Source organism: Excalfactoria chinensis, chromosome 5, assembly GCF_039878825.1.
Source record: "Excalfactoria chinensis isolate bCotChi1 chromosome 5, bCotChi1.hap2, whole genome shotgun sequence".
Taxonomy (NCBI): Eukaryota; Metazoa; Chordata; class Aves; order Galliformes; family Phasianidae; genus Excalfactoria; species Excalfactoria chinensis.
In genome coordinates, this window is record NC_092829.1 from 6,120,922 (window position 1) to 6,265,100 (window position 144,179).

Genomic DNA, 144,179 nt, shown 5'->3' on the forward strand with positions numbered 1-144,179 from the left:
AGTCCTTTAAAGATTGCTTTCTAACTTGCATTTACTGAAGATAAATCCTACCCTGAGGGCCAACTTATTGCTGGCTCTCATTTTGCTGCGCTTCTTTGAAAATACTTGCCTTGCAACAAGGAAGCAAAGAGACAGAAGGGGGGTAAGTGATCTGAATATGGTCTTACAAGTACATAAGAGATTTCTGATAATGAGCTCTGCTAACAAAGGCACACGAGATCCAACTGCTGAAAAAGTAATTTGGAAAAAAAAAAAAAAAAAAAGTCAAAATGGAAAGAAATTTAAAGAATTAGGCTGCTGGAATAACTCACCTAGGAAAAAGAACATTTCAGAATCAGTTTAATAAATACTGACCTAGCTTCATTGCTAAAGCTGCTCATCAGCACTACCCCTCACCTGGCTCCACCTTCAGTTCCCTCCAGAGGATGTTTCCTTTGTTAATCATTGTAATTATCCATCTTAAACCTTTCTCCTCGCTTCCATAATGCAATGCGGAGCGGCGCAAGGTCTCAAACAGCAGAACGATGCTACGAACTTTAACTCTTGTTCCTTCACCAGCTGCAAAGTTCAGGGGTTGGGTGGTTTACAAAGGACACAGCGCGGATCTAATGTCTGTCCTCTGTCTCCACTGCTCCTCACAGTCATGTCAGGCAGCAGAAGGATGCTCATCATCATGAGAGGGCCTTTAAAACAAATACGTGATGAAAACTAGGAGTCTGCACTGGTAATTCTGACAGATATATAAGTTACCTCCTCTTTGGGTGTTCTTTTCCTTAGAGACTACCACAGAATCACAGAATCCTTACGGTCAGCTCACGAGAACGGACAGCTGGTAGCTGGAATCTCTCTGTTGAAAAGGTAGATGGAAGTTTAGATGGGAGGAGGTAGGAAAAAAAAGCCAAGCACCTGGTAAACACTTCATTGCTTCTTTATTTAGATGCACCCACAGTACAGAGCCTCTTGAGCATGTGCATAAGAGGAAGATTACACATTTATAGCTGGGAGCACCATTGAGTTCGAGTTTGTTTGATACCATTTTTAAGAAAGTAACCTATTACCAAAGAATGACACTTGAATCCAAGAGCTTAAGACCTGCTTGTACTTTATCCAGAGGTGGAAGGCATTGTTATTATTACTTTGATGTAAGTAGAAGATGTGTTCACAGTCTGGTTGGACCAGTCTTTATATTTTCATATGCACCTTCTAATAGAATATAAAAAATGCTTCATTCCCCCCCCCCTTCCCACCCCCACCTACAAATAGTTAAATGCATCTAACTTTAAAAACAAGAATGGACCAGAGCATTCCTATGGGGAAAAATGAACTTTTGCTGCCCTCTCCTGCTTAAACAATGAAATGCTAAAATATTAAGATCTATGAATCTAATGCTAACTTTTAAACAAAAAAGCGTGACAGCTCATTCGCTATACTACAGTCAAAAATAGGCCAACGAGAAGAAATGCACTGGTACTATTTATATTTGAAAATCCCTCATTTTATATGAGGTTATGAATACACCGTATTTACAGCAAGTGATCCAAACAACAAAACCCAAGTATTCAGAGGTCATGATAAGAAGTGTTTGCTTCTGTGGATGGGAAGCGACACTGGGATTAAAGTTTCCAATGAAAAATTAGTTCCATCCCATTTCAAGAGATCACAGACTTGGAATGAAAAGCTGGGCAATGAGGAATGTGCTGCACCTACTGACTAGGAAAACTAATTTATGTCACACGATACAGCTGGTAAGGGGAGCAGATGAGCCAAAACAAAGTCACACATAAATCAGAACATTCTTCAGTCTTGCACTTTATCAGCTTTATCATCTTTTAGGGGAACTGCTTTGTGAGGACAGCCACACGATCAAGAGAAAATGCCATCGTTGCTTTTACAGACAGAACTAAAGCCAACTCATTTTGGTTTTATCTGGGGGGGGGGGAAGAAAAATCTGTTCAGTTCTTTCCCTCTCCTCACAAAACAATACAGCTCCTAATATATTTTCCTTTCCTCAGTGTAGAAGAGCCTGAGGCTGTACTTACACATGTATAACGTACACACAGCTGCTGCTTTTCTTGCTCAAGCAAATCTTGGCTCCAACAGCCTTGCTTTTTTTCCATATAAAGGAGGAGATAAAAAAATAAATTAAACCCTTTTATTTATGCTAAGAAAACCAAGATTAAATGTACTAATGAAAGATCCAATGGCATTAGAATACTTTTATTTAAAGCATTCCAACCTTTGGAAGAGAGACAAAAAACACTCAAAAGCAATGAAAGGAAAACAATAAGGGAGACTTGCAAGATGAAAAAAGCAATATGTGCTCAATTTAAAGTATATGAGAGGAACTTTACTTTTACAGTCGTTATATCCCCATGACCTGATTCAATGCCCTTGTATTGAAAATGCAGTTCTTTCCTTTTAGCAGACAGCATTCAACCCTTTCTCCTGAAACCAATATGGCACAGGACACGAGCCATCACCCAACCACTGCTCTAGGAGCAGATAATAACAACATTTACACAAATAAAGGTAGTTTCTGGAACTCAACAAGCAAATGAAAGCACAATTAAATAGATGCACTGATCACACTTGGGCCCATTCGCTGCCTTCTTCTTTGCCTAAAACTCCCATTGATCCTCAAGGGAGCTCTGTATAGTGGTAGAGTATCGCATTTGGGTTGCGGCAAACAGCGGACCCTGGGGGTAAAGTCAGGTCATTGTGGCAAGAGCTTCTTCACATACACCACAAAGTGCAACCTAGGGTCTCATCAGCCTTTTAGAGTCTCGTGACTAATAGCACATTGTCCCATTCCATTCAGAGAAACATTCCTTCTTGGAAGTGATAAAACATCTGCAAACTTTTGACACTCTCCGCAATCCCCACATCAGAGGTAATAAAATATTGCAACCCATCAGGTTCTCATCAGTTGTGTGTGACCAATACCAGAACGTCATGTCAAAACCATAAAGTTATGAACAAACAACACTCACCTAAAACTCTAAGTACAGGACAAGGTGCTTTTTCTAATTTCACATCGTTCTGCTTTACTCCACCAGGTGGAAAACTTCTTTAATTTCCATCACATCTCAATTTTTCACAACCAAACAGTCCGTAAGCACGATTCAATCCATCCTCTTGTAAATGGTGGTAATTCCACACAGAAATCACACTAGCAAATATTTCTTTTGTAACAGAAATAAAAGACTGTCAAAATCAATGGGCTGAGGGACGTGATTTGTTATAAATTTATTTAATCTTCAGCATCTCAGCTTGCACCTTTTGCTTCAGCACTTCAAAATAAAAAGTTTCAACTATGACAATAACTGTCTAATTTACACTGTGTCCCAGCCAGTGTTCTTAGAAGCTCGTTAATCCCATTAAACCATGTTGTGTTGGGTGTTGCATATGATTAGATCCACCTATTGTTATTAGTTGTTTTTTTTTCCTGTCCCAGAATTAACAGTGCCAAGTTTTTACAAAACTGTTGAGTTTACAACATTTGTGTGTGCAGACCCAGGAGTACAAACTGTGACCTGATAATCCCGAAACAGTCAGTAGTCAAGGAGGGAATTCCTTTTTCTTTCCTCCTCTTTTCCATGCCTGGAAACAAGAAAACTTCAAATCCTACGGTATACTTAAATGGTAGGAAGAAAAATATACAAGCATGTATTTATACTGTATTTCTATCAATGGCGACAGGTCATAAATTCATGTTTGCAACTATCACAAAGACTCATGAACACCAATTGAGTTTCATACTGTAAATACTGCTGGATTGATGGTTTAGGATTATCAATTCACTGTTGTCATATGACCATAACAGTTCAAAAGCATCCTGGAGTAAATCCCAAAACACATACCTTTCGGTATATAATAATGCAACTGCATTAGCTAAATATTTACTGTACATAAGTTTTTATCAGCGTTTTACCTACCAAAGATGTAAATTCCACTTTCAAATACAAAGCAGATAGCCAATAATGTATACTTATAATACAGCCCTCTTCTTTATTATTTATTTTTTCTTGTTATTTTTCTTTTTCTTTTGTTTTAAACAATTTGGTCACAATGCACCTTTGATATAAAAGCTTTATTATTAATACTCAGAACATTAGGATTTCCAGAATTATTATTATTTCTTTTTTTCAGTAGCATTTGTAGAACCACTTTTGGTAACAAATACAGTAGTTAGGAATGAGCATCCAGATGAGAATGCAGAAGTAATATTATCCAGAATCCTTTCCAGCTAAGACCATAGGGCTGGTACTGTGATGAGTAATAGTACTAGAACCACAAAAACACTATAGTATGTTTCTTAGAGGCTACATCCTCTTTTGCTGGAACACTTTATAAATACATATTAAAAAGTAAGGCAACAACTCCAAACAGTCCAAACTCCTATCTCAACTCATTTCCCAATTAGATCCATGACCACTGGAGATCAATTTCATGCTTGCACTGTTTAGCGTTTGTCTTTATTCTTTCAAAATGGTCCAATAAAAACATACTGTAGTAATTTAGGAATTAGTATTTCTAAAACAGGTATGTGTGTCCAATGCCATAACATTAATACTGGTTAGGTACTGAAATCTAGGGTGTTACCACCGTCCGTTTTTTCAAGGATTGCGGACACTAATTTGGATTTGCAATAAATAGGTGCATGAATCCAAAGCTCCCTTTCCTACTATGTTTATCACCTACTTGTTGTTTTTTATTTAGCTCCTAATGTTCAAATTAAAGAAGCACCAGAGACAGACTGGTACTAAAAAATGCTCACACCAGTAAACAAAACTTTTATTCAGGACCTATGTGGGTTTTTTTTTTACATGGTCCTGATCTGAATGGACATTCAATTGATGAAGATGTGCAAAAGGAAAGGAAAAAAAAAAAAAAAAAAAAAAAAAAGTCAAATTACAGTAAAGTTATCCAGAGAAGGAGGATGTTACACAAACTCATAAGGAAATGACAGTCTTTTTTCTCTTTTACTATAAATACACTTAACAGTTTAGCAGAAAGACAAGCTAAATTTTAAGATTGTTCACATTTGAAAGTTGTATTATACTCTCTGCTAACGATAAATAAGGAACAGGTCCTGACAATGAAATCTGACATTGCAATTTTCATCAACAGATCTTTGAAGACTGGGTTTAAAGAAGGGTTAAAACAATGATTATGTTTGCAAAGTTCTGAGAAGTCCATCTGCTGTCCAAACTTTGGATTAAAGTCCTTATTTTTTCCTTTACTTAGAGACAGGTATATACAGTGCTGTTGTAATAATGAAACAAATGTGAAATCTACTGTAAAGTTGCACAATACAGAAAACTGTTGCTCCATCTTCTACTACATAAATGTGTGACTCCACAGGTTAATAATGCTGTTTTGTTTTTTTGTTAAGTTGGAATTATTCCATCACGTCTAAGACCTCTCTTTAATTCCAAATCCTCCAGTTTTTTCCACAGTTCTTCACGCTCTTTTTCTTTCTTCTTCTCACTGACAGATGAAACAAAACGAAGAGTTAGAAGACAAAAATAACTATTTATGTAAAAAAAAATGACATTAGCAGTACTAATTTTACTCAACATATTTGCAATTCCTATGTATACTTATTATTATTATTATCTTTTTTTTGCTTTTCATTCTCTACATAAATACTATTAATAAAAGCGTTAGGATAAAACAAACTACATGCTATTCTGTAATAGAGGATTAAAAAAAACAACGTGGGCTTCTATTATGGACCAAATATCATTATTAGTGCTCATCTGCATTTTGTTATTTTCGAGTTTCTTTATTTAGGGTTTTCATATACCTCAGCAAAGGGAAAATTCATACACAAGATGTATCTTTCAGTCAGTGCTTTACTTGTTTTTCCCTAGCAAGTTCTATGCAGTATCTTCTTGAACAGACTTGAATGGCTATTTCGATAAAATTAAACAGCTAAGCTAACATTTGTATTACCTGCATTATTTGCTTTCTAAGTTTCATGTTTCTCCTGAAGCTTACTTTGAATAAATTTCCCTATATTTCAAGATGCAAAATGCATCCCATCTCTATTACATCACCCTGCACGTTCAGATTAAGTAAAAAGCTAACAACAATAGATACAGATTCTCTACCTGTCTTAAAAAATATTTAAGTGGATTAGAAATACAATTCCTACATATGTTAACTCAGCTGCAATGTTAACATCTGGCTGTAGTATTTTCAGCATACACAAAAAGAAAAGCAACTTTTATCTAAGTCCCTGAAGATCAGTTAAAATAAAATAGAGCCCACTGTCACAATAATAAAGGAAATAGCCTTTTATTTTCAGGCTATTTACCAGATATTTTTTGTCCTATCGTTATAAAACAAATGCCCACTTAGTAAAAGGCTCTCAACTTACCTATCTGACTTAGCATAAGCATTAATACCAAACATATCTCTCTTCAAGATTTTAGTATTAAAGACCTGTTTTTAAAAAGCTGTTTTATTAATACAATTACGTTTTTCTGTAAACACTTTTTTTTTTTTTCTTTAAACGTCTTTAATTAATTATCCCTGTTTATAAATGCAGTTGTTTACATGCTTGAAAATGATGATTAGTTATCCAGACTTGGAACATACTACACCGGTGTCCCATTCTGTTAAGAGCTGAGTTCCTCACCTTAAGATGCAAAGTGCAAATGACACTGATTTAAGTCACTGAGGAGACCTGAAAACACCTGGATTAGATGATCAGTCCTGTGGTTCTCAGCCTCTTTAGCTAGAAAGCCACATGGCATTGTCTCAGCTGTTCTAGCAGAGTGAACCTTACTCATCATCAACTACCTAGAATTCATATGTGCCTTAGCTCATAGATCTGAGTCTTTAAATTTAAAATGCTTTATTAGTTAAGTTAGCTGTGGATTTTTCATGTATAAAACTTCTTATTTTATAGCAACGAAGCATAACAAACAACAGCATGAATCCAGACATGCAATTCAAAAGCTATGGCCTCCAAGAGACTTTAGAGACTACAAACATAGCAAGTTTTTAATGACTTCCAGAACCCTTCACTTGGCTTGTGGGAACTCCAATTCACACAAAAGTTTAGAGTTCCTGAATTTTTCTTCTTCTTCTTTATTATTTTTTTTAAACCTGCTACTTAGGATAGGCTAAATCTCTTAAGAAATTGCACAATAAATGGAAAATGAAGGAGCATAGGAAAATAGACAAATTGCATATTACTGGGTTGGAACAAATGAGTGGTGTACTTAACAGATTGCACATGCTTAAAGATTCAGATCAAGCAAGGCTTCTGGTTGAGAATCAGAAAAGTTTAAGACATCTAGTCTATAAGCATTGATTTGGAAAATCAAAACATGAGCATTTTCCACATGTCTCTTTCCAAACCTCAGTGTTTGTTTTAAAATCTTTAAGCAAAGTGGTATCTTTAAACACTTGTTTTCTTTTATCATTGAAAAGCTTCACAGAAACAAAGAATGGCTGAAGTCAGATGGGGCCTCTGGAGGTCATTGATTTATCCCCTCAATTAGGGCCACCCACAGCAAGTTGCCCAGGACCACGTCCAGGCAGCTTCTCAATATCTCCAAGCATAGAGACTCAACTACCACCTTGGGCAATGTGTTCCACTGCCCACAGAGTTAAGAAGTGCTTCCTGAAGTTTAGATGGAAATAGCTTGATACATCTTATTCTTTTGGAGTATAGAGTCAAAAGGAGTTTTCTGAGACTTCCCAATCTATGTAACAAGTACCATGTTTTACAAGGGGTAAAGATCAACTTATACATTGCATTCTCACAACTTGCAAGCAGTAAGCTAAAGAGAACATAGGGAAAAATACAGGCATTGTGTAGATAATGTATGAGATTTTGCAATTGCAGCTGAGTGCAAAGGAAAATCTAAACAGCAGTCCTTATGCACAGCTGACAAAAAAAGCTTTAAAAAGTTACCGCTGACGATCTGACTTGTAAGTGGCTGTCAGCTCATCAAACATGGTGCTGTTCATTTCCATAAATGCCTTCAACACATTGTAGACTAAAGCCACAATAGCCCTGTGAAACATTAAAAAAGAAGAAAGGAGTTTATTAGTTTCAGGTGAAATCAAACAAGAAAACTATCTTGTTACCAACACTTTTGTGACCAGTTCTGCTCTTGCATGTATGCTGATTTTTATTTCAATGAAACTACTTGATTAGCACCTTTAAAGGCATGAATCAGTTCTTGATAACTCTAATAGTTACTTACATGAAGCAAAGTAAACCTCTAGGGTAAAAGGTAACAACAGAAAGCTGTTAGAAATAACGACAGACTCCTCCCTCATGATGTTGAACAATTCTGAATGCAACTCCAGGGATTAAAATCATCAGTGCTTGCAGAAGTACCAGAATTGAAACAAGAAAGGGTATGACTCATATTTCCTTACAGTTCTTCCATCAAGCTGAATAATCCGTGCCTCTATGCAAAATACAAGGCTTTGTTTCAAAAGTGCTGTCCTTGTAGCATTACATTTCATATTCACTTTGGTACATTAAAAAAATATATTTATGAAGAAAAAACCCACCACCACAAGTGCTATGGATGAGATGTTGGCATATCTATGCAAAGCAGCATGTAGTGTATGAATAAACCTCTGCTGCTTTTGCTTATTGCTGTAACACAGAAGTCAATACACCACTGCTCATTTGGATTCCAGTTGCTTAACTGAATAAAACAGGACCTGTTCATACAGAAAGAAATGACATACAACGCTAGTAATTTCAAAAAGGCTTCACAGACATCCTGTCACACAAAGATAACCTAAGATAAAACAGTATTTCCAAAATAATAGGGGTTTGCTATTAGTCTGATTTATCTACAATTCAAAATTCCTCTCTGGTAGAGTTCAACATAAAAAAAGCCCAACATAGCAACAGAGGAGAAGGGAAAGAAACAAACCCTGAAAACATTTGAACATTTGAAACCTTGAAAATTTGAACAGATTATTAATCAGGAGATCCTGATTCTTGATCCAGTGATACAGGTGTCACATTCAGACACATGGCTGCTTATGAAACAGCTTTTCAGACAGCATGAACACCACATTCTTCTGCCTACATTTACATCTTTTCAGTAAGCCATCATTTTTGCTTTCCTCATTTACTAATGTTCTAAAACACATAAAGATTCCTAAAATATCTTCTATATTCAACAAGTTTCTTAATCTGGTTTGCCTGCTAATGGTACGACATTCCTGTAGGTATGAACACTCACAGAACTGAAAGATTGGCATGTTCTCATTACTTGAAGCATGTAGTACAAAACAATGGACAGAGTGCTGGAAGGTTTGAGACCTTCAGTGCAGTAGCATGCCACTTAAAATGTCTTTTTGTAACCAGCCTTTAACATGGAAAGCTTCCAGTAGCATTAGATTTGTGATGAAAGCACAGAAATTCAAAGGTTTGGAAGATGTAGGAAGATGTAGAACAAAGAGAGATGTTTTAAAAGATGAAATAGTTTACAAATGCTTTACAGTAAGATCTTAGCAAAGTAACTGGGATCTGAGCATGCTACAGCTCATTAAAAATACCTGATTTACTAAACAGTAATCCCTTTGGCTAAAGAAAACATTTCAACCCAAGTATAGAATACGTGACATCTATCTATAACAATGTTTTTCATTACACTACTAGGAAATGTCATTTAAAAACAAGAAAGAAAAATATCAATAGGAAGCTACTAATCTGTGCACAACAAAGAACAGATGTATTTAAGTAAATTTAGAAGGAAGAAACAAGTCTACCTAAGAAATAACTGATGTTTATATGCTCTATAAATATACAGAAAAATGCTGGTACCGGAGGGAACAGTACCATCCATGGTACAGCTACAAAGCTTTATTAATGCCAAGCAATATTATTCCAAACAACACATTTACCAGCTGTTCATGAGAAATGCTTGATGAGCAACACTTTTTCTTTAATAACAACATAACACCCAATTTCTCATTCTTTTAACTTATGAGAAGGTTTATTTTTATCCCCTGAGGTACTGATTTTCTCATACACGTACCAGATAATTAATATCATTTTGAGCCAAGCTCAAGCATGGTCTAATTTATATTGGCATTAAGAGAGCTGCACCTGCTCACGTCAGCTTTGAATCTGGATATCTCCTATTCCGATGTTCTTCAGCACACACTTCCTAAATTGACCAGTAGTTTGACAAGAGGTAACTTTAAATTTAATTGCAAGAACTTACGGATTCCAGTGCTCTTTAGAAATCCTATAAAGGCTGGAAAACATGATGGGAAGTATGACATTTGAATTCTCCTCTATCAAGCTCATGATGTATTCATTATTCCAATAGTACAGTGCTCTTTCAGCCACCTTTGAGTCAAAGGAATAAAATATTAATAGGAATTCATATACCTGTATTTTTTCCTAATACTCTGAAGCAAAAACAAACCACAGAAATTTCATTAAAATGAATTAACTCAGGAATTAAAACTCCATTTTTTAACAGTAATATAATCTGCATTAATGAAATTGAATTTTTATACTGTAATTCAGAACCCACAGTATCTACCCTCTCTTACTCCTGAACAGTATGTTGAGAAGCAATATAGACCAAATGCAGATAACACAATACTGCAGCTTTGGAAGTGAAAGGACTGTGTTAGAACTTTTCCCACCTCCCCTTTCCCTCCACCCTTTGATTTCCCAGATGGAAGGATCACACCAGCACTAGCATACAGAACAAAGAAAACTGGGTGATGTCCAGTAGCTGGGTTGAATATGGAAGATGAGATCTTAAACATGGGCATGGTACTAATTACAATAATCATTATGAGGGGCCCGTGGGACCTATCACTGCTAACCAGAGATCTCCTTAGAGAAGAAAGGTAGGAGAACAAAAATGCTGCACCATGCTAAACTAAAAAGGGAGCAAATGAACCCTGTTGGGCCTACCAATCTGAAGGCCATACAATCAGTATCTATCACCTACAGCTATAAGGGCTCAAAGTCAGTTTAGATGCAGTTTAAAGCTTTATGAAGCTCCAAACTGCAAGGTCTGTGATGTAAGCCTCAAATACACTTCATCGTGGAGCTCAGAACTAAACTTCTACCGCAACATAGATTTCCACAGGAATCCAGAAGACAAGTATTTAAAATCACAGAACATAAGATGGTAAATGCATTTGAGAAATTGAGACTATATATTACTAAACAAACAATCATCGCTACTAACCTGAAAATGAGGGCTAGAGACACACTTGGCAATTTGTTTAAACAAGGGTTCCTGGATTTTGACGAATTGTGATGGTTCAATTACATCCAAGATTTCCTCCAGCTCTCCTAGGAACATGACCTACAGACAAGGAAGGAAGCATAGAATTCAAAATCTCTGAATCATCTTGATCAGTAAAATGCTGCATACCTTCAACTTCTCCTCCTCTGGGGAAAAATGTAAGCTCATCAAGACTCTTGTTCAAAAAAACACAATAACTTTTGAATAAAGATACTGAAGTGTGCAAATGCTGTATTTAAAGTAGTCCCTTAAAACAAACTTCAGAATTGCACCAGGATATGCATGCTGAAAACGCAGCCTCATACAAAGACTTTGACTAGAAAGTCTTCATATCTGCTAAGTAAGGAGAGTCACAACATAATTTTATCTCCTTTTTTAAAGTGGTACTCAAAATAACAGTTTCTCTGTGACACAAAAACTTAGAGAATCTCAGATTTGCATTAAGAATTTTAAACCAATATGCAAATATTCAACAGCATTTTTACAAGCTCGGTAGGTAACACACTAATTTCAAATATAAAAAATTCCAAATCAAACAGAGTTTTTTTACATTAGTCCTCAATGTCTTTGTAAAGACATGTAAAAGCTAGTGCTAATTTTATGAGTAGAAACTACAACTATCAGAAGCTTTTCTCTTCATAGTCAAAACTGTTCAGAAAAGAAAATGACATCAACTACAAAGATTAATATCAAGACTCAGCACAGCATGTACAACCTGTCTGTGAATACCTTAATATTCACTGCATATCATACTGTAAAGCAAACTAACTCTGACATTTTTGGTTAACACCAGTTAATTCATTTACCTCTTTCTGACTGCAAGTTTTCGGCCAGAATTTCATTAAGCCTCTGATGACCTAAATTAGAAGAAAAATAAGTTAGTTAAGTTAAGCTGGGGGAATCAGGAAACAGGATAATCAAGGGGGAAAAAAAATAGGAGAAATATTTACTGGTTCTGTGAGTGAGGGGTCTTTCTCCAGAAACTGTACTATGCAATATGCCAGCTGTGAAGAGGTAAAGATTTAAGAAAACAAAGTTAGAACATCATAATGAAATCACAGACAAACATTTAAAAAAAGAACAAAGAAGGCAAGATGCTACATGGCTTTCTCAATATCAGTCATATATTTAAACTGAGATGCATAGTTTGCACTGTGCAAATGCTTTTCAATTCAAGTTACAACGAAACAATAAAGGAAGAAAACATTCACAAGACAGATTACCGCATACAATTAAAAATCAGAGCAATTTGGAATTTAAAATATAGTGATATAATGTTTATGAGATTTTGTTAGTCTCTGAAATTGCTACTTTTTATGTGTTTTGTATATTGGTAAAATTGTGAAAACACACGAGATGAGCTGGCACAGCTAAACTCTGAGTAACGTATTTAGCAAGTGTGGCTTCGAAAGTGTAAGAAAGATTGCAGAAAATCAGACAGAAAGGGAGCAGGTATCACTTATCATAGGAAAAACGTTATCATGGTATTTGAATGTACGACAGGACACAGGAGAGCAAAAACATGGTATAAAGTCAGTAAAGAAACACACTGAAGATCATGCAAGAGCAAGAGTGTTAGCATTCAGAAAGTTGTCAGGGTGAAGAAGAGCCTAGAGAGCACAAGACTAAGGAAACCTGAACATTCTCTTGGGACAGAGAAAGGGGATTACAGAATGGGAAAGGCAGCCTTATGAGAATGAAGAAAGAACAGAAAGGACAGCCTAAAGAGAGTTTAACTACAAAAGTTTGAAATATGACAGACGTAAGCTACATTTTTAATTATCTAATCAGAATAAAGGATATTTGCCTTAAGAAAAAATAATGCAGTAAATGAATAAGAAAATCTACTGCATTTTCCCACATTACAAACTTTCCCCCACCTTTTATGTATTAGGCAATTACATTTCTAAAGTAACTAAAAATTACAGAAACTACGCAGAAAATATTTTTGTAACTTCTACCTGTGCATGGAAGAGTGATAAACTCCTGACAGTATGCAAAGGAATCAGGACCTTCACCAGAAACTGTTTATGCTCTGCCTTAAGAGGTAAAGCAAAACCATTGATAATACTAGAAATTAGAAGAGAAGCATTTGTTAGTGTTATCATCACAGGAAACATTCTTGAGGTCTGAATAAGAACGTTCTATGTTAAAATCATTTAGGAGTCAGCACCCTTATTGGGCTCAAGTTATTTGTAAACAGATGCTGAAATCTGCCCTACTTTATATTAGCAGTTCAGTACATATCTAGGTAATAATTCAGCTCCAATTTAAGAATCATCATATAAACAACTGCACAAAACTTCTAACAGAGAAGAACTTGTCTATGTAATCTACAAATTCACATGTTCTTTGGTAAACAAATTACTATAATTAGGTTTACTTAAGATATTCACGCTTTAAAAATATATGCAGTGCATAAGGATGAAGTGTAACACACACACACACACAAAATCAGCCCAACTCTTGGCAAAGATAGGAGAGAGATTTGCACATGGGCTTAAAGATGAGCACGTGAACACATCTCTTACAAAATCAGGGTTTATAGCAATACTTTTTCTAAGTCTGACATTACTCTGACCTGTCCGGAAGGGAAGCTTGATATTGGTAAAGATTGTTCATTTACCTTCCTAAAATTTCCAACAGCTCAGCTACGCCATTGAAGTGTTCAGTTTCATAAACAAATCTAAAAAAAGAAAGAGTTAAATATAAGTAATATATCAGCTTACTACAATATTTATATGAGAAAAGTATCTTCTCCCACAGCTTACCGTAGAAAAATATTATTAATCTGTTTTCGGATAAATGCTCTAAGACCCAGAAACTTGCCATAAATTCTGTGCAAGACTGTTTTTAGGTAGTCCCGTTCTCGAGGGTCTTCACTATCAAACAGCTCCAACAACTGCGTTTAAAGAAAAAAAGAAGTTAAGCTGTAGGTAGACATTACATTTGACTAGCATGGCACACAGAATTCCATATGGCAGTTAAATTGCAGTAGGTGCATATAAGGACACAGTATCCACGCTACCCAAGGTACAGAAATACTCACTCTCCACAAAATAAAGATGCTGTCACATCTACAAAATAAAACACTACTTCTTACCACTCTCATTTTCTCACTCTGAATTAACAGAGCCTCGTTTTAATTGCGTAAGTTTGCATCAAGGTCACATACTCTAAATGATTTTTCATTTAGAATATAAGATCCTGAGCCTTCCTAGATTGGCTTTCAGATTGTGGACTCAATAGCACAGTCTGTGGCAGCACTGGATCTGCTGTCCCAGGATATCTACCACTTAATGCAAATATCAAATAATGATGTGGATCTCAGTCAAAAGAGAAGACTACCCAGTGTGTTGTACTCTACAGAATCTGTGCTCCCTAAAGTTTCCTCTAAGAGCCAAGGTATGAAATGAGCAGCAAGAATAGCAGTTTCACTTCTTCAATCCATTCCCCTACCACAAATGTATGAGTTTCGCCTCATCTTTTCAGTTCCATCTTTTTTGACGCAACATCTGCTATTTCAGCAGACATTTCAAATGCATTAGAAAAAAACTTATTTAGAAAAGAAGAACTGCTCAGAACATAATGAGATTTGAGTAGTAAGAAAGAAAAGAATGACTATCAGCAAGATAAGGTAACATTCAAGCAATACGTATCCTGAAAAATAAGTGAAGGCTGCCTGCCAAAGAGGCCTTAAAATGTTTATGATGCTGGCAGAAAAAGATTAAAGGAACAGCAGAGAGCAAAATTATTCTCAATACACAAACAGGTAAATTGTAATTATCTACCATAAGCAGACACGTACTCTATCCAATCTCTGTAAAACAGCTGCACAAATTTGAGAAGGTGAAAAAGAAAAAAAGAAAATCAGAAGAAGATTAATAGACATATATATATTTTTTTTATGCTTTCTGGGATTTTGTTTTCTAATATCCAGGTTTACAATTGTTGTATTTATTCTTCTTCATCACAATGGACATTTTTCACTATTTTAACCTTGCAGTAAGAATCTGTGATGGGAATTTCAGGAGGAAACGATGAGGTTTGTCAGCTGCCCTCTAGAGGTTATCAACACATTGGTTTGTTGTATTAGTTCCACAGTTAAAGAAATAAGCAGTTACTTCATCCTTCCCCAAATAGCACATTTCACCCAAAGACAGCAAACACTTCTGTTTTTAATGTTCTCATTGGATTGTTTTTAGGAGTAAAGTATAAATATTTCCAATTCTTTTATACAGATCCTCTGTGGAAACATTGCTGAAGTCAGACTCGTTCTCTCATTTAAAAAGAAAAGATGCTTATTTTCATTTCTCCAATTCATTATCGGGTTTCAACAATAAAGCCTTATTTTTATGAACAAGCTGTAAGACTTCTATGATTTACGTAACTACTCTGACACCAAACGTACACAGAAAAGGGAAATAAATCCTCCAAAATAGCAACCTACGGTAACACAGATCCGTGTGGAGATATTTCGATAGTGCCTCTTAGCAACCGCTGCGGACTATATACAATGAGGCTTTAGGAATGAACAGTTACACTGTGAGTGTACAGCATTTTATCATAACATACTGCTGAAAGCCAATAAGGCATCTACATTAAAACAAACCAACCCACACCTGTCTCATTCGTCCCATATTAGCACACTTCTTGCTAAGAAACACTTCACTAAAGTCCACTCAACGTTAAAAAAAAAACACAATTATGTTAGAGAGAAAACTGGTGATAAAAAGCTGTCAGAGTTGTACTGCCAGTGTCACAAAACATAAGCATGTCTGGTGTTTCAAAAGGCTCAAGCTGGTTTCCAGTGTTAGAGATCAGTAATAACAGATTGTTAACTCATGTTATAGAAGGAAATGCACAGACAGCTGAGTTCCTGAAGATCAAACAAGAACACCTATGCAAAGAGAGATATTTCTCTTTGCACATGTATATAAAGCTCTGAAGAACTTCTGATAGAAAAAACACAAATGTTTCACTGTGCAGAGCAATATATAAAAAATGCATCACCTAACCATATGGCAACAGCTTCCAATTCTTCAAATTCTTTCAAACTCCAGTTTTATCATACATTTTCAGATAAGTAGGTTTCAAAATATCACACTTCTCCCTTTCTGTACATGAAGACCAATGGGATCTTAAGAATCCTCCTTTTAGACCCATTCTCCACTGCCAAATCTTAGTAGGGCTGAATGCCTTAAAAAGCTTTAAGTGATTAGGATACCTCTGAAACTTAAAATGTAAGGATAAAAATTGTTGTCTATGCTAAATTCTTCATGTATTCTTTATGTGAATAATGTACAAGGACAGCAAATTACTGCTTTTACTGCCTAAGCATCACAAGAAGGGAAAAAAAAACAAACTCCAGAGGTGAAAATAAGGTCATCAGCAATTGTGGGCTTCCCCAGCCATCTCTAGTTGGGCTTTTATTCAAGTCTCAAACCCCAGGAAATTCCCTTTTCCAGTTAAGTATGGAAATCTGCAAATTTCCATGATTTCAAAAGCAAGCTATGGACTGCATTAAACATGAAGTTGATTCTGATTTTGTGGTTCTACAAGAATTCACAGTGGGAACACAAAACATGAACAGGCCTATTGTTGGAAGCAGAAGACAAAAAGCAAAGGGAGCATATATGTGAACTTTCCTGTCTTATCCCAGAAAATATCATCCTTCAGCCATCTCTGTTCTGGGCTCTGTCCTGGCCCAGAAAGAACTTCCTCAGCAGTGAAGACTGGCTACTATATTTTGAAGTGAAGGAGGAAGAAGATGAAATGTGTAAACCATCTGGCTGCCAGCTCACTGCCAGGCTGTGGCCACCTCATCTATTTAGCCACAATAGTGAGCAAATTTCAAACACAGAACTTCCCGTTCTCTGCCAGTGTTGTTTATTACTGATACTTCTTCCTCTTTGCTTTTAATAGAGCTTGAACTTTATATGGCTTTTTGATTTACTTCCTCCCCAAGCTCTCTAAAGTTACTGTTTTTGATACCGCTTTGGGAATAGGCCTGTTAGTGAATATCTACCCTTGTTGCCAGCTCTCCAGCAGAGAAAAATAATTTCCCCCTCCAACAGAAATATTTTATCAATAATATGATACATAAAAATTATAGTTTAAGTAGTGTCTCTAGATGGCAGCATTTTCAGAACCTTTCATTTTCAGAGCCTTTCATTTTTCAGCAGTTACTGTTTCAGCTTGCCCTTATTTTGAGCAAGTCAAATCCAAGTGCTGATCCAAAAGTAATGCCTCCTTTTTTTATTATGCTGGCCCACAATTTCAGAGGCAGATGGTGGTATGGCAGCAGAGGCTGAACCTTCCAACCAACAACCCATCATATTTTGTTGCCACGTGACAGATGTCAGCAGAGGGGCAGTGACAGAATGGAGTTTGACATGAAAGGATACACATGTGCCATTTTTCCAAGCAAAAGTGTGTATCACTGAATTTGTCCATGTGGAAAAATGGAACTCAGTGGCATTCAGCAATGCCTGCTGAAGGTTTATGGAGATCAAACAGTAGATGTGAGTACAATGAGGCAGTAGGTGGTGCATTTCAGCAGTGATGACAACGATGCGAAAGACAAGCCACAATCCAGATAGTCATGCACAGCTGCCACACCACACAATGAAGAGCATCTTCATCAGTTCACCAACACAAATTAGCTGATTACCATCAGGGGGCTGAATATCAGTTACAGTGTGTTGAAAGTGGTGATGGCAATGTTGGAACTTTGCAAAGTTTGCATGAGGTGACTCCCACAAGTCCTCGCAAAGGAACAGAAAGAACACCATGTGCAAGTTTGTCAGGACCTACTGAAACAGTAGGAGCCTGAAGGTGACTGTTTTCAGGAATTGCATCATTACCAGTGATGAGATGTGTTGTCAGCACTACAAGACTGGGTCAAAACAGCAACCTAAGAAGCAGAAAGACGTGTATTTCCCATTGAAGAAGTTGTTCAAGATGCAGCCCTCAGCAAGTAGAGAGGTGAGTGATCTTTCTGGATTTCCTGGAACTCAGACAAACCATGAACTCTCACTGACCAATACATCTTGATGCTGACTATGCTGAAAGTTTGAAGTTCCAGAGTTAGGCTAGAGAAGAAGACAACCCTTCTCTTGCAACACAGTTATGCCAGGCTCCATACTAGTTTGAATACTGCGCTCCACAGTCTCAGTTTTCACTGGACTGTCCTACCACACCCACCATATAGACAAATTTGGCATCTTCTGACTTCCATCTGTTTGCTCTGATGAAAGACTGACTGCATGGGCAACATTTTCCTAGTAATGATGTTGTCATAGCAACTGTGAAACAGTGGGTGACCTCAGCTGGTGCAGTTTTTTGAACACACACCAATGAGGCTTTCATTCACTGTTGGTGAAAATGCATAGCTAATGATGGTGACTGCGTTGAAGAAGTGTTTTGTAGCTGGGAATCTGCTCTCCCAAATATCATTACTGTGCTCCTTTTAGTTGTTTTGTTTCCTTGGAAACAGATCGGAGGCATTACTTTTGGAGCAACCTACATATCTCATGTATTGAAACTGGAGCCAAATTGAGCACTGTATATGTCTCTAGAAACAATGACCAACATACTTCCCATTTCTGTAGTTTGACAACTTTCACTGTAAATGCTTGCCGAGCATTTTCTGTTGCAAATAACGTTATACTCTCAAATCCCAAACAAAACATTTTTCAAAGCAATTTTTTTTTTTTTTTTTTTTTCCCCAAAAGCAAAGTGAAACCTTAAATAAAGCATACTGGCTTACCTGCAATACAAATTTCTGATCTATGTACTTTTTGGCAATGCTGGGCTGAAATTCTTGGCTTTCCAAAAATCGTATGAAAAACTCATATACAAGCTGGAAAGTGAAAAAAGAAGTAGTTTAGTTTATGACTTTACTATTGTTTATTATTTCTAAGTGTTTCATCAGACTCTTTCCATATAAAACAAAATACTTATTTTTCCACAAAGCAAGAGGATAAAAAGATTAAAAATATTTTCCCCCTTTAGCAAATTGCTACCTTAAGTGTTTCAATTAAATGTATGAGCTTTGTAGGTTAGTTTTGCTTATTTAACCCCATTCAGAGATATCTAATCACTAAATGCAGGCACTGCCATCTTGTAATGCTTGTTATCATCTTGTAAAGCTAACAAGGGTAACTGGAAAGCTTATTTAAACTGCCCTCTGAACTGCTTAATTCATATTAAATAGAAAACTTACAGTCTGAAAGAAATAGTGAAACAGGTAGAAATACTCTATTTAAACTAGAAACTGCTCAGGGTAGCTTTCTATAACAATTTGAAACACAGAAAAAATAAAAAGAAAACAGATTTTAATCAGGACTTTCTGACTTACTGAAAAGATCAGCCTCAAGGATGGAGAAAACCTGCTTGCTTCTATTCAAATCTTCTCTGCCTGGACTATTCAGTGGGACAGCCATAGATCTTTCATTTAATATCCCAAAAGGAAGCAGAATAGGCACTCTGACAGATTCATGTAACAGCAACTCTGACCTGTCACTGATCACCTGAGCTACAAGCAAGCACTTCTCTTTACTGCAGCTTTTCAACAAGAGCAGCCATTGGAAAATTTTTCCCTTCTGATATCAGCACATATGAATATTAACACTGAAAGGAGAAAGGAAGCTACAAATTAAATTTTAAAGCGACTTTTAGCTATTCCTTGCAAACACCGTTATGTTGCAGCACTTCTGCTGCTTTATGTCAGCATCCTCTGAGTTCCTCTAATAGGAAACAATCAAAAATCAGAAAGAGGATGAGAAACATGACATGGAAAAAATGTCAGTCTACACCACTAACATCAATTAAGCAGCATATCAACATATCAACTTCTGACCAATACTTTGGTACACTTCTTCCTTCCAATGGTAAGTCATCCACTGGCTAAGAAGTTCTATCCTTTCCTTTTTAAGTAACGACTTTTAAAAGCAGTGCTAGTGTCAATGAACATAAGATAGCAGACATGCCTCTGCTGCTCATACATTCCATGAAGACTTTAGGATTCTTATTTAATGAAATTTATTATAAATAAAGGATGAACCCTACATATCAAGAGAGTCTAAATCTAAGAGAACAAGAAAGTAAAACTGTTCACAGGCAAAGATGTGCATCCAACTGTTAAATAAAATACTTAATTCAAGCCGAGATCAACTGGGCTCCTTTGCTCACAGATCCTAGACTCCACAAACTGTTTCTCTGCCAAATTTCTTCTAAATTTATCTGCAGTGTAAGTCATAGTCCTGACTAACAAAGACAGGATCTGCAGTCATATTTTCTATAAAGGAATTTACTGCAATAGCATCAGTTACTCTGTCTTGCTCCAAGATTATATTATGTTTTTTGTTCAAAATACCTTCCATTGGCACTTGAGATACAGAGGAAGCAATGACAGACAGCATTGAGCACACACACCACTACAAACACCTGAAAGTGAACTTCAGCTCAGGAAAAGGAAGGGATATATGAGTAGAGATACAGATTTCCATTTGTTTTTCTGATCCACAGCCAACTCCTGTGTGCTTTTGTATGAAAGTTAACTCAGTAAAGCAAAACTGCTGGAAGTGTTGATATTACTTGTGCATCAGAGCAATGTGGGGAAAAAATAAATTAATCAACAAAGGAAAATGGGACTACAAGAGACACCATCGATTCGGTGTCTCTTTTGAAAGAAAGTTCTAACACTTCCCAAATTCATGAAGTACTCTACTGTCTTTGTAGATACTGTGATAGAGCCAACAACAACATCTGTGAAACAGAAACTGAATTTTCTTGTAATATCTCATGCACCAGTTCTCATTCACAGGTTAAAAAAAAAGGTTATTGAAAACTAGATAGATTAAGCAATAACAAGCATTTATTTTGAAAAAAAAAAAAGGCCAAAAACCTGTAGATGTGGCCATGATGCCTCCAAGGTGGGCTCATCTTCTTCTGGATCAAATTCATTGCTGTCACTAGGTGGGAGAGTTCTGAAGATATTGCAAGATACCTGAAAAGTGAAAGAAAGAATAATGAGATCTGTTTTTCAATCAGGTACTAGATTACAGACCTCTGCACTTCTACGCCTACTCTACACATCCTCATCATAGAAGCAGTATTTGTACTGCTTACTTGTCTGACAGTGCTCCTTAGCACTGGTATAGGTCAAAGTAACCTATGACTTTACAAACCTACCACCAACTTTGGCACTTTACCTTTTTCAGATCTTTTTGCTTCTTTCTAGGGACATCCCAGAATTACCCAGTGAGCCATCATTGCTGACTTCCCCATGCTCCACATGAGCCCACCATCTTTTACATGTTCTGCTTGCCATCAAAGTCTGCTAGGTCAGAAGTATGACCATCAGTATATATTGACAAGGGTTTACATACGCTTTATTTTCCTTTGCACAGGAAAAGACATTCATGATAGCTGCTAAAGTTCTCATCTGTCAACAGTTGCTTTAGTTAAAAGTGCACTTCACAAAGTATATGCCCAGACACTTTGTATCAGGTGCACAACTTGGTACTAAATGCAGGCAACAAATACAATTTGCTTGCCACTTGCCTGTATTTTATTTCATGGTTGCTTTGCTCTGCTTAATCTTATTTAGAGGTACTTTGCTCAGAGTGCTTGGCCTTGTGAGGCTCATGCTATCAGCCAAGACCAAACTAGAGTATTTTCCTGGGTTAATTACAGTGCTGAATGGAGTGTACTGATTATTATGCAGCACATCTTACAAACTGTAAACATGCTGCAGGGCCTTTTCTCCCTTTGAAGGTGGTGTAGAGCCTTCCTTGCACTCTGCTACTGCGTTTGACCCATCTCTAAGCTGGTTAATCAAACAGCTGGGAAAGACAGCATATTATCTCCTAATCCTGTCTATACATGACCCCTGCATAGTAGTTCAGACAAATTAATCTATTTAAGCAACGAAACTAGTACACTCTTCAACATCCCGATTTATTTTTCCAGCCTTTTAGAGCTATTCATATTTTATAGTTAGTCTGTAAGGCAAGTCTTCGGTATGCTTGCAACTTAACACGAGAAGACACATCAAAACCAGGAGTTTAAATACAATCCAGATACCGATGGAAACAGACTGAGTCAAAGTGAAAGGCAAACAAAAGAGATTTGGGTGCTGTATAAATAAGATGGAACAACAGACAACTGTAGGAAAGCACATACAGTACACACTAACAAGGAATATTCAGTGAATACAAGTGGAAAAGAAAAGCATTGCTAACTGAAGAGCAAATACGGCAAATCTGTGGTCATACGGGTTTTGTAGTTGGACTTTTTTCATTTGCCACAAGAGGGAGCATTTCGCTACAGATACAGCAAAACGCTTTGGCAGAATCCTTCAGAGGACGTCAATCTCTTGACAACTCGCAGGGCTCTCAACAACAAAGCACCTATCAGCCTGTCCTTAGAAGCACTGAACTCTGTCCTATATGAGCACCTGCCAAGTGATACCTAATGTTCAGCAGACGTTCTCCTCCCCACTTCTTTTCCCGAGTCCATCACTTCTCTCTAAAGTTCCCCACAGAAAAGATTTCTCTAAGTCAAGTGCATACTTCAGGAATATACACATGTCACAGTTTGTTCTTCCCCAGGGATTTCTGACCCCGTCCTTCTACCATCCCTGAGATGGAAGAGCAGGCAGAAGAGAAAAGTGATCAGAAATAACAGGTCATAATATTTAACAGCTGTTTACAAGGGTGGATAAGACAAGGGAGAATGGTCTTAAAGTGAGCCAGGGGAGGGTTAGGTTAGATATTAGGAGGAAGATTTTCACTCAGAGGGTGGTGATGCACTGGAACAGGTTGCCCAAGGAGGCTGTGGATGCCCCATCCCTGCAGGCATTCAAGGCCAGGCTGGTTGTGGCTCTGGGTCTCATGGTTGGTGAACCTGCACATCGCAGGGGGTTGAAACTAGTTGAACACTGGTTCTTTTCAACCCAGGCCATTCTATGATTCATCAGAGCACAAGGCAGAACACCCAAAGGAATCCCAGGTAAACCTATTGGTGCCTTCCATCTGAACACCTGGGATTCTGCAAACAAAATGACAACGAATGCCAAAGTATGGCACAAGCAAATCCAGCAAGGAAAAATAGATATTACCAGAATGACAAGCTAATTGAACTCAAATTGCTGTAGGACTTCAATTAAGTTGATCCAAGTTTCACAGTTGCCCTAGCAGCACCACGGAAGAATGAAGGTTTCAGCAATAATTAGTTAAGTGACAGGACCGACTTTTGAATCTTAAGCTTCTAACAAAACCAGAGAACTCTAGAGTGTGTATTTAACAGTAAGAATTAAAAGTCTCATGACAACTCAAAAGCAGGGTTTGTTTTTTTTTGCATAAGAAAATACAGCAAGAAATGCAATGCAAGGTGAGAGTTCTCATATAGTTTGCTTTCTGTAATTTTCTTTATTTTTTCCTTTGTCATTGGGAGTAAAGATAAGTTACATGGAGCCCAAATGCAGCCATTCTCCTGAGGAGTACAGATGGAACAGGTTATCTTCAAATGATTCCCATGGTAATCATAATTTTAAAAGATAATGTGTGCCATTACAGTTATATTAATCACCACAACCCAGCATGAGAGCTCATTTACATGCAGTGTCAATTTACAGCATGCTTATCTAGATCAGTAGCCTCTGGGTGGCTGATGTTCACAAACCTCTAAGGGAGAACCGAAGGCAACAAGTTCTTCCATGCATGAACTGCCCAGCTGTGCGAGAGACCGACAGCCATCACACGACAATGGGGAAATAACACACCAGATCTGGGAAGAATAATTTTTCTCACCAAGGCATAAGGTAGCTATGTAGCATTTGTCCCTGGGCCCAAGCAGAGCGCCAAAATTCCTCTGGCTCAATCGATAAATCACTTCCTTTCTGACCTCTGCTGGCTCATCCAGCCACAGGACATCCCTGCCAGCCTCTGCACAGCCTTTGACAGCTCCTCTCCCACAGCCAACACAAATGACTGCTGATCAATACTGACTGCCATCTTCCACCAATTAGGAATGCCTCCAAGCCCCGACGATATTTTTGTACAGTGAACCTGAACTCTAATATTCTGGAAAGTTCTATCGTGACAAATCTCCTCTATTACATGTTCCGAGTTGCTTGCATGCTATCCTCCAAGAGCATCCCTTCCTGGATACCCACCAACTGAACGCAAAAGTCTAACAGTCCTTCCCCAGGATGTCCAATCTGAATAACCAAGTGCCAGAAACAAATTCAACAAACCACTGAGGTTCACCCATCAGCACCGAATCAAAAATTCCCGGGATCATGTTGGAAATGCCACAGTGAATTACAGGTGCCCAGAAACCTCTAAGCTCAGTGTTGGTGCACAACTCTGACAAAATCTTCTCCAGGTAACTATGGTTAAGTGCAAGTTTATTAAAAACAAAAGGGAAGATAGGCAAGGCTGTCCTGGTACCACCACAAGGAACGAACTGTAAGTTCTGAACTGATCTGAGGGTGGTAACTGGCAATCCAGGACAAGGAAACTATGAACACACAATAAATTTGAAGTAACGGGCTTCAAGAAGTTCTGATTTTATCCCTGTGTTTATGTTTGAAATAACTTTAAGAAAATAAAGCACTAAGCTGCTTAAAAGCCTGAAGTCAGGAGACAATGAGAAGTCCTCTCTCCATCCCTCACTAGAGAAACCATAAAGTACATGGATGTTACAGAAACACATCATAAATCCTATTCCAGCTCAGTGCTCATACGTCATGCTGCTTGAAACAAGGATTTGATCAGTCATATTTTTCCTGAACGTAGCCCTAAATGAAAATAAATGTACATACAAGGAAGTGTAATATATTAGCTATATAAAAATAGGACCACTGAATATATTGCAGTAAGTGGAACTGTCCATATAAACCCCAAGTTTACAAGAAATTGAAACTGGCTATCTGCACATACCATGATTGAACAATGCATGGTAACAACAAAATGTAATCAGGCCATATAGGAAGCTATTTGAACTAGGAGTCAACAAGAGCTCATAATACAGGCACTGACATCCTTCTGAAATATATCTGCATATGTGGGGTTTTTTTTGGTACTGTTCATGGATTTACAGTCATTCAACTGTAATCTTTCTATATATGCCACTTAACTGTTCCCAGAAGTTTGAAGTGCACATTACAGAAAGAAAAATTCAGTTTCATTTTAAAATATTAATGACTCCACCAGCTCTTACAACCCTGACTTTAACCACTGAACTGACTAGGGCAGTGCTGCTCCTGGCTTCAAGGCTGAAGTAGCCTGGTTCCCATTGGATCTTGCTAAACCATCAGATCTTCTCAGTATCTCCTTCTAAATACATTTGCATATGCAGTACCTCATCTATGAGTATATGTTTATATATATATGTATATATATAAAACAGCTCTCAATATCTTTGCTGCTAAATGGACAGACAAATCTACTGAGCCCAGGCAGATTTGTTTTTTTGTTTGTTTGTTTTTAACCCTGTGATTGTTTTTCCTACCTTCCTTTGAGCTCCCCCCTTTATTTTCTTAATGCATTCAAATACATACAGCAAACGTTGTGGATGTGCATAAAAAGCCTGACCATTCCGCTCTTGAATAGTGCATTGTATCAGAAACTTATATTAACATAGTCAAGATACTCACCCATGATGGTCAAGTCCCTCCTGCACCATCACTTGCCAGATTACAGTCATTCCAAGTTGAATACTATATGCCTTCTTTTTGCCCAGCAGTATTACTTTTGGCTGGGCTACACAAAAATTAACTATATCAGATTGTGAACACAGTCATCTGTCCAGGCCATGCGGCAGGAGTATGGGGAACAGTCCTACTCATCTTTTCTTCTAAAAATTCGATCAATAACCTGACGGAATTTAGCTCTAGATCAAGGCTCCTAAACTTGTTAGCTTACCATCATTCACTTTAGTAGTGGCAGCTTCCACACACACAGATATGCAAGGGGTAAAATTGAGATCTCTTAAGCTATGCCTATGTTACCAAGCAGGGAAGCACAATTGGAGTAGTCTGGTAGAACAACATACCTGGCACACAGGTGCTGAGTACACACACTATACATGTTTGGAAGAACTGCTTACTTTCTAGCTCTCTCTTTTACTGATGCCTACTTGCAAGTTGAGATCATTAGGCACGCCTCTAGAATACACATTTGATCCCAAATGAATCAAATTCACACACTCTCAAACTTCTCTACGACAAGCAACAAAGTACAGTGAGAACAAATGAGAGACGTACTTCAAAAGCACGCTCAGACTCCCAGCTGCAAGTGCTAACACAGTCATGGCCCTGGAGAACGCTCAGACACACCATCTCCCTGCTGGGAATCAGAGCTCTGAAATGCCACACTAGATGCAACACACGTGAGGTACCCCACTACTAACAACCTTATTCATCACTATCTCCTTGTAAAAACATTTTGATATGATGCAGTAAAGCAGGTTTCTGTTTACTGCATGGCCATGTCATTCTATACCATTATAACATGATAGCAATAATTCAATTACCTTTGAGAAATCAAAGCAGAAGGAGCCCCTCATCTCTACAGCAGGCATCAGATGAAGCGAAAGCCTATCAACACATGAACTCTAGACAGTATTACAAAACTCTTACTGTCTTGGACTCCTATCTGAAGAGCAGAACAAGATATACAAAATCCAGGAAAACAATCTCCCAGAAGATTCATGCTGAGCCGAACTGCAGACAAAGTGCTAGGAAGATGACAGAGCCGAAATGTGGGAGTGAGAGTGTACATTCCTCTCAAACAAAGCAAACCAAACAAACAAACAAAGCTGCAGTTGACACAAGCGCTTCTCAAAATGGTTTTTGGTGTTGTTTTTTTTTTTTGCTTTAGACTTAGTCACTGTCCTATTATGCAGACAACATCTGACGACTGAGAAGCCTACGTAACCAACAGGGGGAATAATGGATAAAGTTAAATGTAATTACATACTGTCGAGAAAAATTATTAGGGACAACTGCTGCAAAAGGAGCTGCCTCCAACTGATTTTTTTCAAGTGCACAGAACGCTGCAGTCTCTTTACTAAGCATTGGGGCTTTTGGACAAACAAGGTGTATAAAGATATGAATATTAAGAAGCATCTGAGAGAGGAATTTGAAAACAATGCCTAAAAGAAACCGGTTAGATTCATTTCTTGCTCCTACCCAACTGACAAATCTCACGTTAGAGAGCAGAGAACTTAAAAGTATGAAATGATTTTTTTTCCATGTCTGCTCACATCAATAGCATGCTTGTTCCATCACAGCTGCATCCATGTGCCAGTTCTCACTCCAAGTTAATTTTGGGGGAGTGAAAGAACACTGCATCTTTCTTTCAGTGTTTGAGATGCATTCAAACCAACATCTCCTGATTCAAGCTGAACTCAAGATTAACTCCTACTATTTTGCACAGTTCCTGAAGTTACATAAAAATTGTTTTTGCAAAGAGGCATTATCTGTCAATTCCTAGAAGAGTAATTGTGTTTATTTCTCTTAAACTCAAAACCACATTCAGCACTACGATTTTAAATCTGGTATCTAAACCAACAGCAACAAAATGAGGGTTTGCTGGATCAAAAAGGTAAGACTGAATATAAGGGGTTTTGAACAACAACAACAAAAATAGAGAATAGGAAACTAGGGTCATCTCTGCATATAAAAGAAAAAAGACCAAAATAATATTCCATTATTCAAGGTAGATCTCAAAAAAGTTTCATTGTCCACCTCTTATGGGCTGGCAGGCATCCACGGATGTTGTATAAACATCACAGTAAACATCTGGGGTTCAGTTTGCAATTGTTGGAGAAGCAAGTAGGAGAGTTTAAGTCTTGCTCATCAACAAGGAGATTTATCCAGGTTTCTCAATTTAGGAGCTTGTCAAGCTCCCCATTCATTTGATTTTTCAAGAGACACAAATGAGTCTCTTCAATCTATGTCTTAATCTCCAGGAAACACAAAGAACTGTCCTACATAACACCCCGCAGGATACCACGTAGACAATAAACATTTATTTCATTCAACTACCATTGCTTATTCTACCAGCAAAATCAGCTGCGTTCGTGTAAGTCTCCTATTTTGCTCAGACAGGCGCAAATTTTAGATTAAGTGTCCAATTATTGGCTCATAAAGTCATATTACTGGCATTTCCTTCTTAGCAGACTGTGTTTCAACTGGCAAGGACCTTTTATACAAAGACTAGCCTAATTCTGAAGAATGTCATGTGCCCTTCTGCATAAGGCATCAAAACAAGGGGAAGTGCACTGAGCAGCAGCTGAGGGAATAAATCTGTCCTGCTTAAATCATTAATACAAATCCCAACCACCCTTCCCATTAAGTGACACTGATGACAGCGACAAGGCCACTGTAAACTTGCTTTGATGACCATTAGTAAATTCTATTTATTTTTTTTTTTTCAAAATAACAAATTCAGCACTTCGGTATATATTAAGCTAAAGTGAGTGGTTGAAAGAAACAAACACAAAGACTGCCAAATAGCTCAGTGTTTCTCTTGTGATATCGCATATATCTTGATGTGAAATCATGCCATACAAAAATTAGCACTTACATTTTAATGAATGAATTTAGGATGACTAGCTTTAAAACTACCCAAGTACTCTATCCCAAGCGATCATTAGGCAATTTCTTCTATCCTAGTACCTGTAAAGTTGAACTTCTTTTGGGTCACTGAACAGGGAATGCTAATCCACATGTAGTTAATAAAACTTTAAGAAAAGGCTACCATATTGATATCAATTCTTCTGGCACTTCAGTTAATTAAAGAAAGCAGTTTAGTCATTAATCCTTCTTCATAAATATTAGTAACATTTTAAATATCTGCTTCAGGCTTCTGCAGCTTTTTTTCTTCACTTAAACAACAGCACAACTTGCAAACCAGCTTCTTGCTATTTTCCCTAATGTTTAGAATACTTCCCTGCTCCAAACTGCAGTAGCCCAAAGAGTCAAGCAGGAAATACTACTCTCTGCATTCATACATCACTATGTAGGTAGGATCCGTGAGCAAAACACAACAGACTAAAACTTCAAGAGAGAAACAGAACATTTGTGCTCCATTTTTCTGTGTTTTAAGCTGTCAGCCTTTCAGTCAAAACACTCCCATGACAACTAAGGCAGGCAGTCAATTTGGAAAGGACACAAAACTGCTATTCTCTTTGCTCTCGTGACAGGTCAGAGCTTGTCAACTTGACAGGACATTTGTGGACACAGTTGGAGACCTCAATGAAAATTCTCAGGTACAGATAATAGCAGCAGTTGCACAGTGAGCTCATGAAGTCAACTGCGTACAGCTTAGCCTGACTCAATAAAACAGATAAAAACACTTTATACTTGAAACAAGAACATGCATTTATTGCAAAGAGCAAGCTACACCAAACATCACGCCATAGCACAAAGTGACAGGTTACCCCTAATACAGACTAATGCCCTCTGCTCACCAAGAGCCTGAGTGAATGGCATGGAGTTGTCAGAGGAGGTTCAAGTGGAGGTCTGGGAAAGGCTGTGTCCCAGAGGGCAGTGGGCATGGAACAGCCTGCCCAGGGCAGTGAGCACAGCCTGGAGTGCCAGAGCTCAGGGAGCACTGGGACACCGTTCTCAGACAATGGGTTGGGTTTGGGAGGCTCTGTGTTGACTTAAAAGATGGACTCAATTCTTGTTGGTCCCTTTCAGCTCAGCATATCCTATGATTCTAATTTTCTCCAGAAATTATTTAGTAAAATAACAATAATAATAGTAACAACCTTTTTTATTTGTAAGAATCTAGGCTTGAGTCACTGACTAGCCTGTTACGGGACTTGAGAATACTCTCAGTCTTTCCTCTTCCCCTTCCTTAAACTTCCTGGTGCTGAGGTTAAAATGTAGCTTGAGTTCAGCATTAGCCCCCAAATACAAGGCAGAAGAAAGAAAGGTGAGAAAGGGCACAATGAAACAAAAGGAATACAAGAGAAAACAGCTTTCCATCAAAAATGAGATGGGATGAAATTCCTGGGGTTCCATTAGTAAACATCTGTGAAATCTACTGGAAAAACTTTACACTTTATCTTCACTTTCAGTGACTGCTCTGTACCACACTATATTTAAGTGAATTATTTAAAACCGTGCTTTTCAAACTATTTAGGCAATGCATCATTTCTTTCAGATAAAAACAGTTGAGTGAATCTACATAAATGACTGCAGGGATTGTAGAAAATGCAAGCAAAAGGGTTCTGTGTCTCATTACAGCTCATGTACAGATTGCTGTTATGATTTATTACTCAAAACTGAACTTCACAAGCAGGTATGGATCAAATACTTTTAACTTCTTGCTACAGTAAAAAACCGTACGTGAAGTCAATGAGAAAGTGCAACCTCAGTAACAGAAAGGCTAAAATAAATACTAAATTGCCACAGAAAGTGAGACTGCGGGTGTCTTCTGCAAACAGAAAAGATCCCCAATGTTACTGAAGCTATCTGTCCAGCAGTGCCCGGTCTATACAAATCGTATGACAACATCAGTTCATTCCAAAGGGTACAAGGAAGAAAAAAATAACGTTTGCAAACCATTTTGATGCTGCAAATTGAGTGTAAGCAGAAGAACTCGACAAAGAGCAAGTAATTTTGTATTCAGATTTGAATTTGCATTTGACCACATACTGAACACGTAACACAGCAGAGTGACAAGCAGCTCATTGAGAAGACTTCTCCAGTAGAGGAGGGCAAAAGGGAGGGTAAGGGAAAAGAGGGAGAATCTGATCATGTTATAGCAGACATCTGAAAATGCATTCAGACTAAGGAGCTACATGTTTTTCCATACATCTTCATTCTGATTCTGCTTTTTAAAAAATTCACTATTAAGTGCACAATTTTCAGCTACTTTTAAGTATTACAGACAAGCAGTACAGCATATAACTGCGTCGCAGGAAAGCGGTATGGAGCACATATAATGCTTTATAAAATCTATTCATGTTTGAGCATCACCAAATTCACAACTGTCTTCTTATTTAGACAGCAGACTGTAAGAGTTCCATATGGTAGAACAGAATAAATGTTTCAATGCATTGATTGATTTTGCCAATTACAAAGGATATCCTTCACCATATAACACCTGATACTGTTACCACTTTTAGATTGAAAATACCATTATTGGACAGTTTACAGGCATATCTAAGTTACGGCTTTACTGTTGAGTAATGTTGCATACAAACAGCAACCACTATGACAGCATACAATATAACCATAACATTTTCACAGTTTCTCTACAGCAGCTTTACCATACATTGTCTAAAAGCAGGCCAAAGTGTGCACGAGTAACTATCTCAGAGCTTCTGTACAAAATCAAATGCTTGGAAAAAGTTCAAAGGAAAAAAAAAACTTCTAAAATTAATCCATGATTTATACTGGGGAGGCAAAGGGTGCAGGGGGAAAGAGATGGACTCTGATAATACCTCTGCTGGGTCTTTCAATCAGGAAACTTTCATATGTTTCTGACACTATAATAACCATCGTCTTGACTTTAATTAAGCACATACAAAAATTAATAATTTTGCCTTTGGAGAATTATCCCCAAGTGATGGCAAGTAGAAAATAAAAACCAAAGGCCTCATTTAATCCACCTACTCCAGGGTTCAATTTCGCCCACAATATGTAACTGGAATTGCAAGTAGATTTAAAGAGACCATGAGAAAGAAGAAACTCACCATTCTAACTACTTCAGGGTAAGTCTGCTCTGTCAAACAGCCTCTGCTTATTGTAATGTAGTCGACCAGTTCATTAAGAGTGGAGCGCTTGTATTCTTTCATTTTAAGGTCTGAAAGCGTGTCCATGAAGTCAAAAATGACACAGCACTGTTGAAGTTTCTTCAGGAACAGTTCAGGCTGCTCTGAAGATGGAACGTCTATGAAACAAGAAAGAAAATCTTTGTGAGTCTGGCATCTCTTTACACGAAACAGGATTTATTTTTGAACATCAATTCCAAAGAAAAGCAGCATTCAAATACTTTTCATAAGACAGAGCTTAGATAAACAAATGGACCCCTTATAGGAACTGTTACTACTTTGTGTTTGAGATCCTGAGCAATTTGTTGTAGTGGTAAGTTATTCACTGTTAAGAAAATACAGTTAACAAAAGAAGTAAAGGCTTAAGTGGAAAATACAAATGTAAAAGCATTCGAGATTTAATACTATAGGGTACTTCTACTGTTACTGTGTCTGACATATGCCATTGTCAACTTACACATCAAAGAAGAATGAAGGAACTGTTAAGATCGATCAAACTTGATTAATTTCTACTTCCAAAAATACCATGCCACTGACAACTCTATATGAATAGATATGAATTTACAGTAGGACTAAATTTATGCAAACAACATTTCAGAATTATTACTTCCACATCGATATTTTCCATAACAAAATCAACAGCAATTATACTGAAACAGTGAGGATGCGCTGCTGTATTACAAACACATAATATGCATTAATACATAAAATAGTAACAATTACTTGTGCAATAAAGAAAATAGAATGTATGCTTATTATTTCTCCTATGTCAACTTCTTAGTGGCTTGTTAGTTTACCAAATGCATCAAAAGAATGCACAGAGTGCCTGGTTTATCCAGCGTTCGTGTACATAAGGCTAAGAATAGCAGAAAAGCTGCATGAAATACCTATTTTTATTCTGAAAGATGCCTTCAAATGAGAGAAGGCTTTGCTTCCTTTGATCTACCTTTTTTCGTTGTTTAACAAATGGTCTGTTTAGAAATGGCCTTCTGAGCAATAATCCAATGTGCAAATGGAAAACTTTACTAACTTCAACCAGAAAAACTTAAATAGCAGAGAATTGATGTTTATTTCTTAAAACTTGGACATACCAGTATAAAAGTTAACCTGAGAAGGAAATTCTTATCCTTGATACATGACTGAGTACATCTTGCCAAGGAATACTTGGTAAACACTGGATGCTGTTAACAGTTTTACAGCAGTTTTAAGGAGAGTAGCTTTAATGAATTTGTATGAATTTGAACCATATGCGTAACAGTACTAGAATCAACTCAAAAGACCTACTGAGTATTACAAGGCCACAGCACTTGGCACCAACTCCTTGCGCTGCTTAATTACTGAAAAGCATAAAGAGTAAATTTGGATGGTGATACAAATAAATATGCTACACACGTTATGACTTGACATCAAATAGCACAATACATTTACTCAACCTTCTTCAATGAACAGCAGTGTCATTGTGGCAGGATTCAACAACTATCAAACCGTACCCCACAAATCAACTGAAATCTTGGCAAAGTTTACTTGGCAAACGCAGGTTGTATGGACCAATCTCCTACTTCTAAGATCTGGGTAACCTCTGCAACAGCTGCATCCAAAGCAAATTAAGTGGGAAAAAGTGGTATAGTTATAATACTGTGCTTCACAACATCCTTTTAATTGTTCATCCCACAATCCTACGGGTTTTTATTTATCTGTGGAACAGAAGATGGAAGAAACACGGCCCTGCAGAACTTCAACAGGAAGAGCAATGCAGGAAAAGAAAACCAAACACTTCTTGAAGTTCAAAGGTAACAAAACCAGGCCACTCTGAAGTCATTGCACTGGCCAGATGTCACACGCATTCAAATGCCTCACAGCAGACTGCACTGAAATCTAGGTGAAGGAGCCAAAGAAAGTCATCAGCCCTTGGTCACTGCAAAAGAGACCATTTCTGTTAGTGTCCTTCCTAAGGCAGGAACCAGTCTGAAGTCTACAAGGAGACAAAGGGCCTGAGGAATCCAAGCTTTTGTGATCAAATGCGTTACTGCTTTCTCAATTGCTCTCAAGTGACACAAAAGAAGAAAATGGAATTCACTGTTACTAGCAATCAATCATCAATTAACTGATAAGCAATTTATTCCTGGAGACAGACTGTAAACATAAACTAAAAAAAAATAAAGAGAGAAAAAATGCTCTTGAAAAGTAACCAACTGCACTTCTGTTCTAACTTGTACTCTTCTTTACACAAATCCAGTACATATCTTTACAACACATAAATGGTATCAATGAAATCTATGATGTTACATAAACATAATGGGATTTTGTTTGCATTGTCCTACATGCCTTGCCTGCATTCACTTTGGCTGACAAGTTTATCTCAGTCAGTGGTAAGCACAGGCTGAAAACAAACCAGAATCCATCAGAAGTTTCAATCCAGTGTTGTTATAACCAGACTAACCAGACTCCAGTGACTCAGAACGACACTAATTTTAATGTAATGTCAGCATTAATTTCATATATATATCAATATATATATATGAAAGCATTTAAACATCTAATAAAAGCTTACTTATTTTTTCAGCAAAGCATCTGGAGGTGTGGAAAAGAAAGGAAAAATATAATCGAGATCATCTCAAGAAAAGTTATTGCAGAATGCTACACGAATTTCATGCCAACTGTGTCAGCAACCAGGCAAGCTGTATGGGCAAGCTCATCAAAACAAAACAAAGAAAAACCCCAAACTTGTTCTGGTCAGGTCTGCTCTTCTTCATGAAACAAACTGCTATTCACAGTGCGGAGTAAAACTGCAAGAAGTATCAATGCTTCGGTAATAGGTAACACTCAGCGCCTATATTTTTCTACTTGGAACCAGGAAATCTCCAAGCAGAAATCAATAACATCACTATTCTAAGTTCACAAGCCTCCCTCTGCGATCACATCATCAGTTGGTTTGAGTTCTTTTTGTTTTAGAAGGGTTTTTTTTTTGGTGTTTTCCCTAATCTCCTAATGCCTCTCTGACAGATGTGCAGGCCTTACTGAAAGACCGCCACCACCCTCACATCCCCATTACTGGTACTGGGAGACATCCAGCCCCACAGCAGAGCTCAGCTCCTTAATAGAACAACTTCAAGTGCAGCTCATTACAAATGTTCACAACTGGCCAACTCAAAATAGCAAACCTCTTGCAAACCTTTTTCTTAGTTCTCAGCAGACAGACATTGTGATGTTGCAACGCATTTTGCAACAATTTACTCTTGTGTTAGAATGTAACACTAACATACTGAAATACAGTAAACTTCAAGCTTACCATTGTAACCACATAAACCTGAAGGAACAGGAAGTTGATTAAGTTCAGTAATAAATCTGTATAAAGATCTACAATACCTTCAGATATAGAATAAAATCAAAATACCACTGAGAGGTACGTATGATTTACATCCAATGCATAGGAGAATATACATTCATCAAAACAAAACTTAAGTGCAGATCAATTTCCGTATGGATGATCACAAGAACTGGCTTAATTTTCATGCTGAAAAGCTTGTCAAGTTTTCTCTCTAGACATTTAAACATAGTACAGAGCTTGGGAAGTACACTGAACGTTCACAGATTCAAAGAAATTGGCCCAAATGACAGCAACTAATAACAAACCTGAACAAATAAAGAAAGAAAATCAGAGCCTTTAACAAAATCAAGTGTTTTATAAAGTGATCTGAAAAACTGACAAAAAGAACCATACACTTTTCAGATATGGACCGTGTTACTGCAGCATCTCCAATACCAGTTCTAAGTGACAATGTCAATCAGTTTCCCTCTGAATAGCCTTTATCCAAAATAATCCTAACCCAACCAGCCCATCCCTTCTCCTCAATCACCATTGCGGTCTCTGCCTTCTGATTTCTTTACCAAATGAAGAAGGAAAAATCTGGAAGCATCCTTTCACAGCAACCTTCTAACATACACACACATTAAAAAAATATATGTTATCGTTCTATTCATATTTTAATATTATTTAGGAGTAACTGAAAAATCACAGCAAAGTAAAATGCTGCATCTGGCTAGCAAAACTGCATCCAGAGAACTGAGCTGTGGTACTGAACATAGTCATGATGGTGGTAGTAAAAAATGAAGGGGAGAGAGTTAACAAACACCTGGATCATCTCCCTGTTCCACTTCAGGCTGTACTTTTGCAATGAACGGTATAATGCTGTGAATCAAAGAAGTGAAGACAACAAGGTGGGGATTTAATAAGAAAGCACTGCAGCTGCAAGGAAATGTCAGACCAAAGACAGATGAGGGCGTAGAATTAAACAAGATAAATGCTGCAGATTACATGTAAGCACATCCACAAATGCTACCCTGCACCCACGTATGTATTATCAGAACATTTATTCGTTTTAAAAATATACATATGTACACAGAGGGTGTTGTCACTCTGGAGCAGGCTGCCCAAGGAGGTTGTGGATGCCCCATCCCTGCAGGCATTCAAGGCCAGGCTGGATGTGGCTCTGGGCAGCCTGGTCTGGTGGCTGGTGACCCTGCACATAACAGGGGGTTGAAACTGGATGATCACTGTGGTTGCAGAGCTGAATTTTGAAGATCTTTGTGTCCTTGGAAGAGATCACTTCAAGAGCAGGTCTACCAAAAATCAAGCCCAAACCTCTAGCTAACCAGATGTCCTGTCACACATTCACCTGCCATACATTGGCCACATTTCTACATGCCACTTTTCACAGTGGAATTCTGGTCTTACAGGTGCCAAGCAGTACAAATGTTTTCCTTCTTACACACACTTCTTAAGAAAAGTAATCACTCAGCTGATTACGTTCATTTAATGTTCATGACTGGCTGTCAATATTACGAATGCTTTGTGAAGTCAGTAATCATTCACTTCTAATAGGGGCTTTTTTTTCAAAGCTGTTTCCCTGGTCCTCTCTCTATACTTAATAATTACAGAGGCAGGGCAGCTAGCTGGGCACTGTGCTCCCAATACAGAAAGTCTAACCAGTACCAACATTACACACACTGCAATAAATGCAGTGCCACAAGTTCAAGGCAACTTTCATGAGTGAAGACACAGAAGAAAAGCACAACACTAACATACTGTTTCCAGCACATGCAGAACACTGATAGTCACTGATCATCTTACTTGAGGCTTTCAGCATTTACAGAGACAAGCAGCCTGAAAGCAGTGTAAATCTACAGGTAGTATTTGATGCGAGTGCCTTGAATGTGCATGGGACAGCATTACAATATTCAGGAGATAATCCTTATGGATGCACTCTGAGTTATATATGGAACTTCCAGTAAATGTTTTGCCTGCTTCCACAATGAGCATGGTGCATACTGTAATTCAAGCCTCTTCACATCCACCAATGCAGCTCAGCCCACAGCTATAGTGGGACTGGATGAAAAAATGCCTTTAGGATATACTTTGTCAATCTGTGATCAGCACATGTTCCTCCCACCACTCATTATGCCAGTGGTGGCTGTGCTGTGGACATCCTTCAACTTGGAAGCTGACCACCACTATAAGCTCAGTTGTCAATGCTACTGACAAAGCAGAGTCAAATACTACTACATCTGTATTTGTTGCAAGAGGACAGCACTGATGTACACATACACTGATGATGTGTCATTCTAAAGCAAGCAGAGAGCTTCCGAAGTGCTCTAGGTACTACAAGTCTGGGTACTCTTATGCATCACTAAATTAACACGATGAAACCATTATGAAGCAGTGTTACATGAAACATTTCAGATAATAACATGTAATCGAGGAAGTATTTGGTGGACAGTATTCAGAACACATGAACACCTAATGGAAAACGATCTTATCAGGGTATTCAGGTACACCAAAATGCTGTTCTACGTCCCACAGAAACACAGTGACTCACAAGATATTCAGTATGTAATAACTGTTACTAATAATCACCATGCAGCAGGAACCATGCCTCTTCATAATCACGTAGCAATGCCTCCTTCCTTAAGTAAGCTGACAACATGTTTCAACACCTTCTCATTAGTTAGGCAATGAATGGGAAGTTTGGACTAGCGAAGTAATCCAAGACAGTCAGAGTATGCCTACAACTACATTTGAGCCAAAACCAATCCTGGTCAAAGATAGCAGAAGAAGTACAGAAAAGGATTCAAGTGACACAAATTCTAGCGACAAATTAATGATAGAAGAGGAATTCTACTAAAAAAATTTTTCAAAAGACATAGAAGAATGGCAAAGCAACTTGTGAGTATTAAAAGAGGGGGAGAGCAAGAGGCCAAAGGTGGCAGAGCAAGAAGGAAGTACTAAAAGGCCAAGAGAGAAAAGAAATGAGGTAGCATATGAGCTATATCCTTGGAAAAGTCAGAGAGAAGAGGTTGTGTGGGGAACAGGTAATGCAATTAATGGAGCAGAATATTCCAAAAGGAAAGCAGAAGCTCGCAGTGTTAAAGCAAGACACGATGAATGAATTAGTGGTTAGGGGCTGGATGTGATTAAGCAACTGCATATCTCCAGCTTCCTGACACTTGTGTGACATCTTTAATAACCTCATCACACTATTTGCATTAAGTTCGCCTCCACATGAAACAAACACTTATTTTTAAGCCCCAAGCTGATGGCAGTTTTTATGGACTGCTTTCTGTCTCTCCCCATTTTAATGGAATTTCAAACCCAATGATTTTATTTATTTTTAATGGGGGCTAAAAAGGGCTGGCAAAACAAAACAAAAACAAAACAAACCAACACACACATTCTTTCAATTTCCTATTTTGAATACATGGCATAAAATCCCCAAATAAGACAAAAATATTTTGCTGAAACACCAAGAATTACTGAGGCCAATTTTCCTGAGCTGCCTCAAGTTTCCTCTGCACTGGCTCAGAAAGTTCACGCTGTTGTGTTAGGTAGATTATTACCAAACTGCACTTCCAAAGTAGAAGCCAACCTTCATTTAGAAGAGTCAAAGTGACTGGGTCTGCTAAACTACTACCAAAGAGAGCAGCTCTCCATGGCTGTCCTGCCACTTGACAACATCAAAGGGAGTTATTAAAGAAACTGTCAGCACATGGTTGCCAAATATTCTTAAAAACAAAAACCATACACTCTTCAACTTCTGTTTTCTACATTTACCTAAAAATGAATGTATGTCCACAAACAAGATATATTTGTTTTCATTTTAGGCACCAGGGCACCAGTCTGTTGATTCATCCAGGTATGTTCTTCCAGCTGCTACTCAGAGAGCTGCAGTTTAAATTAAACACAGCAGCACAACGCTGTTCAAATACACAGAGTTTAAACTCAGTATGTTTGAACAGCAAAAGCTACAGGTATAGCAAGAACAAAATAAGCTGAACTTAGCAACAAAATGCTTTCTAATTACTCAGCTCATCTATTCTCAATGGTATAACAAATACCTGAGACAGGAGCACAGTGTAAACAAACACAAAACTCATTTTCCAAGTGATTTCTCAAATTACAGAGGTAGAGCAAAGCTACACAACAGTAACTATATGCTCCACTGGGTCACCCTGCTCCTACTGTATTCTTTTCCTTCAAAATCAGTAAAGAGCCCTTCAGGCTGTTTTTAAGTGTTCATTTTTAATTCAACTTGACCTTAGGACCAATGTTAGGGTAAGTGATGGTTAATGCTGCAGCTGCAACTTTCTATACTTCTTTTACTCTTTCATCTTTTATTAACGACAAATATCAGAATATGGTAGGATTAGAATCTTCTAACCAGCAGCTCAAGATCTCTAGGATCCTTGGACAGCAAAAAAAAGTAGGAAAAAAAAAGCCATACAAAACTGTTTATAAGTTCCAGGCTATTTAGGAACACCTGTGCAAAAAAGCCATGATCGCCTGCTGCTGACCTAAGACAGCAGAATCCTTAAGAGGATTATTGTCTTCTTTTGATAAGATTCTTATCAGATCACAATTTTTTCTTCTATGTGACATGAGAAGCTTTTGCTCTATAATGATCACTGAATATAAAATGAGTCACAGCAATCTTAACTTCCACTCTAACTGCGGCCACAAGACAACCTGGGTTTTGCATGGGAAATCATTAAGTACATATTGCAATCACGATAAAGCTACGTAGCTGTACATGCTATTCCATTTCATGCATCTTCTAAGAGTGCAAAAATTATTTCTGGCTTCCTAATTGCTCTGGATTCAAATAAAAATACGCAATACTCGTTTGCTTCAAACCATAAAGTTTCTCTGTAGAATCTAAATGCTTTAAAAACAAACAAAACATTGAACCACGCACAGAGGAAACTCAAAACACAACTTTCACCCAAACAAGCTGCTTTATACCAACCCAATACATTACACCTGAAGTCACGGGAATACATTTCTCCAATAAAAAAATGTGGTTAACTGAGAGCTATCCTCTGCATTCACCCCACTGCACAAGAAGTCAGGCTTGTATTTTAAAACATCCACATTTATTAAGTTAAATAATAGACATGCATATAAAAATATAGTATTATATTACTCTGCTTACACATTTAGAAGTTTAATCGTGCCCCAAAAAATGTAACTTCCATTTTCTTCTCATCTGTTAGCACCAATCTAACCAAGAGCATATTCTACTCCGAACTAATTTAGACTCAGTATTTTTTCCAGCCATCAGACTGCCCATCATGAGTTTGCGCTCTCATTCTCTCCACAGAGGGAGAGATGCACGTAATGGAAGAACGTTGTGGAACTGCACATGTGTCAGATGTTGTGCACGTCTGTGTAAGAAAATGATCAGATTCAATAGGCAGCCTTCGAAGTCATGATGGAAGACGAGGAAACAAGCTAAGAATTCATTCTACAGTATCCAAAAAGACCCTTCTGAAAGCCCAACTTCTTACACAGGTTCCCCCTTTCTTGCTGAAGCTCCAGCACAACGGAAGAGCAAAATCATCACGTTAGGCCTTCATTATTCGTTTTTTTTATCTTTTAAACACAGTTTTGGCCTCTACAGGCATAAGTTTTAGGTCCCCTGAGATCAGAAACAGCGCTACCAACTGTATCCAATACTATGCCAAAAGCACACGAAAGCTGCAGTGGGAGATGCACCTGCAGCAGCGTGTCCCTGCAGGAAGGCCAACCACAGAGCCCGCTGCTCGTCTGCACTTCCTTAGCACAGAGAACACAGCCTCATTACATCCCATCTGAGCTGCAACAAAGCACAGGAAAACCTGAAGGCATGTCCTGATCTCCCTGCCAACCATGAAACCAGAAAGCATTACTCCAAAACACTACCTGAAGGCTTTTCAAGCACAAGCAATCCACACAGTCTACTTGTCAAGAAAGAAAGTTACCACATCATTCCTTTTCAAGATATTTTCCTTGCATAAGGCTTTCCACTGTTTAGACTACACCAGCTACCCTTCAAACACGGACATCTATAAGGCTCAGAATGTGTTATTGAATACCTTATGACAGTATCTCAAATCAGTCTAGATGCTGAGTTAAGGGAACACCCCTCCTCTTATTGCCAAGTCTAGCAGTCTTGATAACAAAAGAAAGAAAGAAATCTGATTTGTTTTATTTTGCTTCTGTAATTCCTGTAGGGCTGTCCCACATACACAAGTGTACAGAAATATATCCCCAGACTCAACCTTCCTACAGCACCCTCTTCAGATTATTCCAGATCTGGAACAATTAAATAATAGAGGGAGAATGGATGACAAGTAAATTGTATTCCCCAGCAACCTACTGAGCCAGACCACAGTGTGCTGGATATTTTACATCATTGGTTACTATCATTACGTATTTCTGTGTGTAATATCAGCCATCTCTTCAAAAAATATAACCATACTGTATGTGAGAGGTTCATTTACAGGTAATTATGGTTCCCATTTTAAGTGTTCTGTTACGCCAAAATGGTGAGTTTTTGCTAAAACTTAGACATTTGAAAAGAACATTAGGACACTTTAGTGTCTTTTAAATGGTAACATTTTTGTTTCTTGAATACCTTATCTACGTATCACAAAGCTCTACAAAGCAAATACCTCACTTCTGAATATTTGTAATTGCCTAAAGAACAGCCCTTATCAGAGCCATGCATTACCATTAGGTTCATGGAAGTTTTCTCCATATCATCTCTACCTCTGACCCCTCCTGAAAATGCTAGATAAACAAATGCTTTTTTCTTTGGGCAGAAGATATTTACTTGCTTGCATGTGTATCAGTCATGGTATTTTTCTTCCCTCAGAAATGTCATCAGCTACAGCACAGACAATTATTTCTGACAATCCTGGGCCTTGGCACCTAAAGTGAATTCCACTAGAAATTGCTCAGTACCTCTGCATTATGCCCATCAGTCTACAACAGTGCATAAACCATAAAAATATCCATAGTGGATCAAATACTGAGTTTTGTATTAAGTTACTAAGATACATAAACATGCTGGAGCAAAGTGAAAACTACGTGGACAAGGCTATGTCATGTAACTAATACAGCGAGGAAAATCACTCCACTGAACATCAAGAGTCACTCTGCAGAACTTTTTCAGTTTAAACTAATATAAACACTAACAAGGCTAAATAATAACTGCTTACACCTTATTAGTATTTAGATTACATTACATTAAATATACTTCACTAAAATCTCTCCTCTGTGGTTACCAGATGCTGCTCTCCATTGTCAGCTGCAACTTTAACTCTTCCCAAACTACTGATTTAGTTAAGGTCCTCCTACACCAAAGATGATATACTGTAAATTAGCTTATTAACAATATTTTACCTCAGACTTACTGTGACTGCAAACTTGATCTCCTTTTGTCTTCAGTTTGGACAGGATGCCAATGTCAGTGTTACATCAGCTCACCAGAACTGCCATTACACCTTTGCTCTAATTGGCAGAAAGTTTGCTTACTAATCAAGTAAAGGAAGAGCAATCTCATCAGTTACATATTCCATTAAAAAATAATGGAGAAAAGCTCAACAGGAAAAGCTTGCATTTTGCCATAGGGAAATCTAAAAGTACCTCTTACCCACTTTCAAATTCATCAGTGCATTATTGATGAATTAGTAACATCTTTGAAATACATTTTTACAGTCTTTGCAAGTAAAAAGCACTGATCCAAAAAGCACGTGTGGTACAGCAGACATGCCTTTTTTCTGAGTACATGAAAACAGATGTAACACGCTCTCCCACCATGCCCATACACTTTTGGAGTAGCAGGTTCATTAATATCCAGAACCCTCAACTTACACACATTCCTTGCCTGTTTTTTATGAAGTACTTTTGAGCTAGATGTTACAAAACAAGACTTTGGATACATCCTTTCTTGCTTTTTTATGTTGTGAAATATCTAATTCACTAACACATTATTAAATGACAAGGAGAGCACACCATTTTCAACAAAAACGAGTGTTTTAAATAATTGCACTGGACTGAAGTTTATCTAATAGGGCAGACAGCACTCTACATTCTCTATGTTTCATTTGGAGTGTATCAGAGTACGTGCAGATGGTCCTTTCCCAACACAGTAGCTAAGTCAGCACAGGTCAGTGAAGAACAACAGAGCTCTAAAGTAACCTAATAGAAGCTTCAGCATCCTACAGGAAGAACACAGAAAGACCACTCAACCTGCTACAGGACAAAGTTATAACTGTGAAAGATGGAAAGCAAAATACAATCTCGTGGTCACCACCCCACTTAATTACTTGGTCTCTTTGTAGCAGCTGATCACCTTCAAGTTAACCTATTGAAGCAGCACTTTCATGTGCATTACCCTTCCTCAGATAGAGCGCTACAGTACCAATTCTTAATAGAAAGCCTAAAAACCTAGAAAGCTTTACACCCAGTGGGCTGGTTTATTCACATTAAGATCAGTGCTAGCACTATCCTTCCTTTCAGAGGGGAGTGAAGAACACAGCTCAGACATCCCTCCCACAGCAGAGGCCTTTCAGTGTGGGGATCCAATCCCATTATACTCCCTGCCTTACCTCTGCCTGCAGATGGAGTTCTTCCACACTCATATCTGTAATACTCCTTCCTGAAGCTCGCCTCTTTGCCTCAATCTCTCAGTCTGCAGCTGAAGATCTCCAAAACAGCCCCCAGCTTCTCCAAATGCCATCTATTTTTACCTAGGTGCTGCCGTCTCTTTCCGGACACTGCTAATCGGCCCCTTAGTCACAACTGGAAAAGTAACCTAGCTGAGTAACTCTTTCTCAGCTGCTGCTCTGAGGAATGCCGATGCCTCATACTTAATGTATTCAAATGAGGAAACCTCCAGTAAATTTGTTCCCATGCAAGAGGAAGCCCAGAGTTTAATACAAATAAACCAGATTTTAGGCTGTAAGGAGCTATAGCAACTTTTCTCACACACTCTTTAAAGTAATGGCATTCTTGCATGAGAATGTTATATATTGAAAGCTCCAACTCCACTAAGAAAGCACCATGCAAAACAGGTGATAGCTGCAGCATTTATCACTGCTTCCTGCTTATTCAGCAGTCTCTTATATATTACCTAGATAAACATGTACACATGCTCAGCTCTCCCCAGAAGAAATGACAGAAAAGTTGGATTTTTAAAGAGTGAAATCAATGATGAAAATACACACCTACAAACAATAAATTCTGAAACAGGTGTTTTTCCATACAGCTGGCTTCCCAGCTACCCAGCACATTTCAGAACACACAGGGAGTCCCATCTGCTTCTCAATTATACTGCTCATGAAAAGTTAACTTAAAACACATTGGAATCTCCTCCCAAGAATTCTGCTTCTGAGCAGTTATCAACCAGGATGGCTCAAAGTGGAAAAAAAAGATCATTAGACAGACTGGTTAGGCAGCTTTTACTAGGCAAACAGTGAGGAAAGTAAACAGCTAAATGCTCTAAATTCATTATACATTACTTTACGGCCATTATGACACTTTATTATTCCACTAGAAAGGAAAATTCAAATGCTGAGTATTTAAAAGTCATTACTTCAGAAATAGGGAACATAAACAAGAAAATTAGCATTTTATTAAGAGAACTTGATTCATTTTTACTAATGAGGACTGCAATAATTTAATACTGCTGCAATGAATCTCTTCTGGAAGCTCTGAGGATATCAGAAACATATAGCACATTTCTGATAACATGAATACAACTATCAGATGTCCTGAACAGCATCTGTAAAAACTAAAAGCAGAGCTTTTCAACAGATTAGTAATCCTGGGCTCACTTAAATATGGGCAGGATTAATACTCTTTCTGAGGACGAAAGAAAGATCCTGTTCCACCCCATAAAGACTGCACGGGCTGCCAAGAGTGCAGGGAAGGGCCTTCAGCTGTGGATCATTAAGAAAAAGCCATTTAAAAATGGGATGTTTTGGAGAACACAGCATCCGGTAAAACAGCAGAGTATTTTTTCCATGTGGACCCAAGAGAACTTGAAATCATTTATCTTGCAAATGAGAAACTGCGTGTTTCTATGATGGTTTGTTTTGCTACTTCTGTGAGAAAGGAACTTCCTTCTACTTGAAATGAAGGTGAAAGGGATGTGCTTTTGAATTTGATGCAGCCAAAACCAACCAACACATGCAGTAAAGTGCAGTCCTTCCCCTGCATTCTGCCACAATTAACCCGGAGGTTCAGGGTACCCAGCTCCTATCAGCCCAAGCACACTCTGCGCTAGAGAAGATACCACTACCTTCACATGGTACGTATCCACCCAGCACACCTCCCTGCTGGCTCGTCCCCTATACCCATGGGGCCTTTTTGTCATTTCAGGGTCACTTCCTGCACTCAGCAGGACCTGCCTACCAGAGATGGATCATCGCTCCGGAGCTGTTTGTCAGATAAGCTACAAAGAAGTCCCCGTTTATTGTCTCTTCCTGCACACCACCCAACCTGGAGAATGGCTGGACACACAGGTTTCCTTGTTCTATAGTAAGATAAAGGTACACCAAGGCAGAAGACGTGAAAAAAAAAGCTGTTTGTGTAATGAAAACAGCAGGTTCTTCTGCTTTGGGCTCCAGCCTTCCCACCATGAGATAATCCTCCCTTGAGGCACCAGCACCACCTTAGGGCACTCACAGTTCAAGTATTTACCCACGGCCCTCCCTTCAGTATCTCAGATCACCTGAAAACAAAAAAATCAAATCAAATGAACCTGAGAATTCTACTAGCTTCTACATGGATGCAAGTACTGGATCAGTACTTTCGACTGAAGTAGTTGTAAGGCAAACAAAATCAGATTATTACAAAATAATGCACTCCACCTGTTCAAGTATAAACATCATTTCTCCACACCCTCACTACCACCACTTAAAAGCACACTACGTCATACTTCTTCAGTTTTTTTCCTTTTTTATTCCTCTCAACATTAAGAAGGAGCTGAAGAAGCTGAGGGGAGGGCAGTTCAGATATCAGAGGGATGGAAGCAGTGTGCCCGCAGCAGCACTTTCCTGCTCTCTCTCGCAGAACAGATGAGCTCAGGCAGAGCTCCTCGCCCTCCGTGCTCAGCTTCCGGCATTAGGCAGCTCTAATACCTCCACTTGTACCAGATATAACCCAGGGCCTTTATACAACAGGTCTTTCCAGTTCATCTTTGCTTCCTGGTTCTGAGTGAGCAACAACTTCTGCCTCTTTACCCCTTTCAGTGATCAGCCCACCGCTTCTTGTGACTACCTGATAAGCTGCCATTAACCCTTTACTTTTGGGTAGGTCTAAGACAACGTCCACAGCTCATGTTATGTTTCCTGACTTCTTCTGGACCTTTAAAACAAATGAATAAATATAGATTTTTTTCCCCCTCAACATATACAGGAAAAATCACTGAAATCTGTAGGAAGAAGGATTTCAGAACTCTGAGGATGATTACAAGCAAGGAAACAAGCAAACAAAACAAAACCAAACACACCAAAACAGATGACTGAAATAAATGTCTGAATTACAATGATTTAAACTCCCAGTGCTCTCTGAATGCCCAAGTGGTAAAACATGCAATCTACAGGAGGTGCCCAAACCTCTTACTGGACTGGAATTTTAAAATGAAGCTTCTCACACTGAGGGTTCTCCTATTATGCATAACCAACAGTGCCAACGTCCTTTCTTACGCCCAACACAAATGCAGAGTTGATTCCCAATGGAAATATGTAAGAATGCAAGACTGGTAAGAAAGCTTCTGGGTTTCTAAATTTCACATAAAAGCTCGGAAAACTGGAATTCTCCCGTGTCTTCACAAGTCAATTTTGCCCTTATTCTGCACATAACTCTCCGCCTCCGGCCGGAGGAGAATCAACCTGAGCCAGGGTGTGTTCACTGCCAACTTCAGAAGTACCCTTAACTTCAGCAAAAATGTTTGGTCACAGTTACAGTACAAATACAGCCCCTCTTAAAATCCTTGAACACAGACATCAGCCCTCACCTTATGTTACCACATAACAGACACTGACATACATCTCCCTTTCCTACTCCAAATTTAGGAGAACCTATGCCATAAACAAATATCAAAAAAGCTAGAGGTAAAAAGAACGTGCCCGTTGATTACACGTGACACCTCACACTGAACAGACACTGCAAACAGTATATCAGGAAATTCATTTTTAAGGATACAAGAAACTGTAGTGACAATTCCCAATGCCTTAGTTTTTCAGTCCTCTTCAACATGAGAACCTTACCTTCATCACATCTGCAGGTGGAACACTGCTTGGTGCCATTAATGTATCACCACGAAGAACAATCCCATCCCTCCCCTTTTAACTCCAGCGCTCACTGAAGGTATGTTTAAAAACCCAGCACTAACCTACAGTCTAATTCGCTAGCCTAACTAGAGAATTATATTCATAACTGGATGGTGATTAACACCAAACAACCCAAGGCTCAAACAAACAGCACAGCAAATCGCTCTTTACAAACAGCCAATCACTGAGGTGGAAGCATGCATGCTTTAAGTCACACTAGAATCAACTTCCTCCCCACCCATTCTATTATTTGTTATTCATGCATTGACATGAGCATGGAAACTACTCCACGAAAAATCACAGCTATCTCAGAAGAGCCTGTACTGCTTGAAGACGAAATGCTCTTTATAAACCAAGCAAAGGAACGGTGGTTTTGAGTAAATACAGCTTATTTCCTATTTGTTTTCCTTAATATCCTCTCATTGCTTTCTGGGTTACAGAGCCCTCAACTACAGCCATCTTCAGCATCAAGCCAAGAATTTCCTTTCTACTAGTAAAGAAACATTCAGACAGACAGCAATGCTTAGGGAATTGGTTGGAATTCAGGGCTCACTGTTGGCATCTAGGAAAATGCTTTTAAACTTGTGGCTGTTAACATTAAATCAAGGAAAACAAACAAACAAACAACAACGACTTTCAAATATTTTGTAACAAAATAATAACAAAATAAAACCACCATCCTTGAGATACAACTTCTGAAAGCAGCAAGAGCGTGTAAAAGATGGACAGCTTTCCAAAGGATGTGCACAGTGAAAACTGCATGGCAGTAAGTCCAAGCAGCACTGCTGACACACGTTGCTGTGCCTGCCAGACCTCTCAGTTTCTGCTTACCCACCCTGGCTCTTGAAAGCAGTTGTGACGCAAGGAGATCCAGGCCATCGTCCTGCCAAAGAGGCTGCTCCCAGCACGTTGCCTGTTTACTGTCCCCAACTTCACCCAAGTTTTAGGAGGTAAACATGAGCTAGTCAGAGTCCTTTCATTATCTGCATAATCCCAGCCTATGTGACTGCTGTACAGTGATGTTAGCGCCCAAGTGAGCTTTCATTCCTGAATTACGTCCACACAGAACACGGCCAGGGGAGTGCCAAATAAGATGATTAAGCAGCAAAATATGACAAGGCATGAATTATATTATTAGTTCTCCTATCTATCATTAGCCACAGAAGTGAGGGTTTTGTGCAGCCAATAGCAGCTACGCATAAATAAAGCTCCTACACTTTGACACGCTTTCAAAATAAGAGCAACTATTTATTTTGAGTAATTCTATTCTTTGGTTGCTCTGACAGTGAACTGTATTTCAACATTTCACAAATTACTTCCTTTTTCCATCTCTACCTGGAAACAACTCAGGAGAAAACCCTCCTGGTATAAAGGCAGCCTTAAATTACAATCCTTTATTTTCAGAGAACAAGAGCATAATCATTTTTCAACAAGGTGCACTAAGCAGCTTTCCTTTCAGCTATTCACTGTTTGTAGTTAAGCACGTTTTGAACCTGCACAGCATTTGGATTCCTCAGCACACAGTTTCATTTCCTCAGATTCACTATAATACTACATCAAGAGGCTGGATTTAAGGAGTTCTTAGAAGAACAGCCAGGAGACTTGTTTTTGTTTGTTGCTTTGTTTTTTAAATCACTTTGCCTGCACCTCTGAGGCTTCACTCTCCTTCCTGCAGGGGCAGCCCAGCCATTCCCTTTTACATTGAATGATCTGCCTGACTAACTTCAAGAAAGTTGTTTGGAAATGGGAAGGCAAATAGCCAAGAAGGGCAAAAATAGTGTAAGGACATGTAAGATAGCACAGTAAGTTACTACATGTTACACTGCAGAGTGAGTGGTAAAACTCTGATACCGAGAGGCACTGAGAGCACAGTCCACAGTCAAATGTCAGGGCTCCCAGTCAGCATTCCCCAGTCTGTAGAGCCAAGGAAGGAGATAACGAGCTGAAAGTGAACATGGTAGATGTGTGTGGTATCAGGGCTCTTCATTAGCAGTTCAGAAAGACAGGAGGGAAGGCATGCAAGGGACTTGTATTCAGGGCAGGCAGAAGGAAGTGAGAAAATAGACCTTCAGCAGGATCACAGCTTCAAATTATTTTCAGTCCACAGCAACACCCCTACTTTAACCCCACAAGGCTTGCTAAAGTTTGCTTAATGAGAATAAATGGACCAGATGAAACAACAAAATTAACTACAGCTTTCAATAAAAACAGTAACACAGCACACTACACTTAGAGAGGAAAACATACTCTGTGTAATGAAATCATAAATTAACAAATTAAAAGCAGAATAATTGATTTTAACGTTTTATTGCTTTAAAAAAAAATAATGGGAGTGAGAAGGAAGGACTTCATGTTCCGAGTGAAGCAGCACAGTGACAACGTCCTATCTGGGATCGCGCCTCAACTTCAGTGAGCTCCATCATTACCTGCACCCAACACTTCTGAGTAACACAGGCTACAGTCTGTGCTTTTTGGAATGAAAAACAGAAGAATTCCATCAGATTTGCTTCTATTAAATTAAGATTGGAGCAAACTTCCAGGTACTTAGCTGTAATAAAAGCAGCTAATCTTAAAGAGTTTGCATAGAGGGATAGTTGTTTTTTCTCAAACCGAACAAAAATAACACTTTCAAGGAAATCGTTTTTATGCTGCATTACTCACAAGATACTAATTTAGAAGTACGCTGAGAAATGATAGGATTCAGCATCCATTAATTTTCAATGCTCAATTTGAGACACCCTGGATTTTCTGAATGGTTACACAACACTGTGCAGCAGTCAGGACTGGCTCCCACCAAGCTCAATTGCATTTTGTGTTATCATGTGCTCGGCACATCATGGCCTGGTGTCTCAGACTGAGCTGCAAAAGGAGCCAGCAGCTGCCACAGCATCACATGAGTGCACAGAGATGAGGGAACAGCAACATACAATTCCTCCAAGGAAATACCCATCCACTCTACCCTGGAAAGCCTTGCTTTGCTTCTCTAATCCCTTACATCCTTACTGACAAATTTTCACTGGCTGGATGTGGCTCTGGGCAGTCTGGCCTGGTAGTTGGTGACCTGCCCACAGCAGGGGGGTTGAAACTGGATGATCTTCGAGGTGCTTTTCAACCCAGGCCATTCTATGATACACAGCTTCTTAAACAAGTTTATGAGAGCTGGAAGGGACTACCAGAACGCATCACCTAACGCAATGAAACAGTCCATCAGACCAACATGGAGGCAACCCATAACTGCACTCAACTACAGCACAGCTTTCAGACAAGCCGTGACTCGTGGTGCAGCAGCACACAGCACAGAATCTAACCCCATTTTACACAAGTTCTGAAAGCACGTATTTGTCCTCATTTTCAACAGTGCATGACTAATTTCTGCCATTAGCCAATGGTAGTAGCTTGACCAATACATTCTCCCCATAACACATTATGACCATAACCCCTCTCATGCTCTTGATGAAAAATTCAGTTTTCTTTTTCCCCAAATGTACCACTCAATACATTCTCCATGTTTCTTCAATCATTTAACATGCCTCTATGGCCCTCCTTCTCCTACAGCACCTCCCAGTAGCCCACCTCCCAGCACAGATCTCACCATGCCACACACACAAGTCACGCTCACACCTCTGTCACACCTACAAGGAAATAAATCATGTTCGTCTATCTCTGCAAGCATGACACATGCACACTCTGATTTAATAACAGATGCTAAATCCTCAATTGTTCGTAATTATGATATCTATCTATCTAGCTGTTACACATAAAATCGTTTCTACCACCTCAGAATGCTGCCAGATTTGGGCTGGTGTTTATGGACAAAGCAGAAGTCTGAGGGGGGATTGGGGGGGGACGGGGGCACAAGAAACACAGGTTCTGTGATAAAGCCTTCGCTATGACTTGGCTGCACACACCAGAGGAGAAAAGTATTTCTTCTTTCAGATAACGCTGCAGAAATCTCCAAGTTTTCAGTGAAATTTGCACACCAGGAAATGATCACTTCAGCAATTGCTGGACCAGGGAGAAGTGCGTTTTCCATTCAGATTCAATGAGATTTTAGTTCATGAGGGTATTGCTATGGCTGAAACGCTCATATAAGATTTTCCCCAGTTTTGCAGCACCTCCTTGAAGCTTCAGGCATGCAAAAATCAGCTGTATTCTAAAGGTACAAAACACCAATCACCTCTTTTGACTTTTTCCCAGGCTAAGCACCAGATGCCTTCCACTGAAAATGCTTATACCCACATGCGTGCAAACCCAGGCTTCTGAAGCACAAATATCTCCATTAATGTTAACTATTTAATGACGCAGCACGGCAATCCTGTCATCAACCCTACTTGTGAAACAGGTCATAAAGGGAACTACACTCAGAAATTAATTAGAAGTTCACACTCTTAGCTTAAATTAACTACTGTGGTCCTGTGCAATGGCTTCCTTAGACCTTCTCTCTACATTTAGGTATGCAGTACAACAGCTTCACACCACTTCTTCATTTCCCCACCCACCAAGAGGCAAAACAAAACCCAAATTGCTGGGGTAGCACATTTCATGCATCCCACACAGCACCTCATAGGTTAGAAATGACACAGCTAAGAGGGCACAGCAGCAAGGTGAGGAACCGGGGCAGCTCCAGAGTCCAACAGAGGCCAGTGCAGCAACAAGGATGGTTCAGACAAGGCTTCTATTGAGCACGTAGCTTATAGGCAGGAGGAACTGTGCAGACCCACCACCCTGCTTCACTGCTCTCAAACAGAGCAGTGCAAAACAAACCCCTGAGTAAATTTTTAGAGTGTTATAGCTTAGGAAAACCTTGAGATCAGCAGACACACTGAGCTTCCTTAGAACTTCGGAAGACAACGCCACACAGCTTTGAGCTCGACTGACATCATCAAAACCAGTCTTTACTCCCTTTGAAAGTGAAAGCCAAGGTGTTATATAAGCCAACACGATTTACCAAAAAATTGCAGGACAGGTGGGAACAGAATGAAGGATTAGGTTGGTTCCCCCCATCACTATTTTGCTGGAGTTGGCAGCTTAACTCTACTTGATTGCAGTTACTATTCAAAACAAAAAGCAAATAAAAACCCAGACAATAAGTGCATTTTAAAAACAAAAACTCCTGTACCTGTCAGATTTTTTTTTTCCCAGGAACTCTTTCAGCCATCAAATGTTTTTTAAGCAAGCCTTAACAGCCGCTTAGTATTTTGAAGTAGTTGCAGTCCAGGTAGCATCTGCCAACCTCTTGGCTACATTTAGAATCCTCCCACAGCTGAAGCATAACAGACTCCTCTATTAAGACTTAAATCAGCAGTCTCTTTGTCTCCATGCAACTGCTCTTTTACTGAAAATGGTATGGCAGTACAGAGAGCACAATACGAATTTAAGCAGCGAAGCTAATGCCCTGCTAGACAATTTCTAGTTGTCTAAAAGGAAAAATGCAAATTTCCACTTATTTCCTCACTGGAAATTCTGTTAGTAGCAATAGTCAGATCTGTAGGCCCTCCTTCCCTGCACCCACGCGATGCAACAGCACTGGCATTACGGGAGCAGCAACAGAGGTTTCGGTGTTGAGATTCACACGCTCCCTCAGCTGGCTGCCAGCCTCCTGGGGAAAGGGTGAGATGGACCCATTTTTAAGGGCAAGCAGCAAACAGGGCCCGTGCTGCTTCACATACGTCTTATTTCCTATAAAGGAAATCTCTACTCATGAAAACAAGCTACAGTGCAGTTTAAATCTCCTCACAGGATTCTCAGAAGTTTTATAGATGTGTAATCCTGACATTCCCCACTAACATTTTCCTTCTGTTCAGTATTATAAGAATGTGGATTTTCAGTGTTACGCACGTTCCCGGCCTCTGCTAAGAACAACAAACACTAGGATTGTTGTGCCAGGTTTCCTTAACATCTCTGATTTCCATCTTCTTCTACAGTCTGAAACCAGAAACACGTTTATCATAACTCCATTTAACAAAGTAAGGCAAAATCCTGGTGGTGCTGGAAGCCAGGCCTGCTAAGCAGCATGCCCCCATTGAGAACTATCTGTGCTGCACAGGTTTGCCATTCACCAGGATCACTGCCTACCCCCTCCCAAACTGAAAGGCCTCGTAACATCAGATTATTTGTCACTAAGCAAAATGAGAAATCCATCATCCCCTGACAAATGGTACCTAATGCCTTAGGATTAGACAAACATAGAAACCTGACCTTTGACAACTGATTTTAGTTAACAGTTCTCGACTGCAGTCAATTACCGAAACACGCAAAAGCAACACTCAGAAAAGCAACTCAACTATATTTGCATTTAAAGCTTCTGGAAACCAGCGTTCACCTGTCATCGTGCTCTGCCTGAGATTTACACACAGAAACAACGGTCTTAAACTTTGAGTTTAAATTAAAATTAAAGGGAACCATCTGAAATTTTGACAGCTAATTGTTCATGCCTGGTCTTCCCTTCCTCTGCTTCTTGAAAAAGGTGCCATTTATCAAGTCCATCAAAATACACACCCCTAACAAAACCAGCAATTTTGTTTAAAGGTCACATTTTGCCTATTAATACATAGAGATTACCAGCAATTTTATAAGAAGTTTTTCGCCTACACACAACTGTATTTATCCCGGGCCACTCAATTCTATGTAGACAATCCTAAAAGCAAACAAACAACATAGCAGTTTTCTATCTTAGTCATGCATAGAAGGTAAACATCCTTAGGTTCAATCAGACTTCACATAATAACCACGGTAAGTCAAACTAAAATAAATCAATTCCTTTCCCTGAAGGCTGTAGGAGATTTTTCAGATTAGCCTGGCGGTAAATTTCATCTTTCATGTTATCATAGCTCCAGATAGGAAATACTATAAAACTTCTTTGTTGTTTATTATGTGCTCACTCCAATAGAAATGAAAATATGAGTACTTAATTTCCTTAACTCCTCATTTCTTTTGTAGGGCATTCATCAAAGTCTGTCAATACCGAGTTCAGAAACTGAACTAATCTTTCCAAACTTAACACCCTTGAATTCTATCTCTCATACTACATTCTTCCTTATCCCAAAGATGTAGAACCGAAAGAGATAAAGTGGATTAAAGACATATTGAGGATTATAGATTATGCAGTTAGAACAAACAGAGGCAAGTATTTCAAATAGCTGACCCTACAGAAAGGAATCACATTCTGTTCTCAAGATGATATATAAAAATAGAAAGCACATTCCACTAGGAAAATATTTACTTAATAATTTATCATTTCTAAACCTTTACTGCACAAATTAAAGTACAAAGACAGCACACTGAAATCAATGTGAGGGTGTATTTCCAATCACTGTAATACAGCTTCAATTTTTATTGTTATTAGATCTACAAACTTTGCATGAGAAACAAAAGTCACACTTCTCTTGATCCCAAAGCCCTATGTTTAAAACTGGTTCCAGCTCTGAGGGGGACAGGAAAGGCAGAGAAATTCAGTACTGCCAAAATGTCCAGAAATAAAAAGGATAGGAATCTTTAATAAGGAATACTTTAATAAGGAAAGAAATGCCAGAGAGATGCAAGAATCAATTTAGTCCAGATATTAATATCTTCCTTAATGATCTATATGATTAAAATAGCATATAGACAACTTCTAAGTATATTAAACACAGAACTTTGAACAGCAGTAAAGTCAGAAATACTACAAAGGAACGTAAGCAAATTTCTTATGTTGCCAAAAAACAAAGTGAAATTCAGTTTGGAAAAACACCAACTAATATATCTAGGAAAAAATAGTCCCAAATACTGACATTCAGTATGCACCTGGGAAATAATAATGCAGAGAAATAGCACTGACCACAAGAGCTCCACAGAGGGAAAGGCACTGCCCCTGTCCCACTGCATACAGGAGTAAGGGGGAAGGCCTCCCTTCCCAAACCAAAGCACACACAGCAGGGCACTCTACCCCACTATCCTTGCTGCAAATCGAGATATGAAATAGGTCCTGTTGCTTGAGACATTTAAAACTATACAAGCAAAAATGTTATTAAGCATTGAATGCTTTGCTCAAAAGAGCCCAATGGTAATGAAAAAATACCCTAGGTTTTGTTATTCTAAATTGCATATCACCACAGAGCTTTTCCATTAACTTTATCTGAAATATCAGGGGTTTAATCCAGAAGTGTAATACATATCCAAAACTAAATAAACATAAGAATATGTTCACTTCCAAGCTATTTGCTTTTTATTGACCATGAAGTTTTGGCACGTTTCACTACAAGGGAACCAACTTTGAAGATGTTGGCTCTCAGATTAATTTTTGCTCTGGTATGATGCCTGTTCATGCCTGGATCAATTGTGCATAACGAGGAGAGACCAACAATGTGCTCATGTCAAATGAGGCCACCTTGGAATTTAGTCTGAAGAGCATGTCAATCTTTCTCTCTACAAAATCCATGATTAACAAAGTTTCTGCAGCAGGAGTGACTGTTCCTTACCAGGCAGGAAAATAAAAGTAACTCAGAAATACAAGACAGACACTTCAAAACCTGTTCCTAGCCACTCACTTCAGTTTCTAGATGCTATGACATTCCTTAATCAGTGCAATAACCTCAAAACTTAACACTTCTCCTTTGCTAATGTAAAATCAAATTCCACTCTCTCAGCACCTGCTCAGAAGTGTACACAGATAGATCTGGGTTTTGTGGCGTCTCTTTCCCTTTGTTGGAAGAAGGGTTGCTCTGGGATGGGGTTGTCCCCATCTGTGTTAAGAAGAAAGATCTGTCACAGAACTGACACCAGAACCAAACCTTAAACTTGGCCCTGTCTGCCCAAGCAGCCAAGTGCTCCATCCACACACTGTTCGTTAAATGCAACCGTGCTCATTAAGGATGTGGTAGCCAAGGGAGAACAGGACACAGACAGATGGACAGACCTGCCCTAGGAAATGTGACACATTTATCTTGTCCTTGGAATTTCCCACCGTAAGGAGACAAAATAACAAGATTTGCTTAAGAGCCCACAGGGCATCACAACCACCTTTTCCTTACAAGACTGCATTGTTTCTCTTTATTATTTGTGGAACTTGTTTCCTCTTCTGAAATTAAAGAAGAGTGAGAAATTTTTATTCTGTGACCTGAAAGTTCAAGGTAATTGAAGGATAAGGTAAAGATAACCTCAAGCATTTTGTTCCTTTCTCCTTCCTTGCCAGGACTCCTTTTGACGTACCATAATGAAGTGCGTAGAATCTTTCCAGAAGCCTTTTCACTGCTCAGTTATGCCTAGCCCGCAGTACAGATCTCACCTGCTTAGTTCTCTAATATTAAGGGACTTCCTGCAGTTCTTTTTACTGGTGGCCAACAAGATTGAATCTGGCAGCTCAGAGGATATTCTCAGGCAGTTTACAGCAATGAAGCATTTTGAGTTTACGGCATCCAAAATATCACCTAGCAGCAACTGTGATACACTACTTCTTCCTCAAAGTGCACTAAAAGCACTCCATCTCAACCTTCCCACACACACCTACAAAGTCTGCAGCCGTGCTTTGCCATCAAGCACACTCAGAGACAAATAGACCACTTTTCTAAGAGTCAGATCCTGTGTCAGAGCTTTAGGCACCATCTTCATTTCTGTTCCTAGAAGGACTAACTACTTCTCTTCACCAGACCCAAAACCAGAAGGCCAAGTAGACCTAGATGCTAGAACAGAATTTGATCTTGAATAAAATACCTGCTAAGGTTTAGGTTTTGTCAAAAGCAGATAGAGATTTCTACTGATTCCCTATGAGAAGCATGTCAAAGTAGCAGCTATTTTTTCTCTCTCAGTCTTGCCTTTGCCACTCTTACTGTGCTTTTTAAAGATGAGAATAAATTTCAACCGCCGTAGTTTCTTAGCACTGGGACATTGGAGATGATGTTTCTTCTATTAATAGGAAGAATAAAATAATAAAATAAAAAAATCGAGGAAATACATGGTGCAGAAGGGACGAGGAGGACTAGTGCCTGAATAACAGGCCTGTGCTGCAGCAAGGCGTGATGGCAGCAGCAGGGGCAGGATGGCACTGGCACGCTTCACAGGGTGGATCTCCAACCTGACAGGCTTCATCTTGCCTTCAGAAGTGCAGACAAACAACCTCTGCAACACACTGAAGGAGCTTAAGATGATGAAAAGGTGTTTTTTTTTTCCTCTTTCTAAACACATCTGATTTTACTATATTGCGGTTTTCAATAACCTCTGCAATCCACTCTACCTGGAATGCCTGTTTTTATGTGCACGGGTGAGTTTTATCACCCTCTTGTGGAAAAATACGTGAATTGTATCTGTCAGAGGTCAGAAGCGGAAAGTGGAGTACAGAAGATGATCACAGAGAACAAAGAAGGGAAAAGAAAGGGAAAATATTTGCTGGGTGGAATAGAGAGGAAATGCAAGCAACAACAATAACCAGTGATACAGTGCCACATCAGCTCCCGTCAGCAAAACCCACCTCCAAAGGGCTCTCTGAAACACCAAAACACAACCAGCTGCCAAATTTCCTCCCCTTGGTAATACTGCCTGTGTTCACCAAGCGGATGATGTTTCCTGTGTTGGTTTCAAGGATTGCCTCAGCTGTAACCATCATCTTCCACACCTTTGTTCCCACCGATGGAAAAGATAGATGCCCCAAACTGAACTCAGAAAACACTTCCTACATACGTTTTCCATTTTAAAAAACATTCTGCATGTAAAATCTGTGCCTTACTGTAATTTGGAAGTGGAGAGGACAGGAGAAACTTACCAACTAATGGAAGTTTAGACATTTGCGTTACCTCCTTCTGGTTAACGTATCAGAAATAAGAATATTTAATTGCCCTAAAATCCTTTCTTCATTTTCTGACTATCCCCATTATCAACTTGAATTGACATCTGGAATTATGAAAGAAACAAATTTATTGCAACTTGCATTTAAAAACTTGAAAAACATAGGCTGGGTTGGTACAAGAGAGAAGCAACAAAAGTAACAGTTGATACTACATGAGGCCAATGATGCTACAGAGACAAAAAAGAAATCCCAAGCCAAAAAAAGACCAGCTCAGATGAGATCGATACCACAGGCATGGTGAAAATAAGGGAATATCTCTCTGCAGCTTCCTGAAAGCCTTCCCACAGAACACCAGATCCTATCCAACACAAAACACAGTTGTTTCTTCTTACTAACGCCTGTCTTTTTCTCCATGCACCTCAACAAGTTCCAAACCCATTCTTAATTATCAATCTCCAATTAATCTTCCAATCTCTGATCCTCTTAATTATAGCAATAAGTGAAAAAGCAGTTTTCCCTCATGTTACCCAATGCACAACATTTATATCCACACACCGTTCACGGGGAACAGCATAAAATGGGTAACTATGCAACATTTATTTCACTGTTTTAATGCTTCACAAAGGTATGGGATTTTTCTGAATAAAATTACAATATGTGTGTGCTTAACCATCACCACCAACAGAGCAGTCAAACCCTAAGAATGAGCACTTCTACTGCCAGCTACACAGTTACCTGCACTTACTCATCATCCCTGAGGTATCACTGATGATTCCTTCTAGCTTCCCGAAAATACCACCAACTAGGGAAGGCGAAGTCTGCGAATGATGCCTTTCAGCAAATGCACCTGCTTCATAAAGCTTCAAATTCTGTGGTTCAAACCCACCAAATAATGTACAGATCCTTATTATGTGAATAACAAACTGCTTGCCTCCTTCTCTCTTTTAACTTGCACAGTAACAATGTATCACATTAAATTGCTAAAACAAGCTCTCTAGGTCAGAGGACACATGAAACCACTGTTACAGATGAGCTGGCAAGATGTCCAATGATGTTCAACACAGCTTACACCAAACTGGCATTCCGTTTTCCCTTGTGGGAAGCTACCCAGAAAAGCCTCATTCTCTTCCTCACTTTCTGACCATTTCAGCTTGTACACTGACCCCTTCTTCACTGTGGCCCTTCTCCTCCATAAACCGCACCATACAGCAGGGAAGGTGTCAGGCACATCACCTTCAGGGAAAACTACTGCAGCTGAGAATCTGACATATGGATCAGAAAAGACAGAACAGAGGCAAACAATAAATGGTTTAAATACAAAGTAACGATTCTATTTTATTCAAATGTACCAATAAAAACATCAAAAGGCGTTGAAGTGTTTTAAAATGAAATTATTATATACTTTGTTCACAAGTGACACTATTTAATATAGCAGTTAATTAGTATGAGACACGCTGTGACTTGAAAAATAAACTTCTATAGGAGGTTGAAAACACATTCTTTGATTAAATACATCTAAGACCATTAAAAAAAAAAAAATCAAAATTATACCCATCACTGCCACTGAAAACCCCTGCAGCAAGCTATTATTATGAATCATTAATACTTCTGATCAAAACCAGTCCCCCGTAGCTCGACTTTAAGGCTTTACTCAAAACAATTCTTCCATCAAGTGCAGCAACTGAGGGGCACTGAGTATTTTACACTCATTCCTTGGACAGCTACTACAGCTTTCCAAAGCATCCTACACAGACTCTCAGACTGTAGCACTGCAGCTGCAGCAGCATTTTATTCTATTTCTTAGCAGAAAACCATGCTCAGAAGTTACCAGCTCTATGTAGAAGTCTACCACCGTACCAGTTCTGGTGATTCAACTGAAAGGGCACAGGATACTGAAGCAGATGACAACAGTTATTAAGATTTAAATAAAGAAACAGAAGGCAAAACATTTTTAAACAATCTGATCCCAAAAACGCTTCCCCAGTGAGACAGTGTAGTGTACGACTGGGAACTTCTCCCATGAGCTTTGCCTCCAGAATATGAAAATCATACAGCTACATCTGCAACAACCAGCAACACAGCCAGTGAGAACTGCAAGACGTACCCTGCCATGGACTCCGTGAGTCCTCCTGTGTGTTACAGCTAAAAGATATTGCACAACTGAGCCAGAGAAACGGCAGTCGCCTGAATGAGCAAACTGTGGGTGAAAGGAAGTTACCCTGAGCCTAAAAATAGTTTATTGTCCTCCCACTCCCCTGAAAGTGCAAATGAAAACGCTTGTTTTTCAGGAAGACGCGCGCTCACAGTGGACGAACACGAAGGCGCTGCCTCCCTGCTATAAAACCTCATTGATGGACAAAAGTAGTAGCCAAGTACTGAATCTTAAAACAGACAAATGAAATAACACTTAGACCTTTTATATTATATTAAATAAATAAGTTGCTTGTATACACGGATGTGCATTATACACATTTGATACACACAAGCACAAGCAATAAATCACACACATGACTCCAGAGCTTTGGAAAATGGGCATCTAAAATATAAAGCTCCATATCATTATCTGTAATAAATAAAGGCAGCACTGCACTTCCAACTAGCATAGAAATAACTGTGTGGCTAAACCAGAATCTGCATTTGTTAAAAAGACTTTAGGAAAAAGAAACATAAAGGAGGTACTCATTACAGAAACAGGAGGTTCCATTACAGACTCATCGTAGAGATTCACCTGGACACAGAACACTTTAATATTATTAGAGAAATAAAGAATACTGAGAAGCACATTACAGAGACATGGCGTATAAACACAGGCTGAAAACAATTGCTTCTGATGATGGTGAAGTCCAGACATTCCTGAAAATCATCATCAAGATTTTAGACTCAATCTTGCGAAGAGTACAGAAATATCTGTCTCCTACACAGCAATTGCAAGTCACTTCGATTTTAAAGGTAATTAAAAAGAAAGAAGTGGGAACAATCATTCCTTAACATTTCCACAAAGCAGAGTGAGAAATTCAGGAAGGAAGAGAACTACTACTGAAGGTCTGGGCAAGGGAAACATGGGCTAAAGAAAGAATCTGCCAATCTAATTAGACCTAGGAACACATAAATAAAGACAGACGAATGGAAACAGATTATTAGAATATAAAGGCTAAGCCATCAGGATTTCTCACCAACCGCACTTTCACTGATATACTGTCAGCGTACAAAGGTTTGTTTTGTTTTACTGAGGCGTTGACTTGCAAGGCAATGTTTCCACAGATACACATTGTCTGCAAATACAGTTCTACAGAACTACATTCTGGACACGAGAAAAAACAGCCTGCAGAGAAACTTCCACAAAGCGGAATGTAATTGCCAAACAGATTTTAGAACAACCAGAAACGTTTAAGATCACTGGAAGAAACTGTCCTACGCTACAACCACCAGATGTTTACAACATTGAAGAGGACATTAAATACATAACCAAAAAAGAACTGCCAAGAGCATAAGAAAAGGTGAAGAGTTTAACCGTGCATGACAGGAACTCCACATATCATAAGGCCGAAAGTAGGGATAAATCCTACTTCCTTTTGGAACTGTGGCCCCTTTCCCAAACCTTACAGGGAGAGCCTGCTATGTCTGCACTTCTTTCAGTCAGAACAAGTGCAAAATTCTGTACAGAAGCTCCAGGACTGATGTTTGATTCACCATTATGTGCGGAGCAGACCATGTGCCAAGGTCCCTTTCAGACAATAAATGAGGATTTATTTCCACTTATGGAAATCAAGCAAAATTTGATTTTGCAAGTCACAACCATTATGATCCTCTATTCTTGTTTGTAAATTAGGATAAAGTATTAACTTTAGATATTTTATTAATAGTTAATTGATATTTGTAAAGCATTCCAGATTTCATAAAGGGAGACTAGTATAGAAATGACAAGCAGCCAACTCTCATGCAAATGAACAGAAAATACAAGCTTTCTTCCTCTTCAACTCAGACAGTAACTACCATTTTCCATATGTGCCATTTCTTTAGACTTAAATATTTTTAATGCATTATAAAGAGGATATATATATATATTTTTTAATCAGATCTATTTGAGAAGGAAGGTACACATCTTGCAGTTCTCACTTAAGCAAAAGTCTTCTGGAGTTGGAAGGATCTCTGACTATTTAGGAACTTCAGCATTGGGCCTACAGATAGGATTGACAAGAAAAGCTTATAATAAAATCACACCTATGGGGAAATAATATAATGATCAAAAGCAAACAGCAAGTGAAAGGTTTTCCCTAACTGACTATGCAGCACTCTTTTGTTGCCACTACAGCAATTCTTTAATGCCATGGAAACTATCCGATAAATGTATAAGAAGCTCAATAAATTTCATAATATTGAGGTAGCGAAGCAATTGGTATTGTTGACAGAGAACTTCTCTTCTGAGCGCCTCCTTTAAGAAAGAAAAATTGCCTAAAATAAAAATTATAGTTTGAGCTGAGGCCTGTTTTCAACAAAAATAAACCTGAAAGTCCCTACACTGCGTTAGAATACTGGAGAATGTGGGAGAATGGCAGGAAACAAGAGGAGCCCCTTGAAATTATAAAAATGGGATCTATTGCTTTAATATTTAAATCTGTCTTTTGTATGGTTTGCTTTATACCTTACTATGCATTTTTAATGAGAATAGGAGGATGAGAAGAATATCGTGAATCACATGCTAGTTTTCTGCCCAATTCTGTTCAACATATATTTGTAAGCCATATGATCTCTGTAGTCACCTGCATGCATTCTTCATGCCCTGGACACTCCTCTAACATGACAGATACTGCCAGAAACAGAAAAGGACTCTCTGCTTTTAGAGTTAATAATGAAATTGGTCTGTTTTTATGTGCTCAGTATTACAATACAGGATTTATTTTTCCTACCAGCGTTATATCCCTACTGATCTTCCTCCAAAGACTTGTAAGTTAAGAGTATCTACTGAAAATGAAAGTAAAAGAAGCTTCCTAAGTACCACCCCTTTCCAATGCACATACAACATACAATACCACCTTCTGATACGGAGGCATTGAGGCATGCCACAGACTTGGTTAGCAAACTCTGCATGGATGTGCCTAAGGCACAGAGGTGAATGTTGTCATTATAAGATAAAGGCTCTTCACCAGGACTGCCACAAACCAGCTACCTCAGGGACCTGCCAACCCTACCGATACCAAGAGCCTCCTTTAAAGATAAGGCAAAATGTAAAGCCTTGTAACACAGGGCAGGACATACCAGCAAAGAACATGCAAGTACTTAAGTGCATGTGAGATCTAAACCTTTTTACAAGTACATATATTGAAAATGCAAGCCAACTGTACCATAGCTTCTGTTTGCAATTCTTGTACCATCCCACTTGAAACAAAGGAGGACAGACTGCTTTTGAAACATGAGATTCAACATTAGTCATATTATAGAACAACTCCAAATTATCACAGAACCATAGAATGGCCTGGGTTGAAAAGAACCACAATGATCATCCAGTTTCAACTCCCTGCTATGTGCAGGGTCACCAACCACCAGACCAGGCTGCCCGGAGCCACATCCAGCCTGGCCTTGAATGCCTGCAAGGATGGGGTATCCACAAGCTCCTTGGGCAACCTGTTCCAATGTGTTACCACCCTCTGAGTGAAAAACTTCCTCTTAATATCTAACCTAACCCTCCTGTTTAGACAAAGCGCAGTAAATAACAACAATTAAATGATCAGAAAATCAGACTGCAGAAGAACAGAGGACACAAAAGTCTTGACTACATGAGGAGCTTTTTTATTTTTTTGGCTTGGGGCATTGGAGAGCTTTAATTCAGCCCAATAGGGCCTCAGAAGGCTCCTGCATCTCATAAATACATTAAATGTTTGTTCACAAAGAGCTAAACAATATACACATATAAGTTAATTAAAAATAAAACACACAGTAACAACCTCATTCCCCTATGCTTTAAGTAGAATAAGCTCCACTGAAAACTCCAGTTCTTCTCACTGCATTTCCTAACTGGCAAGTTATCATTCAGCCTTGTACATAACACTGAAACACATTCTGTCTCCTATTTCTGTTTCCTGAAACATTATTATCAAATAAACTACAGCTCCGACTTATCTGTTCTTGCAATACAGGCATGTATGTCCACAGAAAGGAACAGACTGCATTAAAACACTACCAAAACAAGCCATTTCGCTGTATGTGACTCTGCCCCTGGGGAAAGGAATGAGAGCAGATAAGATGTGACAGATGCGTAGTCACGTCACTTAATACACAACTGGAAGGTGCTCAAATCATTATGGTGACAGGCACAGTACAAAAACTTGCAAAGAAGGGACACAGCATTTATCTAGTTTGCCGCATACTTTATTCTTGTAATGAAAGAAGGTACTGAAGTCCACACAGCTGCTTCCCTGAGAGAAAATATAGGCTGCAACTATCAACATGAGATGTAGTTCGAGAGGAGCAGGAGAGGGGAGTGGGAGAGAAGAGCACGGCATGTTTGGTTTTGTCTGCACAACTCTTCCATCACAAATATAAAATGTTTAAGGTCAAATTCAAGGTCTGTCCTCTAAAAATTTCCTGTCCTGAAATATTTTTAAACAGGTTTAATGAAACTTGAAACTTACCCAAAACAAGAAGTACACTTAGCAACTGGAGATCTCCAAACTGATCTGATCTCATTATTCATATAATAAGAATAAAATAGGAAATCATGTGGTTACTGAATAAAGTAATAGGACTAGTTACTTGTTGGAGGGTAAGTGCAGGCCCAAAAGTTTAAAGATTAGGACTTTCAGACAATTGTCCAGGAAAAGCATGAAAAATGCAGATGAAATATCACTTCTTTCAGGTTAAATAATCCTAACTGTTGCAGTCATCAAAGTAGATCAAGAATAATTCTAAATAGCAGCACAATTTTTAACTGTTGGTGTCCCTTCAGTAGTGACCAATACCACTGCTGTTTCAGATGCATCATCAGGCCCAAATCCTGCAAAATGATCTGTACAGAGCCCTGTGCCTACAGGAATCCGCATTAAGTCAAAGGGGGAAAACCAACTCGCAGGATCAGATTCTTAATTTGAAGCTGGACCACTGTAACTCATTATGACACTAATCATAAATATCTCAGTAACGCTCTCTGTGCCCCATCTGTTTTATCTTATTATAGCTTTATACCTCAATCCACAGGACTAGCTACAGCAGTCAAAATAAACACCTGTGTTTCTGCAGGACCACGTCCTCAGGCAAAGCCAACGTTTTTCTTATGTCTGTGCACACACCTACCATGTTCCCTGAACAGGACTATGCAATATAAGCAAATAATTTGAACATTTACTCAAATACTAAGTGTTTTTTGGTAATGCAGCCACTTAAGCCAAAGGACAAACTCTATTTACTGAAATGTAACAAGTCGTATTTTTAAGGGAAATTACCTGCAAAATGACCTGCAAAAATAGACAAATGGGGTTTTAAATGACTTCAAATGAGCATTTGCTTCTTTATCTTACTTTCGCTAAACAACTGGAAAAGTTCATAGAAGAAAATTCACTACAAACCAGAACCACCAAATCCACTGACACTGGAAGAGACACTGAAAAATGGTGAGTAGTTGAAGCACTCCAGGCCCACCTTGCTCTTCCAGTCTTCTCTATGCTTCCAAATCAGCCCTTGCCAGTTTAATACAGCAGGGTTAGATGGTCCTTTGGACCTTTCTTCTGAGCAAGTATGCTTATTTGTACATTCTCACATGCATTCCACAGAAAGAAGCCTTAACTATTTTAATGACAACTCCAGCAGAATAAATCCTACAATCCAAGTTTAATTTAATTTAAGAGATACATGTAAGCTGTGTGATTATTTTCTTTTTTCTTTTTGCAACTTGTCTGTTTTTTTATGAAGAAGCGAGGTTACAAACCAAACCAAAGTGCAATTACACATTCATTACATATTTCAGTACTGATTACCAGATTTATCAAATGAGTAGAGGAAGAGATCTGGGAAATCTACATGCCCACAAAGCAAAAATGAACAGGCCTAATATTAAACCTATTCATCTTTCTATTTTCCAGAATAATCAGCACAAATTATGCTTAGCTCCATTCGTTGTAACAGAAAAGAAGAACGGCAATGAAAAAGATTCCCAAAACTCAGTAAGAACTCAGTGAAAGGAAACACTTCTAGAAGGTGATTCCTTCTGCCACACCAAACATAATTCTGAGAGAAACTGCTGGCCCCAGGATTTGTACTGAAATTCAGTGCCAAACAGGATTTAGAGCAAGCATTCGAGATATTAGAGAGATACTGTCAGCCTTTTAAGAGCTGTAAGCTGGATCATCATTTCCTTTCCCAAATTAGAAGTTAAATTTTCCTGCAGCAACTCAACTGGAGCAGGGATATGCAGGCTGTCCTCACAGTAATGTCTTGCCCAAGACCTGATCTTTCCTCTCGAGATGCTGCAGTGCATGGGACCTTTCAATTCCAAAACCCAACAGAATCCAGGGGCTGCGTGCAACTTTCCCCATGCTCACAAGGCAGCTTGGCCTCACCATAACTATTGCTCAGTTGGTGTTATCTGCTGAGTATTCACAATCTAAAATCCTCACACACAGCCTGGGTGCCTTGAAAATTCAAGTCATCATACGGGTTAACATTAGCATTTAAAACTTCCAGAAGTATTGCAAACAATTACCACACCCTCAAGTCACAGATAAAATATTCTGTAGAGCTTAAATACATACATTTCTGGCATGAAACATTCCTCATTACTGGCAAAATTTCCATGCAACTTCTGGCAACATAACACTTCGAGTTTAGAAATCAACCAGAGAGTAACACTGTTTTTTGACTTACGGTTTTTAGGTATTTTTAATTAAAAATCATTCTTGAGCTTACCTTTCAGCAGAGGCAGGGGAGTTAACTCGATAGGCTTGCCCTGAGACCTAAACTGGGAGGAGCTTTGTGACCTCTTCTGTCTGGCTTTTCTGACGGACTTCCGAGAAAATCCGTCTACTTTATCCACTGATGGAGGAGTTGTTGGTGCTGAGGACATATCCCTACTGAAAGAAAACAAGCATTACAAATACAATCCGAAACTGATGAAATGGGTAAAGATTAACTGACATTTTCCAACCCCCTTGATCTGTCTTCTCTGTTCTCCTTCCGACAGCTCACCCAGATAGAGCGTTTGGAGAGATAACCCACCAATACACATGCAGGTCTTAGAGAATAAATCATAGGAATAGTGCAATTTCTTCTCTCTCCCTTGTTTTATCTGCCCCACATTTACTGAAAACCCCACAACAGGAAAAATTCTGACCTAATGACGACATCATCACATCAACAGAACTTCATACACCTGTGGACTTGACAAAGGGCTGAAGCCTTGACTACGTGTTATGTGAGACAAAGTAACTTGAACTCATGCTGGAAGGCATGATGCAAGCTAAATGATGGGTACTCAAGAAGGTATGAACATCTTTTTCACTACAGAGTCATCAAAGTGCACGGGACAGAAGAAAAAGATCAGTATATTTACCATACCTGCGTACAAGACCTTATAGCAACGCTAAAAAGTACCACCAAAAGCACTAACATGCTTCACAATTTCACTAGAACTGACAAAATTTCACATACTGCTTCTTTACTCTCCATTTCAGACATTCTGTTTTTGTACGGAGTCTCTGAACACACAGTTATTCCACGTTCTGGCATTTTAGCAGTAAGAGCAGTATGGTAGCCATAACAGTTCTAAGGGCACAAGCCAGACGAGGTTTGCAGAGAGGCAAAGAGCCAAAAAAGGTCTCTGCAAGCAGAAGTTTGTTTGTTTCCCAACTCTATCAGCTGGTCTGAGAAATAAGCATTGCCTCTTCCTATAAAACACGCCCTGGTAATGCTGCTGTAGCTAATTCCATATTACTGAAAAATATCAAAAGGAAGCTTTTAAAGAGTGGATTCCTGCAACCAGCTATTGTATTTAGCAGCCTGTCTCGCCTGTTAAAAAGGCACATTGCATCTTGGTGCATGACATGAGTAATACTTCAGGAAAACAAGGCAGGAGGAATTTCGGCCTACATATTTCAAGCAGCGCTGCATACAGTTAACTTTACCAGCATGTGCACCTCTATTATTCATGTCAGTAAAACCACGATTAGGCAGAGCACTCTGCCAGTTTCAGTAGGGCCACACACTCGTGCAAAGTTAAGTATCGGCATAAGCACTTGCAGGATCAGGGTCTTAGAACATGTCCTTGGAAAGCATTACTCATCCTCAATGTCTGTTGACTTCAATTACCAAAGTGACTCGCAGGCTAAAAGAAGTTGATTCCACACGATCGAGAACACTTTCAAGTGCTTATTTTATTAAAATATTTGGTTACTCATATGCTGCATAAATTATTGAAGCCATTGAAAGAGACATTATTTGGATCAGCCTTTTACAAGAGAAGCTTTGGAAAGTACAATTTAAGGCAACTGTAAACAAGTTCAGGAAGAAAAGAACCGTTCAATGCGAAATTATATATACGCTCACTAAACCTCTCAGAAATGGAAGTACAAACCCCACAGCTTCTCCAAGGCGGCATGTGCAGCACCAGATGCTGAGCTGTGCAGCTGGCATTACCGTCAGAATAAAGCCTTACACCATCTTTTTCATTTTTCCTGAGGTCGTCTCCACCACCAGCTTATACTTTCCAAATATCAGACGCTGTCGGCAACGCGATCCCATCCCTTACACCGGGTTTATTTGCTATCCAGGGGGAAAGAAATCCAGGCATCCAGGCCCCAGACGAGATTAATATATAAAAAAGTCTGAAAAACTGAAATAGAACGGCCTGCGCTCCAGCACCCGCTTCTAAGGTTCCAAAGCTCCGCCAAAAATATCCATAAGCACAAAGTTACCTGTTACATAAACCCAAATTACGGGAAATAGCAGCAGAAATACACAGCTAAAAGCCGGATCCGTTGGCCTTGTTTCATCTCATCGAAAAAGATTCCTCTGCCCGTCACGTGCGCGGCTGAAGTGTAACCATCCCTGCACTCTCTCTCAAGATGAAATCACCAAAATAATAACAATGCTAATAACAACGGGCAGCGAGCAGAGCGGATGGCCCAGCTGCAGGATCACGGTGTCAGCGTGGAGCCTCACAGGCACCTCTCCGCTGTAAATTTAGTAACAGTTTCCCTCACCTGCGTTATAAATTATTAAAGCCCGATTCTAATTCCACAAGGCTGCATCCAGCCTGACAACACCGTGGTAAACACCGATCCCTTTTTTTTTTTTTTCATCCCTTCAAATGAGCCTCCACTCGCCTGAACGCCGCTATAAGGGCGAAACACGATTCCAACCGGGTGGGGGGGAGGAAAGAGGAAAAAAAAATAAAATAAATGAGATTATTTATTGCGTGTAGGAAAGCTGTGGAGCTTAAGAGCTGTTTCTCCCAACGAGGGGTCGTATTCTCGCAGAATGGAGCACGGGGAGGAAGGCGAAGCCACGCACCCCAGATTAGGGGGGATGGGGAGGGCGGCGAGGCGGGGGGACGTGAAAATAGCGACGGAGCGCACCGGGAGGGCCCGGGGCCGCCGCGCCGCCATCCGCCGCCTCCCGCCCGCTGCCATCGGCTGTCATTTCCCGGCGGGAGCCCCGCAGCTGGAACATGTCCTCCCGCAGCACTCTCACCGCCCCCCCCTCCCTCTCCGCCCCGGGCCTCCTCCTCCCCAAGCCGCGATGGAGTTACCTTGACCCTCCTGGTTGAGAAGCCGAAGACGGGGGGGAGGCGGCGACGGCCTGAGCCGGGCTCGGCGGAGCGCGGCCGATGCCTGGAGTGCGGTACGCGCCGGGCTCGGTCCCCGCCGCGGCGGCGCAGCAGCCTGTAGGCCTCGGCGGCGTTGGCGGCCTCCCCGGCGCAGGGCGGCGTTGGCGGCGGCTTCAGGAGCGGGCGGCTGCTCGGGCTGCGCTCAGTCCCATGCACTCGGCGCGGCCCCCTGCCTGCGATGCCTGCTGCCTCACTCACATTCCCGGCGGAGCCCTGCGGAGGGGCCCTGAGGAGGCGGCAGAGGGGAGGGGGGGGGGCAAAAGGGGGGGGAAGCGGGGGGAGCCGAGCCGAGGCGAGGGGGAGCGGCGGGCGCGGTGCGGGCGGCCCGGGCGGCGCCGCGAAGGGAGGGAAGGCCTCTTCCGCTGGCGGCTGCCTCAGGTGAGCGGCAGGGTCCCGGTGGGTGTCAGGGTCGCGCTCCGGCTCGCTCCTATTGTCACTCTCAGCGGGCTCCGGCCATGGCACTCGCTCACACACACGCACTCACACACATACACTCCCTCGCTCACTCACAACCGAGCGTGCTGCCACCGCCCCCCGCCCGCGGCCCGCCCTCCGCTCCCGCCCACCCGAGCGCCGCCGCCGGGACGCGCCGCCTCATTGGCGCCCGCCGCTGCCGCCGGGACAGCCGGGAAAGGAAGAGGAGCGCGGCCGAAGGAGGAGCGGGTGGCGGCGGCGGCTGCAGCAGCTGAGTGCAATGGCGGCTGCTCTTCTTGTCCATCTGCGGGCCGAGCGGGAGCGAGGCACATCGACTGAGGTAAAAGCCCTGAAATCCGCGAGGTAAACCATCCTATTCCTGAGGTAAAAGCTAATATTCCCGAGGTAAAACCACGTAATCCTGAGGGGAAATGTCTCACTGGGCCCTGTATGGGGTTCGGAGCCCCTTCCCGGGGCGGGACGGCCCCACCGCAACGTCCAGGGCCGGGCCCTCAGCGCCCGCCGTGCTCTCTGGCCGCCCCAGACGGGTTCCCGTCCGCAGGGCTCTCCAGCCAGGCCGGCTCCCTTTCTCTCTCTGTCATCTTTCCTAAAGTGTATTTACAGCTATAGCAGCCAGCACGATGGCTGGGGGTGCAGGTAGCATCGAGAGCTGTTTTGTTTAAATTCGTTTGCAGTGCTGAGTTGGTATAGCCAAAGGTCCCTGATGTACGGTTTGAGGCGGTTATGTCTTCTGTTTGTTCAGCTACTGAGTGCCTAAACCTTGAAAATTGACTAATCCTGCAAAGGATTTCCACTCGTTTACTCCCCAGAGATGTGAGCAGCAGTGTTGGTGTAACAGAGGAGTTAGGACTCAGGTGGATGTGATTGACAGTGATTGGAGCTGTTGGGAAAGAACTTTCAGATCCACTGAAGTTCACCCAGGCGAGTTCTGTGCACCAGTCTTTGCTGTGGCTCCAAGGAGAAGCAGGAACTCAATAATTATAAGCTCCCTGCTATGGAGGTATAGCTGTAATAGACACAGTTCTGCTTCGCATCTCTCAGTGTGCCTCTTTAATGTCTCCCCTAATTTTTGCTATCCGCAGACTGAACAGTTTCACTTCTTTTCCTTCCTTCCCCACGAGCCTTCATTTTATTCCTCTGAACATGTATATTTACCCCCATTTTTCTCTCAAAACCCTCCACGTTTTACTGAAACACAGCGCCCAATCCTGGACACAGCACTACAGTCCACCAGCATCTGCTATGTCATACCCATCGCAGATTCTATTCCAGTTTACACACGCCAATACAAAGACTTTTCAGACAGTGATCTATTCACAGTATTGCTGACCTGTTCTACCCCATCATCCATTTCTCCTGACCTACCAGTTATTTCTTTTTCAAGTAGACAGTAATGCCACTCAATAATGATTTATTGCAGCTGTCCTAATCCTTTCCCTTCTCTTTTATTGCTGGATATGTGGACAATCAAACAGTCAAGGCATCTTTTAGAACAAAATTCCACACGTTTTTAAGTAAGAAAATAGTAAAACCGGTCATCTTTCAAGTTCAACTGTATTCCTGGGTTAGAACTGTGCTATGGTTACAGATTTATATACAATTAAAACTTTTAAGTTCACCTAAACCAACTCAGCTAAAGTAATCTAAATGGAAACCGTGGTCTGTAACAAATCATTTAAGTCAGTTTGTTGTCTATATCAAAGTTAGGTAAAATTCTGCAAAAAATGGTCACTTCCCATTGCTTTAGGAACCAAACCTGCTTTTGTATTTTGCTTTCTTACATGTACTTCATTCTGTTACTTTTGTTTATCAGCCTCATTCTGCAGTACTTGGATTTATTCACTGCCTCCTGCACATGTTTCCTTCTGTACTAAACAGTGCATTGGGCAACTCATAAGGTTATTGATGTCACACTGTAAAAGGGAAGTTTTTGCACAGAGTGATGGCCAGACTGGCTTTGTAGATGAAGTTGAGCGTGTCATTTTAAATGGTTGTGCTTAAGTTTTCCCATTATCAAATTAAATCTGTCTTTGTTCAACGTTAAAAATCTAAAACTGAAGTGTGTGTTGTGGTTATTTATTCAAGTCTCAATTTCAGAAGGGGTAAAACTTGAGACCTTTATCCCTGTTCGCTGTCCTGCCTGCAGGTCTTTGCTTTCCATTCTGTCACTGTGAAATAGCTGTAGAATTAGTTCTTTGCTGTAGCTGCACAATGGGATAAAAAATGTGTTCAGATAATTTGGGTTCCCTGCAAGCTGCTTCATCTGTTTGTGTCCATTCTGACTGCATAAAGCAGCTGAACTGTGTGTTTTATATTAAGTGATACTTGTATGGTAACAATTAAAGAGAAATGCAAGATTTTGGTGAATAAAGAAGGATCTACCTTTGCTTTAACACTTGGCCAGCAGAGTTTGCACAGCTGCCTTCCCATTTTTATTCCAGGTTGTCATCGTTTTTCTGTTTTGATCTGGAAAATCTCCGTCTGTGGGGAGATTTAGGATCACAACATGAGATACAGCTGTATTTAGGAGGAGCTGTTACTTGGCTTTCTCCTATTTTCTTTATGGTCTAGGTTTTGTAAAGCTAGAAAATGATTGCATGAGTCCCAGGCGAAAAATAAATTAAAACCCACGATATTTCACATACATGCATAGTTTGTATTTATTGTATGTGTATAAATATAGAAAATATTGACTTTTCAGGAATAAAAATTAAATGTCATCGGATAAGTTTCACAAGGAATGAAGTTGTACGTGCAAGTGTGTAGCTCTGAAAATAGCCATGCATGCAATATCTGCACGCCTTCCTGAAGATCTACAAGAAATAAAGTGTTTCATCACTGCATCTCTATTGCTGTCAAAGGCACAAGATAAGTTTATTCTTTTAAAAGTCACACCGCCTTACTGTTCTACCAAATGGATTCTTAAAACTGTGTAGAAAGGAGTTTTCATGGCCAGCTCTTCGCCAGTCCCTTTTAGCACCCAAGCAGTCGGAACAGCAGTCAGGACTCCTCCAAAACAGGGATTTTTGCACCAGTGACTCAGATTTGTTCCGCTTCGTGTTTTTTGTGACTGAAGTTCCACTATAGACCATCTGTTATGGCCGCTCAGGCAGCTGTACAGGCTCACGTCCACGCTGATGTTCTGTCTGCTTGTTACATAGAAACTGATCGAACAGGATTGCTAAACAGATAACAAGTGTGTAAGACCTGCTCTTCTGAGCAATAAATGTAAATGGATTTAACTGGAGCTTGTAAATGTTTCAGGAAACACATGCAGCGTGTATTTGTCTACAGTAAGGGTCATATCATAGTCCATAAAGATCTCTTGTAAGTCAAAAGGAGTGTTATCAGTGGGCCTATGGGATTAGTTCAGATGTTCCCTGTGCCGATACTAGTAAGCAAGAAAAGATGTGATCTCCCCAGAGAACTCATTATTCAGGCCAGCAGGAAGAAAGACCAGAAAGAGAAAATGTTACAGAGGAAGCAGCAGTGCTGTTTGAAGAGGCAAATCGGTGTGTGAACGAGGCTTTCTTGATGCATCTTGTAACAAAAGCGAACAAGGCAGAATAGTGCGTCCAAGTAACCGTCCTGCTCCATCAATTTGATTGAAACAGCACAATCTGACCTTTTTTGTTTACTTTGGAATCAATTTTTTCATGTTCAAAACAAAATGTATTATTTCATCTGTTTATGCTGCAGATAATTTCTGTTTCTTATGCGTCATATTCTGGAGGGGAGTGGTATGTCCAGTTTTGGGGCAGTGTTTATAATCAGTGCCAAATCTCAGTAATAAGATGCTTGTGCTGCTTGCATCGATGTTTCTCCATGTCTCAGCTAGATGATAACACTGTCCATGCCCTCAGGAACTGAATTCCCGATACGCGTTTGGGATAAGGATTTTAGGGTGACAGACACGACTACTTGAATGGGAACCAATGCTTCTCTGTTTATAGACGCTGCATAACATGAAGTCTGTTTCTGTAGTCAAGGTGGTAAGATAGATGGGATCTCACTCGCCTCTGCAGCTGGCTAGCTGCCTCCTCCTAGCACAACAAGCCTAGCTGCTTTCACTTACTCCCCAATTACCTTTTTTGTTCTTTTTCTCTTGTTGTTGGATCCTTCCCCTCCCCCAGCTTCTTGACTTGCCTTCTAGCCCCAGGCGCTCCTTTAGGCTTAGTTTTCCGAGCTTTTTGTTAACTTCCCTTCTCTGCCAGTTTCACTCTGCTGTGCTTCTGGCAGCGCAGTGTCTTCCTCACTGATGTCTCCAGCTGTCACTCCCTAACCTCTGGAGGTTTGAGGTTGCAGAAATCCCTGCATTCTGAGGGCACTGCCTGTGGGGCTGCCTCTGGGGGCTGAAAGCAAACATGGAAATAGAGCAGCAGCCCACGTGCTTTGTTGTCCCCTGTACAACTAGGGTATGCCTGAATCCCAGTTTAAACAGCTCTCCTTCCATTTACTCTTCTGTATCTTTGCTTTTGGATCAAGCCTCCTCATTTATCTCCTAGATTAAAGCCACTGAAGATGAGCATCCTCTGGTCTGGTCCAGCTTCCTACATCACCACACTCCAAAATGGATAACAAATATGGATACAAAATGGATACAACAGCAGTATGTGGTTAAGGTGTCCAGCAGTACTCTGAGCACGTGAACTTTTGCTTCCCAAATCTCCAGCAAGGTACCTACCAGTTTCACTCCCAAACTGGGTCCTTCTCCATGGTTCTAAAAACAGGTGAATTGAGATTTTCAGAAAGTACAGAGGCACTGAAGACCGACTATGCCAAGGCAGAATAATTTAGTTATAAAAGAGATCAAGAAAGCGTTCCTGTTGCATCTTTCTCAACTCTGCCTTCTTTGTTCTATAGCACAGCTTTAACCTATTAGATGCTTCTAAAGCTTTTAAATGATAGCAAATCAATCATACATTGGTAAGGAATGGAAGGGACCTTAAAGATCATCTCACTCTAAACTTGGGGAAAAATAAAGGTGTTCATTTATATTCTGTAGCTCAACTCAGCATTGTAGGGCATGTTTAACATCAGAGGGTTTTAAACCACTTAAATGCATTTAAAATAAGTCCTAATGGGTTCCAAAGCTTGCAATACAAAGCTAGATAGATAGAGGAAGGAAGCGTAGAGGTGCCGGGGCATCTGCACAGAACCTTTGAACAAACTGTTTCAGATGTTAGGAGCAAAGATACTTGGAAAGAAATGGCTGAGTGGTAGGTACAGCTATAAACACAAATCCTCATGGGAGTCTGCTGCATCAGCAGGACTGCCCTCGTGCTGAGCAAAACAAAGTAAAGAGTTTGGAAAGGAGCTGTGTGTTTCCCAGTCTTAAATTCTGAGAAAAATAATAGACAAAGGCATGGCAGGAGGAAGAATACTATAAATAAACTGCAGCAGAGGCAGGAATGTAGCAGGAGGATAAGCTTAGTTCACTGAGTGATGGATGTGGTAAAGACAGCTTAAGAGACTGCAATTCGTATAGGCCATGAAGTATGATTTCTCTGCGTGGAAAATCAAGATCTGGAGCAACTTGGAGCAACGTTTTAAACTGAAGATAAGATTACAGTAAAGGAAAGGGTCTTATTTCAGAAAGGGTCCTTGGCTTGAAGAAGGGGAAAAAACAGGCAGGTAAGCAAAATCCTTTCTTTCCATACAAGAAAAAATTATTCTTTGGCTGTTTCCTGCCCTGGAGGTAGTCCTCCTCTGCATCCACTGTAAGCAAGGGAGAGCCATAAGCACTATGGTACAGACACAAGTCAGTGCTGTTGTCCACTCCCTGGCTGGCGGATATTGCAGTAGAAGCATTACCCGGAGAGGAATCTATGAATACTGAAATAGGAAGGCTGGGAAAAGGAAAGTTATAAGAGCATTTTCTCTAGTCTAAATACATTGTCAAGGTTAAGCAAATAGAGTAATTTTACCACTGAGAAAATTACGTGAACAGGGAGAGATCTGCACAGGAATTACAGATGCCATATAAATGACAAGCAAGAAGGGAATTGTCTTCAGATGGGAATGGGAACAAGAGCTGAAACAGTAAAGCTGTGAATCCTAGAAAAATGCAGGAATTGATCAGATTGAAATAGAAAATAGCAGAGAGCAGCTTAATAACCTGACTAAGCAGACAGCACAAAAATAGATAACCGGAACAAGAACAAAAGTGGTTTTCCAGCAACTGCTGGAAGTTTAAAGACTTAGTTGAAAAACTGAGACTTTCTCACTTTAAATGAGCACATTGATAGAAGTGATTTCTTTGAAAACACTGACGATCTGTATTCAAGCCTCTGCTGCATGTGATGACAAAAAGAGACTAGAATGTTAAGGCTAGGAAAGAAATGGAGTTAAATGGGGAACGTCGCTGCACAATCCATCAGACATCCTTATTCTCAACTATGCATAATGTGGTATAGATTGTATTCAGGAAAAAGAATACAGAGAAGGCAAAGCAAAGAGATGGCCTGCCGCAATTGCTATACAAGGAGGGGACTATTATACAGTGAATCTTGGGCTTGCAGGAAGAAATGCTGGTATAATTTGGCAGAGGTCTGTCAGTATCGTTGATGGAGAAGAGATGGCGAATGAATGACTTTCAAAATGGTTTTGTATTATTTGATCTCGAATTATCTGTCAAGGTGAAATACTACAAACTTCCACATCCTGTTCCATTGGCAAAAGGTGTAAACAAGTTCAAAAATGAAAATGTGCTGAAGGACACCCAGGAGATTAGATTGTCCTTGCGCTTCAACAGGATAACGTAATTGCAACATACATTACATATACAACACATTAATGAGTTCGGAAGCTTATTTGGCACTAGATAAAAATGCAGCACGATTAGCTTTACAAATCTCTTACGTAGAGAAGTCCAGACACCAGATTCAGAATAAGGTAACTCAGTAAATATAGAGGAATTTGAACCAGTATAAAATCACTGACGTGTTGGGATAAGATTTGGCATCTCAAATAATTAAGGGGCTACACTGACGTGTTATTCGATCCCCATTCTTACAGGGTTTTCAACAACTTTCAGTGCCGGGGTTTCCAAAAGGATTTATAGCAAGAAGGTATAACCAAGACTTGAATGAGAATAGATCAAAAATAGCATTGAGGTTTATTTTAAGGGAATGCGAGGAGTTAAAAACGTTATTTGCAAAAACACCACAAAGCACCTCTGGAAAATTCACTTTCAGCTAGATTTAGTGCAGTCAAAGAAGTGGTGGCTCCCACTTGAGCCATATCAGCTCAAATACAGATAAAAAATAGATTACATAGACTTGTCTTGAATAACTAAATATTCAATGCAATTGTGCACTCCTGAGTCACGTTTGGTTTTAGTATGCAGCTTTTCAGGTGAGTTCCCGTCTCTATGTAGTCTTAACCTCTTAACTGGAACCTCTGTAGGTGTACATCTGCACTTCGTTTATTTAAGTCCATCAAAAGTATGTCGAGACAATGCGATTCTAATGCTGAGAGCATTAGATCTTATATGATCTTAAGTTCCTTTTGTGCACTGCCCTTCATTCAAGACCTCAAGCACTATGTACATAAGCCAGATCCTGGAAAATAATGGAAAACTTCACTCCATCTTCTACATAAAACATCTATTGCTGATACGTATTTAATTTTATTTGATTTGCAATACTCCACCTTTTTCTTTGTTGCCAAAACCAACAGTAGCTGTTGCTTATGCTGTTTGCCAGCGTCTCCATCTGCATCTTTGGTCACTTGTCGCCTTCTTGCCGTTTGCATTTGCAGAAGTCTGCTTGCATCTCTGAATTCTCATGGGAATTTTTCCCCTTTGGTGGTTAAAATTCATAGTAGCATGAAGTTATTCCTGCTGTGAAGCAAATCTTGCTATAGCTCGAGGTCTTGGCCTGGTCCCCTCTCTCAGATGTCTTATGCGATGCTCTCTGTCAGTGGCACAGAACACCTCTGTCTCATCTGCAGAAGTCCCAGGCTCACGCTGTGTGTGCCACCATTTCAGTATTGTTAGTAACACCAGGTTCCATTTTGGGGTGTTCATCTACATGAACCTCATAATGTTACCACGTGGGTTTATTTAGAAACTGGACCTTTCCTTATGATTCCTTTTGGAATGACTTCCATAAAGCACCCAGGAAAACACTCAGTTTTGTCTCCAAGTTTGTTTCAGATTTTTGCCTGAACTCTTTTCCGCGCCTGGTAAGTGTTTGTGTATTTGGGTGCATGCGGGTATATTTGTGAGGCTTTCAATCAAAACTGCTCAAGTTCAATTTATACAAATGCTACATTTAACAATTTTTTCTCTGGGGCTTAAATGTCCCACTTGTCTTATTAGTATTGTGACACGTCTGCTCATATGAGGCACATCCACTGCACATCTCAATAAAAGTAAACATCCTGTGTTTCTCAGCCTTCTCTAAACCCCAGCAGATGGCTGCTACTTTTACACGCTGTGCTGAATAGAATGGCTCACGTTTCCTTTGCAAGAGTCTTATTTCTGGAATCCAAACCCAGTGTAATTCTTGCAGTTTGGAACATAGATGAAGGCACAGATCAGTGGAGCCCGCATCAGTCCCACATGCTGACTCTTTGCAGCTCAGATCCGCTTCCTTTTCAGAATGGACGGACAGGGGAACATACCTGGTATTTCCGATCCATCCAAAGCTGCAGGATGACTAGTAATGGCTTCCACATGTATGTCCTTCATTGTCAAACCTGAAGGTCTCCTGTGCTATACATCTGTCAGAACCTTTAATGTTCTTTGTGGGTTTTTTTCCCCAGAGAGTAAGTGTTTTTTGGAGATAGAGGATATTCTTGGAATGACTGGATTTCACCTTAATGCTCAGAGCCAGTCCCTGCTCTGGATACTGTCAGAATCTATGGGAGATACCGTACATTTTTGCTCCCTTACCTAACGCTCAGCCATATGCCACAGGCGTGTGGCTTAGCCTGACTTTGCAGCAGTGCTACACTGATGCTATCTGTTCTTACCCCCATCCAGACTCAAGGACTCCACTGAATGGCGGGTTGGCAATCAGCTACATGTTCCCACTTTGCAGTGACTGAATTAAGTATCTAATGAAAAAGGAAAAAAAATAAGCTTCAGATGGACCATCTCGTGCTCTTCAGGACCTTACAAACTATTTTTTTTATCGCCTGGAAGATTTTCAGTGAGCTACACAACTTTTATGTAGTGTCCGTAGGCCCTAAAATTCTGCCATTTGTTTAGGTGTGTTTATGGCAGGCTTAACTCTGGAGAATTAAGAAGGTCCTTATGCTTTTCCTCCAAATACACTGTCATTTGTATTGTATCACTTCTTGCTTAGCCAACTTGTCCTTCAGCTCACTGTCTGATCGCTTCTGAGCGACCCCAGAGACAAGAACTGTGAAACCAGAGACATGAAAGGTTTCTCACCAGGTTTCTCTCTTCCTGGAAGAGAGGTTCCCTGGGTGGTTAATATCCATTTCCCCATTAATGGGACTAAGTGTCGTTGACTGGCGTACACAGCCAAAGAGTTTCTTGAGAGGATGTGTTGGCTTTTTGTTTTGCTTTGTTTTACAACAAGTTCTGCTCAGAAAAATCAACGTTACAGAACAGAAGCAGCCTATCAGCATTTTCCAGTACATATAGCAGAGTTTCCATTTGCTTTACCTACACACGCAGCCTGGCTTCAGAAAGATGAGTACTGAGATCAGATGAACGATAAAGGTTGATTAACTCTTCTGCCTTTTCAAAAAATGATGGTTTATGCACAAGTGTGCTTGGGTAAATACATCGTTAATGTTACCAGTGGTCACACGAGGCATCAAAATCTGTTATTCCTTACATAGAAACCTGAATTCTGTGATCCAAGCCAGTAGATAATACATGATTTCTACAGATATTTGTTACATTGAGGAGGAAAAGGCCATTTAGTGCAGCCTTACAGATTTCAAGTGGGAGAGAAACTTTGTATGAAAATGCTCATCATAACCAGAGCTTCATACACATGCTGTGAGAAGCCCATAGTAAAAACACACACAACCTCTCACCTTTTTACTCTATATTCATACACAGATCTTATGATCTATATATCGCTTACATTTAGCTCTGTTTCTCTACCCAGTTAATTTCTAAGTACTGTGCACGCTTCACACTATGCTGAAATCTGTTCTAGCCAGTCAGGCTATGCTGCTGCTACAGAGGATGAAAGCAAGGTCAAGCTAATCAAGCCCAAGAGGATAGCAACCCATGTGGCTATTAAAGAAGGTTACACAGGCTCAGAGTTGTCAGGAGAGACATACAAACAACTCCTCACGAGCGTAAATAAGGCAGATTCAAATGTGTTTAATTGTGCATGCCTGTCTCAAAATCTGGCTCATCCCCCTTCTTTCCATTTCTCACTCAGGGTCACCAGTGCCTGAAAACACTGATACGCCAAGGAAGCCAATTCCCTGTGGGAGCATGACTGTGCTCCACACACAGAAATCTCCCCTTCTGTCACTTGGCGTAGTTCAGTATGTGACTTGCTAATTCAAAATATAAACACAGAGGAACCGGGGCCAATAGTTGAAGAGCTGCAAGCAGAATTCTCAGCCCTTCCCAGTAAGTGAATGATACCTCCCCTTCTGGAACGATCACCCATTTCTCTGCTGTTGGTTCTTTTTTAGCTTAACCAGTACTGCATCTTTGGAACTTAGGAGGAAACGGGAAAAGTGCCATAGTGAAACACACGTTTCAGGCTGAAAAAACAAACCACTCAGTGTCTGTAGTGCATGATATATAATTTAGCAGGCAAGTTTCTCTCATCCTATAGTTCTTTTGTTCCCATGAATTGCTTATTTCCTTTCTTACCCTGTATCATTTTCTCCCATAACTTTGTTGTTCTTTAACACCTCTTAATTATAGTATGAAATACATAAGCATGCATTTAAATATATCTCAGTTCCTGCTGCTCTCATCCCGGTTACAAATGCAATTTAAAAACCTTACACATATTTAAGCACCAGTCACCAAGCTTCTAAGGAGGAAAAAACTTTCCTTTATGCCTCCACAAGTGTTTTCTTCACTTCCATGTGTCAGGGTGCACAAGGCCTGCTGCAGCTCTGCAGGCTTTGCCTGAAAACGGATAAGAAAATGAAACATCCCTGTTAAACAAATGGAAAATACACTAAGAATACGGACAGATGTCTTCTGAAAGCCCAACTTAGGACACTGCCTTTCCTTTGGTTCTTCATCTAACCTGGTGAGTGCTGACTCCCTCCCAGCGTGGCAGTGAACTTCAGCAGGAGACAGTAACGATGCAGTGTATCTTCTTTTCCCTCCTGCAGCAGGATGGAACATGTGGTTCTGTTCTGGAAGGTAAAAAGCTGGTAATACAGGGGGCATGATGCCTTTAATAGAATTATTAAAGTGAATTAATGAGTGACTGTTTTTCACTAGGGAGAAAGAAAAGGGAGTAGAGTGCCATGAAAGTCAGTACTCCTATCCAAAGAACTAAAAAACCAGCTCTGATATTTTTCAGTGAAATAATGTTGAGAAGAAAGCAGAGAATTCATCAGTGTTGAACCGCGATGCTGCAGTAAATGAGCAGCTCTCAGCAGTTTGCCATCCTGAGTCTATTGGTGTATATTCAGATGTAATGTCTTACAGACAGATGGGACTCTGATGGACCAGAGATGGTTGCAGTCCTTCCATGCTCTTTATGAGCTTATCTTCCTGAAGCCTCCACACACACACAGGAGCCATCAAACGTGCCAAATGCTATCAATGTACCATTCAGTGGGTGCTAGAACTTGCCATCTGCCTGCTCCAGAATCTCAGCTCTGAAAGCAGAGCTTCCATTGCAACACAAAGAGAAAACTCTCTCTGTGCAGGTTATGGAGGACTGACACAGGCTGCCCAGAGAGGTTCTGGAGTCTCCTCCTTGGAGACCTAAAGCCACCCAGACTTGGGCCTGGCCTGCTCTGGGTCTCGCTGCTGGAGCAGAGGTTGGACAAGCTGGACCCACGTTTGTCCACAGCTTAGAAGCTCAAGAAGGCTCATTTTGGCAGATATTTTACTTATTTTGGCAAACAGAAGATGGAACAAAATCAAATAAATGCCCCAAGGCCCTTCAAGAATATTAGTACATAAATAGTAATTCAAGATCAGTAACACGATCAAGGGCTATTGTGAAAGCTATTATCTATTAATCACAGTTTAGTCACTCAAGGTTGATTTCAGAGCAACTTTCTGCCAACATCCCAAACCAGCTGCACTTCATCCTAGCTGAAGTTATCTTCAAATGTCTTTCTAGATTATGTTTTGGTAATTCAGGCTACAGATTACAGTACGTTAACAGCTCATTTAACAGCCACAGCAGATCCTACCTGGAAACTGAGACTGAGAAAATAAAAGCAGAAGTTCTTGGTTTTGAAGTAGACTTCCAGTCAGAATCATTTTACTTTTTTGCTTCTGGAACGGAGACAGATGTACTAATTGACATTTGTGGTCATCGGGAGCAGCCAAATTCAGAAACTCCAAGAGAACAACAGTGATTTTCCCCACATCCAGTTGGCTGGCAGCGAAGAGGAGCGATCCCATGACTGCACAGCACAGACCAAAACCAGCATGAAGCGTTTCCGTTCCCAATTCTACAAAAAGTCCTTTGTCACTTTGGGAAAGCTCCTTCAACATCCTTTCATGTCACACTCGTTCCCTCTGAAAGCGGCTGCTAGGGAAAGCTTTGCAGGCTGGAGTCAGATTTGGACTAGATTAATGCACGATGCTGAGTATACCAGCACACCAAAGCGAGTAGTTGTGTTGCAAGGCAACTAACACTTGGATTTATTCTAGGTAATATTTGGGATAGGGTGCAGCCCAAATGGTAGAGGAAAAAGGACAGAAAACTGTTGTGATCATTTAGTCTGGTAAGAGATGCAACTCATTACTCAAAAGAAGAAATGAAGTCCAGTCTTATTCCAGTGCCTGTTGTCCTGTAGGTATAGGCATGGAATGGTTAATTGTGCCCCTTTCCCCCATTATAAAGTACCTTATTTCCCATTCGACCAATGTTTTGAATGGCATCCCATTACAGCTTGCAGTCATTCATCTAGTCAGACTGTGACTGTTGTATTAAAAGCCTTTTATTACCAAATTTTATCTGTGTATAAAGTCATGAGCTGAAGAACAAAGTCTGCAGCACTCACAGGCTGTGGAAGTAGGGTTATTCCTCTTCACATCCTTCCGTCTCCATTCCATGGTCTTCTCCAGCACACAAGATGCAGGGGCACAGGCTCTGGCAGGGGATGAGTTTGCAGTGCTGGGGCTCATACTTTCCAGGATCAGATTTGGACCGCAGGTCCCAAAGCAGCGCATGCCCCCCAGCACAGCACAGGCACCCCATCCTCAGACAGCCCTCAGTCACGCTTCAGAGAGACCATGAGCTTCCTGGAATTTGAAATCCATCGGATTCAGTCCAGCTGGAGATTTATGACTTGCATTGGTAAGTAACGGTACTGGCACTTACTGTATGTTGCCTTACGGGGAAAGCAACAAATGCAAGAGAACTTCAATAGAAATGAAACAACGATAAAACCAAACATATGGGAAAACATCAATGTACAAATGTGTACTCCAAGCGTTTAGGCAGTGCTAAATTGAGATGTGTACCAGGCTAAGTTAACCAGAGACAGGAGGAAAGTCAGAAATCATCAGTCCTAGATGAGAAGTGCATGAGGTCGTTCTCTTTTACATAGCTACTTCCTAAGTGCCCCCTTCACAAAGCACACTTAAAGTGGGTTCGTGGTACAAGGGAAGCAGTTAACAGCACCACTTCCTTTGCAAGGGTTCCCCCAGCAGCGCAGCCACCCCATGCAGCACTGGTACAGCTGGCAGTGTGTACTGAGAAACAGCTTCAGCCTTCCCATAGTAAAGACACTGAATGGCTACAGCTACTTAAGACCTGCCCTGGTTTCTAAGGAAGATTTTAAGGGCACTGTCAGCAGCTTTAGTGCATTAAATACAACACCAGTAATCTGCCAGTAACCAAACAGAGCTGGCAGGAAAGCACCGTGGGCTTGTCAAACTTCAGTGCAATGAAACACTTGTTCTGCCATCTCTGTTCCTTACCAAATTACAGCAGCACTCCAGCGCAGCCTTCACACATCTCATGTTGTTCACCCAACTGTGCATGGCAATAAGAGCCACGGCTGTTCATAAAACACTCAAGGACACAGCAAGCAAATCGAGTCTTCAGCAGTGGACAGAAGGCAACAGCCTTTACACACCCCATCAGCTCTCACTTCAGCCTCCTCTTCTGCATCCATTCCATTCCTCAGGCTCCATAGAACAGTATTTGAGTTGGAAAGGACCTTTAAAGGTCATCAAGTCCAGCTCCCATCCAGTGAAGATGAACAGGGACTTGCTGTTCACGTTCCACCCTTTGGCTCTTCAACAACAAAGCGCAAATAAAAACCCATCAGGATTGCTTTAGCTTCACCCCCAGCAAGGAGCCTTCACGTAACTTTGCCTTGGGGCTACTTGGGTCACAGCCTGGAGCCCCTGTCTCTGAAGAGGTTTCTCCCACTTGCATTCAACCCAACCCGCTGCCTCCAAGGCAGATTTACTGCAGCCTGCTGATGGTGTACAGCAGTCACACAAGCACTGCCCAGCCACGCTGAGGTCAGATCACGCAGATACCACCTCACAGCTCCCAAATGGAGTTACTGATCTGACTCAGTGATGACTTGTGGTGCACTGGGACATGGCTTCAGCTGGGGCAGCGGGAGAGAAGATGTGATGAGCACAGCAGTGTTTCACTGGGACAGGGAGAGGCTGGGGATTTCTCAGCCCGCAGCCTGCCCAGCTGGCATTCTGTTCACTCATCTGTTTCTGTTCACGTGTGTTTTACTCCCTCTGGTGCACTGGCTGCACCTCCAGACACAGTGCAAGGTGAGCACGTAGCAACACGGCTCTGAAGTCAGCTAGTGGCACTCACTGACACAGGGAAGAGTTCCTTGGGGAAAGTAAAGATAAATGCCATTTCATATCACTCCCTGTAAGCCGGGATTCTATTCATAATGGTGCTCAAGAACGTCCTGCTCATGAAATGCACAGTAATAAAACCATCCAGGCTAAAGGAGAACGCCTGTCGTATAGACTAAATGCTGCGTTTTTCACACACACAAGTTGGGTTCTAAGGGCCTGAAGTTTTAATTTCTAACAACTACGTAGCATTCCTTTAAAAGGGAGAGGGGTTATTTTTAGTCATACTGGAGATAATGGAAAAAACCTCAAATCCTGTCTAAAATCTGGGAAAAAATAAGCTTTGAATGTCAGAACATTGTTTCCTTCCAGAACGTTACCAATGGTTTATTATTCCAAGTGTATATTTAGAATATTCCACTTTCATAGTTGCTTTAATATCAACCACGTTCAAACATTTCTGATAGCTGATTGATCGCCTCCATAAGCACATCCCAAGCTCCCACACCTGTTCCATTACACCGAGTGCTCGAAGCCTCCTTCCCATGTGTGCACACACACACGTGGACCCCTGGTACGTTCCTTAGGCACAGTGCTCTGCGTGGAGAACACGTGGCCCAAGATGTCAGCAAAGAAGAGCACAGCTCTGCTTTTAGAGCACAGCTCTGCTTTTAGAGCACAGCTCTGCTTTTAGAGCACAGCTCTGCTTTTAGAGCACTCGGTCGCGTCCCTGCAGCAGGTTATATTTTGCAAACAAAAGGAAGTTCATTTCCTCTGTTAGCTCACCGGAGACTTAGGTGCAAAAACACACCTGGAGCTCATGAGATACCTTTGCTTAGTCTGAACCTACCAAATTTCTCCATAGAGCCATCTGAAAGACGTTTGATTTTTCCTTTACAAAATGTGACAGAACTTTTCTGAGCTGTTTCATCAAGCAAAGGCTTTACAGAACGGTCTAACTGCCTTCGTATTGCAGCAGTAGTTAACCCTCCCCATGCTGACTGCCACTGAAATAAATCCAGTGATCAGCAAGCGAGCTTCACACATTGCACACAGCTGCAAGAACCCACAGGTACTTACACTGCACCTCATCTCAGTGCAGCTGTGGGACATTGCAACAGTTTAGATAATAAACGGGCACAAGTCTGTAACTGAAGCAGTAGAAAGGTTTGGCTTTACAACATTTGGAACAACAGGGAGGTGAAAACAAACACCTGGATGGCAGCAAATGCAGAAAGGAACAGACACAGTCACTGCATGTGCTGCTGAGCTGGCTCATAGCAACACAGAGCTCCTCCACTCGCTGTCTGGCCATCCCAGCAATAGACCACAACACAAACATTACAATAGTAACACTAATAAAAATAAGTATGGATTTGGGTTTATTTTAGCCAAGATATTTTAACAAAACATCACCATTCACTCCTTGGCACGGGGTGGGATGGCTGTGTGTTCCTACTGCATCCCTTCATCGCCTCCATACTTTCTACTTCCCACTGTTCCTCCTGACCCCTCATTTCTCAGTCCTAAGTCAACACAGTACACCAAGTTTGTTACAGTGGAGCCCTGAGGCTTCCTTCAACTCCATCCCACAAACTGCTGTTAGAGAACACCGGTTAAGGTACAGTCACTTCCAGGCATCTTACCAGCTACGTGTGTGTGTTCAGTGGGTTTGAATCTGAATGTGAAGCAGCGAACACCGCCATGTGTCGCACTCCTAAGAGCTCAACTCCTCTGATCATTAACAGTTCCTGGATTAAGGACATCAAGGAAAGTGAACTGTGGTTTTGCATTTGTGCTTCAGCATCAGTCTAGTGTACTTCTCAGTACTAATCACGCCAGTTACACTGCTCAGAACGCAGCAATCCTTTGGTGATGTACTGAACTTGTGGTTGGGGGTTTTTGTTTGTTTGTTGTGACATTTAATAAATACTCAACCTCCTCAAATGATTTAAATCAGCAGAGAACTGCCTTAATTCCACCTGAGCATTTCTCACTACCTGTTCTGACTTCCTATAGCAAAAGGCTGCTCCAACACCACCCTTATGGGAGATTTTAGCAGCATCAAATCTTTATTCCAAACACGAGAGTGTAAGATTGACACTGAACTGAAAACTTAATGCGCTCCTATAAAAAGGCTTGTGCCAAAATTGCACAGACAGAATCCAAATGGTCTGTATTTTCTGTCATTCAGTTCCCAGAAAGGCAGAAATACCTTCAAAAGGCAGATTTCAAAGGACCTAAAGGTATGAAGAGACACGAGTGCTGAAATCGGGGTAGGACAGGACATGACAACAGCAGGAACTGAAGTTAACACTGCACTCCCATCAGAGCTTCCCATGCAAGCTGATATCTGGCATAGAAAAAGGCAATGGAAAGCAAGAAGTTGTTCGCAGCTGGGCTGTTGTTAGGTTATCTGCACACATCTGATAAGCACAAAGTGCAGTACACTGTAATCACGCAGGCCCTGGCACTGCTGCACAGAGTTGCGGGTGCCCCATCCCTGGAGGTGCCCAAGGCCACAGATGGAGCCCGGCACAGCCTGAGCTGCTGGGAGGTGCCCCGTCCCCAGCAGGGTGCATTGTCTCCTTTTGCCGTGTCCTAGGGAACCCAGTGCTGCCTGCACAGTAGAGGCTGCTGTACTGGCTCAGCCTGTGGCTCTCCTCACTGCCACAAGTTAAGGAAGAAAACCTGTGAGCAGACAGCTCCTGCCTCTCCTGCACGCTTCGCTGCTGGATTGTTCATCCCACAAACAGGAACTGGCTTTTATGCTTGAAGGGTGTTTATATTTTGCATAATTTAGTGAAGGCCTTATCCTGCTTCCATCAAGCTCAAAAGCAAAAGCAAGCTGTTACATTTGCGTCAAAGGGTCGGACTCCTGAGCCCAGGAGCCTCACAGACAGCCCTGACCAGAGAGTGTGGGGGTCCGCCTGCCTGTCTTCATCAGTGTAGTAAGTAGCAGCCCCTCGACCTACAGCAGGGCAGGAATGCTCACAGAGGAAAGGGAAGGGATTCACCCTACTCCAGAGACACAGATATCAGTGCATTGCTACCTCCGCTCACCTGCCCTCACCACGTATCGGCTTTGTTTAGATTGGTCAAATAATTCCTGCTGCTCCAAAGCAGGAGGAAATCATACAGCTGACTGAAACGCCCCGCTTGGTGTGGGATCCATCTCTGAAGACAGGCAGAGGGAGCAGCCCAGGCACAGAGGGCAGCAGCGTGTGCTGGATTTAACCTGTAGAGAAAAAGGAAAGAAACAAAGGGGAAGATTAGGAAAGCACTGACTGTAAGTAAATGTTTCCTTCCAAGTGCTCACTAAATAACATCCTCCTGCTGCTCGGAACTATGACGCTCTGGGTTTATTCTCATCTCTGAATAAAGGCAGATGCTGCAACTTGCAGTTGCAATTATCTGAGTGCCATACAGGTCAAATATGTTTCTTAACAACACCGAGGGCGACTCAGAGACTTCCAAACCAAGGCTGGGGCTGGGATGGGATGGGTGGTAGTTTGTTATGGATCGGGCTAATACAGAAACAACAGATACAGGCTGCACAGTTCACACACTGATACCATAACTCCCGTATCTGCTGCTTTAGCATGGAGATGGTTGGCAAAGCACACACAGGGTTTCTTCCAACAGACACTTTAAAGAAAGCGGAGCCAACCAAAATGTCCCTCACTGTGCATTTCCATAAAGCTCACACACCATTTATTCAAGAAATGAAGTGTCAGCCAATGAGCTTAACTCACTGAGCACACTGAGATATGAGGAGAAGGGTAAAGTGAACTCGGACCAATGGCCTGACCTGGCCAGAGGGCTCTGAGCCTTTTGGTCCACACTCTGTCACTGAACTCAGCTCCACGGACCCAAGCAACGACTCGAGACCTGAGTGGACAAGAGAGCTGAAAGGGCACGAGGCGCAGAGATGTCCCAGGCACAGCATTGCCTGAGCTGACTCAAAATTGCATGAAGTCATTTAAAAAGCAGCAGATGACGTTTGTGACCTTCCATTGACGAGGGCTTTGGGTGCAGTTTGAATTTAACACCATTTTTAAAAGAAGTTTAAAGCGGCTTTTAAACCGAAGCTGCAGCATTAAATAACCAGCAGGAACAGAAACAAGAGGATCACAATGAAGTCATCGGCAGACCCAGCCCAACTGCAGACACAGCTGTGGCTGAAAGACATCAGTTTGTAGGACACACCACATGGAACACGGCAACTTGTTTGAATGGGACTCACCTCCAGAGATGATGAAGGCATCTTCAGCACAGCCATAACCACAACTCGAGGTACCCTCTGCATTTCAGAAAGCAGTTTCTAAACTCTTGAGCTGAATCCGTAAACCTGACACTTCTACCTTGTTCTGAAAGAATTACCAACATGAAAAGCCTCTGAATTCTTTTGCCAGCTGTTCCATAACATCACAATCCTTAAACACTCTTTTGCTGCTTCCAGTTGTAGCTCACATATGTTAAGTACAGTGTAATTACCAACCAATATTTGACTGCAATGGTACTCCGAAGGCTGGAGGTAATTGCGTGTGCAGAGCCAGATGCACAGATTGGAGCCTGCCAGCGGAGCAGAATAAGCATAAAAATTCAACCGTTTCAGAACAGGGCAATTTTTGCAGCACTTAATTGCTGTCTGATGGAACAGTAAAGCAAAGCAATCGAGAGATGGCTGCACATAAGCGCTTCTCTTAACAGACTTCACAGAACTTCACAGAACTTCTGTTCTCTAACTCTCTGACCAGCTCCCATCTTCCAGATGCACCCTGAGATGCAGCTACCAGAACGAGGCTGCCTGGAAGATCCTTGGGTACTTCCACAAAGCAAACGCCCTAAGTAATGCCAGTTCTAACACCTCTCATCCAGTCAAAAACCCAGCTGTGCGGAGCAGTGCATTCCCATTTGGTTGAATACATTCACATCTTTGCTATAATAAAACATGACTCCATCAAGTGCTGCTTTACGAGCTCGTTATAAAGCAGCAATATGACAATGCAAAAAGAGCACTTCTTTGCTGTTTCATTAAGAAGTAATTCCCTCAAGCATTAAGAAGCGACATAAAAATCTTTTAATATATTGAGCAATTTCATTAAGTTCTCTGTAAAGAAAGAAAAACACAGCTTGAAATACAAAAGCTTTTAAAACACGCCAGGGAATTTCACTGGGAAAGTAACAAATTACGCAAGGCACGGGCCTGTATGATGCATTAAAACGATGGCTGAGACATTAAACAACCACACAAAGTATCTTTATAGAAAATGATGGAAGATATTTGCTCACTGGTTCACGAGGAATACATTTACTCTGTTCAGATTAATATTAGCAACTGATGGAAGTTCCCAAACAGAATCCATGTATTGCAGCTCTATGCACAGAGCTAAGTATTGCCTGGAAGGATAAACCAGACTCAATAACTCTCCGTTGCAGGTTCCCATTCCCAGCATTTTATTTCTTCCTGCTTTTGAGGGAGCTGCTGTGAACTCTCACTCTCTTCTGCACAGAAGAAGCAACCTTCATGGACATCTTCTTTGCCAGGGAGCGTTCCACGGCTCCGGGCCTCCACAACAGCAGCTGGGCATCCTCTCCTCCTGTCAACAGCGACTCCTCCTCCAGGTTCCAGCAGAAAGAGCGAACGGTGGCCGAGTGTCCCCCTGGAAGGGTTCCCACCAGGCTCAGCCCGGCAGCGCTGCAGCTTATCAGGTGAACGTCTCCTGTTGCCGTTCCTCCAATCAGGAAGAGTCTGTCTGCCTTTTCATGGTACATGCCTCCCACCAGGTAATTTAAGCTGCCATTTTCAATGCAGACTGAGTCTCTGGCGTCCAGAACACGCAACAGCATTATTGGTTCTTCGGTATCTAACTGAGCAAGGTCCCACCAACAAAATCCCTCATCATGGGTTGTGCAGTAGATCTGTTCATAACCTTTCCCGGACCAGCCAATAAAACTTACTGATGAATCTGAATTACAGGTTGATATCAAAGCATCATCTTCGTTGTCCTTGTTAATGTCAAACACGTTAACCAAGCCATCGGTCGACCCAGAAACGACCAAACTGGGTTTGGCAGGATGAAAACAAATCTTAGTGACATCATCGTTGTGACTTTCAGAGTATACTCCTAATGGTTCCCTAGTTGTGCTGGCACAGTCTGTGCTGCCTCTCGCATCCCAAAACACCAGGAACGTATCCGTTTCTACTTTTTCTGTTCCAGCACAGATCACGAGATCACTGCAATTGATATCGAAACTGATAAACACGTTGGAAGGATAGCCGCTAAATACCTGCACAGCTTTCTGGGTTGCTAAACGAATATCCCAACATTTTACCGTGCCATCACTGCATGCAGAAAACACCAAGCTGTCACACACGCGTGCAAATCTGACGCCACTGAGTGTCCCAGGGCAGCTACTGTACTCCCGCAGGAAGCTCAGCGTTTCTCTGTTATAGACCCTAATTGATTTATTGGAACACGAAACTGCCACAAAGCGACTGCCTTCAGACTGAGCAGGTCCAGAGACATCTACATCCAGCAGGTAAGCAGGTTCCTCACTTAACACGGAGCGCTTTGCTATGCGCAGACTGGCAAACTGCTCCTCGATCTTCTCAACTGCAGACATCTCAAAGCTGTCAGGAGTCTGTAATAAATAAAATATGAAGGGTTTAATTATAAAAGCCTGAAATAACATTAGCTTTAAATACGTAGATACGGGAAGGTTTCCTGCACAGAGCTTATGCATGAAATCAGTCATCCTGAAGTCCTGCCTACCATTTTATGTACAGAAACAGAGAACGACCCAGAGCTTCCCCAGCAAAGGAGTTCAATCTCCTCTGATTGTAAGCACTGCATCATATAATCCCCTCAGAGGATTAAACAGGCTGCTTGCGAAGCTGTGAAAGTCGTTTAGCTACATTTGCTTTATTGTTTTTTTCGTTGCTGGTTTTGTTGCTTTTCTAAGTAAATATTAAAGCAACGTTCTCTGCAAGTGGAAGCACAACGAAGGCACGGTTACTACCTGAGGAATAACTTCTGCTCTAAAAGGTTGCTTGCAGTCACAGCCCATAGACAGGTCCATCAGTACAGCTGCAGGAGACTTCTTGGGCCAACTTCTCTGCTGCGAGCCAGTCTCCTTCTCTGCAGATAAATCCAGACCCTCCTGGATGCCTGTGTGAGCTTGGCAGGGGGGTTGGACTCGATTTCTGGAGGCTCCTTCCAACCCCTACAATTCTATGACCACAATCTGGGAGAATTAAGCACCTCCAGCACTGTCAACAATTCTCCTAAGAACCAAAGGCTTCCTCGAGGCTCCTAAAAAATAAACAGCCCTGGCTCTTATTGCAACCTTTCTTTCTGATGCAATTTTTCTCTGGCATTATTGAATTATTCTAGAAAACCACATTATTTCAGTGACACTTGAGGATATTATCATAGTATCATAGTATCGTGCGAGTTGGAAGGGACCTTAGAGATCATCGAGTCCAACTCCCGGGTTTCGAGCCCCCTGTGTAGCGAAGCGGCACTTCTACCCCTGCGCCACAGGGGGGATTCGAACCCGGGCCCGCCAGTGCCGCAGGCAGCAACTTAAACCACTGCGCCACTGGGGGCACACAATTTTAAAGGTAAAGGAGATGTTTACCATCAAAATCAATGGGTGGTTTCCATTGGATCATTTTTCAACAAATAAAACATAGTTGGGATGTGGAAAGGAAGCATAATCATCCACTTGGGTAATTTCTCTCCCAGTTACAGGCCCTATTAGACTGCTGTGCTGTAAAGTGAATTTTGGGGGAATCACAGCAGTTCCCACAGGGTTCAGCTCTCCTGTTCTCACTCTTATGGATGTTTCAGTTAAGGCAGAAAAGGGTAAAGCAATACTCCAAAAATCAACTTATTTCCTTAAGAATGAGTATTTCCTTCAGAGGAGGAAGTTACAACCCCAGTAACCACGAGCACAGAAGGATTCTTTCTGGAAATATCCAAATAGAAACCAAAGAAAAATCAGGCAGGCCCAGAATACAAGCAAATACCACCATGCTTCCCAGCTGTCCCATCCATTTTTTTCCCTCCTAATTCCTCAGGTTGAATTTTGGGATGGGGATGAAATGAGCAAAGTGCTGCACGCTCGTTGGTTTGGGCTCCTTATTTTAATGCTTCGCAGGAGGCCAGCAGCAAAGGAAAAGTTGCCATGACAAAAGTGCATTCTGCTTGTTGTTGGGAGCCTCAAGGCCCTGCCTTCCCTGCTCTGTTTGGTACATACAGATACTCAACGCACCACGTGATAAACGAGCAAATTCTTTAAAAACAGCTTAAGGAGACACACTCCTACAAGCTTAATTCCCAAGTCACAAATAATCTCAGCTATCCGACCTGGTAATATCCTGACAATGAGGTCCCAGGTTAACCTTCTACATCAAAGCAACCTTTCAGAACACATCTACAAGTAACTTTTGCCATGAAACGCAGACATCCTGTGGAAACTCCTTTCCCATCCAAAGAGATGAATTTCAACATGTTTTCTGGCACCGTGCACAGCCCTACCCACACAGCCTGCTTCTTATGTACTCAAATGGAACAAGATTTTAGCACGACCAACATAAAAGCAGACGGCTGTTGAGCGCTGCTTGCTCAGCTGTGCACAAAGCTAAGGCCCAATTTTAGCCAGGTTTCTTGAACTTTATTTCTGAAAAGAAATCACCAGCTGTGAAAAGCCAGAATCTGCAAAACCAGGCTTCATTCAGATGTAATAATACTCTCTGGGAACTAAAAGGAGCCCAAACGATACAGGTGGAGCTGTTTTACACTAGCAGGAAACACTCTGCTTATTTTCTGGATAGATGTGCAGCATACAGCCTTCACTTCCAGTTCCCAGCAGCAGCCAAGGAGCTGCAACGCTGCATTTGATGGCAGAGGAGTTTTTTTGCTAAAATCTCAGTAAAATGCTTGTCCTAGTAAGACCGTCTTCAGGCTATTATGAAATGGTGATTGAAGGTTATATAAACAATTTGTGCTCGAGCGTCAGGGTGTAGCTGCCAGCCCTTCCTTTTCAGGAGGGGAAGTCACTGTTGTACTTTGATGGGAAGGTTTAAATGGCAGGAATAAGATCTGTGTTAAATTTATGGGACAAATAGGAAACAATGGTCTTCCAAACACAATAGAAGATCACTAAGCGTTGGACCGCTGCCACCACGAAAGCTCATGCTGCTCTGTGCTGCAGAACTGAAGCGCTTTTAGTTTGGCACTCCTCAACTTTGACAACCCAGGTATCCACTTTGTTACAGCCACCAGGAACCCCTGTGCCAAGTAAGCTGCTTTGAGCGCTCTGGACACGGCACAGGAGTCAGTCACAGTGATTGGTGCAGAAACCCAACTGCAAGAACCTGACCCGGCAGGGGGAAGGGAGCTTGCTCTGGAACTGCTGCTGAAGAAGTGGCAGAGATCCCTTGGGAAGAGAAGAGTGTTTGGCTGGTGCTATCTCCATTCTTTAAGGATACGCATTCGTTAATAGAACTCAGGTTTTTCCTCTATTCCAGCTCACAGTAGCCCAAGGTTTGGATCTACATAAAGAAGTCTCAACATGGACTAGTACTGACCGTGGAGGTTGGTGGCCCTGCCTGCGGCAGGGGGGCTGGACCTCGCTGATCCTTGAGGTCCCTTCCAACCCAAGCCATTCTATGATTTATTCTATGAACAGAGACAAAATGCAGGTGATGTCAGTATGGCAGGAAGCACCACGGCCTGGATTACGCAAAAGTATCCGGCTAACATCAGTCACTTCCATCTTCAGTGACTGCCACTCTTCACATGGAGCTGCATCTCCCACCACCGCCAAACAAACATATAGCAAGAGCAGAAGCAAACAGAGGTGCCCAAAGCAGCCTTTCCAGTGACTGAGAAATGAAAGGTAAGGGCCTATCAGCACAAACTGAACGTTTCATTTTGCCTGAGCACCCACTGCTGTGCTCTTTGTGTACCACCCCAAACCTCACAGCCTGAACTCGGACCAACAGGCTTGTGAGTCCTCTTCCTTTGCAGAAAGCTTTACAAAAAATAAACCTGTAACTTGTATGTTATTCCTTCTCCTTCACACATAGATCTCAGTTCCAAAAGGGAACGTCAGCTCTGCAACGTACAGCCAAGTAAAATCACCTCTGAAAAACACCAGGGAAAATACGGCAGTCTTCACCTCAAAGACTTGGTCAGTGCATGAGAGGAACTTGTAAGAGAAGAGAAACGTGTAATAAAAATGAAAAGGACCTGCAGGTTTGGCAATCTTCTCTGCTGAGGTCAAATACCAAAAATAGCAAAGGATCTGAACAGCAGCAGATGAAATCTTGCGCTGTTCTTTCCTACTACAAACAATGCAAACGGACCCTCCCTTTATTTTAATGTTAATCAACGGCTCAAGTACAAACTAAGAACAAACCTGAAGCTCTGGACAGCGGAAAGCAATTCACACATGCAGCATCACATGCGCTCAGCATTTTAAAACAAGGCAGCGTTGGTTGAGGAGAGCACATCAGTGCGCTGCACTTCACAAAACGCCTTTGGAGACCTCTCCTCATTGGCACCCCTTCACAAGAGAAGATGGATCTGCCAAATGATCTAAGAGCTGAGGGGAAGCACAGCAATCCCGTCAGGCATGCCAGTATTCCTACATGATAAGCACTCCTCTGCTTGGTTTTGTCACTGTACTGAAGCAGTAAGACGAGGGGTTTTTCCAGCATTCCCATAAAGGTGTTTTTAAGGCAAAGATAACAGCATCTCACCTACCATGCAGGAAGGGAATACCGCGCACCAGAGGCTAAGCTAAAGCGCAGCGATGAGATGCGAACTGCCAAGAGAATTATTTCATGCTTTTAAACCGCTGCGTCTTGTTTCCAAACAAAGCACAGCAAGAAAAAAAAGCTCCTCATCTCCTCAATTTGGCATCTGTAGCACAGAGAAAAATACATTGAGAAAGCAGAGGGGAGGGAAAGAAAGATAACAGCACTGCCATAGCAAATTCTATGAACAGAACAAAACCAAGCAAACAGAGATAATGAACTCACTGCATTCCATTAAATGAATTTAATCCTACCAGCACGGAAATGGCCTTTGCAGCACTGATTAGAGGAAAAAGTACGAATCAAGGAGAGAACAAAGGGAAACAATCACAGGAGGTTGGACGTAATTGTGAAAAAGCTCACATCATTAATTTTAGCTTCGGATCTAAATCGAAATTATTAAAATACGACGCTCGGACAGCGGGGCTTCCTTCCCCAGAGCGAGTCTCAAGCCTTCGTTCAAACGGATTTGAGGGCCTTCTTGTTTTTAATCTCTGCTCATCCTCTGCCACGCTCATGACAGACCTGCAGACTGAGGGGCAGCCAGTTCAGTCCTCTGCCAGCTAAATACAACTCGGCCATGAAAGCTGGGTGTGACAGAGCACAAAGGAGGTTTCCTAGCAGTGACCTCACCAGGTTGACGTTGTAATTACACCCACGTGCTGAGGTGGTCCAGCCTAAAAGAGTGCACAGTAACACGAGGATACAAAGTACTCTGTTTTGCTCTTAGGGCTGCTCCCAAAAGAAGCTTAGAGAAGCTACAGCAGATGCGTTTCTATCTCATAAAGGCAGGAGATTGCACAGGGAAAGTTAAATCACAGACAGACATACTGGGGAATGGCTGCTGGGAAACCTGTCCTAACATGGCCTTCAGCTTCCAGTCTGCCTGCAATGCCACCACAAGCCATGAGAATCCATCTCAGCATTTGTGCTTATCTCAGACCACAGAAGAGTCTGTTTCCTTTCTCTTATGAGCAGGTCCCATTGCAGACACCACGTCGACCTTCACTTCTGTAGCTGCAGATGCAGAACAGGAGAGAAAGAACTAATCAGTCTCTCAATTACACGGGACCAGCAGCTGCTGGAAATCAGATGTGTAGGTTACAGTACCCTACTAAGTGCAGTACTAACTTTGCCTCCATTCACACTTCCACAATACAGTTGTTACCACCTACAAGCTGATATCAAAGCTCTCTCTGAACCTGCCTCCTCACTAACAGCATTTTCTTTTGTGAGGAGCAAGGCTTGGCACTGGGGCTGCACAGAGATGGTCAGCTCACTGATAAGGAAGGCAGAAATGGAAGCTGTTTATCTGAGTGGGAGGCTGGACTTGAACCAGATGCCGGCCTACAAACACTGTCTAGCCCTAATGACAGCCAAGCAGCCAGGAAGCTGCAACATTCACTCTTTAGTTTCTTAATGTGTGTGCTACTGGATCACATGCAAGAGGCAGAGGAATACTGCAATCCGAGGTCAGAAAGAGTGTCAAGGTTCCTTCAAGCCCGGGATCACAATGCAAAACTACCAGCAGTGACCTGCAGTGCCATTTTAAATCGAACCAAAGCACCACACAAACAGGCAACCCCCACAATCCAGCCTACAGAGGAAGGCAAAGAGGAAGAATAACTTACATAGCAACATGAATAATTCAGCGGCCCTGAAATAAGAGCATTTATTTCCTTTGAATTACAGGCTGCTACTCGGTACCAACATCCTCATATAAAAAAAATGGAAATGCAGAGACTCTTCCCACAGACTGGTAAATTCTGCTGAAATTCTTCCAAGGAATTTATTTCTACATCGCAGAGGAAGTCTGGGAAACTTCAGCCTAAACTTAGCAGCAATCATAATAAAAGGATACAAAGACACTCAGCTACAGCAGGAAAAATAGCTCCTGCCATCACAGGCTGGTGCCAAAATACCTATAATGAGATGAAATGTTTTATTTACCAGGAGATATCAGGGGTTCTTTCACAACAGTAATTTAACCTAATAACCCTCATTCTTCAAAACACGAGGTGGTTATTACATTTTCAGGACACTCTTCTTCACAATCCAAGCCCAGCTCAGTACAGCAGTTCACACCTCCACCAGGAATGCTGTTGGAAAGCTGATAAGATGATGTTCTCCGCTATGCCCAGACGGGGCAGCTGTATCTTCTTTGCCAAAGAACATTCCTGTGCCTGACCACTCCTGACACCACACCAGCATCCCCACTTCCAGAAGTGTTGTGCAAGGAAAACAACTGCAAACCCAAGCAGGAAAAACGGCATTGCTGTCTTCTCCTCGTTTGCTTCCCCAGGAACGTCCAAGTTCCTGAGCTATCCCCACCAACCCCTGTTTGATATTAAGCTCATCCAGAACATCAAGATCATTTGTCAGAGCCTCTCCAGTATCAAAGCAGCGGTGGAAACCGGAGATCCCCGTGTGCCCGTGGCAGCTCACAGCCGATCAGTTTCCAAAACACAGCTCTTTGTGCACGACAGCTGGTAGGCTCTGGTGAACCATTACCATGCCCTAAGCTCGCTTTTCAATGCAGACAAAAGGAAAAAGAAGCCATCTGAGTAAGATGAAAAGGATGAAATAGGAGTTTTTAGAGCTGAGTCGACTCTATCCTGATGAGGAGAATTTACCTTTCAGCTTCCATAAAGGATAGTGAGGCACCAAGTTGGCACTGTAGATGTGTGAAGCGTTCTCTTCAGCTCTTTGTTTTCAAGAGCCTTTAAACGCTGCTCACACTTGACCCAGACACAACACTCCTGTACTGGCATCACCAATGCACTACACAGATACAAAAAGGGAAAAAAGTCATTTTTTTTAACACACAAATACACACTGATTTTGCACCATCATGCACTGAAAGTTCACATCCAACTGCTCTAACCCTATGAGAGAGATTTAGGATTCAGTTGTAGGAAGCAGAATCGAGGAAGGGAAGGACAAAAGAAGTACTTAAGCATTAATACTTTATCACTCTCTGTGCAAGAGATCTATTGTTTGTGGCAACGCAACCGATCCCTGCTGGCAAATCCTAACCAAAGCTGTGTGTGCTTCTGTCAGCACCCACAAAACCCCAAGGATCCACAGCAGAAAGCTGCTTCTCAGAGATCTAGAAAGATCTTCTCCAATATCTTCAGCAGGCAGCGCTGCTCCAAAACAAGACAAGCAGAAAAAAATAAGGCAGAAGTCTCATGCATTTTAATAACCCTGCTCCCCAGCCCTGTTTGCTCTCAGTGCTTCAGTCAATCCAAATTTCACAGGATCGCGGCAGGCTGCCAGAGGGACTTCATTGCTGAAGCCAATCTCTTGATAACTGAGCCATAACGCAGCCCAGAGGACGGGTTAGATGAGCCGGGGAATTGACTGTTTATTTTACAAGACGTAGCTGGGATGTTTTGCCTTGTATAGCTTGGCAGAGATGGTGGCATACGATTGCTATCTGCTAACACATCAAAGGAATAAATGCAGGGGAAGGAGGAGGCTACTCGAGAACAATACGGGCACGACAATTTAAGACTATAAACTGACCATTAAAAAAAAGAATTGCAGCAGAAATTACAATCAAGTTTAACTGTCAAAACAGTTCCCAATCGGAACGGCGGGGGCAAAAGCTCCGATTCACTTTTATCTGCTTCTGCAACCCCGTCGACCTGGCACCCACAACCATCCCTGCACAGCCAAGAACACAAGAAGGCGGACTGAAAACCAAGACTGTATGGAGCCACAGGAGAGCTGTGGGCTTGTCCTGCAACGACTGCAGCTCTCGGCACCACCAGCAGACAGCAGCGCGGCTCAGACCGCAATGCACGAAGGAAATCTCGCAGCGAGCGGAAGCTACAGGCGTGCAAAAGAACGTGTCGTTTCTCACTCGGCCCACTTGATGTCACTAATGACCACCGGTCCGACACACAGCAGGAAGAGTTGAAGGAGAAGAAATCAGAACAGATCGGCAGATTTTTAAAGGAAATCTTAATGTGAAATTGTTAGAATTAGCAGCTGCTGATCCGGTATTTGCTTCCTTCGGAATAGCTTTGGGGCCTTTGGAATAGCTTTGGGGCCTTTGGAATAGCTTAACCAAACTAGGCAGTATTTACCCAGTAACTCAAACCACTTTTCTTAGTGCTGTCGATTGACCAGCTTTGGTTTTCTGTTGGTTCTGAAACGTTTTGTGCGAACTCCCACCAAAACAGCAGCTAAGTTAAAAATACCTCGTATAGAAACTGACGTTGAACCTGAAGGTGAGATTTCAGCATCAGACATCCGTAACTCCCAGTCTAAAGCCCCATCTACCGCATTAACAACCTCGAACATTACAACGTAACGACTCTCCCTGCTCCCGTTTGTTCCCACGCCGTCGCGCTCCGTGGTTGCTCACACTCCCGCAGTTAGCTCAGCTATTTAACCGACCCCACAGGAAACGCTCGGAGCGCCTTTACAGACAGCACTGAACGCGTCCCGGATCTGCATGCCGGCAATCAACTGCTCACCGCTGCTCCACCAACAACGTGCCAGGGTTGCAAGGCCCGGCACAGCACAAAGGTACCGACCAGGTCACGGGGCCCAGACAAAATACACCTTTAGGAGACAGCGAACTTGGAATAACGCCGTTATACCCGATTTCATCCCCTAACACAACCCGTTTCTCTCCTTCTCGAACCCCTGCCCGTAGGCCCCACGCCGCTCACCTCAGCCCGGCGCCGCGTGCGCCCCGCCCGCCACAAGCCCCGCCCCATTGGCTGCTCCCACCGCCTTCCCAGCCGCCATTTTACCTCCTCGGCGGCGAGGGAGGAAGTGACGTACAGGAAGAGGCGGGGCGCATCCGCCGCGGCCTAGTCCCGTTGCCATGGCAGCGCCTCCTTTGTACCAGTTCATATTAGATTTGTGGTCATCCCCTCCCCCCATAAATGCAGTCAATTATGCCAAGTAATGCTATTCCCAACCCCACAGATTAAGGCCTAGTTTTTACTAAGTGCGTTTCTATTTTTTTAAAAGTATTGTTTCAATTTTCTGCCTTTGGTTCCCACAAGCACTTTTAAACCCATCACTTAAAACATTTGCACTGACCACTTATTTTTCTGGCACGATAAAGGAGCTTTATCTAAACCCAAGAACATGACCACATCACATGGGTAATTAACACAGAACACCATCCAAACCCATGCAGACCACATAAAACACTCCTGCAGTTTATCAGCCTTAATGACAGGTAAAGCTGGCTCAAAGTACTGACATTTCAGCTCCTTCCCGCTCATGTGGGCCCATTCTACATGCTCCAAGTGCTGTCGTTATCATCATTAAGCACCTAGCAACACTACACTATTCTAATGAGTAAACAGTGCCTATCTGTGTGATCATTCTGCAGCACCAAGATGGTCAACTCGTATTTCACAGATAGATTTGCCTAGACTGTATCTTAATGACAGCTTGCTAAATAATGTAATAGAACTAAATTTAACAGTTATTTGCATTTGTGAGGAGTCACAGGCACACACAGCTCCCAGAAGGCTGCCAGCCAAGCAGGTATCCCAGAGGACAGACCCTTTCACCAACTGCCATGAAGAAACACCCTTGTTGGGTTGTTTTTTTTTTTCCCTTTATAAGTTTTTGGAAGCTTCTTTTTCCTGAAATAAGACAATAAAAGCACAAAGACCCAAATTACCAGCTCTGTTTTTGCAGTAAATGCCTTCCATAAGTCTGTCACCCAGCACTACAAACACTGCTCAGATTAGCAAGTATTTTTCTGAAGGCTTTGAAATCACAGCTCTGTTAACATTGAAGAAAACAGTGAATTTAATACAATGAGGCTGTATTGTAATTTTCGACAATACAATGTTAAACTGTCAGATAAAAAATACTTTTCATCTGAGTTTCCCAGGGTGGTTAGTATTGTCACAAGTTCAACAAATACCTTCTGTTCATTGTTCACATCGTGAAAACAGCTGCAAGATCAACTGGAATGACATAGTTCTACAGCCACAGATTTGGCATTCAGTACTCCCAGACAAATCCGTCCCTATTAACAAAAAGTACAGTTTTCGTGATAGTACACCAATGCCGCTGAGTCACAGCGTGTGTTTGCTGGACTCCTTCTTCCTCACACAGCAAAGTTAAATTAGAAAAGGGAGAGAGAATAAAAACTCCGTTGTTTTTAGAGTAATTTTATGTCTAGCATTCAAAGTAGAGAAATACCTATATCTAGATGAACTAACTTTTTCCATAAATGACACTGGCGAGGCTTGATAACAATATGAACATTGCTTGTTGCAGTTTTAACTTGCACTACTCAGACAAGACCTATCAAATTAGACAGTGGTATGCAAACTACTTAACTATTTAATTAATCTGATGTACAGTGAAAGCTTTCAACGTACAGACTTCTTCACAGTTTTCTTCCTTCTTCCATGGTACATCACTACAGCACGCAAAGATTTACATGGTATTATGTTTTAGCCACCTATGCCAACTTCCAAAGTATAGCTGCAGTGAATCTGCATATGCATGAAGTGTTACGTACCTGGGACCAACGAATACAGCTCCATTTCCTGCAGCTGAAGAACCAGAAGGTAATGGGATTTTCTGGGGTTGATTTAAACTATCTTTAAAAATTACATCTCATTGGATTGTTTCAGTTTGCAGTTTTTGCCTGTGTGCAAGGGCATGTGGATCACTTCTCCATAGCACTTTTGACACTTTACATCTGCAGAACTTGAAAGAAAATGTAAAATAAGGCAAATTTATTGTCACCGTGATTATCAAGCTCCCAGATTACTGAAACTAATTATATACAACACTAGAGGATGGTTTGATTGCAAAGTCAAGATGCTTAATAAAGACTGTGAGTTCAGCTCAGCGCTACCAGCTGTTGACTTCACAGAAACTACACTCAATTTCTGCATCCATAGTAAGAGCTCTATCCCTCACCTTTCTCTGCAAGAAATCTTTGTTAGTAACGCTGCTACTTCTCATGATCCGAGACTTCTGATCTCATCATGAGCCCAAATATGGTACCCATCGACTTATTTTTGGCAATTTCTTATGAGAACTGACATATTTGTTGGATTACATGTGCTGTAAGATTTGTGGTTGGGAGTCACCATTGCTATCTTTGCTTCAAGGGCTGGTCTGCGTGTTAGCTGCAACTGGTTGACTACGAGATGAGTTATGTAAGACTTGGTCCCAAAATGATCAAGTGTACCCGGAAAGAGAGAAACAAGGACTCCAAAGGAGTTACACAGTTAAAAAACCTGCTGTATGAACCATACTGTTTTATTTAACTACTAGAATGTCTTGTATGTAAGAGAAAAATGCATTCATTTGCATCGACAAGAAAAATCTCAGCAACCGAATGAAGATGTGTGGACACGCCTCCAAGTGAAAAGAGCTAAACCTGGCCATAACAATTTCCTATTTTCCTTCCAACTCTCCATTAGCAAAGTCAGTATGAAATACAGGGACATTACCAATACCAAAGCAACAGAAGAGAACCCTCAGCAAGACAAGCACGATGCAGTGTGCTACTTAACACAGGTATGATATCAGTCTGAATGTTAAACTGGTTCATTTTGTTCTTTTATCACTGGCTTAAGGACAGGGATAACTTATCCCTCCAGAACTTTGATAAAACTTATCCAGCTGCATTATGTCGCATGGACACAAGCCCAAAGAAAACATTATAATCCTTAAAGTAGCATGGGACCATTTGACAGGAAAAAAATAGATATCTTTCTTTAATTTACAGTTACATCTGTAACTGATCCACCACAGTCCATGGCAATAATCATTAAGCAGTCAGTAACCATTACAGCATGAATAATGTTGTAAAGAGTGAATTACCAAAAGTGAATGATCAAAGTCCATGCTAACTATAGGGAAAGCATAAGTAACTGGCTTTGCAAACCTCAGTTCAAAAATCCGTGCAGGTTAGTAGAAATCTGGGTCATTCTGTTCTGAAATTTAATCATCCTGTGCAAGGCAAGTACGATTACATCCCTTTGCTTAACAGCAGGAGATTAGCGATTGCAAAGTAGCACTTCATAAAGGCATTTTTGTTGGCAGCCTTCCCAAGGCAGCTGTGGACTTGATTAGCCACTAGGATTAAATTTTCTACAGCAGGAATTCTCCAAACACAGCTACTAGAATACCACAGGAGATAAACACGGTGAATTAAATAATACAGTGATAATACAGTGAAACTGTGTCTTTAACTGATTGGAAGTAGAACATGCTTTCTTTCATGCTTTCTTTTCTTTCTTTCTTTTAATTTAAAGATTCTGGCAATCTGCCTACAAACACATCTGAGACTACCTGGAATCAAACCACATTAGATTTGATAAAACTATAGATAACTATATATAGATACTGTAGAAAACTATATATAGATATAGACTTACCACATAGATTTGCTAAACTATGTCAAAGAATGATTAAAGATAACTTGGACCTGTGTAGTTTATGCATTTCTCCTCATCTGGTCCACTCTTCTGATCTAACAGTCTCACAGAACATGAAAGGAACAAACCAGTCTCTCAGAATGGCAGGGGTTGGAAGGGACCTCTGGCAGCCTGGTCCAAGCCATGCTCACAGAGGGCCACCTCTGGCAGCACTGCCCAGGACCAGATGCAGATGGCGTTCAGGCATCTCAGTACTTCAGGCCTGCAGAGATGCAGTTGTCAGTTCAGTATTATTTGTTCAAGATGGGCTGGTAGAAAGAGCTCCAACCACATCTTCTTGTTGCAGTTTAAGGATCATGACAGTTTAACTTATGCTATCGGTTAAGCTCTATCAGATGTTTAAGCTACTCTAAATCCCTTCTGAAATTATTTTATTCAGGAGAAAGGATGAGAAAAACCAACAACTTGAAAGTCATTTTAACAGAACCAAGGGACTAAAAGCTTTGCTAACAAGTTAACTGCTTTTAATAGACCTCCTTCCCACCTCCCCATTCCCAGCAACCACAACAGATATTAAGTTAAACCAGTATTATTTGGTGGTTTGTTTGTTACATAGGAGTTAAAGCATCTTGGGATCGCAGCAATACAAACTGAAGTGTTTGAAATTGGTACTCTGCAATTGGGCTCATTTACTAAGGAAGTAACGCTCATGCAAACACGCTGCCTACACGCCCTCTATAAAAAGCTGCCGATATTCAAACAGTCTATTAAAAAAACAGAGCCACAGTCAGCCAATTTTCAAAGCACATTTGGGAGATGAGTTACTGAAAGGTGGGCGGCCCAACAGGATCCAAACTCACAACATTGAGTTCTCTAAGGATTCTGACTTCAAATAAAATCATCTACCTCATTAAGCTCAAACTGCCGTGTAAGTACCCATCAAATACCCACCAGAAACCCAAACTTGAGCTGTTTCAGACTTTGTGAAGCTTTTCCTTCCTGCCCACAACATGCACTGCTTACAAACAAAGCAAGTTCAGCCGCCACAATAAGAGCATCTTACCAAAATTCATTCGGTGGGCAACTAGAAGAAAGAAAATTAAGGAAGAATGTAACTTCAGTCTCTGCATGCAATTCGATCAGTAACTTTAATATATGAGACTCAACAGCACCAATGTTAAGACATTCAAATATTTCTTCACTCTTTTTCCTGGACTTTTGCAGCTAAAACAACACCTTAAAAGGCAGCACTGTTCTAACGGTGTTTGCTACGTGACAGCCTGATGCCAGTTGTTTGGGATTATTGTGATTAGTGTGACCTGCATCCAACTGGAAGGAATAAAGGCAACAGAACACCAGCTGAATCCAACAGTAGTTTATTACACACTCTTGGCAGATGAAGTGAGACACTTCAAGTTACCAGCAAATATGAATTTAAATATTAGTTGACAACTGCAGAAAGTGTACAAGTACAAAAATATCATTAACAATAACCAAAGGTTCTGACATTAACTTCTAAGCAGCAGTTGTACGCTATTATACAGCGACCATTACATGATCCTCAACCTAACTCAGGGCTTGCACTTGAAAGTACGTTTTGTTCTGTTTAAAAGCTCTCCAAGAGGTGGAGAGCCCGGGGGTACAGCCACGTTGTTTCTCAAAGTACTACCAACATATACCTTTACCTAATATGGAGAAATCTGTGTTATATTTTATGGATACTCGCTTTTAGCAGGGAATACAGCAACGAGAAAAATATATGCATAGAATTTTAAAAGCTAACCTCCAATACGTGCAATATTTTTAATATATATTTATATATATATATAGTACTACAGATTTCATATAAATCAAGTACAAGCCAAATTTTGGCCCTATTTTAAGTGCATTTAGTTTATTGTAAAATCCCCTTCAGCTTCTGCTCTTACTTTCCAAGCTACCAAATCATCTTTTTCAGTGCTGGCATTATAAACACCCCTGTAGTAAAACCTCATTTCCATTTCAGGAGCATCAGCCTCGACTTCCACTGGACTTTCTAACAAAATAAAGTTCCCAAAAAAGAAAAACCCACCCCTCAGTGACTGATTTAGTCGCACAGTTGAGTCGAAATTGCAAGAGCTGCTTATTTACACTTAGGATTAATATTTTCGAAGTAACGTTCTCCTTTGTACCCTTCGCACTCTTTGATCTTAATTATATCCTGCAAGCACTTACTACTCTGCTTCACTCTGTTAAATGGACTCTTCCCAATATGCCAATTATTTCAGGTGCAGAACTAAATGCAAAGATCATTTTCTAATGCATAATTAGCTTGCTTAAAACTCAGCATCTGATATGAGCATTTCAGAGAACACCTAAAGAGTAATACCCTCTCTGCCACGATACCTCATTTTGTTTCCAGACTAAGTTTTGTTTGCCCTTGTTTCCCAAAGTAACAGAGGAAGAACAACAACATTCGTGACCCAGATAGCTATCAATCCAACACATACAGTATTTACAGCCAATTTTAAATATGCTCATATATCAGATGGAACAAAACACACTTAACCTTTCTACCAGAGTAGAGGGGAGCATTTTCTTTACTTTGAAGGTAACACAGCACTGAGCCAGGCTGCCCAGAGATGTGCTGGCATCTTCTACTCTGGACATGCTTAGAACCTGCCTGGAAGCTCTCCTGTGCAGCCCACTGTCAGGAACCTGCATTAGCAGGGGTTGGACTACACGACCCCCAGAGGTCTTGTCCAATCCCTACAACACCGTGACTCTGTCAAAGATGTGGCATTAAATCATTCAATGCAACTTCCTGACACAAGGAATTCAAAGGCTCCTGAAAGCCATCTGTAGAATATAGCAGTAAATTGTATGTCACAGAAACACTCTACATCTTAAAACAAAGGCTATTATGGAAAGTTGAGTCTCAGTAACCACGAATCAGTTCTCCTGCCATTATCTCAGCTACTGACAGCATTCTGGATCTTGTCACTCAGCACTGCTATGGCACAGAGGAAAAAAAAATACCAATTAACTGCTGCTGATGTACAACCAGTTCCAGCTACTACGAAACAACTTCCAAGTCCTTTAAAAGTCTTGTAAAAACTGGGCTAAGAGATCTTAAGAACAGCCTCCCAGACCTCAAAAGCAGGGATATGACACGTACACCTTAGAAGGTAAGTCACCTAACAGACACTAATTATTGGATGCATTCAGGGTTCATTCTCAATGAACTATGCCTGGAACTGGGTGCAGAAATCCCAACGCCATTAATAGGAGTTAGGCAGCAATGGCCCCTCATACAATTGAATTGTTCAACATCTTATATTGCATGTGAATCTCCCTTTTGTATTGAGAAAGCAAATACTGAAATAGAGACAACTTTTAACACAACAGATGTATTTACAAACAGCATGCAAGGCCTGTTTTATGTATCTGAGCAGCTAAAACAGCCACTAGCAGCCCTTAAGTATTTACAAGTTCAAAACAATCCTCACATAAGGAGAATTACAAGTAGCTCAGGACACTCCTTGGGAAATAAACAAGAAATGTGTAAAAAAAAACACCAACAAAAGCAATAATAAAATCTAACAGTGGAGGAAAACATGCCGGCTTTTAACACTATTTAACACTGTTCTGGTATGAAGCAAACAAAACCACACATCACATTCAAAGATGCCGTTCATAAAGAAGTGCATCTTTTTGTTACCAGGTTGGTTGCTTTGTTTTTCATTTTTCCTCCACAAGAAAAGCTGTACCTAAGCTTAAGAAAGAAGTTTCTACACGAAGAAGATGCAGCTCCCTTTGGTTTGCCCATTTGCCTTTTCATTTTTATTTAAATGTGCAAGGTAAATAATAAGGCAACGTGACCAGATGCTGAAGAGCCCCGTGGGTGATGTCACGGAAGAAAGATACTTCGACCACGATTCACAGAATGGGGAGTAAAACTAAGAGCTTTTATGGCAAACAAGAAGCTTTTTCCATAAGGAAAAGTTGTATAACTTGCATATGCGTTGTGCTGTGGGTCAGCCCCACCTGACGGTCAGGTCAGGAAAAAAGATTTCTTATGCATAAGGCAGATTAGGACACATTTCTGTCTCTTTCGTCCCACAGTAAATAAGAATTGAGCTCCAAACTACACAATTGTCAGCTTCAGCTTCCCATTCCACATGGCAATCAAATAACCCCGATTTATCACTTTGTAAAAAATGTGAATCCGTATCTGCTTCAAGAATGTAGTTTTCTTACCTCAGGACTTCATAAACCAGAATTAAGGTGAACTGGAAGTGACGTGCGAGTAATGTTTTTGCTCCACTCCATGAGATATACGAAGCATATTGCCCTTCTGGAAAGACACTTCACTGCCTTTTTAAAGCTACGCTAAATGCATTTATCAATAATTTGGTACCAGCTGCTGCTCACACTAGAACCAGTTTTTGACATCAAACCCCAGCAGTACTTCAGGGATATGAAAGTGCTCTAGTTTTACCTGTTTTATTATGACTAATTGGAGGAATCTTAATTCATCATTAACCAAAAATAACTTAAAATGAAAATATTTCAGTTGGCTTTTTTTTTGTTTTCCTTTCTTCTGCTTTATAACACTAATTCATACCACACATCTTGTGCTAAACATGAAAGGAGAGGAGTACAAGTTTAGTCATGTAAACTTCAGAAAAGCAGCCGCAGTCTTAGTGACGGGGTAGTAAAGGTGCTGTACAAAGCAACATTCCAATACACGTCTCCTATGGACTAAACAACGTGCTACCTGGAATGTGACACTCTGAAGTACATATAAAAATATAAAATATATATTTTGAGTAATGGTAGAATAAGCTACAGTGCAATTTTCCTTAGCCCAGTCAAAGTCCTTCCTGCATTTCCCCCCCCCCACTCTTTCTATATCTTCTACAGCAGGTTCCATTAATAGTACAACAGAGCAAGCACAGCTACAGAAGACACTGTAAGAACACCCTTACTTTGTAAACTTCAAGTTCCTAGACATCAAATACGTACCTTAAAAAATTAGGTTTTGTTCACACATGCTACAGTTTTAATATGTTTTACTATAAAATGCAATGTTAAGAAGTTTAATGAAAATATGTCCTAAATTTTAGGAAAAGTCATCCCATTGTTGTCATCAGACTTCAGACTCCTTTAAAGTAACTGGAACTACAAACGTTTGTTGAGGGCTTTTAAACATAAGGCATTTTGTGTACATTCCTGCCAGCTATTTTTTCAGTGACTGCTTTAGTGCTCAAAGCCAAAGCAGAGGAAATCAAAACCCTCGAAACCTCGGAAACAAATGTCTCTTTTGTATATATTCAGCACACAACTGCAATACAGGAAAAGACGAACAGAAAATAGAAATATACACTGAAATAAGCCAACCACCTTCCACAAGGTAAGATCTTGTCAGCTGTAAAAGCAGTTCAATACACTGTCAGTTCTTCTGAATACGCCCATAGCCGTGCATTCTGAACGCACATTTCATGTCTCTATTGCCAGCGTATGGAATCTCGGACTGCTTTGAGGAAAGAGATACAAAGTCAAGTTTTTCATTTACATATTAACAGTTCTGAGTTCGCACCTCCAGTAAAAAGAACCTCCTAATTGCAAGTCTTTTGTAAGAAAATGTAAGCTTTGCATTCCAGTTGGATGATTCCTTAACCAAATCATAGTTTTTTTCTGAAAGAAACAACCATACAAACAAAAGTAACTGCTGTCTGATCAAACAGTAAGACAGCTCTTGCTGCAACACACCAGTCCCTAACGTGGAAACAACAAATTGGGTAACACAGTAATAGACAAAATGAAACTCAAAAAAGAAGCAAATGAACCCACAATTGAAGGGTCACATCAGAACAAACCGTTCGTGAAATAACCATGTTGCCGTTTGCATGTTCATACCTACCTGCCAGAATGAACTTACTTTGATCATTATCTTACAGCTAAGTTGGGTCAAAGTGATTATTACCTTTTAATGCAGTACATTAGTGAATTAAAATATTTACTTTTTTCAAGAATAAGGACATTTCCTAAGTGTATATCTGAAAAGCACAGCACTAATCAGTTTGCAATACTACGTGAGGTCCCCTTCTTAATAAAACAGAATATTTTTATTGTTTTTATTTCCATATAATTGTGAATATCTCCCCTCTGTAAAAACCATCTCCAGAAAAATATATCCTCTTCAAGTAGCTTACAATACACATTAAAAATACCTACAAATAGGTTATTGCCCATTTATAATCTCTTGAGGTCAAGAACAATTCTTGTGTCATTTTGCATATGCAATTTTAACAGGCTAAACCATGAAAACTCCAGTTCACTTGAATCATGGACAGTCACCACTTAAAAATACCTGCCTAATTACATACCATTTTAAACACAATTAGTCTTTTTACATCACAGTATACGTGGCATTTCTTAATTTAGCGACAGAAAGGCACAGTTATTAAACTGTAAGATACAGTACCAGAATCATACATGCTCTAGTGTTATCTACCACCAGTGCCAATCCAGACAACTTATTCCGCAGGGGATGCTAAAGAAAAAAAGCTTCTATTTGGAGGGGCTTTCTTTTAGAAAAGCTCAATCACATTACAAGTTTGGTCCATTAAAAATGCCTATTAGCCAAAACATCTTAAGCCCAACTTTTGGGAGACAAGTGAGAAAAACCAACTTAGCACTGTACGGCCCAACAACTTGAATAAGTTACTATGAAATGGCAACAACAAAAAAAATCATGAATGAAGCTTTCTGATTAGCCGTCAGACATACCTGTTAAAGCATCAACATATACAGATACAGTATGACAGACATTCGAAATACATTCATTGCATCACACGCAAACAGACTCTGCGACAGCAGTAAGTCTAGACACAGCATTTATAGACTTCAGCACTTCTCAAGGTATCCACCTTCTGGCCCCACACCACACCAGAGATGTGCAATGTCTTCTAAATGCTTTGTCTGCTATCTACTGCTGTGAAAGTGAAGACCCTGCTGAAAGCCAAGCTCGCTGGTCTTCCCTTAGCAAACTAGTGCACCTCTTCCAAAAGCAACTAGCTCTGCTTTCCTACTTTAAGTGATAAATCTACATCAGGAAAGACCAATAAAATGGAAGACGCAAGGAACGATAGACATGAGGGAGAACCCAACCATTCCATACGTGATATAGCGATAGGGAAGCTCAACTTCCATGCGTTGTCTCGCTTTCCGTACGTCATCGTTTGGTATGCGAAATATTTTACATGCCAGTGGAATAGTGGCTTTCTTCATTGCTATTTTTGTTAGCAGCAGAATTATTACTCCAATCAACAACCGTAATATGGCTTTTCCAAACACAGTCACGGTGAGAGAGGAAAGAGATAAAGGCAGTGCATCAAGAGGGGGGTCAAGTTTCACACCCATCATGTAGTTAACGTGAGAACCACAGGCTACTCCGGCACCACAGCCCAGTATCTGAGCTGTGTCTCCTCGTGATGTGCTCCACGTGTCCAGAGTAAAAGAGAAGATGCCCAGGGCTAAATGCAGACTGATGATAATTAGGGGAGCATACTTGTAAGTTAGGTTGAAGTCATCAATCAAGTCCACAAGTGGATGGAAGACAATTAGGATGAGAATTGCATACAGAAATCCAGCAATAACATCCTGTTGAGGAGAGAAAAAGATGCTTTCAGTGTAGAAACTATTTTAAAAACATAATTTAAGTTACATTAGCATAGAGACAAGCCCAGCTGCTCCGCTGCTAAACACTACCAGCACATTCCCGTCTTTTCATATTTACTGGATGTGCTTTTTTTTTTGTTAAGGGTAAAGTAAGGAATTGTATTTGATCAAATGAAACTGTAGAACTGCCTAACTGCTGGCTATGAGTAATGGTAAGGCAGCAGAAGACCACAGCAGACAGACATTAGAGCTGCTGGGACTCCACACAACTTCAGACTCAGAATAAGCAACAGCGAAAACAATAAATGCTTCCCATTGTGCAACTACTGAAGAAGAGAAAGGGAAGGAAATTTGGTGGCTTCACACCTGAAGTTCAGTTTTATTATTATTCTTTAAATCATCTTCATGAAAATGTTCCTCTACTTATTTTTCAACTTATCAGTAAATTTCAGCTACTGTTAATGTTGCACAGAATTACCGATGAATTTTGTCACCTTCATTTGTCAACAAGCCTGCTGAAGTCTGTGTAGACATGAAAGCACTAGAGGCCAAACCACCTTTATCACATGCTTACCAGATTTCCCATGCAAGTCGAGAGGCAGGATTTCCATCCGCTGTATTTATACTGCTGTCTTCAATCAATCATTTTTATTCACTTCCACTAATTAAATGCTTGATAAAAGCTCTAACACAATTTGACTGATACAAAGTCAGACTTAGTCATTTCAAAAGCTTTCCACCATTTGCCACCCTACCCCCAACATTATGCAGCACAGTTCACTTACGTAATAGGTAACAATTTATAAAGAAGATTCACCCAAACACTACAGTGATACAAGAGCTCTGAGTAGTGCAGTCTGTACAATGCATTGCTACCTCTTGCATGACTTGGTTCTAGGTCATTGTCTGTCTTTAGCTGAAATAGTAATGCATCCCAATTGTCCTCCATACAAACGGTTCTGACTTGGTAAGCCTCCAATTTGCTAATGCAAATCACTCATTCAGCTTTCCCCCAGCTGCCTTATTTTCACATGCTCCTTTTATACTTCCTCCATCCACCAGCTTATTTATTCACTACCAACTTTACCACTTTGTCAGCTTTTCTCCTTTCAGGAGGTAAACTTCCTCAGCCATCTTACATTCAGATTGCCATTTTGTAGCATTCTTTTGTTTCCCATTGATATCTTACCTGTGTTCATGTCTAGTCGGGGGGGAGGGCTAACACTTTTTTAAAGTTCTCAAGGATGAGAACATTGTTATTCATTTCTTTTGGAATTTGATAAGTAAAATCCCAGCACACGCTTTGAAACCTGAGCACACACTAACAGACACTGCATTATCCAACAAAGTTACTTCTGCTCTGTAGGGGAAAGGCAGTCTATGCTTTGCTGCCTTAATCACCCAGTTCTGCACTAAATCTCCTGGAGTATAAATTAACAGAAGCTTGACATTCATTTTTTAGCTTCAGTTCTGTAAGTATTCTGCTAAACCACCTCATACAATCTATCTCAAGCAGGTGTGCAGAAAGATCTTCGGAGGGATCAGCCTAAAGGAATACTTTCTGAGAGAGATAACACAGTACCTCAAGGGAAGATATAAAAACCTTTTACACGCAAACTTTCCTGAACAACAAGTACACATCCAATATTCCTCTGGTACTTCAATAAATGCACCAAACAAGCGCAGGAGGTATTTCAAAGTTGTTCCAACTGTGGTTCAAGCAACCACCTTTGAGCGGTCTATAATATGGTTTTGCTCATACACCTAATATAATCAGCTCAGCCTACACTGCTCTATCACACCACATCGTGCTCCAGCAATCAGTGCATGCAAGTCTAAAAACAATGGAAAAAAATCCAAGCATGAATTACTTTGCCAAAAGAACAAAAAGACAACTGACTTCCAGGTGTTGTTCTCACTCTACTTAGGTTGCTTGCAGGACTTTCCTAGGTCTCTGCATTCCTTATAAACAAATCCCAAGACTGTTCAAGCATTAAAGATGATGTGATAAAATCTGAATGAAGGCTGACAAGCTTTTTTTTCTGCACTGAAAGTGAGAACTGGAAAGTCTGAATGACAATTCAGTGACATGAACTTTTGTACAGAATATCAATGCAGACTGTTTTAATATAGTTCAGCAATTAACCTTTATGTCATGCAACAAGAGCAAATGCAATCTTAAATACTGTAATCATACGCCACTAGTATCCTAAAAAGACAGAAGAATGAGAGGTACACGTTAGTGTAAAGCTTGATAATGCACTGCTTTACATTTTGCTTTCTTTCATTCTGCTTCTAACACCTTCTAAAATCATCGTCTAAAGGACTCTGTGCAGAAACTAGCAAAACTGCTACCCAAATACAGCATCGAGGTATTAACATCACTATTTGTATTGACCTCAAATTTAATAAACATCAAGTTACAGAAATAATAACAATGCAGAAACCTGATAGAAAACTGCTCCAAATTGCTCAAGTCTACTGACCTTTACTGGAGCACCCAGTTATTATAAGACAGTCTAATGATACAGTTACCATTGTGTCTGGGTACTTTGTTCTTTCCTAAATACACTTGCTGCATAGAAAAACCAAGCACACAGTGCAGATCATACTGCAGTATGTTTTCTCCATTGAGGAAGTGCAACTATGCTGTTCCTACAGGTATCCTACATGTCCTTTATATCCCACCCTGGATCCTGTAGAAGATACTCCAAAATAAATAACGTTAGATACAACAGCTGCACTATAATAAATTCCACTGCAGAAGCATTTCAGTCAGAAATTAACAGAAGTTGTTAAAATAAAAATTCAATATGATAATTTCTTACCAAAATGGAATGCATTCCCATATAAATTCTACTGCAGCAAACCAAAGAACACCAGCAGAAGGCAAGGATCAGTCCAAACATAAGGGGATACTGGTAGGAAAAAATTGAAAGACTGTATTAGTATTTGGGAGGTTAAAAATAAATAAATAAATCACTAAGAAATCTACAATTAACTACAGAAATGGAACTCAGTAACAACCGATTCACGCATCTCGTGCTCACCCTTCTTCTTGTCTGAGTCCACCTAAGCCCACCAGGCTACCTTCCACAGTTAGTCTTGCCAAGCTGTGGTGCTCTAAATGGGGATCACAGCCACAATCAATCCTTGAGTTATAAGCTGTGGAACAATTTCACCCTGGGTAACACGGCTCTGTGATACACCCACACTGTTAGAAGCCATCCCGACAGAATCCAGGAGCTTTACCTTTCTCACAATAAAGCAGAACTCAATAATTTACTGCTGAATTCAATACCCTGCAGACTGCTTTAGAGGTTCTGCAATCCATGATGTGATCTCTGAGCACCAGTACTGAACTCCTAGCATGGTAGCCTTTGATCTCTAGGAAGTCACATAAACGTCTCTTACAAGCCAATGCTACCTAATCAAAACCCATCAAATTATCACCAAGACCATCTGCAAAAGAAAGATGTTGTCATTATTATAAAGGCTCTTCATCAGGAAAGAACCATTTGCTTGGATATAACAAGCATGCAGCAGAGCGTGGAAACAGCATATTAACTTTTATAGGTTTGGGATAAAAAACAGAGCACCACCTCCACATCTTGACACTGCAGTAAGAAACGCTTTCCTCACCACTGCATTGCAAGGTGTTGTGTAAAACAAGCTACAACTTCCCTTTTCAGTTTCAAAAATAATCAGTAGTTACATGCAAGAAGCAGTCACAAGACAAAGCATTTCCAAAATTGCCTCACTTCTTATATGCAATGATAACAAGATTAACCTTATTGTTTTCAACACCAGCAGGTCAGATGTATGTGCTACCTCAGAACAAAAAACTGCATTTCAGGCCCTTCTCTTGCCTTTCCCTTGCTCCTTTCATGCAAGATGAAGGGCAGAATACCCACCCTGCTAGAGAAAAGTCTTTAATTCACTTGAAGCTGTACACTCCTTGTGAAGGCTGTTTAACAGATTTACAGTCTCCTAAATCAGTATTTCAATGAAAGCCTTGAGGAAGTATGATTGGTTTTCCCTATTACCACATCACTCCTTGAATTCTCAACTCCAGGTTGATCTTCACATGACAAACCTCAAGGAAAAAATTCCTAATCTAACAGAAAATCAGGAATTGTACATCTCACACAAAAACAGGTTGTACCTTAAAATCATTTCCATGTGCCCAGCTCACTGCTGTGCTGCATCTAGTTTAAACTGATTAATGAAACAAGCCCTTTTTCTACTGCAATTGACTGCAAACTGTACCCAAACAAAGTTACGTTCCTAATAACTTATTTCTAATGGAAAGGAGGGAAGCAGCTCAGAAGCTGGAGGTTTGACAGGAAGACTAATGAAGTGGCAGGATCAGCAGGGTACAGCAGCTAATGATACTGCAATGATAAGTTTGGATGGTGCAGATGATGGCAGAGCAACTAACAGCAAGAGCCTCAGAAGAAGGACCACAAAGAAAGAGGAGAGTGTTGTGAGTTGTGCTTTAAGAGCTCTCAGCAAGTCATTATAACAGCAGGAGGAACAGGAGAAAGTCTGGAAATGAAGCAATTGCTGTCAAGAATTCTCAAGAGAGAGGTGTTAGGGGAAAAAGCCAGCTGTCATTAACTCCCACTTAGAAGAAAGTTTTGGAAAGAACACCTGGCTCCCACACCAATAAATATTTTAATTCTTTATGCTGTTGAGAACAGACTTCCATTAAAACACCTAAAAACACTGGACAGTTTGGTTCCTCTGCACCAATGCATCTGTAGCCAAGAGCTCAAAGGCTTTCCCTATCGTGTCCCCAAAAAGCCAATAATACATTTCACAGTGGTTCACATATTCATAAGCATAGCAGGATCGTTAACTGAACCCCAAGCAAATTACTCTTACTGAAATAGCTTCAGTATGACCTGCCAGTGAATGTGTCCACAGTATGAAACACATTCTGAATTTTGTTCCTTTCAGTGCATGATGCTGATATCTGTAGAAGTCCTAAAGCCAGTTTCTTTGCACCCAGGTGAGCTTACTCACCACATCATGTATCACACAGAGCAGTCTCCAGCCCACCAGAAAGCAGCAGCCTACCAAAACAATGATTACCCTGATTTCCACTGGAATAACATTCCACAATGAAGTAGTTAGTAGATTTCCATGATTAGCTCCCCACGCTAACCATTCCCATCCATGCTCCCAACAGGCACATGTGGGCGACTGCTGGGTGATGAAAACTGGTAAGTTATTTTACTGACTGATATAAAAGGAAGCTTCAGACAGACATATTTATGTATAAGATAAAATTTGATCTAAGAAAGGTTTTAGCCTTTATCTGCCCTGCCTTACTGCACTGTTATTTAGGTACCTCCCTGCACAGTACACACAACTGATACCATTTTCCTGAACCCCAGAACCCACCTGTGGAGCATCAGAAGCCTATAAGTATGTTCTGGGGCTCCAGCAGAACGACCTCCCCTGTTACAACAAAATAAAGCGTGATATCCTGCTTCTCTGGGGCCTGTTTTCACTCCTGCCTCTTAAAAGCAACCACTAAGATCAAGAATTCTTAAGCAGGTCCTACCAGTTTGGTGTAAGATCTGCCTCGAGGTGATAAGGCACTGGCATATTCTGTTCTCACACAAGGGATAAGCGTACCAGGTGACTAAAGGAGAATATTAACACTCTGACACACTTTGTAGCTCAGTAAGAACACAGCTCAGCACCGTGCCAACTTGTAACAGCACCTGGGGACAACACCAAGATCCTTAAAAAATAAAAAGAATGAAGTATTAGTAAGCACTTCCCAGGTAATGTTTCATCTGGAAAACGATGTCCCATTTCAATATGTATATATGCACACAGTGAGGTAACACCATTCATAACCTCCCACTGCTTAGGCATATGAAATCCCGCTAATATCATTCATCACCTACTGGCATACTGCCTAAGGAGTATTGCCATGCGTTATCAGCCCTGCTTTACAATAAACTGTGTGTTTCTCACAGCTCCTCTCTTAATCACAAATGGATCTTCTAAGAAAGAAACAGCTTCTAAGATGCTTTTGCCTTAAAACAGGCACATGGTATGTAATATTAATGTAAAAACCGTCATAGAAACAAATGAAGTGTTCACAGAATACATGCCTATATATGCCCTCTAAAATTTACAAGATAGCTCAATTGCTTCTATGTCACATCAACAGTTTTGTATATGCGGAATAGTGATAGAACTGTGTAAGGCATTTGTTTTTCTAAAATACAGCACTTTGTAACTTGAAATTCTTATTAGCTTTACATTAAAAAGCTCACATAGTACTAAAGCTGAACTTTAAAATCACACACTGACTCCAAGCTAATATTTCTCCTTGAGGAAAGCACCCACATTTTGCATTGGATCAAATCACTGATCTCTACCTCACACAGATCTTTCTCCAGAGTCCAGAACAAGACTTTAGTTATATGCATAAACATGTAGCACACCACGGAGAAGTAGAGGCAGATGGAATTGACAGCGACACAGAGAGCGTAGATAAAAAGAAATGTAACATACAGTCAAGTTACAGCCGGTGGCATTTTGGTTTTTAAATGTTTGCATTGATGTGTTTCTTTGAAGGCAAAGTTATCTGTAAATGAGGGACGGATCAGGAAATGTGTTCTTTAGAAAACAAAATTGGACAAAAAATGAATTGATGTCCTGAATTCACACATTAAGTTAAAGGTCTGGGAATAACGCTGGCTACCACAACACTGACCTTTCCCCAGGCTTCAGTTTTGTTCCCACACTGAGGATCTTGTTCCAATCAAGTATACTGAACCAAATCAGTACTGTTTGGAAAACAGCAGTGAATCCACTCCTTAAGATCCCGAGCACAGTCTACCTTATGTTTTCAATGGAAAATTCCCATTTTCCCACATCCTCCAAAGAAAGCTTATGAGCTTCTAACTGGATCACACAGCACACGTCCTCCCACCCCATAAGCTGACTTTATGCCAAGTCTTAATAACACAACCATTGTTTTAAAATGCTCATAAGGAAACAATCTGTCTGAAAAGCTTTGACCTCGGTCAGAAAAGTCCTTCTTTTAGAATGGAACATTCATTAAACATACTCTAGATGCTCATTACTTCACAATTTAAAAGCACATTCTGTACTGGGTAAGTTTCCAGTACCCACGAAGGCTTCCAAATTAATTTTCAACTATATTCAATGTTCGATAGTACTATTAAAATATCATTGAATAATAACTCAGAATCACAGACTGAATTTGAAACAACTAATTTGGCCCACTTAGAAGAAAGAATAGAAGCTTCAATTGCAGCACCATGCTTTTACCAGGAGGTCTGGGCTATGTATTGGTGACAGTCATCTGAAAAGCTATAAACGAGATGCTTTGGCCACATGAGTACAAAACACAGCATTATTTTCTTCCTTCCGCTGACAAATCTTAACAACAAAAGGCATAAAAATCTGAATAGGGAGGTTGGTGGCCCTGCCTGGCACGGGGGCTGGAGATTCATGATCCCTGAAGTCCCTTCCAGCCCGGGCCATTCTGTGATTCTTTGACATTATCAAAATCTCCTCTTTAAATTCTAAGATAAAGATTTCAGTGCCAGCCTTGTAAAGAGCTACAGGTTTAATTTTCCACTAAGTATCTGAAAAGAAATCAGGAGTTAAATAGGAATGTGAGCCTGTTCTTTCTCCTTGCAAGCGTACAAAATAACCTCAGCACAGCCTGCAAGAATCACCTGCAGCTTTGGGGCTTTCAGATCACCTCTTCAGCCCGGCTTCTCACATCAGAAGAGTTTTGTGTTGATTGCTTAAGAAAAATGTAACACAACTCAGACAAGCGCGCACATTGCTCCCTGCACAGTTCCCATGATAGCAGTGTTATGATGAGACTATTCATCCAGCACCAACAGTTAATCATTCCTCATTCCCAGGGGGACCTCGCAAGTCAGCCTCTTGAAACAGAAGAGGCAGACAATTCTAATGCCTAAATGTAGTGGCGGTCCAACTGAATGATGCACAACTCTCTGAAATCCCAACACAGAGCCTGCCCAACCCATCTCATTTGATCAGATTCATCAGCATTGCATGATAGAAGTGATGGTGCAAATGAAAGATGTCTGAAAGGGTGTTTGGGTTGGTACCGTCTTACACACTTACACAATTTGTACTATGGAGAATCAACACAGCATTAAGTAAATGAAAACTACAAAATGTTTTGAGGTGTGCCAGTCAAAGCAACAGTTCCAAAATGGTTGGAGTCTACTGGAAGTTCAGCTGTAGGGCTTAATAGGCCACCATTCTCATCAGTGGAGTCATTGTTGGAGGGATTTGTACGTACAACACAGGCAGACAAGTACACAGGGAGGACAATCCTGTCATGCTCAATGATCTAAACTGCTTTGCAAGATAAGCCCTTCCCCACAATGCTAGTTAACAGTTAGATGCAAGCTACTCATCGACCGAGGCTACAGCTCCCACTGCATATCAGTTTAGCCAAGCAGCTCAGGAAGGCAGAGCCCTTAAGCCAGAAACTTGGCCAAAGTCAGGATGTACTGACTAGCCAGGCCTAACTCAAGCACAATATCTAATTGAAAACAGAAATTCAAAGCCATCAATTAAAATTTAAATAAGACTTTCTCCCAGTCTCAGATTAAGGCTTTCGGAGATCTGGTAGATAACAACTAGCAGTTCACACCATCTCTTCCATCCCACTCAGGACACTGTTTTGAGCCAACCTGCATCTCAAAGAAAGCAGGTTTTCTCCAGTGTGACACAGGAACATCATTCCCTACATTCTATCAGGATCTACAGCCTCACTGTCCGTCCTTAAGCATCTTGTCATCTTCTTTCAGTGTATCAGAACACTCAAGATGGGAAGAAAAATACAATTGGTAATACTCCTTAACTGTTGATTTGAGCTTTGTAATTCAAGCTTACCTGAATGTCTTTGGAGCAGGTAGTGTTCCCAACTGAGATTTTAAAATATCTGTAATATTTAATAAAATGATGCAAGTAGAATCAAACGCTTCAGGCAAGCTCTCATAACAAAAGGAGAGAGTGAGAAACTACATTCTGCACTTGAAAGAACAATTAGCTATCATTAAGCTTAACATCTGACTTCCATCTAGAATCAAAACACTTGCATTGAACATTGCACAATCACATTTAAAATACATCATCTCTCCAAATATTTTACTGCATTTATAAGCAAATATTTTAGTTTTACTGCATGTAGCCTAAACTCCTTCTGAATACCATGTGAAATGCAAGTCGTTGTAATTGGATTAATGACACTGAATAATAGGGAACCCCAAACTAAACAAGTTAAAAGCAAAATCAATTGGAATTGAAGCTTTTTGTTTCCAAATGGGTGATTTGGGCTGTACCTAGAACAAAAAAAAAAGAGCAGATTTTCTTTGTTCTCTATATTGTTTAAGGGAAAGACTAACAGATTGTTTGATAGAAAAGTATTACACAATGCTAGGAAGTCATAACCCAACGAAAGCAAACTCCATGTAAGTTATACAGGAAAGCGACCCCCCTTTCACTTGAATAAGCTCTCCTGGTGCAAGAGCGGCTCTCTTTGGTCTATGAAAGCCCCTGAAGAGTCCAACTCAGTTACTTCTACCCTAGGAAACCCTGCCAAGTATTACAGCCTTGTCTCCTAAAACTCAGCCCCATCCCACTACGATTCTTCTGAACAAACACTGCTGAGATTTGGAGTCATATTTACCACAGTAAGGGTCTGTGTAATCCTTGCTTATACTGAGTACAGAGAAAGGGTTTACCTCAACATCTGCAGCAAGTTTAAAATCTAACCACCTGTACCTGCTGATACATATCTGTAACTTAATAGCTTGCCAAGTAAGTTAGATGTCAGTTCCAACTGTTTCTGTTGCTGGTGGTTTTGGTTTGAGGCATCTAGTACAGCAAAAAAAAAAAAAAAAAGCTTTCATATAGATTCTTCCCCTTTATCAAAGTCAGTAAAACAGAGAAAACAGCCGGAGCATTAGAGGAAAGCTCAACTCCCATTAGAGATGTTAATTATCTTTCAGTACATCCTATAGGTTGTATATAGGTTTCTGAAAGGTCTGTTTTTCAAACTCATCTCATAGGAGAAATGAGTCCATCTGAAAGCTCGCTTTGCTCCCTCAGTTCTTACGTGTGGTTTTAAGTGAAGAACAAGGCTGTATGCATATAACTTCTTAATACACATTCATTAAAAACGTATCTAGCCAATTAGCACAGTGTTTCATTGACTGCAGTCGCAAAGCTAGCAAAGGAGATTCAATCCAGTTTGCTGCCAAAAGAACTATGCTACACACTGTCACGTTGCTGGTTTTATAAAAGCAATCAAGGCAGGTTCTGCTCAGTGCATGTCATCAAAATCTGTGCATAAATAACTGATACAACTAAATGAGCTTCCCTACACGCAAAGAAAAAAATCCCATTCATCCTTTATTAGCCGTCCCTCTCACACACCAAAGAAAAACGATGATATCCAGATATAGAGACAGCCCTAAAAACCAATGTTATGATGAAGCAAATCAGTGACAGAAAGCCAAACATTCATTTCATGAATACACACATAGTGCGAACCACAAAAGCCTGCCAGGCTGTAGCAGAGAGAGCCATCACATTTTCCTAGCAAAGAACATGAATCCCCAAGAGCTTTCTTTCAGGCATGCTGCACCACCTCACAGAAGCAGATATGTAAGCTCTGGTTAAAGAGAAGACAAACACAACACAGTCTCCAACCTTCAACTCCTTCTTTCCTCTTGGGCACCCATTTAATACACTGAGATAAAGCCACAGGGTAGAGATTGCAAACCATAACTGGAAGATAACAGTTCAGCTTCTGCACAAAGCTTAAGAAAAGAATTCTCTTGACCAGGGCAGCACACGTGGCTTAAAACAATCAAATTCCATAACAGAGTTCGTAAATATTAACTGCTTAAAAGCAGAATCATTACTTAACTTCAACTTTATACACAGAGCCCTCAAAACCTGAATGTTTAGTGCCTGGGAAAGCGTTCTGCCTCACTTACTGTAGGAAGTGGTGCAGTGATTTAGAGGACTGAGTGCGTGTTGGGCTTCCTTTGGAACCCCTGCTATTGGCCATACTGCTAACAGCGTGTGTCACAACGCAGCCTGCGTGCACAGATGGCCACCAGCATTCCTTCAGCTTCACGCACTGCCTCACAGTGCAACAGACCCCCGGAGCATTTGCTGACTAAAGGTTCTAAAAAAGGTTCAGAGATTGCTTCCTGCTGATCACTGGCACGTTAACAAATGTAAAGCCATTTAAATTAAGCGTCTACCACAAAGCGATAAGCGAGCATCACCAGTTTACAGGCTATTCTACTAAAAATAGGAGTTAAGGAAAAGGCAAACTGATTCGAGCCATAAGGTGACTCAAGGCAAAGCAGGCTCAGCAAAAAGCCCTTCATTCCTGGCTCCCCACCAAATTCTCAGTCAGTAGAACCAGAAGACTACACAAACATCGCATGCCTATCGCAACTGCGTGCAAACCACTCAAACCCTACAAGAGAAAAGCTGAAAAACCTCACGGGAACAACACGCCTGTTATTAATGCAGACTTACAACGCATACAGAGCTCACCACTCACCGCAGAAAAGGGGGAAAAAAAAGGAAATGTGGCATGCCACAGCCTGGCAAGACAGCGAGCTGAGCGTTACCTGCCAGCGGCCGTAGCTGAGCAGCAGCAGAGCCAGCGGGATGGCAGTGCCCGACATGGCGTGGGTGGAGGGCATGCTGTACTCGGAGTTGTAGAAGACCTCCAGCTTCACCACGGGCGGCGAGGCGGGCCGCGGCCAGCGGATGACATCCTTAGTGCACTGCCCCAGGTACATCACCCACACCCAGATGATGATCAGCCTGCGGCCCAGCCAGGCGTCCAAGTTCCAGATGCAGAAGGGAAAAAAGAGGATGTAGAAGAGTTCGTTGCCCAGCTCGGTGCCCAGGCTGAACAGATAGTAGAGGAAGCGGCTGCGGGTGTTGAACTCCTGGCAGCCGTCCTCCTCCGTCAGGGAGTTGCGGCGCGGCCTCCGCCAGAGCTGCGGGGGAGCGGCCCCTCCGGGCACGGCCCCGTTCCCCGCGGGATGCCGCCGTCCGTCCGCAGGGGATCCGCCGTTCGCCACCGGCCCTCGGCTCCCGGCCCAGCCTGCGGGGGCCTCCACCCCGCACAGCCGCTGGAAGGCGGCCACCCCGCGCGGGTCCTGCAGCTTAGCGGCCAGCCGGGCCAGGCGGCGGCACACGGCCATGGCGGGAGGCGCGAGGCCGCCAGCAGCGGCGGGCTGAAGGACGGCCCGGGAGGCGAGGAGCTGAGGGGGGGCGAGGAGAAGCGGGGCGGCTCACACCCGGACGGACGGCGGCTCGGGAAGGGATCTCCGAAGCGATGTTCACTGGAGGACGAGACTGAGCGGCCCCGCCCGCCTTCCCCGGCTCGGGCCGCCCTCGCTCCGCTCCCCGCACCGCCCGCTCCCTCACGCGCGCCCGCCGCTGCCGCCGCCCCTCGCCGCTCAGCGGCGCCTGCGCGCTGCTCCCGCCCACACGGGCGGGGCCCTTCCTGAGGGGTGTCCTCGCGGCTCCGATTGGCCGTGATCCGATCTAAGTCCCGCCCTCGGGGGAAAGGGGAACCAACCAGGGCGGGGCGCTGCCCGGGCGGTGTGTGCCTCAGCCTCGGCCTCGAGCGTGAGGCGTGGAGGCGGCTGAGGGCGGCGAGTCGGCGGGCTCAGCCGGCCCTGAGGAGCGCGGTGTCGGTGCTCCGTCCGCCTCGGCAGCCGACCAGTCGAGATGGCTGTCCTTCCCCCTGCCTGAAGGCTCAGCTTGGCCTCCAGGGCTCCCTGACGCTCCTGGCTTTCCCAGCAGTTGTGTTTCTCAGTTTAATAATGCCTTAACACGCTTGTACCTCACCTTAAAATCAGGAGCTTAAGCAATGTTAGACCTCTCCTTGCTGCTTTTTTGAGCAGCGTGATCAAAGTGAACAGTTATCCTGAAAGCCTTCCTAACCTGGAGTTCAAACAATAAAAACTTGGAGGAATATGACATGGAGGTGATGGTCCCTCTGTACTCAGTGCTGTGAAGAACCTGGAGTGCTGTGTTCAGTGTTGGGCCCTTTGCCACAAGAAAGACATTGAGGCCCTAGAAGGTGTCCAGAGAAAGGCAATGGAGCTGTGAAGGGTTTGGAGCACAAGTCTGGTGGGGAGCAGCTGAGGGAACTGCAGTTGTTCAGCATAGAGAAGATGAGGCTCAGGGGGACCTGGAAGGAGGTGGTGGTGAGGTGAGTGTTGGCCTCTTCTCCCAGGTGACAGCAATAGGATGAGAGGTGATGGCCTCAAGTTGTGCCAGGTTCATGTTGGTTATTTGGAAACATTTCTTCTCCAAAGGAGCGGCAGTACATTGGCACAGGCTGCCCAGGGAGGTGGTGGAGTCCCGTCTCTGGAGGTGTTTAAGAAACATGGAGGGACGTGGTTGGTTGGGCTGGATGGTCTTAGTGGCCTTTTCCAAGACCACTATGTCTACACAGCATAGCAAAAATTGCTGTTTGCTGCTTTGTGAAGTTGCTTCACTCAGTACTTCCTGGCCTTCTCTTTAACACTGCCTATGGAATTTGTGTTGTCCATTACAACAGTGTCAGTAGGAAAGCTGTGCTGAAGGAGGACTGTCTGAGGAGAAGGTCCAGCCTTGTACAGAACTTCTAGCAGAGATCTGGAAGAAACTACAAAAAGTCACTGTCACCTCAAAGATTAATGGAGGCTTGAATAAAAAAAATGGCCAGAATGTTGATAGAAACATCCCATCCAAACAACGAGCAAAGTATCACACTCCATCAAAGAGCCAAGTGTGGAGGCTGTGACTATCAGATATGAGGGTAAACCCTGGGAAGATATTGGCACTGAGAGGGACTTAGGGTTAGAATAAATATGCATTTACATAAGGGCTCTGCCATACAATGCTATGACAGAAGAAAAAAAGAAAGAAAAGGATTAATCAATGTATAAACAATGGAATAAAACAATGTTCATTGTACTTCTTGTGTTTGGCCTCAGCAGTGCCTTCCACAGGACAGTTCATACAGTTCTGGTTTTCATTTCTGAAGGAGAATATTGGGAAGTAATAGAGCAAACGTTCAGGAAAAAGGTTCTGGTGGCTGGAAAAAAAAATGCTTTACACTGGGAGGTTTTAAAGCTGTTAAAAGTAATCTAAAGGAACTGAGAAGTGACTTGATTGCAGTGTATAAGAACATTCCTGGGGGAAAGTACAGGATATTAAAGGCCTCTTTAATCTATTGAAGAAAGGCGTAATAAGAAGCAGTGGCTGGAGGCAGGCGTTCAAATATGAAATAAGACACACATTTTTATATGGTTAACCACCAGAAACCATTCCCAAGAGCAGCCGAGGATTCTTCATCATTTCTTGTCTTCTGTTGAAGATCAGATGTATTTCTGGAGATTATTTTTTAGCCAAGCAGAAGATACACTTCAGTTTATTGGATGAATACAGGTTGAAATCCGATGGTCTGTGATACGCTTCGTGTCAGGTTAGTCTAGTGGGACCTTCATGTTTTAAATTTTAAAGGTCTGAAGCAGACATTCCATTAATAACCATGAGCATTAGAATCTTCTTTTTCCCCTTGCCTTGAAATACTTCCTCTCGATAAAAAGCTGATCAGAATTTAATGTTTGACTGCAGAACATAAATACTGAGCCAAGATCTGGGGGTTTGGGTCCATTTACTTCCCAAATATACACTATTGGGGTTACTTAGAAAAAAAGTCTCTGTGTTTCCATTTCTGAAGGAATAGATCCTTACACAGAAATTTCATGTAAAATCTGGATAATGATCCTCCCAGAAAGATTTCACCTCGAGCACATCAGTTATGTAAAACTGCTTCGAGGCCAAGAGGGTCAGAGAGCACCAAATGAATCCTGATAGATTACCTGTATTGTGCACTTTATATGTTGCGTATGTTTGCATTATAGAGCCTTAACCTCACTCGAGGCATTATTGTAACACAAGCAGTGATAGTACCAATGGAAGGACTGCTATTACTGAAAGGGGTGAATAGAAGATACTTGGTTGTTTCAGATCAGAAGCTCATTAGAGAAACATGCACAAATACCCACCCTTGAAATGGCACATGGTAAATTCCACTGTCGTGAGATGGAAGGTGTGCTGCCATTTCTCTGCCTTCTGAGAAATGTGCAATGCTAATCCTGCAAGACAGACATGCTTCCTGATTTAAATGCTTCCATTTTTCCTGGATCCCAAGCAGAAAATGCAAAAGCAGAAGCTGAAAAACAAGCTGCTGCCTCCTTTCTTGTTTTCTTTTTCCCACAGCCAAGCCACAATCTCCCCTTAAATACAGAACAAACTGAAACCTGATAATTAACTTGATGGTGAATTCTGGAGTGTGATCTGAATAACTGTACAGGTAAAACCATCACTGTGGTTATAAAGGATGTAGTGAAACTTGTCTTTATGGTATGCTCTCAGTAACATACAAAAGCTCAAAGTCTTTCTGTGTGTGTGGTTGAAACTTTTTACTTCGACTTTGAACTATTAGCATGAAAATTGGATGGCACTGAAACAGAGGAAGCTTTTAAATTACTTTTGTGTATTTGAAGTGAATAACTGCTGAAGTGGGAACTCCAGAAGGAGCGTGCAGTGCACCCAACAGCTGAAATGTGTTTCTTTTTGCTCTCTGCAATAGATGGGCCCAAAGCGGTTCTGCATACCTTTCAGCTGATAGTGCAAGCGTGACACTGTGCCACACACATTTCCACAGGTGGCAAACCAGCACACTCATGGCCACATTCCCAAAGGCCATAAGTATCCAATGAGACAGCTGGGGGACTGGCAAAGGAGGTGCAGAATACATCACGCTCACAGCTGCTGCCGTGGCCATCCTGTAACATGGCAGAAACAGAGCCAGCAGTCATTTATGAAGGAGGACATCCCACTTGCTATCCCTGCAGATGGCCACTGGTTTCTGGGTGTATTTAAAGTGATGGTCCTGCCTTATGAAGTTCTAAATCATCGGAGAACCATTAATCTGTGTCATTGGCAGCCAGCTGTTTTTCTCTCTTAGTGTAATTGAAGGAGCAGGTGGCAGGACATTCTCCAAAACTGTGGGGATTGTTTTCTGTCATCACCTAAAATAGCTTGAATTTGGTCATTTCCTGTGCACAAAGTATCTGTTTGTTACCATTTTTTGAAGAAAATAACTTCCCAGCATGATGGAGGATAGAAAGGAGAGGCTGCAGAGGCCTGGATTCCTATTAAGATTAATATTCCAAGGCTTCTGGGATTTTGTTGCATTACTAATAATATTAATGTACCTAGAGCCAGAGGCAGGCTTCCTTTTAGATAATTTTGGATACAAATAAATATATGCTTGTCTATTGGCTATGTTGTTCTCCATGGTTAAAAAAATGTTGGGTAGTTTGGGAAGAGTAAGGCATGGTTCTTCTGTTTCTTATTGTTATTCATTGCTGTGCTATAAAGTTTACCAGCTGCAATAAAAAAGGAGTTCAATGACTTGCTGCAATCCCCTAAAGCCAGTTTGGCCTGGTTGTGCATTTATGCCTGCTGGATAAAGCTAAAAGTTAAGTATGTAAGATTGCCTTGTTATTCTTTGTTTGCTTTCATAATGCTTTGCTTTGGCTTTTGTAAATTTGTTCAATTCTTTAGGCAAGTATCATTGTTCACACGCTATTAAGTTGTTGCAGTGTTTTAGTGTGGTAGGGGAAGGTCACTGCGTGCCTCAGAAATCTCATCTGTTGGCAGAGCAGATACACTGAGTCACAACGGCCCAAATGGCTCAGTGGCAGGAACACCAGCAACAAAGCAAAAGGTCCAAGCTGTGTTTCAGTGGTGAATGTTTCACCTTAGAGCCTGGATTTTCCAGGGAATGGACTAAGGTGACTTCAGTGCGTCCCTTGTACATGTTCCCATGACACAAGATATACTTTATATCACACTGCTGCCTCAGTGGGTGAAGGACGAGTGTGCCCGTAGTCACTCGGTCTCCTCAGATGCTTTTTGTTTTTAATCCACGTGTCTGTATTGGCACATCGTCTTGGAAATGCAGTGATGAGGTAACTGCATGCAGATGCAGAGTTCAATTTTATTATTTGCTACAGCAAACAGGAATAAAAAGGTTAAGTAATAAAGGAGGCTGTAGTGATATAATCTCCCCTGCAAAGTCATTCTGGGAATGCAGTTGTTATCACAGAATCACACATAGGATCACAGAATCACAGGGGTTGGAAGGAACCTCAAGAGATCATCGAGTCCAACCCCTCTGCCAGAGCAGATTCCCTGCAGTAGGTCACCCAGGTAGGTGTCCAGCCAGGCCTCCATAGAAGGAGACCCCGTCACCTCTCTGGGCAACCTGTTCCAGTGCTCCATCACTCTTACTGTGAAGATTTTCTTCCATATATTAGTACAGAACTTCCTTTGTTCCAGTTTTAGGCCATTAGTCCTTGTCCTGTCGCTGTGCACCACTGAGAAGAGCCTGGCCTCATTTGCCTCCCACCTCCCTTTAGACACTTATAAACATTAATTCATTCCCCCTTCAGTTTTCTTTTTCCCTGGGCTAAACAGTCTCCTGTTTCTCAGGCTTTCCTCCAGGCTCTTTATTGTCTTCATGGCTCTTTGCTGAACAATTGTATTGTTACATTCTTTTTTGTTCTTCTGTGGACTTAATTCCATGCATTTAACCATATCACTGGCCACTTCAAGCCTAATTCAGATAAGGTGACCTTATTTAAGGCATGTTTCTGTTATGTTGAAAATGAGATCATTCTCTTTCTTTCTTTTTTCTTCATTCACATTGTCTTAAATTATTTTACGTCCTCTGTAGCAGCATGAGAATGCCTTGCAGTCATTACTTGTTCAGTCCATAGGAATACATCACGGGGGACTGGAATGCATAATTCCTCTCTGCTCTGTTTTACAACTGGGAAGAGATACAGGCTTTTACCAATTTCATTACGTTTGCATTTCTTCTGTTTTCCCAGGTTCCCTTAATTTTGTTTATTTCGGCTGTGTAATGTACTGCCTTCATGATGAGAAAATGGAAATCTATCTCCAAAGAGAATAACGAACAACAGAAGACTCTGGGTGTTTTGCCTCTTAGACCCAGGATTTGGAACTCAAAATAGTTAAATTTGGGAAGATGGGGGAGAAGTTTCTTGCTTTGTGGGTGGGTAGAGTTTATTTTCTCTTTTTTTATCAGGAACAAGGAATCAAACACTGAGGAGGGGGGTGGTTGATTCTGGCTTTTTCAAATGTTCAGGTTAATAATATTTAGCTGTAGGTGTGAAACTCATTTCTAGAAGGTGTTTCTTCATTCTGCCCATCAGGGTTTAAACAGGACAGTTTGTTTTCACTTGGAACAGCTGCCTGCCTTCAATCCCATGCTCTCCTTTATCATCCACAACATTTACACATTTGAAGACAAACTAGTTGCTAACACAGTGCATGCACCCCTACCTCTTTGTTCTTTTATAGCTATATTTTATTACTAACAAGGCATCGGAGAAGGAATAGAATGAAAAATACATTCATGCACAGCTCTTAATCATCCCAGAGCCCTGAATTAGAAGGCTTCTTCCACATATCATCGGAGCATTTCTGCTTATAGAACACCTGCAGCCTTTTTATCACCATGATATCTGCAGATCCCTTAAAGATATTTGTCCTCATTAAGACAGGAATGAGTCCTTTCACACATATTTGCATCAACTGGAGTTATTGCATATTGAATGGATTTTGAGGTGCAAGAGCAGGAGTTACATCAGTACCTGCAAACCAGCTGCACTGCAGGTGAAATGAAGGCTGGGCACCTGGGACAGCAGGAAGCAGATTCTTGTTGGAGCATGCAGGGAGCAGCAGGGATCCCAGCTCCAGGCTCCCCACTGGCACAGACCATGAGAACATATCTCCGATCCAAGGAGCTACACCAGAAATAAGCGCCTTGCAAAAAGAGGATACATGAGCTCTGGTTACTCAGACTCATCACAGGGTTATGTCCCACACTTCACTAATGGAAAGGAAATATTGGGAAGCAGTCTGCATAGGAGATGCAGGGGATTTTACTATCCAGGGACATGGAAAGGAGGTGAGATGCAAGTTGTTCACTTTCTGCCCTCAGTTCATGCAGGGGGAGAAAGGCAAGGCAGAGATTTGACATGTTATGGGAAACAGCACGTGGAACATAAGTACACAAGAGAGGAATTTGCCTTAGCATGTACACTTACATGTTTTAATCAATTCCAGATATTTTTTCTTGGAAAATCCAAAATTGCCAAGGTTATGAAATGGAGCCGATTCATGTTCAAGGGTGTGTCAAGTTACTCATCATTGGAGCTCTGAAATCTTCCTAAGGGTTCTTTCTGACAACATTTTGTTCATTTTCTGTTCAGAGGTGGAAAAGAAGCCACGAGTTATAGAATATGTTCATAGTTTATATTAATTATGAATTCTCTTTGGTTTCAGAACTGTTTGTAACAAATGAGGTCATCACCTAGAGGCCAAAATTAAGTCTGTAGGCTTCCTCTGCAATGCGATGGGAAAGGCAGAAGCTTTGACAGAGTCCAGGATGTCTACAGGGTGTTGAGGGAGCAGCTGGGAGTTAGCTAATAGCAAATCAAATATGAGAATGACTCTGAAAACCCAGCCCGCACTTCAGGCAGGGCTACAAATGACATGTATTATGTGCCACACAGGACATAGCCTAAATCCCAGTGATATTTGGTTATGAATACTACAAATAATTGGGAAGAGCTCACCGTTTCACAGGGCATCTGCCCGCTTTCATTTTAACTGCCTACCAGTTAGAGTTCTTGCCTGGAAAGGAACTTTCTAAGCCTTTTTAAAAACATAAATAATTAATATTAATTCACTGTCATTATAGTTCTCTTCACTGCAGGTAAATGGAGAACATCCACAATATCACTGAGAACCTTCTCCGTTCATTCAGCTGAAAGTACAGGTGTGACATCTTCAGTCTTCCATCTCTGGGATGCCTTGTGCTCTGTGTTCTGGGTATGGGTCTCAGGAAAAAGGCCAGGTGCTCTCAATGATTCTCACAACAACTTGCTTGCTTTACTGCTACACCCTTTTCCAGATAATTCAGCCCGTGTATCCCAGGGCAAATCAGAACCAGCATAACCAGTAATTTGAATGGAAGCAGTACTGCAGGCTCTTGCTCTCAGGATTGCATGATCATGGCTGTGTTTCTTAATTATGAAGAAAGTGCTCAGAATTACGTGGGTGTATGTGATATTCCCTCAAATGTAAATGAAGCTTTAAAAATATCACCATGAAGTGAGCAATTAACATTTTAGTGGCAGATGAGTTAAAATATGTAGGAGGATTTAATGTCTTGCCCTCAGACATCCAAGTCCTTCAGTAAAGTGCACTGTCATGATGGACGGGTTCTAGAATATTTACTTGGCATGCCAGAAATGGGACTCAGAGGGATCCGCTGGGCTTGGTTCAAGAAAACTACTGGTAAATCTGCGATGGCAACTGCCTGAACCCCATGGTTGTCTGAAAATTCCTGCCACCTTCTCGTTTGTCCTGGCAGCAGCACAGGTCACTGAGCTGGAATGCCCATAGCTGCCCAGGCAGCAGTGACAGATAGGGTCAGGATCTCAGCTGAGTCCTGCCATGGTTCAGACACAGCAAATGTGAGTCCTCATTCCACCTGAAACCCTGGGGAAGCCCATTTGTCTGGGTATGCTTGGTGCCTCGTGGCACCAGGCTTGTCACTGTTGACAGAAAAACTCACCTAGGGAGTGGAAGATCTAAATTCAGTTCCGTCTGTGTTAGGTGATCTGGATTGAGTGGTATTGGGAGTTTCAATGCTTTTGTGCTGGAGCCCTCTGAATCCTGCCTATGGATGGAATGAAACTTAACCAACTGAAGGTTTGGACTCAGGGTTTGTAAGTGGTTGGAGCTGGCCAAGGATGCAAGACTGCTGAATCACGGAGCTGTGGTGCATCTGTGAGTAAAGCACAGTGAGGACGCAGGAGCTCTGTGTTAATTTGCCTGCACAGCTCCTAACACCACCCTCATAAGCTGCTCTTGCTGCTGAGAAGAAAGCAATGAGACAGGATGTACAGAAAGAGAAGCATTCATTATAGACAGGGTGCAAGACTGCTTATGTGTTTGATCACTGTATTTCTGGAAAGAAAAAAATAGTCATTAGCCAAACATGACTGGAGGAACTTGCAGTGTAGGTTCAACTGCTGAGAGGCTGTGTTCTCAGGATTGCTTGGTTTTGCCCCTTTATTGTGCTAGAAACTACATACTGCTGATGAAGGAGCTTTTAAAACCAGCTTAGCCAGGCTGGTCTAAGGAAGGCTAAACACTGTTCACAAAAGGATTGCAGTTGTCCTGCTCCCCCATCTTAAATTTTGCCATTTTTCTGCCTAATCTCATGTTTTCCTCTTTAAGTCTTGTAGATTGAAGATGCTTACTATATATAATGTAGTTTTCCTTAGGTGGCTGTCCTGCAGTCTACCTCTTTTAGTATGCTTTCTTACCACTAGCTCCGTCTGCTTTCTCACATGCTTTTGTTTGCTGGAAACCTAGGACAGAACTGTAATTCTTTCTATTGAACTTGGTCTTTGTTAAGACACAGATGCAGTGTGACCCAGTTGCTTGTGAACATACCACATGTCCTTGGATGAGCATGAAAATAATTATCCAGTGTCATTTACACAAACAAATCATAAACAAATCCTAGCTAAAATGATTAAGTCTGTAGATAGAATCACAGATTTCTGCATGTTATCCATATGAAAACAGAGCTGACCCTTCTGTCCTAGAGAAATCTGCAGTCTCTGAGGCCAAAGGCTTTGGATTCCGTGGTAATGCCAGCTTGCTCTGTGTCGTATCCAAAGAAAAATGGAGGGAGCAAGACAGACTCAGGATAGCAATGACTAGCAGCCCTCTTTCAAGTGCAGATTTAATAAGAACACCTTCTTAGCTCAGCAAAATCACTGCCCTACCTCAAAACACTCACTAGAGCAGAACCAGGACTTTTGTACTAAGAAATGGAATCTGAGCGGTGCAAGAGGCTGTTCATCATGCTGCTATTGCATGTGCAGCAAAGTCTTGGCACGCTGTGCTTTGCTCAAGTGTCTGACCGTAGTGTTTAGTGAGGTAACAACTGCCTGGGAGATTTTTCATGAAAATGCTGTGTTTTTTTTTCCTATAACTTAACAAGCTACTTCGATTTTTTAACAGCTCTTGGAAAAACTGCACTGCAGGATGTCGGGATCTCTTAACACGAGCTCAATGTCTGCTGAGGTTCCATCCTACAGCACCCCAAGAACACGAGTAGATCAGTCCCTGAACTAAAACACAGTTATTTTTGTCACAGCTTTCCAAACATTTGCAGAAACAAGGGAAATAGGAGTAAATCACAAATCCGAACCTGCGATCATGTTCTCCGTAAGCCTGGCCAAGTTTTATTAGCTGTATCCCTGAACCTGGGTCACATCTTCAACAAATCTGATACGATGCAGCTTTTGACTTAAATGGTTTGAAAACATAAATTGAAAATGCTTGTACAAATAATTACTTACTGCCTTCTGGTTTCAGCTGCATTTTTGGCCACATACCGTTACTAATATAAATGCTCTTTTCATGCAGAAATGGAGAAGGCTTATATGTGGGTGGCCCTTGGAGAAAAAAAAAGGAATGAACACTTGCTTTCTTAGTGTTGAAATACTCTCTGCAAAGATGGTGAAGGTAAGAACAACAAACAGATTGAGATGTAAGAGAAATTATTTAGGTCCAGGTTTAGAATTGCTTAATGGGCCTCCAGGGCTCTCTTAATTCCAAATAAAGCTCAGAGGAGCCAGAAGTTCTTAACACCTCTGACAGGCATTATGCTGTTACCAGGAGGTGAAAACCTTGCGAACGTATTTCTTCTCTCTGTGCTTCTATATGAATATCACATAGAAGCTGGTCTTTTGTAGATCAACTGATGGGAAGTGCCAGAAGAGCTATGTTCAATCAACACCTCAGGTGTACTTCTGAATAATTTCCAGGTAGCCTTCAGACCCAGGAACCCTCTCATCCCTCTACGAAAACGTTTCATTGAAACTATTGCTTACAATTAAAATCTAAAGTATGAACTGCCACACGGTCCTTGGTAAAACAAAACTGATACTTTGTAAGTGCTGTTTCCAAGCTCTTCCTCATATAACCAAACAGGACTCAAAGGAAAAGTGTAGGAAGTACAAGATTATTGCTTCTCCCATTGTGCTGGTAAACTGACGTCAAACTCATATTCGTGTCTTCTAACTATGCCAAAACAGTAAAAGCCACTGCACCAGAGTATGCATATATTGTGTATTTGGCATCAAACTGCTTCAGAGAAGTGCAAAAACAAAGCAGAGGATCATTGGGAAGATGGTAGCACGGAAGGTTTCAGGAGAAATCCTTGCTAACGACCTGACCTACTGACAGCAGATCCAAACTTCACATGGCCAAGAGCCACAGCGTCTGTAGTGGTCATCTCGTAGGGCAGGCCCTGGGGTCAGGAGGTGGCCCTGGCTAGGGTGGGAGAGGTGTCCATATGGGACAGGTGTCCATGTAGAAGAGGTGTCCTTGTGAGAAAGGTGTGTTTCTGAGAGAGCTGTATTTTTGCCAGCCCCTCTGCACACCCAGGCTTGCTGTAGGGCAGGAGCGGGTCCTGGTGTGGAGACCTCACTTCTTGCTTCTACTGTGCTGTCTGTTCTGACCTGTGAGTATGACCAGCCCAGAAAAGATGGCAGAAATTCATGAAGGAAAGTGTTCGAGAAACAAGAAGAGATGGATTTCGGCTTGCTTCCAAAGGAAGCATCTGAATAGATCTCCATGGCATTTCACCTGAGAAAGGCTTGGTATGAAGAGCCTGGCAGAGGAGTCTGCCTTATGAAAATCACAGGGCAGAATTTGCAGACTGTGGGCCAAAGGGTGGGCAGCTGCAAATAGCTAAAAGAAGCCAGTGAAAAGGCATGGAATGGCTTTTTAATTACTCTGTCTGGGAAAAGATTATAGAGAGATTAAGGGAAGGGCATGTTTGCAGAGATAATACAGATCGAGGGGCAGCCAAGAGATCAGAGGTTGCCCCGAGCTTCACCATCTAATCTGTGCCTCTCACTCATGAAGCCACACAGTGCAGTTCCCACCTGAACCAATGCTGCCAGCACAGCACAGCCCGGCTTTACCTCCGCACTGGGTAGGTGCTGGAGTTACAGGGAGCAGAGCAAGGGCAGATGGGTGGAGAAAGTACCCAAAACAAATGAATTCAAACTGCTGAGTTCTTCTGGTTAGCTTTTGTTTGTTAATTTGTTTGGGGTTTTTTTGGCCATGTTTATGCTTATATTTAGGCTTAACTTATATTTTATATCTAATTTACCTTTATCCTCTTCTTCTCTCAGAAATCTGCTGCTGGGCCAAGGCCTTTGGGGAAGCAGCAAATCTAAAACCATATGGTATAATAAGATGGCTCAGGGCAGAGCCTTGGATCCAAGTGGTGCAAATCAGGATGTGGCAACTGAGAGCAAGCAGTGCTGCAAGGCAAAGAAAGGTCTGAGCTTGATTTTCTTGGTCTCTTACCAGGCTGTGACCATCTCTGCTGATTCTCTGGGGGTGGGAGCCATCTAGGAGGCAAGTAATCAGGTCCAAGCTCTGCTCTTTGCCACTTTCTATAGCAGAAGTATTCCAGCCTTTCTAGCATCAGCCGTCTTTCCTCTTGGAAATCATACGTGATGTGCATAAAATTGGGTGCAGGCTTAGCAGAAATCTGCATGTGAATCCCATGCATGTCGCTGTGTTTTGTCTCACAATGTTACTGATGCAGATTCTTATGCCACCGAAATGTACTTGTCAGGAAAGAGATCCATGTTTCTCTCCTGTGAACACATGGCCATTCTGATAACAGAAAGTGAGCCCAGGATGTGAAAGGAAAGAGGTGTCTGAAATGAAAAGCAATGCCAATGCTGAGTTCACCCCTCCAAATCTGGATGTCTCTCAGTCCCTCTCTCTGGAAAACTCATCCATGCTGTGCTACTTTACATGAACAAACTTACAGAAAATTTATGGATTTTTTTGTTTCTTTTTTTCTTTGTCTTTTTAATACAAGCACGTATTTGTATCTTAACCTTCCCTCAGTATCGTTATGAACTCATTGGCTCTCACCAATGAGCTCCTTGGCGCTTTTCTTTTAGAAAAGAGAGTGAGTGCAAAAAGATACAGCTGAAAAAGGTTCTCTCAGCAGCCAAATATTTTCAGTGTTTGTACATGAGTCAAATTCTGTAGTTAAAAAGGAATCTGCAGCACAGTAAGACAACTGAAATGGCAAAGGAGAGTTGAGGAGTTCTCATGCTGAATGATGTCTCAGTTCCCTTCTCCACTTTCCTGCAGTTTGCTGGTCACACATGAGAGCAAATCCACATATCTGATGACATGGGAATGTGGTACCAAGCAGGAAGGTGTGCATCTGAGTTGCAGGCCCCAGTTGGGTCTCACATAGGACAACTGTGCTGTAAATTGCAATAAGGGTCTATTTCAAAGAATTAAAAGAGCATGGAATGAGTTTGTCTTACTTTGCCACCTGTTTAAATAAATGCAGGAGTTACTGTAGGCCCAGCTGTCCAGAGCCTGGAAAGCAAAGCGCCATGCATCATCTGTATGATTGATTTTAATCCCCATCGTGCCATGGCTTTGAAGCACAATAAATCAGTGCCTTGGCAGAGCTCAGGAAGATCACCAGCTCAAAGCTGTAACCCAGCTCTGGATACCACCAGTCATTTTATTGAGGATAACATCTGCATCTCTTAAAAAGAATAAGGAAAGCCATTTGGATTGGAGAAACAAGTCAAATAACCCCTCCTAGCAAATGGCGGTGGGGTGACTCAGGCCACGAAAATGCAAGGAAGTCTGTGTCTTTAGAAAGGCTGAGAGGGCACAGCAAATGATCACCTCGGTTCCACTTCTTTGGGACCATTCACAAGCAGCAGAGAGTCACTTCAAGGGCCAGAGTGAAGGCATAGCTCCTCTCAGCATATCAGTAATTAAACTCAAGCTGTTGTAAAGAGTAATAGAATAGGTGCATGTTCTTATCTAAATGGCATATAATCTTTGCAATGTGAAGTTGTAACCCACATGCCAGAAGCTTGCTTTTCACAATGTCGAGGTCTTTGCAGCCTTGTGCTCAAACTGCATTGTGTTCTCATTTGCATTTATTCATTTGCATTTACTCACACATTGTGGGTGAACACACAGATCGAGGAGTTTTGCAAACACGAAGAGATTAGCTCCTACACGTATGCAAATATCCAAGTTACAGAGACAGACCTTGCAGGAAACTTCAGCCTGTGCTGGGAATCTAGTGGGGCAGAGGGAGAATCATAGAATCGTAGAATCATAGAAGGGCCTGGGCTGAAAAGGACCACAATGATCATATAGTTTCAATCTCCTGCCTCAGGTGGGGTTGCCAACCACCAAACAAGGCTGCCCAGAGCCACATCCAGCCTGGAGGTAGGGAGAAGGGGAGCACCATGCCGAGCTGCAGCTGGGTTGTACATCTGCTAAACCATGAGCTCATGCAAGCAAACATACCTCCCTGCAGGCCACCTGTGTGATGTGCATCCAGCTGTGGGAATTCAGCAAACCTTGCCACCACCTACCTGCAAAATGTCAATGAAGGAAGGAGCATAGGGCAAAGCCCTCATGTATTCCTATGCCAGCCACTACTGGGTGCCCACTCTGCACAACAGCTTCATGCCCTTCCCCAGAATGTGGGATACAAGCAAGTCTCACCCACATGGGCACCAGAGCTGTGAAGGAATCCTCACAGGATGTAGATAGCTCACAAGTGTCACACTAAGTGATGTTCTCATCCTCAGAACCCCTGACTGACATGAGGACTCCCCACTCATTGTGCTCTGTGGGCACATGGTGGGGTTGAAAATAAGGCATTGATGGTAAATAAACAAAAAAAGAGCCCTGCTGCTTGGTCACCTTCAGCAGGGAATAGTAGAGATCTCCTGACTCCTGACAGGGAACCCAGTTATTGGCATGGGCACATTGTTCTGCAAGGAAGGAACAGGAGCTCTGTATCTGTAAGCAGAGCAATCGCATTAGTGGAAAAAAGGGGTGGGACTGAATGCTCAAGGCTGCCTGCAGGCTGCTGGGAGCTGCAAGGCACGAGCTGGCACACACAGGAGGGCAGCAGGGCTTCCAGCTTTCATGCTTGCGCTGGGCAGAGTGTGGTGGTGCCAATGCATGCATGTCTGCTGGGCTTCTGACCAAAGAAAATGCATACAAAAGCATATATGGTAAGTGTGAAATATCAGGCTGCCCTTAGAGATGATGCTGAGTCTCAGCATCCCAATAAAGCCTTAAAAAACATCTGACTGCAAAGGCAAACTAAAGAAAATGTACGATGAGGAGGGTGCATGATCCCTCTTTGCACTGACATCTCGCCCCTCTGCCCCTCTCACAGGTCAGGAGCTTTTAAGGTCTGAGGTCTTTCTGCAGCAATAAAAGGCATTGTGAGGTGCGAGGCTTTATTGCCTGTTTAATACACTCCCTAAGCAGAAAATATGCGTCAACTATTTACCTTGAGATTTAGCCTGAACACTGAAGTAATCCTGAGCAATCAGCGTTTTCTATTTGTGTTGGGTTTTAATGAGCAAAGCTGAACCGTGGAACGCTTTAGCCTCTTCTGTAACAGAAATCATTACTGAAGGCCTCGATTGACATCCCCATCACTGCTGCCCCATGGTCACCTTTCTTTGGGGAGCCCCTGGTGCTGCCTCTGGAAGCTGCTTCTCTCTCCATTTTTTTTCTGGTAGTAAACTCAGATCTCAGAGGCAAATTTAACCAGTAGGGAGTTCATACAGTTTAGAGGCTTGATGTGTGATGGCATTTTCCAAACAGTTTGTGGATAGACCTGATGCACTTTGAGATGCAGAAGCACAACAAATCTTAAATCCTTGGCTATCTCCTGTCCTTTCGGACTCTCTTGCTGGTGCTGAGGGGTCTGTCCTTGCTCTGGCATGGCAGACTGCAGAGCTGAGTGAGTTTTCCTGGTACCATCACAGTGGGCTTTCCCAGCATAACCTTGCACACGTTTCTAAGCTGTGGGAAGCTCACCATTCACTTCTATGTGATTCTTATCAGGGCTACAAAACTAGCAATTGCTTTATCAGATCTCAAGGGAAACACCACTCCCTTTAGCTTCTCTTTTGCTCCAGGTTCTGGTCAAATCATCCTTTTAAATCACACAGGGCAGCGTTGGAGTGCTCATCACTTGCTGGCCCAGAGTGATCACTGCAGTCTAATAGTGATAGGATAAGGGTGGAAGGGCTTTAAAATAAGAGGGGAAATTCAGGTTAGATGTGAGAAGGACATTTTTTACTCAGAGAGCAGTGAGGCCCTGGCACAGAGCTGTGGGTGCCCAGCCCTGGAGCTGCCCGAGGCCATGGATGGGCGCTGGGCAGCCTGAGTTGAGGGGAGTCAACCAGAGAGTGGGGCTGGATGACCTTTAAGGTCCCTTCCAACCCAACCACTCCGTTTTCCATTTCGGCTTGGGGAACACGCTGCCCCGCTAGATGTCAGTGTTGCTTCTGCAAACCGCAGGAGCTGCGGCAGACAGCAGGATTCTTGTGCTTGTCCGATTGCATTGGCTTTTTTTTTGTGGAAATGAGGCACCCATTTCTATTCGAGCCACGGCAGCCCCACTTGAACACAGCCGTAATATTCCTCATGTCTTCACTGTGTCCTGACAGAGTTTCAAGCTCCGGGAGCATCCTGGAGGATGGGGGTCCTGCCTTCCATAGGAGAGTGCTGGGCACGAATGGAAAGAATATTCTTAATATATTTAAGAAAAAAATCATTCATCACTTCTAATACTTCTATTAAAAAGATCATTAGGAGTCTGAATAAATGCATATTAAATACAGACTCCTTTGAACAAGTAAAGGTTACGGGTGCCCTCGTGGTTAGTCACACCTCATTAATTCTGGCTGTCACTGAGATCAATCCTTTAACAACAAAAATAACTGCAAGGACCCATCGTAAAATGGAAACTAAAATAGCAGCCAGGTTTTTTTAACCAAGGTTTTCTTTATTGTTAAACTCCGTCACTGTTAAAATTCATCCTTTCAATCCATCCCTGGAAGGTACAGTTAATTGTCCCCTCTAAACACAAGGCACAGTAGGCAATTGCCCCTTTGTATCTACATCTCTGGGTTCGGCTTTTACATTAAAATATAATTGCAAGGGATCTTTGGAGCTGTCATCACAATGAAGGATTAGCAGCACAGACAATGAAGGTTTGATGGCAGGAAATATCAGCTGTAAGCAACTTGCCTTACTTGCCTTTCACCCCTTTCCCACTTCACTTTTGGACTCGCCGAAAGTGAATAAGGAGCACAGAGCCAAATTATGCAGTGAACTTTGTTATTAAAACAGCATGGAGTAATACTTTGAACTGGAGAGATGTTTACGTTTTGGTTTGGTCCGTGGTAGCAGAGGAATAAAAGAATCCCTGTGTCACCCAAGGCTTTCTCAGGGACACTCACAGATGAGCAATCTCATTGCTTCAATGAGCACATGCTGTCCCACATCCAGCATTCCTTTGCTTAGATAAGCAAGAGTCGAGCTTCATAATGAGATGTCTCCTTATAGAACTAATATTTATAGAAATACAAGGCGCTTATGCATATCCACCTGCAGCCTTTTCTGTATCACTTGGTGAAACCTTGACCTGGCTTCTCATCCCAGGCAGGTGACACATCTGGTTCATTGCACATCTGGTCATCGTCACTGGCGTTCTCCTACTGGCTGGCACTGCAGGTCTTGCTGTGGTCCCACTTTGCTCCACCTGAGCCTGGCCACACTGAAGGGATAGCTTTGGGTTACCCTCAGCTCATTGAAACCCTGGTGAATCCAGTTCTGATTCCCACTTTGAGTCAAGGAGCTAAACCAGCCAAGCTAGAAGCTGATGTTATTCTTTGCAAGGAGCTGTTGGTTGCTTTATCTCCCCGAGTGTGGTCAATGGGTTCTGCACAGCCACACATGCCATGGGGAGAGAAAAGGGAGCTGCAAGCAGGCAGATGTGCTTAGACACAGCATAAAACAACACACATTACACCTCGTGATGACACGGCCATGTGATTAATTCATTCAGTAAAGCAGATCAGGTTGATCAGAAAGCATCCCAAAAAGTACCTCCACAGACAGCAGTTTTCTGTTGTGTCCGCTGGTTGACATGACCCACTCTGGGGTCTCCCATCACTGGAGCTGATGTAGGGTGATTGGATTTGATGATCTTTAAGGTCTTTTCCATCCTGAGCTATTCTATGATTCTATGTGGCACAGCTGTGATGGTTCAGCATGGGATCCCATCTCTGCGGCTGCCTGGCTTAGATACAGAAATGGCTCACACTTACCTGGATGGGTAGAGCTGCCATAAGCTCTGCTCCTCCTTTTCTGACCTGTCAGCCATGATCCCATGCACTGAATCTGGTCACCCAACAGAATGGTTGAAGGCACCTGCCTTCTTCAGGGCCATTTTTCAGATGCATTGGCTCATTTAGGCTGGGATACATGAATCCAAAAAGTGCCAGTCCAGTGTTGAGGAAGTGAAGACCACCTGGCAGGAGATGGTAGGGAAGAAGCAGCAGTGAGATCTTGTGTTAATGACCCTCTATCAGAGCCACGTTCCTGCCAGGATTTCATTGCTCTACATGCCTATGTCTCCTCCCCTTTTCAGCTGCCCCTTCTCATCTGTCTGAGCTTCTGCTCTGCTGGGAACTCCTCTGCCCTCTTGCTCTGGCCATCCATTTTGCCCCCAGCCACCAAACCCCAGCAAAGCTCAGTATGGCTTCAACCAGCTGAGGTTGTCTCACCTCTGCCCACCTCCAGCAGCAATGGACACAGGCACCTGAAATGACACACTCAACACTACACACCCTCATAATAATACATTCCAGAACTATGATCATCATGAAGTTTCCCTCTTGCCTGCAAGGTGTGCTTTTTTGAGCTTGCTTTTTCCAACACCAGCAGTACATGTGATAAATAACAAAGCACGGTGCTGGCCTGTATATCAGTAGATATCCTGCAGAAATTGAAATTCAGTAAAAATACTTATTTCTGCAGAACAAGGGCCAGAGGCTGGGGAGATGGTGACCAAAGCTGGGATATGATCTACAGCTTGGGGGTGGGAGGAGGCTTGTGGGGAGCAGAGCCATGTGGTCCTTCACAATGATACCAAAGTTGTATGGCAAAATAGATGGAGCAAACAGACACGCAGTGGGTGCTGGCACAGTGCTGGCCGGTGCCTGCTGTGAAGCAGGGCTTTGGTGGGGCAGTAATTCCCTCATGCCTGGTAATAGGGCCTCAGCAGCCAAAAATAGCTGGGTTTGTCACGGGGAGGATGACACTGTCAGGTGGACTGGGCCATGCTGCAGGGAGAGCCTGACACAGTCAGAAAATGCAATAGCCTCTTATTTAGCACACATTTCATTTGGTTTCAGGAAAACTACCTAGCAATCAATACAAAGCCATTTACTC

General features: G+C 41.4%; 3 protein-coding genes across 10 annotated transcripts; all 3 read right to left on the reverse strand.

The window, feature by feature from the left end:
- Positions 1 to 3,229: 3,229 nt before the first annotated feature.
- On the reverse strand, positions 3,230 to 70,406 carry PPP2R5E (protein phosphatase 2 regulatory subunit B'epsilon). 3 transcript variants are annotated; one of them, XM_072337587.1, is made up of 14 exons: positions 70,223 to 70,406; positions 67,384 to 67,547; positions 31,998 to 32,194; positions 21,181 to 21,282; positions 19,042 to 19,134; positions 14,042 to 14,172; positions 13,897 to 13,956; positions 13,232 to 13,340; positions 12,221 to 12,274; positions 12,077 to 12,127; positions 11,211 to 11,330; positions 10,221 to 10,348; positions 7,934 to 8,035; positions 3,230 to 5,490 (listed from the first exon to the last, which is right to left on the reverse strand). In XM_072337587.1, exons 2-14 carry the CDS (start codon positions 67,538 to 67,540, stop codon positions 5,391 to 5,393), a joined length of 1,404 nt encoding a protein of 467 aa, XP_072193688.1. In that variant the 5' UTR covers positions 67,541 to 67,547; positions 70,223 to 70,406; the 3' UTR covers positions 3,230 to 5,390. The 3 variants fall into 3 exon arrangements, with proteins under 3 accessions (XP_072193688.1, XP_072193686.1, XP_072193687.1); XM_072337585.1 differs by having other exon boundaries at positions 67,384 to 67,544; positions 70,223 to 70,356; XM_072337586.1 differs by having other exon boundaries at positions 7,949 to 8,035; positions 70,223 to 70,356.
- Positions 70,407 to 83,206: 12,800 nt separating this feature from the next.
- On the reverse strand, positions 83,207 to 101,293 carry WDR89 (WD repeat domain 89). 6 transcript variants are annotated; one of them, XM_072338486.1, is made up of 4 exons: positions 92,697 to 92,989; positions 89,917 to 92,318; positions 88,734 to 88,908; positions 83,207 to 85,134 (listed from the first exon to the last, which is right to left on the reverse strand). In XM_072338486.1, the coding sequence occupies exons 1-2, from the start codon at positions 92,754 to 92,756 to the stop codon at positions 91,131 to 91,133; spliced, it is 1,248 nt and encodes a 415-aa protein (XP_072194587.1). In that variant the 5' UTR covers positions 92,757 to 92,989; the 3' UTR covers positions 83,207 to 85,134; positions 88,734 to 88,908; positions 89,917 to 91,130. The 6 variants fall into 6 exon arrangements, with proteins under 6 accessions (XP_072194587.1, XP_072194588.1, XP_072194586.1 ...); XM_072338487.1 differs by lacking the exon at positions 92,697 to 92,989 and adding an exon at positions 101,190 to 101,291 and having other exon boundaries at positions 83,207 to 88,908; XM_072338485.1 differs by lacking the exon at positions 83,207 to 85,134 and having other exon boundaries at positions 87,891 to 88,908.
- An 8,183-nt stretch (positions 101,294 to 109,476) lies between these two features.
- Positions 109,477 to 124,984, reverse strand: SGPP1 (sphingosine-1-phosphate phosphatase 1). The gene is made up of 3 exons (XM_072338409.1): positions 124,259 to 124,984; positions 115,388 to 115,477; positions 109,477 to 112,541 (listed from the first exon to the last, which is right to left on the reverse strand). The coding sequence occupies exons 1-3, from the start codon at positions 124,841 to 124,843 to the stop codon at positions 111,990 to 111,992; spliced, it is 1,227 nt and encodes a 408-aa protein (XP_072194510.1). The 5' UTR covers positions 124,844 to 124,984; the 3' UTR covers positions 109,477 to 111,989.
- Between the last annotated feature and the right edge of the window lie 19,195 nt (positions 124,985 to 144,179).

Coding starts and splice junctions, on each gene's coding strand:
- WDR89 (XM_072338486.1), bottom strand. CDS start 92,756: ATGGACCTGTCTATGGGCTGTGACTGCAAGCAACCTTTTAGAGCAGAA. Junction 92,319..92,696: donor GAGCAGAAGTTATTCCTCAG/GTAGTAACCGTG, acceptor TATTTATTACAG/ACTCCTGACAGCTTTGAGAT.
- SGPP1 (XM_072338409.1), bottom strand. CDS start 124,843: ATGGCCGTGTGCCGCCGCCTGGCCCGGCTGGCCGCTAAGCTGCAGGAC. Junction 115,478..124,258: donor TCAGCTACGGCCGCTGGCAG/GTAACGCTCAGC, acceptor TTTTCCTACCAG/TATCCCCTTATGTTTGGACT. Junction 112,542..115,387: donor TGGGAATGCATTCCATTTTG/GTAAGAAATTAT, acceptor TCTCCTCAACAG/GATGTTATTGCTGGATTTCT.
- PPP2R5E (XM_072337587.1), bottom strand. CDS start 67,540: ATGTCCTCAGCACCAACAACTCCTCCATCAGTGGATAAAGTAGACGGA. Junction 32,195..67,383: donor TCCCCTGCCTCTGCTGAAAG/GTAAGCTCAAGA, acceptor CTTGTTTCATAG/ACGTTCCATCTTCAGAGCAG. Junction 10,349..11,210: donor TCTCTAGCCCTCATTTTCAG/GTTAGTAGCGAT, acceptor TTTGACTCAAAG/GTGGCTGAAAGAGCACTGTA.